Source organism: Phacochoerus africanus, chromosome 15, assembly GCF_016906955.1.
Source record: "Phacochoerus africanus isolate WHEZ1 chromosome 15, ROS_Pafr_v1, whole genome shotgun sequence".
NCBI lineage: Eukaryota > Metazoa > Chordata > Mammalia > Artiodactyla > Suidae > Phacochoerus > Phacochoerus africanus.
In genome coordinates, this window is record NC_062558.1 from 22,812,386 (window position 1) to 22,950,902 (window position 138,517).

A 138,517-nucleotide genomic window follows, 5' to 3' on the forward strand; every position below is an offset into this window, starting at 1 on the left:
AATGACTCTTCCCTGTGTGGCCTTACACATATGGAATTAAGTTTATTTATTGTCTTTTTATGGCCACACCTGTGGCATACGGAAGTTCCCAGGCTAGGGACTGAATCGGAGCTGTAGTTGTCATCCTGCGCCACAACCCCAGCGAGACTAGATCCAAGCCACATCCTTGACCTACGCAGCAGCTTGCAGCAATGCCAGATCCCTAACCTACTGAGCAAGGCCAGGGATCGAACCCATATCCTCATGGATACTAGTCAGGTTCTTAACCTGCCGAGCCACACAGGAACTCCTATCCCAATCTTATCTGAGTGTAGACTGTATTAGATGGCGGTGTGGAGGATCCTGCTAGAATGGGATTCTTATTAGCTGGATTCCACAGAAAATCCTGGAATTAAGACTCTGGTTAGGCTGATAAAGCTGCTGTAAGAGACCCTAAAGTTCAGTGGCTTAGAGAAGTTTCATGTAACAGCCCAAGCATAAAAACAGCTGATGGTGAGTTCCCTGTGGCTCAGTGTGTTAGGATCTGGTGTTGTCACTGCTGTGGTACAGGTTCAATCCCTGGCCCAGGAACTTCCACATGCCATGGACGTGGCCAAAAATAAACAAACAACACCCCCCCCCACACACACACACACAATGGCAGATTAAGGCAGCTTCTGGTGGCACGGACACAAGTGCCTTCTTTTTTTTTTTTCTTTTTAAATTTTTTTTTCAAGTGCCTTCTAACCTTCAGCTCTGTCTGTGCTCCAGATCCCACCTACCTGTCTGCATTTCCCAAGTGGAAGGCATGTGGCGTTTCCTCCGTCTAGGGTGCCACTTACAAGCTGTGTACACTGTTGCCTTCACTTAGTCACTGGGCCACACAATGTATTTAGTGGGGTAGCGGCGTGTCCAGCTGCAGCTGGGAATTTCTATTAGTAATGAATAGAGAATGGATGCTGCTGGCAACAGCCGCTACATAATTCAGTCTCTCCAATGAATCCCCTCTGCTCAGAATTATTGGGATGTGTGATAACCATTAACAAAATCCCTCATGATGGGGGATGACCCTGCTACCCCTTACAGGCGCGTGCACACGTGCATGCATGTGTAAAACATGTTTTTTCAACTAAGAAGTGGGGAGTGTGTGTGTGTAAAATACATTTTTTTCAACTACGAAAGAGGCGGGGAGTTTCCGACATATCTCAGTGGTAACAAACCTGACTAGTATTTGTGAGGATGCAGGTTCAATCCCTGGCCTCACTCAGTGGGTTAAGGATCTGGCATTGCTGTAGCTGGGGCATAGACTGGCAGCTGTAGCACCGGTTCCACCCCTAACCTGGGACTTGCATATGCCACAAGAAGTGGTAACAACAGATAAGGTTTCCTGAGCCCTCACTGCAAAGTGGCTCTGCAGCAAGGGCTTGGCATATATTACTCAACTCTGAGACAAGTGCAGTTATCATCCCTCTTTACCCCAGAGAAAATCAAAGCCGAGGGCAAATAAGTCACTCCCTAAAGTCCCCCAGGAGGCAAGGGCGGGGACAGAAAGGTCAAGCCTGAGAGCGGTGGGGGACAGAGATCAGTTCTCAGGTACTTAGCAATGAAAAACAACAGATTTCATTCTAACAAAGGGCTCTTTATTCCTTTTTATTTATTTATTTATTTATACTTTTATTTTTTTTGTATTTTTGCTATTTCTTGGGCCGCTCCTGCGGCATATGGAGGTTCCCAGGCTAGGGGTCTAATCGGAGCTGTGGCCGCCAGCCTACGCCAGAGCCACAGCAACGCAGGATCCGAGCCACGTCTGCAACCTACACCACAGCTCACAGCAACGCCGGATCGTTAACCCACTGAGCAAGGGCAGGGACCGAACCCGCAACCTCATGGTTCCTAGTCGGATTCGTTAACCACTGCGCCACGACGGGAACTCCTCTTTATTCCTTTTTAAATGTAGACAACATTGACACTAAAAAAGGCAAAGTTTTTTTTTCGGTTTGTTTGTTTTTGTCTTTTCTAGGGCCGCTCCCATGGCATATGGAGGTTCCCATGCTTGGGGTCAAATCGGACCTGTTGCCGCTGGCCTACACCACAGCTCAAGGCAATGCTGGATCCTTAACCCACTGAGCAAGGCCAGGGATCAAACCCACAACCTCATGGTTCCTAGTCGGGTTCATTAACCACTGTGCCATGACGGGAACTCCAGGCAAAGATTTTAAGTATACAGTTTGGTGAGTTTTGACAAACCTCAGCCAGTGTGTATCTGTATTACTATGATCCAAGAAAGATGAAGAGCATCATCTTTTTCACAGAGTCCCCTCAAGCCCCCCTCAGTTCACCACCCCATTGAGTGGCAACCTCTGTTCTGATTTCTATCACCATAAACTTTGCCTGTTTTTTTTTGTTTGTTTGTTTGTTTTTTGCTTTTTAGGACCTCACTTGCAGCATATGGAGGTTCCCAGGCTAGGGGTGGAATTGGAGCTACAGCTGCTGGCCTACGACACAGCAACGCTGGATCCAAACCGCGTCTTGGACCTACACCACAGGTCAGGGCAACACCAGATTCTTAACCCACTAAAGGAGGCCAAGGATTGAACCCAAAACCTCATGGTTCCTAGTCAGATTTGTTTCTGCTGCTCCACGACGGAAACTCCAAACTTTGCCTGTTTTTGAGACATTAAAAGGAAGGAATTGGAGTTATCAGTGGTAATGAACCTGACTAGTATCCATGAGGATGTGGGTTTAATCCCTGGCTTTGCACAGTGGGTTAAGAATGCAGCGTTGCCGTGAGCTGTGTTGTAGGTTGACAATGTGGCTCAAATCCTGTGCTGCTGTGGTATAGGCCAGGCAGCTGCAGCTCCAATTCGACCCCTAGCCTGGGAACTTGCATATGCCACAGGTGCTGCCCTAAAAAGCAAAAAAATAGAAAAGGGAAGGAATCATATAGTACTACTTTTGTGTGGGGTTCTCTTTATCTTTTTTCTTTTTACCATTACACCTGTGGCATACAGAAATTCCTAGGCTAGGGGTTGAATTAACCTGCTGAGCCACGATGGGAACTCCAGGTTCTTTCCCTTAGTATGGTTTTCAGATTCACCCACCTAATTGCTGAATAATATACCTCCACAGGATCATCATGTGACAATTCCAGATTTGTTTATCCATTCCTCTGAGGCTTATCCAAACATCCTGGGTGTTTCCTGCTTGGGCTCTTATGAATAAAGCTGCCATGAATATATATGAACTTCCATATTCACACCTGGGGCTGCACTGTTGAGACACAGGGAGGTTCATATTTAACTCTGCAAGAAAATGCCTCACAGTTCTCAAAGTGGTTAGCTCATTTTACAGTCCCACCACAGTTTATGAGAATTCCAAAATTGTCCCACATCCTCACCAAGATTTGATACTGTTGGTCTTTTAGTTTTAATCATTCTGGTGGGTGTAAAGTAGTATCATTGTTGGTTTAATTTGCAATTCACCCATCCTCAAATTCACTGACTTTTCTGTTCTGCTCAAGTGACTATTAGTACTGTCCAATTTTTTTAACCAAGGGTGTCAATTTTATTTCTTTAGGTTTTTTTTATTTTGTTTTTTGGTGTGTTTGCCATTTCTAGGACAGCTCCCGTGACATATGGAGGTTCCCAGGCTAGGGGTCTAATCGGAGCTCCACAGGCATTAATTTTTTAAATAGAAAAAAACCTAAAGTTCCTATCGTGGCTCAGTGGTTAACGAATCCGACTAGGAACCATGAAGTTGCAGGTTTGATCCCTGGCCTCGCTCAGTGGGTTAAGGATCCGGTGTTGCTGTGAGCTGTGGTGTAGGTCGCAGACGCAGCTTGGATCCCGCGTTGCTGTAGCTGTGGTGTAGGCCGGCGGCTACAGCTCCGATTGGACCCCTAGCCTGGGAACCTCCATATGCCTCAGGAGCGGCCCTAGAAATGGCAAAAATTAAAATAAAAAATTAATGCATGGATTATAGAGTAAAATTCATTGTTTTATCGTACATGTCTGAGAGTTCTGACAAGCTTAGGTAGTTGTGTCCACCCCCCATCAGGACAGAATGAATGTTTCCACCGGTCCCTAAAATTCCCTGTGTCTCTTTATAGTCTGCTGCGCCCCGGCCCGCGGCGACGACTCCCCAATCTGTCCCTGAGAGTTAAATGGGGTCGCACAGCCTGAAGCCTTACGAGACCCCCTCCGTTTCTTGGGAGACTTAGGTGCCAGCAGGGCTGGGGTACGAAGAGAGTTATCTAACCGGCCAGAGAAGCCGGACACAGACAAGAGTCCGCTGCAGAGTTAACACGTATCAGTTCAGTCGGCTTGCTTCACGTGGGAGAAACTTGTTCTCTAAAGTCGTAAGCTGTCAGTAATTTAGCTGTTGTAAAGTTAAGAATAAAATATCCAAAGCTTGCCTGTAGAATCATGGTCGCTTTGACCCGACGAAGCAGGCACGTCCACACTGCGCAACGCAGACCTGGTCTTTCCAGGGAAACCCTGTGGGTTCATCTGTGATTCCCGCCGCGACCAAAACCTGGGCCCGGCCTGAACCTCCGCGCGGACTCAGCCGTTAACTACGCCTCCGCCGGGCTGCCCACCCCGAGTTTGGACACGCTCTGGGACCCACCCCGAGCTGCCCGCCCCAGGTCTGGGCCCGCCTTGACCCGCCCAGGTGCCGCCCGCCTGCGTCAGGACCCCGCGTGCCGGGCTGCCAGCGCCACTGCCTGACCGCTCAGTTACCCGCCCCGCGCCTGTAGGGACTGGGGCCGCGACCGCACTCCCTCGTCTGGCTGCTGGGCGCGGGGACGAGCGCCTTGTTTCGCTCGTGCAGACTCTGCCCCGCGCCAGCCGCTGTCGGGCGCGGCGCCGTCAGGCAGTGGTGCGGACAGCCCGGCACGCGGGGTCCTCGGGCGGCCCTCGGCGGTGGCGGCGGCGGCGACAACCGGGCGAGCGGTGGCAATGCTGTGGCCCCGGCTGGCGGCAGCCGAGTGGGCGGCGCTGGCCTGGGAGCTGCTGGGTGCCTCAGTGCTGCTGATCGCCGTGCGCTGGCTGGTGCGGCGGCTGGACCGGCGGCCGCGGGTCCTGGGCCGGAGTGGACCTCCCGACCCGCTGCCCTGCGCGTCCGCGGCCCCATTCCCAGATCCAGGTAAGGCCGGTCCTCTGTCTCCCGGGATTCACATCCCTTCCCCTCCCTGGTCTCCTCTCTCGGGGCCTGGATCCTACCCCGGCAGGAGTCGGTGTTCTGGGAAGAGACTTGGAGTAAAACTACGGAGTCCTTGACTTACAGATGGGGAAAAGCCGTGAGAGTGGAAGCTCGGGTGCCGCGTCTGCAAGCACTTTAGTTAGTTTGAGGCCTTAATTTGAGTAGGCCGAGTGAACCTCAATTGAGGGCATCCGGGACCCCTTGCCCGCAGGTCTGGTTTCTTCCTGGAGGATAAGCTAGAGTTCCTCTAATACTTTGATGGGAAGATGAAAATTTTATTAGCACATAGCACAATTGATGATCTCATCTTGAAATCTCCGAACTAAAGTTGTCCTTACGCGTGACTTATTTCTTAACAGCTGAGAAAACAGGTCCCAGGATTATTTGCTGCGGCAGAGATAACACAGGTCCGAGGCAGAAGCCAGGTGGGGGTGTAGGCCTTTTGACATGGAGTCCAGCTTGCCCTCCATCCTGTTGAGTTTCTGGTTGTTTTACCTTATCTCATCCCCTTAGGAAAGTTTTAGGTGGCACCTTTAGTGATAGCATGCTGATTTGGCCAGCATGCTGGCTGTCAACACTGTGCCAAAAAATCCAGTGCAGGACACCTGAGACAAGAAATTATGCAGACACTAAAGCTAAAGGATGCGTGAGGCCAGTAGGGTTCTGGGGCTAAGAGATTATAGTTTGGAGTCTTTTTCGCGGTTTTTTTTTTTTTTTTTTTTTAATGTCTTTTGAGGGCCGAAGGTGCGGCATATGGAGGTTCCCAGGCTGGGGGTCAGATTGGAACTGCAGCTGCCAGCCTACAACACAGCCACAGGGACGAAGGATCCAAGCCGCATCTGTGACCTACACAACAGTTCACAGCAACTCCGGATCCTTAACCCACTGATTAAGGCCAGGGATTGAACCTGCCTCCTCACGGATACTAGTCAGATTCATTTCTGCTGAGCCATGATGGGAACGCCTATTTTTAAAATGTAGCTTTCATTTTAAAATCTTTTTTTGGTCATGCCCAGGCCATGTACAAGTTCACTCACAACAGCAATGACTCAAGGTGCTGCAGTGACAACCCCAGATCCTTAACCCACTGTACCACAAGGGAACTCCTAAGATCATTTTAGGATTTTTTTTTGTCTTTTTATGGCCACACCTGTGGCACATGGAGGTTACCACGCTAGGGGTCTAATCAGAGGTGTTGCTGCCAGCCTACGCCAGAGCCACAGCAATGCCGGATCCGAGCCTTGTCTGCGATCTACGCCACAGCTCACAGCAACGCAGGATTCTTAACCCACTGAGCGAGGCCAGGGATCAAACCCACAACCTCATGGTTCCTAGTCGGATTTGTTGCTGCTGCGCTATGGTGGGAACTCCCAGATCATTTTAGAATTTAAAAAAATTACAAAAATAGTATAGACAGATAAACGTGGAAAGATGTTCAACATCACCAGCCAATAGCAAAATACAAATTAAACCTACAGTGAGAAGGTCCTGTTGTGGCTCAAGAGGTTAAGAACCCGACTAGTATCATGAGGATTCAGGTTCAACCTCCAGCCCCACTCAGTGGATTAGGAATCTGGCATTGCCATGAGCTGCAGTGTGGGTCGCAGATGCAGCTCAGCGTTGCTGTGGCTGTGCTGTAGACCAGTGGCTGCAGCTCCAATTTGACCTCTAGCCTGGGAACTTCCATATGTTGTGGGTTCAGCCCTTAAAAAAAAAGTTCATAGGATTGTGGCACAGCAGATTAAGGATCTGGTGTTGTTATTGCAGTGGCTTGGGTTGCTATTGCGGCCCAGGAACTTCCACATGCTGTGGGTATAGCCAAAAAAAAAAAAGTTTGTAGCATATAGTTCCATTTATATAGCATTCTCAAGGTGAAAATATAACGACGGAGGACAAAGTAGTGGTTGCCAAGGGTAGGGGATAGTGGAGGAGGTTGGATGTGACAGTAAAGAGGCAGCAGGAGGAGATCTTTGTGGTGACGGAACAGTTCATTAACTAACCAGGTACCTGTGAATCTATACCTGTGAGAGACAACAGGGAACTACATCCAAAGACACACAAGAAAAGAGTGATTGCAGAAACTGCTGAGGCCCTTGAGCTTGCTCCTTGTCCTGTGTCCATGGCAGTTGCCAGGTTTGGATGATGCACTACAGCGTTTAAGGTGTTGCCATTGAGGGAAGCTGTGTGTTGGGTTCACGGGACCTCTTTCTACTACTTTTCAACTTCCTGTGTTTTTAGTTATGTCAAAATAGTTAAAAGAAATCCTGTGTACATCCACTTAGATTCCCCCGGTGTTCATATCTTACATAATCACAGGACAAGTCAGAATCACAGGAAACCAAAAAGCATTGTCCAATCTGCAGACCTACCTCAATTTCGTATACCTGTATATTTATGTCTCTGTCAATCGATGGAGGTCTTGCAGATACTTCTCTTTCTAACCCAAGGGTCAGCAGACTATGGCCCACTGGCCAAATCCAGCCCCAACCTCTTTTTATTCTTAAAAAATTTTTTGTCTGCGCCTGCGGCATGCAGAAGTTCCCAGGCCAGCGATCAAACCCATGCCACAGCAGTGACAATGCTGGATCCCTTAACTCTCTGAGCCACCAGGGAACTCGGCCCCTACCAGTTTTTGCAGTGCAGCCACACTCTTTCATCTATGGCTATTCTTAGTGCTTGAGGGGACTTTGAGTCACAAAGCCTCATAGTTTACTTCCTGGCCCCTTGCAGAAGTTTGCTGAGCCCTATCTAGCTTTCTCTTTATTTGTAGCTCCCTTCTCTGTCAGTGAGGAGCCTGGCTCTCATTACCCCCAGTATATCTAGTTACTTGCATTTAATGTAGCTTCAGAATTGCTAACCTGTACCACTGCGAGAACCTGACAACTCTAGTGTTTGTATGCTCTTTCTCTGTCTTCACTCTTGGAGCTCATGGTCATGGATTACTATTGTTCAGTTACTGCCTTCCTTCTCCCCCCCCTAATTATATTACTAACTTGTAATACAGTTGAGCTCTTTTCTTGTGGTTTCTATTCCACTTGGGGGTCTCATCCCATCTATTTGTTTGTGTTTTGTGTGTGTGTGAGTCACAAACCTGTTTCTAAGTCAGAACATATACAAAGTCCTGTTCAGAGGTGCTGCCCCCTAGAGTTCCCACTGTGGCTCAGTGGATTATGAATCTGACTAGTATCCATGAGGACGTGGGTTTGATTCCTGGCCTCGCTTGGTGGGTTGAGGATCCAGCATTGCTGCATCCTGCATTGTAGGTCCCAGATGCACTTGGATCTGGTGGTGTTATGGCTGTGGTGTAGGCTGGCATCTGCCACTCCTAGCCTGGGAACTTCCATATACTATAGGTGTGGCCATTAAAAAACAAAAGTGCTACCCTCCCCTGCAGGCACCTCCACCCTCCCCTGAAGCTAACCAGTCTCATTAGTTACTGCTTTATATTCTCTTTCTTTTCCACACATGGGCTGATTCTTGTGTGTTGTATTAAAAATATTATTAACAGAGTGTATATATTCAGAGTGTTTTTATTCAGATTGACTTTCAGCATGTCTACAAGATTCATAAGCCTATATTATGCAACTGCATAGCTGTAACTGGTATTTATGGATAATTTGTCAGTGTCAAACGCATATTATTTTATCTAATTCTCATTACAGCCTAAGGAGCAGAGCTATTATGATGTCCATTTTATAGACGAGAAAATCGAGGCCTAGAGTTTACATAACTTGCCCAAGGCCACAAAGTTAGTGATATAATGTCATGTAATTTTTCTATTCAGGGCTTGCTTGCTTATGAGGACAAAACCCCTTTCAAACTAGCCTACATTAAAAAGGTAGCTTTAGGAGTTCCTTGGTGGCCTAGCAGTTAAGGACTCAGTGTTATCACTGCTGTGGCTTGGGTTCGATCCCTGGCGTGGGAACCTGTGCATGATGTGGGCGAGGCAAAGATTAATTAAAAGGTACATTTAGGAGTTCCCCCTTTGGTGCAGTGGGTTAAAAGTCTGACTGTGATGGCTCAGGTTGCTGTGGAGGAGCGGGCTGGATCCCTGGCCTAGTGCAGTAGGTTAAAGGGTTAAAGGATCCAGCATTACCGCAGCTGTGGCCTAGGTCACAGCTGTGGTTCGGATTGGGCTGGAACTTGCATATGCCCTGGGTTTTTTAATTAAAAAAAAAAAAAAGTATCTTTAGAGTAAGGACACAGGGATAGCATGAAAGAGAATATTGCCAGGATCCTCTGTTTATTCATAGCATCTGTCCCAGTTGCCCCCGACTCTTCAAACTTTGCCTTGTATGTGTTCCTTTCATATCAGTTCCTTATCACCTCTGTTGCCCTTACACCCAGCATTCATTCAGAGACTCTCATGGGGCTCTCCCTGGGTAGAATCCTTTGTTCTGTGGCAGCTGTAGAGGGGCCTGTGCAGTCCATTCATTTCTGAAATCTAGGCGTCAGAGGTGAGAGGTAGCATCATAAAAAGTTCTTTAAGAAGAAATACACAAAAGTATCCATCATCTAGCTACAAGTATTAGCATTTTGTGAGTCCTGTTTTTCTGTCATTGCCCCCTCTGTTTTGCTCTCCTGGAGTAATTTATAGCCAATCCTGGATATCCTGTCATTTCATCTAAACACTTCTTAAAACCCTTTACCCCAGTTTTGATGATATATGTTTATATGTCGAGTTATTTCTTTCCCTAATTTTTTTAAATTTTATTTTATTTATTTATTTTATTATTATTATTATTATTTTGCATTTTAGGACTGCACCCTCAGCATATGGGAGTTCTGAGGCTAGGGGTCGAATAGGAGCCACAGCCGGCAGCCTACAGCACAGCCATAGCAATGCAGGATCCAAGCTTTGTCTGCGACCTACACCACAGCTCACAGCAACGCTGGATCCTTAACCCACTGAGGATCGAACCTGTGTCCTTATGGAAGCTAGTCGGATTTGTTTCCATTGAGCCACAATGGGAACTCCTGGAATTTGTTTTTTACTTTTTCTTTCTGATAGTGTATTATTAGTGTATAAAAGAGCAATCAGTTTCTGTACACTAATCTTATATCCTGCAACTTTGCTAAATTCATTTAAGAGAGGATGTACTTATAGCCATGAATTTGACTTTTCTTATCTTGGGCCTAGGCGAAATGACAATGGATACCATCTTGGCTCGATTGAAACTCCTGAATCCAGATGACCTTAGAGAAGAAATTCTCAAAGCTGGATTGAAATGCGGACCCATTACATCAACCACAAGGTTCATTTTCGAGAAGAAATTGGCTCAGGCTTTATTAGAGCACAGTACACTGCCTTCACACCCTTCTGACCATGACGCCACGGGTGCCACCGTCCTTGGCCAGGACACACAAAGGATTATGAAGTCTGCGGTAGGGAGCCCAGCTGAGCAGGTCAGCTTTTCTGAGGACAGAGATTTTGGTTATAGTGTGGGCTTGAATCCTCCGGAGGAAGATGCCATGACGTCTGAGACCTGCTCGGTGCCCTTCAGTGCCTCAGCGGGGGTCAGCAGCCACAAAGCCATGCTGAGGGCCTCTGCAGAGCCGCCTCTGTACTATGGGGTGTGCCCGGCATATGAGGACGCCCTGGCAAGAAACGGTAATGTGACAAGTGGGCGTTTTCTATATAGGTGGTGCACAGATACCAGGGGAAAGTGATTTTGAAAATCACTGAATAGGAGTTCCCACTGTGGCTCAATGATAATGAACCCAACTAGTATCTATGAGAATGCAGGTTCAATCCCTGGTCCTGCTCAGTGGGTTGAGGATCCGGTGTTGCCCTGAGCTGCAGTATAGGTCACAGACGCAGCTCGGATCTGGTGTTCCTTTGGCTTTGGCCGGCAGCTGCAACTCTGATTTGACCCTTAGCCTGGGAACTTCCCTATGCTGTAGGTGCAGCCCTTAAAAGCAAAAAGAAAAAAAAATTAAAAAAAGAAAACCACAGACTACAGAGGAGGAGAAAGGAGCATTTCATTACCATTACCTCATCACTCCAAATTAACCAGTTAATATTTTTATGCAGAATTCTGAGTGTTTTATAAATCTATATAGGAATTGTTAGAAATTAAGAGTGCCCATCGTGGCACAGGGGTTAACAAACCCAACTAGCATCCATGAGGATGCGGGTTTGATCCTGCACTCAGTGGGTTAAGGATCTGACATTGCTGTAAGATGTGGTATAGGTTGCAGACGTGACTCGGATCCTGCACTGCTGTGGCTGTGGTGTAGGCCGGCAGCTGTAGCTCCATATGGAACCTCCATATGCCGAGGGCGCTTATTTAAAAGCAAATAAATAATAAATAAGAAAATTGGACTCTAACAGAGACATACTTTGCAAGTATTTATTGACTGGCTCCATTTTTTTGATTAATCATCTCTCTCCCTTTTTTCTTTTTTACCATAACCTGATCAGCTTTTATATTAAATGAATACAAATGGCCAATGAAGGTATAATTTTCAACATCAAAGATTTTTTTTTTGTCTTTTTTGCCATTTCTTGGGCCGCTCTGGTGGCATATGGAGGTTCCCAAACTAGAGGTCGAATGGGAGCTGTACCCACTGGCGTAAGCCAGAGACACAGCAACGTGGGATCCGAGCCGTGTGCGACCTGTACCACAGCTCACGGCAACGCCGGATCGTTAACCCACTGAGCAAAGGCAGGGACTGAACCCGCAACCTCATGGTTCCTAGTCGGATTTGTTAACCCCTGAGCCACGATGGGAACTCCTCAACATCAAAGAATTACAATTTAAAAAAATTGATAGCTTTGGGTAGAATTAATGAAAATTTGATATTGATTACAGTAAAGTTGCTTTTTATAAAACAAAGTATATATAATGTATTGATCCTACTTGTTTATTTATATTCAAATTTAGACTTTTTTTATGTATTTATTTTTGAGTCTTTTTTTTTTTTTTTAGGGCCACACCCATAGTGTTTGGAAGTTCCCAGGCTAGGGGTTGAATAGGAGCTGCAACTTCAGGCCTGCACCACAGCCACAGCAACATGGAACTGAGCGGTATCTGCACCTACACCACCGCTCACAGCAATGCCACATCTTTAATCCACTGAGCAAGGCCAGGGATTGAACTTGAGTCCTCGTGGATCCTAGTTGGGTTCGTTCCCCCTGAGCCACAATGGGAACTCCTTTACTGTTATTATTTTTAATAATTTTAAGTTTATCATAAACAGGAATTCCCTGGTGACCTAGTGGGTTAAGGATCTGGTGTTGTTACTACTGTGGTGCGGGTTCAATCCCTGGCCTGGGAATTTCTGTATGTCATGGGCACAGCCAAAAATAAATACATTTAACATAAATATAAATATATATGTATGTATGTACACTGTCTTTATTTTTATGAAATTGGTATATAGAGGTGCTGGGTCCAAATATACTTTTTGGGGGGTGGTAATCTCCATGGCATATGGATGTTTGAACCCGTGCCACAGGAGTGATAATGCTGGATTGTGAACTTGGTACACCACAAGAGAACTCCACTTTTTTTTTTCCTTTGTTTTCGTTCTTGGCTGTCCCACATCATATGGAGCTCCCAGGGCAGGGATCAGATCTAAGCTGTAGTTGCACTCTAAGCCACAGCTGTGGCAATGCCAGATCTTTATCCTGCTGTATTGCAGCAGGAACTCCTTTCTGCATGTTATTAAACTTTCTTTTTTGTCTTTCAAATAAGGGAAACCTCTATCTTGTTTTAGGTTGATTACCTTTTTATTATTATTTTTATCCGGTGTATTTCACCCCTGTGACTCATTTATTTTGTAGCTGGAAGTTTTTGCCTCTTACTTTCCCTCACTTTTTTCACTAATCCTCCCACCCAAACCACCCAGTCTGGCAACCACCTGTTTGTTCTCTGTATCTGTGATTCTGTTTCTGTTTTGTTTGTTCATTTGTTTTTTAGATTCCACATAAGTGAAATCACACAATGTTTGTCTTTGACTCATTTCTCTTAGCAAAATGCCCTCCTTATCCATCCATATTGCCCACAAATGGCAAGATTCCATTCTTTTTTATGGCCGAGTTAAGTATTCCATTGTGCATGTATGTGTATGTGTCTGTATATATATATGTATGTATACACACACACAGATATATATATATATATCACATTTTCCTTAACCATCCAACGATGGACTTTGGGTTGCTTCCATTTCTTAGGTATTGTAAATTATGCTCCTATGAACATATGTCTTTTTAGATTAGTCTTCATATGTCTTTAGCTGAATACCCAGAAGTGGAATTGCTAGATTAAATGGTAGTTGTATTATCTTTCTGAGGACCCTCCATACTATTTTTTTTATAGTGGCTGGCACCATTTACATTTCCACCAACAGTGCATGAGGGCTCCCCATTCTCTACATCCTCACCAACACTTGTTATTTGTTGTCACCTTATTTATTTGGTGATAGTCTATTTGTATTTATTTGATGAATTGCTTGGTCATGTATATTAACCATTTTTATGAGCCAGTTAACATTATCATTCTTCTGTTGTATCAGTTAAAAATTTATTCTCCCAATCTGTCATTTGTATTTTATGAGCCTATGAGTTTGTACAGAACTTGATCATGGTAGTTCCCCTACAGAATGTTAATATTTTTACATAATTGGAGCCTCCTTTTTCTTTTTCTTTTTTTTTTTTTTGTGGCTGTACCCACAGCATGTGGAAGTTCCCAAGCCAGCGATGGAACCCAAGCCACAGCATTGACCTGAGTCATAGCAGTGATAACACTGGGTCCTTAAACTGCTGAGCCACTAGGGAACTCCTTTTTTTTAATGTATTCTGGGTTTCTTGGCATGAATAGAAAGGCATGCTCCACCCAAAATTATATTTAAAATTTCTCTTATATTCTTTGGTAATGTCATAGTTTTCAACTTTTTATTTTTATTTTTATTCATAGTTGTAAATTTTGTTTTTTAGTATGAAATAGTATCCCTGGATATAAAACTACCTATTTAAGTATAGAATATGTATCATATCTATGCACATATCTGTGGTCATGATTATTATGTTCTTTTGGCTAACTGAAGCCCATTGTCTTCAAGATTAAAAACCTGAACTGTTGGAGTTCCCGTCATGGCGCAGTGGTTAACGAATCCGACTAGGAACCATGAGGTTGCAGGTTCGATCCCTGGCCTTGCTCATTGGGTTAAGGATCCGGCGTTACCGTGAGCTGTGGTGGAGGTTGCAGATGCAGCTCGGATCCCTCGTTGCTGTGGCTCTGGTGTAGGCCGGCGGCTACAGCTCCGATTTGACCCCTAGCCTGGGAAACTCCATATGCTGCGGTAGTGGCCCAAGAAATGGCAAAAAGACAAAATAAATAAATAAATAAAAATTGAAATCTGAACTGTTAATGAGAGAAAAATCAGGAGTTCCCATTGTTCTGGTTAAGAACCTGACTAGTATCCATGAGGATGCAGGTTTAATCCCTGGCCTTGCTCAATGGGTTAAAGATCTGGTGTTGCCTTGAGCTGCAGTATAGGTTGCATAGGTGGCTCGGATCTGGCGTTACTGTGGCTGTGGCATAGGCCGACAGCTTCAGTTCTAATTTGACCCCTAGCCTGGGAACTTGCATATGCCGCAGGTGTGGCCCTAAAAAGAGAAAAAAAAAGGGAGAAATCAGACAGACAACAAGTAACAGTTGTTGATTACCACACCCAGGGCTTCAGGTGTGAATTAAGTGACAATTGTTCCAGTAATTTATCTCTAGTTTTCCTTTGTTGCTTTTCCTGCACAGAAAGGATTCATGTTTATGAAGATAAAAAGGAAGCCTTGCAAGCTGTCAAAATGATCAAAGGATCTCGATTTAAAGCTTTTACAAGCAGAGAAGATGCTGAGAAATTTGCTAGAGGAATTTGTGATTATTTCCCTTCTCCAAGCAAAACCTCTTTACCACTTTCTCCTGTGAAAATGACACCACTCTTTAGCAATGGTGGGTTAAAAGGTAAATTATAGGAGTTCCCACTGTGGCTCAGTGGGGTGAGGACCAGACATCTTTCTAAGGATGTGGGTTCAATCCCTGGCCTAGCTAAGGGTTAAGGATCCAACATTGCTGCAGCTATGATATAGGTTGCACCTGTGGCTCCTATTTGCGCCCCCCCAGGAACTTTCATATGCTTCATGTGTGGCTGTAATTAAAAAAAAAAAAGGTAATTTTATGCCAAGGTTCATGTCTTAGCATTACTATCAGATTTCCCCTGGGTCTTTTGTGCCCTCTTTCCTTGTGTCTAGTTTTTCTCCACCTTAGAAGTCCAGGGTGTTGGGAGTAGGGCACTGAGGCCCGGCCATGGAATAGCTGGAGGATGGGTCAGTTGGCTGGTGTGGGTGGGGCAGCCACTGTGACCCCAGAGCTGCTGAGGCCTTTTTTACGGAGACTTTGCACTCTCCTTCCCTGCTGCCTTGTGGATTCAGGGCCTTTTTAAAGGCTGAGATCTCACTGCTTCCCCCTGGGGCTGCACCTCCCACCTCTGTGGAGGACTGTAGCACCTGCTTGGCCACAGATCCTTCTGCAGTGATCAGGCTCGCCTGCAGGAGCCGTCTAGCCAGAAACCTAGCCACGCCCACTCCCAGCTCAGAACCAGCATCTGCTGAAGGGCCTTTGCAGTTGGCATTGGAGGAAACCCCAGTGGCCTGGCCTCGGTCTGGTGCCCACCATGAGCATCCCAGGCTGGCTGGGGTTCCCAAGGAATTCTCTCCTTTCCTTCCAGAAAGTTGTCCTTCGGTTGAGAGTCTCTTGTGCCTCCTCTGTCCCCTCTCCTCGGCATTTCTTCCATGATAGCTAGAATAATTTCAAACATTTCTGGGTTTCCCTCTCCACAGTTTGTGAAAATGCCTCAAGATTGCTGTCACACATCCACAGATGCTGTGATTAAACCAGCGAAATCCCTCAATGCTCACTGCCTTTCTGAGGATTTTCCCTGCACTTGGAAGTGTACTTCCTGTGCTCTGCGAATGTAGATGGTGCCCTGCTCCCCCACCGAGCGTAGATGCCTCTTCCCTTATGTGCTGCAGCTGTTGCCAGAGCCAGTACACGTCATGCTGTGTCTGCTGTGTAGCATCATTTTTTTCTTTTTCTTTTTCTTTTTTTTTGCCACACCCACAGCACATGGAAGTTCCCACGCCAGGGATTGACTGACCCCTTGCCGCAGTAGCAGCCCAAGCTGCAGCAGTGACAATCCCAGATCCTTAACCTGCTGCACCACTAGGGAACTCCTCATTGTTTCTTGCCATTTACTCCCAGCTAGATCGGCCTCTGTGCGAAGGATTGCATTCAGTGTAGCACATAGTGGATGATGAGGAAATGTTTGTGAAATTGAATGTTCTTAACTTCTGTCTCTTCATAACAGATGGGTTGTACTTGTCTGAGTCAGAAGCCGCAAACAGAGAGCGAGCGAACAGTTATAAGAATCCCCGGACGCAGGATCTCACCGCCAAGCTTCGGAGAGCTGTGGAGAAGGGAGAGGAAGACACCTTTTCTGATCTCATCTGGAGCAACCCCCGGTATCTGATCGGGTCCGGGGACAACCCCACCATCGTCCAGGTGAGTCTGCTTCTGGCCTCATTTGCGTGGAGGCTGCAGCTGATGAGAGTGATGCTCAGGGTCTGCACTTGTCTTCCAGGAGGGCTGTCGGTACAACGTCCTGCATGTGGCTGCCAAGGAGAACCAGGCTGCCCTATGTCAGCTGACCCTAGAGACGCTGGAGAACCCCGAGTTCATGCGGCTCATGTACCCGGACGACGAGCCGCACATGCTGGAGAAGCGCATCTGCTATGTGCTGGACCTGTACCTCAACACTCCCGACAGAGTGGTGCGCTGCCCCTGCCCTGGGTCGTGGGGTGGTCTCAGCTGAGATGGGTGGGGTGGGGGGGGCTGTGTGTGTTCCTAGCATCTGAGCGTGCCAGCTGGGAGGAGGGGCACATTCCTGTTCCCAGGTGTCATGGTGCTTAGAAGGAGGCGGGTGGGACGGTTCCTGCAGGAGAAAGAGGAACAGTGCACCTGGGCCCGGGCAGGGCTGCTCAGCTCACCTCTCTGCTGGCCTTTGTGCAGAGAGCCCTGAGCTGATGGGAGGCTGGGAGGATGCCAAAAAGCTGGAGGTGGAAGGAAGGAAAAAGGGTCTGGTGCCTTGTAGGCTAGTGTTCTGTGTGTGTTTCTTTCTTTTCTTTCTTTTCTTTTTTTTTGGGGGGGGGGGTGCTGTACCTGAGGTATATGAAAGTTCCCAGACTATGGGTCGAATCAGAGCTATGGTGTCCAGCCTATGCGACAGCCACAGCAATGCAGGATCTGAGCTGCGTCTTAACCCATTGAGCAAGGACAGGGATTGAACCCTCATCCTCATGGATACTAGTCGGATTCATTTCTGCCGCACCACAATGGAAACTCCATCTCTTTCCATTTAACGTTACATTAGGAGTATTTCCTGTGAGGTTAACGTTACATTAGGAGTATTTCCTGTGAGGGGGGGTTTTTAATGGTGCCTAAAGGGAAAACCTAGGCATGGCTGAGAACCAAGAATTGTACTAGGTGTTGGAAAAGTTGTGGTTGGCAGGAAAGGGAATTTAAAAAGCATATTGGAGGAGTTCCCGTTGTGGCGCAGTGGTTAACGAATCCAACTAGGAACCATGAGGTTGTGGGTTCGATCCCTGGCCTTGCTCAGTGGGTTAAGGATCCGGTGTTGCCGTGAGCTGTGGTGGAAGTTGCAGTCACGGCTCAAATCCCACGTTGCTGTGGCTCTGGTGAGGGCTGGCAGCTACAGCTCTGATTAGATCCCTAGCCTGGGAACCTCCATATGCCGCGGGAGCTGCCCCAGAAAGGCAAAAAGACAAAAAATAAAAATAAAATAAAATAAAAACTAAAAAGCATATTGGAGCAGTTCCCATTGTGGCTCAGCAGAAATGAATCTGACTAGTATCCATGAGGACTCTGGCCTTGTTCAGTGGGTTAAGGATTTGGGATTGCCATGAGCTGTGGTATAGGCTGGCAGCTGCAGCTCCAATTCGACCCCTGGCCTGGGAACTTCCATATGCCTAGGGTGCAGCCCTAGAAAGACCAAAAAAAAAAAAAATAAATGAAAAGCATACTGGAGGAGCTCCCTGGTGGCTCAGTAGGTTAAGGACCTGGTGTTGTCAGTGCTGTGGCTCAGGTCACTGCTGTTGTGGTGCATGGGTTTGATCACCGGCCCAGGAACTTCTATGTGCCACGGGCAGGGCCAAAAAAAAAAAAAAAAAAATTAGGGTTGTAATATATTATTTTGTAACACATAGTGCATATGGTACATTGAACTGCGGAATTGGAAAGCAAGAATAACTACTAAATTTAGCAAAATTAGAGTGGGCCTAAAGAGGAATCAGCAGTTATATAAAAGTAATAGTAAGCATGAAATAGGATAGAAGGGGCAAAATCAGCGTATCAGACAAAGTATGAACAAACTGAATGAATAAGGGTAAGTGCTTAGGCCAGCAGCTACAGCTCTGATTCAACCCCTAGCCTAGAACTTCCACATTCTTCAGATGTGGCCCTAAAAAGAAAAAAAAAAAGAGAGGGAACTTTATTGGAACACAACTCTGCTCATTCTCTGTGCACAGCTACAGAGAAGGGTGGAGTGGGATGACTGAGGCAGAGCTAGACGGCTTGCGAAACCCCAGATGTTTACCATGCTCCCTGAACTGAGTAAGCTCACCAACCCCGGACAGGGGACAGGTTGTGTGGGAGAGTGAGCAGAGCAAGCGGTAGTGTCGTCAGACACATAAGAAGTTGTCTGAGGGGATGAGATGGCCCTAGAGGGTATGTGGCATAGCGAAGGAGCTGAGCTCCCTGGGGCCGCCCAGTGGAGGGGACTGGACTGGAGCTGGGAGTGTTGAGTGCAGGCAGCCTGGGTGAGAAGCAGAGGGACGCAGCCAAGGTGGCTTGAGGGAGGGGTGGTGCTGAAGCTGGGACCTGCAGTAGCTGCATGTGGCTTGCAGGCCATGCTCTGGTAACCATGAGTGGGCTCTGTTTTGGACATTCTGCATCCAAGCCTGTGGCAGCAGCTGTGGGGAGCTGGCATGCGGAGGGTACCAGCAGGGGCGGGTCAACGTCGAAAAATATCAAGAAATCAGGAGGGGCAAGTTTCATTTACTGGAGGATGAGCCAGTAAAGAGAGTTTTAGGTACAGACCAATTCATGGCCTTTGCTTCATTTTGGATGTTTCCTTCATCTGTTTATTTTGCTTCTTGAGCATTGGTTTTAAGACATTGTCCTGGGCTCTGCATTGTTGAAGCCACTCTTTGCTGAGCAGGTGTCACCTCAGCTCTGTTGTAAGCTCCCCAGGGCACGAGATACACAGTAAGTGAGGTGCTGTGCTGGGGTGTGTGCTAGTGTGCCAGTTACATTTTAGTTATAAAAACATTGTCTTTTTATGGTCTTTTATTTTTGAGGAGTTTTGTTTGATTGGGCTTTTTTTAGTCTTAAAACAACCTTATGAGACGAAAAAGTATATGTAAGAAATAAATGTTCTTCCTTTGCATCTCTCTCAGGGCTACGACACACCATTGCATTTTGCTTGCAAGTTTGGGAATGCAGATGTGGTCAATGTGCTTTCCTCACACCCTTTGATTGTAAAAAACCCAAGGAATAAATATGATAAAACACCTGAAGATGTAAGTACCTATTAAAATGCTATTGCTGGAGTTCCCTTGTGGCTCATCGGGTTAAGAATCCAGTGTTGTCACTGCTATGGCTCTGGTTACAGCTGTAGTACTGGTTTCATCTTTCGCCTGGGAACTTCTTTTTCTTTTTGTCTTTTTGCCTTTTCTTGAGCCGCTCCCGCGGCATATGGAGGTTCCCAGGCTAGGGGTCTAATCGGAGCTGTAGCCACCGGCCACAGCAACACGGGATTTGAGCCGCGTCTGCAACCTACACCACACTCATGGCAACACCGGATCCTTAACCCACTGAGCAAGGGCAGGAATCGAACCCGCAACCTCATGGTTCCTAGTCGGATTCGTTTAACCACTGCACCACAATAGGAACTCCTGGCCTGGGAACTTCTGTATTCCATGGATGCAGCCAAAAATAAATAAGGAAATAAATAAGTAAAATGCTATTACTACATGGTGTTAGTAATGAAAATACGTAAAGTTACAGTTCTCAATCACGGCCCCTGTGAGGTCAGAAGTAACTCTGACTTTGTGACTGTGTTTGCCCCGTGGGCACATCTTAGAACCCCAATTGTTAAAGTAAGAGAGACTCTGAAGAAGATGCGTCTGCAGACCCCAGGGGGAATAACTTTCCCAGTTTGCAGCTGTTATTTTCCTGACACGTGTTGAGGTTGTTCTCAACAGCTCACTTTGTCTTTTATCAAGTTCCCTCTGTGCATGCTTCAGCATCAGAGAGAACAGAGGAGGTGGTGGTCAGGGTGATGGTGGTGGTGGTGAGGAGGATGGTGGTGTTCAAGGAAATGGTGACAGTGAGGAGGGTGGTGGTGGGGATCATTGAGTGAACTTGGCGATGATGAGGTGGATGTTGAAAGTAGCTGACAGTGTGTTCAGCTCACTGTGCAACAGGTGCTGCCTAAGCCCCTCCTATGTATTCTTATCTGCCCCATTCCAGCCTTATGAAGCAGGCCTTGTCATGATCTATATTGGCAGTTGAGTAAAATGTACCTTAGAGAGGGCAGAGGTGCCTCTGTGCAGTGAGGTGGCGAGGGAGGTGGACCTGAACAGAAACAGAAAATGGGTTAATTTGTCCCACGTGTTAGAGCTGTTACTGGCCTGGGCCTGCCAGCCCTTTAGAGATAGAATATGTGTGGTCCTGTTCTGGAGTGAGCGCCTCCTTTGTAGTTGCTATGATACAGAAGTAATGCCCACATCTGTAGAAAGTATAGAATACACATAAAAAGAATAAAATTTGCCAGACAATTCTATGGCTTAGAAATTGCTATTATTTTGCATAAACCAGACAGAACTTTTTGTGTGCATATGTATGGATATTTTTTCAATGTAAAGTGCAGTTTAGTAACTGACATTTCTAAAATATTGGCTCTCTCTCACAGCCAGTTACAGACTTTAAAAGAATTTAAAAGAAAATACTGGGAGTTCCCATCACGGATCAACAGTAATGAGCCCCACTAGTATCCATGAGGATGCGGGTTCGATCCTTGGCCTTGCTGAGTGGGTTAAGGATCCACTGTTGCTGTGAGCTGCAGTGGAGGTCATAGACGTAGCTCGGATCTTGAGTTGCTGTGGCTGTGGTGTAGGCCGGTAGCTGCAGCTTTGATTTGACCCCTAGCCTGGGAACTTCCATGTGCTGTGGGTGCAGCCCTAAAAAGACAAAAAAAAAAAAAAAAAAAGAAAATACCTGCACTGCTCAAAGAGTACACTGTACAGCTTTTTCCCACAGGCTGCCAGAAGATGGTAATTTTGCGGTTCCTTCCTTCGTATTTTAAGGTTATTATTTTTAATGCTTATAGCTAAAGTGTTCACAGTTGTCTAATGACTGAGAACATCTATTCCTATAGTTGCAAAAATAAAACATTTGTGTTCATGCTAGATAGGAGTTCTGTTTCACTCCAGCCCAACAGTAGTGCCCAGGTTCCCAGGCAGGGAATGCACAGAACTACAGGTATCAGCATGTCTGCGTCTCTGCTCTGACTTGATGGTGCACCCTAAAATTTCCTTTTCTTGCAGAAAATTAGATGTAGAAGTTCCCACTGTGGTGCGGTGGGTTAAGAATCTGTCTGCAGTGGCTCAGGTCTCTGCAGAGGCATGGGTTCAATCCCTGGCCCAGCACAGTGGGTTAAAGGATCTGGCATAAATTGTAGCTGTGGCTCAGATTCAACTCTGGGCTCAGGAAAACTTCTGTATGGTGAAGTTTCGGCCTTTAAAAAAAAAGAGAGAGAAAGAAAATTAGGAGATTGTAGAGCAGCATAAGGAAAAGGTAAAAATTCACTCATAATCTCAGAGTTTGTTCTTGTCCTCAGCACTTGGTCTTTACCGAACATTCTAGAAGGAAAATTACACTGTTCCACACACTTTTTTTTTTGACTCTGGGCTTTATGAAGTATTCAGCATTAGGACATTGGCCTTGTTTTGACTTTAAAACTTGCTTTTATAAAATCATTTTCATGGTAAGAAACTGTTATGAAAAGTTAGAGTGTTTCACCAAATTTTTTTTTTTGAATAGGTTATTTGTGAAAGAAGCAAAAATAAATCCATGGAACTAAAAGAGCGGATTAGAGACTATTTAAAGGGTAAGGTGGGGAGTGAGGCCCCCATGGGGAGGGTGCTGGGGAGCAGCCTGGCCGTGCAGTGGGAGTGAAGCGGCCCCCATGAACCCCTCACAGTTACCCTTTCTCCCACCTCCCTTTTCGGAGAGGCCAGGTCGTCACTTGACTGCTGCTCACAGCCTCAGCCTTCAGCCTCCACAGGCCTCTTGGGCACGGCCGACATCGCTCTGTCTGTCTGTCGCTCCCTCACCCTTTTGGCTGCCGCCCTCTGTCCAGGGCCCTGTCCTCCCCAGCTTCTCAGGCCCTGGGGGTGGGGAAGGGGGCGCCTCCTGCCCAGGCCCTCGAGACTCGCCTCGGCTTCCCAGGGCTTCATACCTCCCGTCAGGAGCCTCTGTGCTCGCAGACATCAGAGAGCGAAGGTGGTAGAGGTGAAGCAGGGATCCCCCTGCCCTCCTCTGATGTTTCCGGTGAGTCTGAGGAGTTGGCCACAGTCATGCTGTCCCTGGTGCTCCCGCTGCCCAGGCAGCATTGCCTCGGGGACTTGACACTCTTACCTCCTGCTCACCTCTTTTTTTGCTTCTCCCGTTCCCACTCCTATCCAAGTCCCTGTTGGTCTCCACTCAACCCAGGGTCAGTGGGGCCACTCTTAGGAACTTTTATTGTCACAGCCTCCACTGTCAATAGCATGCCTTCTCAGGGTGCCTTCCTGCCCCACCACCCTGTGTGGCGGCTACAGGCAGCCTTTGTTCTTTCCAGGCTTCATGTCAAGGTGTCGTGTGACTCAGGTCTGTCTAGAAACGTGTATCAATGATGTAAAATTATAACACAGGAAAAAGAACGGAATTGGGAAGGGAGGTTGTGTTGAAGTGTGACTTCTCTATGATGTTCCTCACACTCCCATTTAAACACTGTTCTTGTTCACAAGTCCTTGTGAGGACCTGGGTGAGGAGCTGTTTGCTGCTCTCCCTTACTCTCCTTTTTTTCTTTTATTTATTTTTTTCTTTTTTTTTTTTTTCCCCTAGGGCTGCACTTACAGCATGTGGAGGTTCCCAGGCTAGGGGTTGAATGGGAGCTGCAGCCACAGGCCTACAGCACAGCCCCAGCAATGCTGGATCAGAGCTGCATCTGCAGCCTACACCACAGCTCACAGCAACACCGAATCCTTAACCCACTGAGCAAGGCCAGGGATCAAACCTGCGTCCTCATGGATACTAGTCAGATTCGTTTATGCTGAGCCACGACAGAAACTCTTTTTCTTTTATTTTTTAGGGCCACACCTGTGGCATAGAGAAGTTCCCAGGCTGGGGTTCGAATAAGAGCTAAAGCTGCCTGGCCTGTGCCACAGCCACAGCAATGCCAGATCTCAGCCACATCAGAAGTTCCCAGGCCAGGGATTAAACTTGCACCATAACAATGACCTGAGCCCCTGAAGTGAGACACCAGATCTTTAACCCACTGAAGAGAACTCCCAGCCTTTTTATTGTTGTCACCTTTGCCTCGCTTGCAGAACCTGTGGGGGTGATGAATGTGCTGTTTCTCTGGCTGATTCCGGGAGGCCTGATGTCCACTGAGGCACAGGCTGTCTAGGCACCCTGTTCAGGTGGTGTGTTTCCTCTGCCTAGGTCACTACTATGTGCCCCTCCTGAGAGCAGAGGACACGTCTTCTCCAGTGATCGGGGAGCTGTGGTCTTCGGACCAGACGGGTGAAGCCTCTCACATAGGCTACAGCGGAGGTGGCCCCAGAGACCCTGTCCTGACCCTGCGAGCCTTTGCGGGGCCCCTGAGTCCGTCCAAGGTGAGCTTCTGTGGAAGCTTCTGGAACAAGCTCCTGGCTATCCCTGTCGGAAGTGCTGGCCTGTCCAACCCCTCGCTTTGTGCTTGGTCATAGAGACCAGTTCTTGCAGAGCCCCAGTGCATTGTCAAGGGGGCTTCAGAACCTTCACTGAGGGTGTGTCTTGATCCTGTCCCTCACCTATTAGCCAGGGCCCGTGTGTGATGAGCCCTTGCTTCCAAGAAGCCAGGTTAACGTGGCTGACCCTCCCCTGGCCAGCGTCACCTGGCTCCCCACCTGTGCCAGCATCTTGACCTGCTAGCTAGGCTGCCTGTTCAGGAGTCTTGGAAGTTCACTGTTACTCAGAATTTCACCTTCCAGAAGGAGGTCCTTCATACACTGACCTGTCTATAATCTTTTCTCTTGTTGAAAAACTTTCTCAATGATTAGTTACCCGAAACTACAAAAATGTTAGGATTAGATTCAGCAGCAGCAATATTTATTTTCCATAAAACATGAAAAGCACCAACGTTTATCTTCCTCTCCTGTGATGGGAAAGTGACTTGGGGCTCAGGGTGGCACCTCTACAGTGTCTCCCTTGGGGCCTCCTGGTGCAGCTCTGACCGTTACCCAAGGCCGGGTTGGTCTCTTGGCTCCAGGACAGGTGGGCACATTGCCTGCAGGTTGAGGCAGGTGCCTGTGGTGCTGGTGGCTCTTTACGGTACCAGGTGACCTGGGTGCAGAGCATAGCTCAACACACCCTCTCTTTCGTAGGCAGAAGATTTTCGCCGACTCTGGAAAACCCCGCCTCGAGAGAAAGCAGGCTTCTTCCACAGTGTCAGGAAATCGGATCCAGAAAGAGGCATTGAGAGAGTGGGAAGGTACTTAAAGGGCCCTAAGTGACCATCATTTTGGACGCTGTGCGCTTGTGTGAGTGAGATTGAAGCTAGAGAATTGCAGCTGCCTTCCCAATGGTAGTTCCCAGATCGAGTTTACTGGGAGAGTGTGAGGGCCGTAAGTCCTTGTAAAGGTGCAGGCTGCAGCTCATGCAGCAAACGTCTCAGTCAAACAGTCCCTCCGGGGCAGAGGGGTGTCTGAGAGGCACCAGTGAGTGTGTGGTAGGTGCTGAGCATCAGAGGAGGGCGTGGCCAGAAAGTACTAGTAAAGAAGTGCCTGGAAAGCATTCCTTCCCCAGTCAAGAAGGTAATTTACGGTGTAATCAAATTAAACTTAGTTGAGTCATTTTAGAACTTTTTCTCAAAATATATGTGCCCAGTGTTAGGTTTACAACTCAAAAGTGAAAAGGGCTTCTACGCGTTTATGTCTGGCCCAAACCAGAATCATCTCCAACTTTATGCCGTTGTTTCATGAAAACAAAAAGGTCTCCATTAGTGGAGTTTTACAGTTGACCCTCTCTAGCTCTCCTGAGTGTCAGTGTGAATGGTGCGTTTGGGTCGGAGTCTCCTTCCTCCCCAGTGGCCTTGTTGGCTCATTCCATAACATGGCAGAGTCTTAGAGGGAAACTGTGCTCGCTCTTACCCTGGGAGGGCGGCTGCTTCAGCCCCAAATTTAGGGTGAAGTGAAATCCAGACCAAGATCACAGGCGTTGCTTTGGCACTGTCAGCATCAGGCTCCTTTCTGTGTAGGCAGTTCTGTGAGTTTTTGTCCTGGTCTCACAACCGGTTAACTGTGCTTTATTCTTTCAGAGAGCTGGCTCATGAGCTGGGGTATCCCTGGGTCGAATACTGGGACTTTCTGGGCTGTTTTGTTGATCTGTCTTCCCAGGCAGGCCTGCAAAAACTAGAAGAATATCTCACTCAGCAGGAAGTAGGCAAAAAGCCCCAACAAGACATGGGAGAAAACTCAGCCTGTCGCCAGGAGGACACTTCAGCCCTCGGTAAGAACATGGGCTGTGTCCTGGGAACCAGCCGGCTTCCTCCTTGTTTCCCTGCCTTGGAGGGAGGAGAGCTGGGCCCGGAGGCTGTATTTCTGTGTGCAAGGTCCTGCCAGCCTTTTTCAAGGAGGTGGTTTTCTGTCTTGGAATCTGAGGAGGAGGTTTTGAATGAGAAGGACCTGGGCTGGGGTTTTGTGACTGTGCCTGGGGGCACCCTGCGCGTCCTCTCACCCACACCCTGAAGGGCTGCCTTTTTTCCCCCACAGGCCGTCACAGGAAGGGCAGCAACTCCATCTCTGTGGGGGCGTTTCTAGATGAGGATGAGGATGTGAGCTTGGAAGAGATCAAAAATCGGCAAAACATTGCTCGAAGCAGCACACAGCCTGCAGTCACTGCTTCCAGAGCCTCAGGGTGTAACATCCACCCCTCCGAGCAGAAGTCAGAACTCATAGAAGCCTCCGCCCCCACCATTCCCCACAGCAACAAAAATGGGTTTTGCAGCCCCCTGAGTGAGGGCAAGACCCTGGGGGGGAAGAGGCCAAAGGCCCCAGTTGGGGAGGAAGCTTTCCTGTCTCCTGTCTCTGGCTTGACTGTTGAGTTTGATAAACTGAATTTGCAGAATCTAGAAAGTAGCTTTTCTAAGACACCAAAGAAAAACTCGAAAACTCAAGAGAAGATCCTGGCATCAGGAGTGAGTGCAGAAGGTGACGGGTCTGGACTCCCAGCTGCTGACCCTCCCGGAGAGACGCAGATGAGGACAGAAAGCGAGATGTCAGCTGGGATTGCGAACTTGTACCTGGGTCCCACCAGCCCCAGGCTTGCGGCCCAGAAAAGCTGTGGTTCTGTGACTTCAGGGCCCTCGGGGGTCCATGCCTCACAGGACCCAGTCCAGAGGCGCTTCCTGTCTGGGTACGAATTAGGGGGCATACACACACCATCACGGGGCATGCACATGAACGTGGAGCAGTGGGTGGGAACATGAGGAGGCCTGCTTCAACCCGCAATCTGGCAGACCTGCATCTCTAGTCCTTGGGTCTTCCAAGTGGGTCAGGGCTGGCATCCTCGATGTGTCTGCTTTACTTCCTGAGTGACCCAGCTGTGCTAGGAGTTTAGTTCATTTTAGGAAGGAGGGCTGCCAGGATCTTAGTCCCCAGCTTCTGCTCGGCTGTCCTCGGGGTGGGACTATGCAGAAGGCAGTTTCACAGCAGGACCCGTCCCCTCAGCACATCGCCTCCACTGTCCCCACCTGGGCCTCTCCGCAGCCTAGATCGTATTCCTCTGCCTGAAGGTTGTGGTGGTGCTTGACATCTGTGCTTTTTTCTCTTATTTTCTTTCGGTTCGCCCCCTGCAGCATGCAGAAGTTCCTAGGCCAGGGGTCAAACCCACACCACAGCAGTTTGTCACTGCCAGATCTTTAACCCGCTGAGCCACAAGGGAACTCTCAGATGTCTGTGCTTGTTATCATGGTGGTTCCTCCTTTTTCTCGTGCCTTCTAGAGAGGAACCATCAAAACTGGATCGGGATGTTCTGGCAGCTCTGGAGAACGCGGACGTGGACCCTCAGCAGTACCCAGCTGTGCACAGGTGGAAGAGTGCCGTCCTGGGCTTCTCCCCCTCAGACAGACAGAGGTACCAGTGGGCGTTACACAGGGGGCGTCAGTAGCTACATTTGTACAAAGTTTCATCTGGACCACTGTCAGGCCCATCAGAGAGCTCCCCTGATGTGTGGCTGCAGGTGGCAAAGCGGGAGAGGTGATGCCCACGGTGGTGGGTGCAGGGAGGGGTGGTCAGGGTTTCTGCGCAGGGTCACCCGCAGCTCATGCAGGAAATCGCATGAGCTTTGACTCTCCAAGGCCCCTGGTTCTGAGGCTTAGTGCGCCTCTCCTGGAGCCTTGGTGGTCCCTGGGGCTTGGGTGTGGGGGCCCAAGTCCTGTCTGGTCAGCACCTTGCTGACTGGCTGCTCTCGTTCCCCAGCTGGCCCAGCCCTGCGACGAAAGGGAAATGGAAGTCTCAGCTGCTGGACCTTGGGGGCCCTCCACTCAGCAGCCCTGGGAGAAGCAGCCCCACGGTGGGCAGCCCTGTGAAGCCCGGCCCTGCGCCCCACTCTCCTGGCCTGGGCAGCCCTGGGCGCTACAGCCCTGCGAACGGGGGCCAGCTCCGCAGGATGGCGCGCTTGGCCCAGCTCGCGACCTTGTAGAGCACAATCGTCCTTTGGTTTTCAAAAGAAGAAAGGTAATGTGTAACTTGCTAAAATTTCACCGAAAAAAGAACACATCCTGATTATTTTATCAGTCCTCCTTTAGAGGATAAGAGAATTTTAGAAAACGCAAAAAATATTCTATATAAATGTAATCTTCTGATATTTTGGGAGAAGTTGATGAAAGCAGACGCAGACAGAAATGTTCTGAAAAGTGTCAACATGGCAGTGACAACCTTAGTTATTAGCCACCCCTCGACGCACAGGGAACACAGAGGCACCAGGCAGCCTGCTTGCCAGAAAGGCCAAGTGCGTGCCCACATCAGCAGTACCCCCATGGGAGCTGCGCTCATTTCACCTCTGTTCTTAAGGCAGAGGTGAATTTTGGGGAGTCTTGACTTTCCAGTTCATGATAGAAAATCCTCTTTGCTTGCCAGTTGACCCTGTTGGTTAGAAAAGTTGACAGATGGATGTTGGGGAGTAAAAGAACCTTGAATGTCTCAGACTTGCAGCAATGCTTGTAATCACTGAAATTAGTCACCAGAAGATAAAAGTAGCTTTTCTCGGAAGAAATCTAGCCCTTGGCAGTTGTGCAAATAGTCACACAGAACTCACTCACCAGCAGTCACTCAGAGGTGGTCTCTTTCTCACCCGCACTTGACCTCACACAGTGCCCCTTATTTAGCTGCCCATGCGTGGTAATAAAGTAATGTGTAAGTTGTTCTCTGGTTTTGAAATGCATCCCATATTTTAGCATTCACTTCAGCTGTATTTCCTTTACGAGAGAGCATCACGTTTTTAGTACAGAAACTAAAGGTTTACTTTGGAGGGCGTATCTGGTCCCAGTTGCGCTGCTCGTGAGTGTGGTCTGTCTTAGCCTTGCCCTTCCCCTTGTTTGTACTTCCTGGAGGGTCTGTGCACAGAATCTGGGGGTCTCCATGTGCCAAGGATGCCTAAGATGCTACAGCCGACTGAAGGGCTGTCTCTCCCGGGTGTTAGCAATGCCAGCTTGCAGGAAGCTGTAATCTGGGGACATTTCCAGTGTCTGGTCCAAAGTGAAAACTGCCAGTGCTTCTGCTGACTTTGGTGCCTTTTGTAAATCACTTTTGATTCTCTTGAACTTACTTTTTGAGGCTATCCAGCGATAGGAAGGAGACGTGAGATTCCTTTTTATTCCTAAAAATTCTGAATTGAAACTTGTTTTAAAGCAGCTTTTCTTTCACATGGTAACAAAGAGACAGGTCAGGAAGACTGGAACCAAGATTTAGAGTTTAAAACTCAAAAAGTTGTTAAACAGGATGTTTTCACTTGTTGTGTAGCAGACAACCAATATGTAAGACAGAAAAACATTCTGTTCTAAAAACCAAATGGCATTTTAAAAAGGCATCTGTGTTCTCAAAGCAATCAGAATACAGATACAGTCATAGCAGTGAACTGTTTTCTCTAAAATTTGACCATGCCGTCCTGTATATTGTTGTAAATATTCAGATGGAAATTAAAATAGTGATTTGCCCTAATTTTGCAGACTGCTGTTCCTGTTTTCTGAAGTTTAGGCCTTCTTTGACCATTGTTTATATGAGGTGGCCCCGGTTCCAGTGAATGAATGCATTGTCATGTATCTTATGGTGACTTTGTCTTTTTAAAATTTAATGAAATAAATTATTTTTGAAACCACATGTTAATCATTCTAAGCTTTCAGGAAGATCTCTCACCTGTGCCCAGGCAAATATCCTATCAAAATTTCAAGCAATTTATTTTTGGGCGGGAGGCTGCACCCATGCCATATGGAAGTTCCCAGATTAGGGGTCGAATTGGAGCGTCAGCTGCCTGCCTACATCACAGTCACACTGGATCCTTAACCCGCTGAGCAAGGCCAGGGATGGAACCTTTATCTTCATGGATACTCATCTGGTTTGTAAGCCACTGAGCCACAATGGGAACTCCCCTTAAGCAGTGTTTTGGCCGAACAGTACATTAATCCAAGAGTGGTTTATTTGCTCTTTGGCCCTTTCATTTCTAACACACTTGTGGAAAAATGTTGACATCAGTTAAACTAGCGAACGTTTCATAAATAAATGCTCTTGGGAAAGCGAAACCTCTTTTTGTGACATTGTGTTCTCTATTTCGGAGGTGACAAGAATCCCTCCGCTGCAATGGGTGGTGGGTGTGGCGCCACAGGCTACAGGGCAGGGCTCCCAGCTCTGGGGGCGAGCAAGCACCCCACGTGGCAAGGACCAGACATTCTCGGGGATAGGTTGCGGCTATCTCCAGAAGCCTTCCCAGCTCTCAGAGATGGCTATGCACTAGTTGCCTGGTTGGGTGTAGTTGCCAGGGCCATGGGGCGCATCCCTGCCCTGTCCCCTTAGCCATGTTTGCTTGCCAGGCTGTTCAGGGCACGTGCTTTTTTCGTCTCATGCTCTTCTGCATCTGGGCACAGAAACCTATATTCTCCAGCACGTGGGTTCCTCTCTCAACCACCTCAAAAGGATTTTGGAACAAAGAGCAACGCAGTCACTTGGACCAGGTTGAAGTTCCACTGTTGTCAATTCTTGAGGCACCACTTTTGTTTTGATAAAACAGGCTGTTACTGACATTCCATAAATTTTCAGTCACCTGTCCCACTCTAGGAGACAGTTTCCTGCACCACGTCCCTGGGCCCGTCACTAACCCTGTCCAGTCACCCACCTACTGCTCCAGGGCTCATGTTCCTAAAATGTGGCCCTGCTTCTCAAAGGTCTAGTGTAAAGGGTGGGAAAACAGGCCTGCAGACAGGACAGCAAGGGCGCTGGGAACACCTGCCAGGCCCCATGGGTCGGGGGTCTCCCTGTGACCTCTGGTCTTGAAGTTAGCAGAGCCCCTGGCTTCCTTGTCAAAACTGCTTCTACAAAATGGAGTGTACTTGCCAAGCTCACCGTCCTGGGTCAGGGCCTCTCACTGAGGCCCCTGGTGGGCAGAGACCCTACCAAACCCTTAGCCCAGGGTACACACAAAACTGGGGAAAAGAGCTTTCTGCTGGAAATTTCAGTGAGTCTGCTGCTGCACATGCCTCCGGTTTTCTTTAAAACATTCACAATTAGTGCTTTGAAAAAAAACAGTAAAATAAAATTTTATTTTGTAGTTACTTCCAAAGTTGACAGAGATGGATCAGACATCCCAATTAGTTTCACTGATTGCAGAAAATGTTCATAACCACTTCATAGAAATTATAGTTTTTCCTAAATTAACAAATCTGGACAGACACATTGTATCTAAACATTTTAATCCATAAGCCTAAGAGAGTAACAGCCAGAGGCCAACGAAGATTAAACCATCAGCTGGACCTCTCAGTGCGACTACCTGGCCCCTCCTATGAGACCTACGGTTGCTGTCACCTGCTGGGGTGCTCCTGTGTGTCGAAACAGGCCTGGTGACACAGGTGAGTTTCACATCCAAAAGCATCAGGGTGTGGAACTATGGAGTGAGAAGTTGGTTTTCAAAGAACCCAGACGAGGAAAATCTTTATTTGACAAATACTTCAGTGACAAAAGAATTTTAAGAAGTGAAAACATATGAAGCAAAATAAGTTAAGAACGGAAGCACTGGTGCCCTCCTCCTGCCTGGCGGAGGACCTGCAAAGGGGCCAGAGGGCCAGGACTCTTGGCATCTGCCAGCCTCGTCCAGTCCCTCAAACCGGCCTCCCTAAGCCCCACAGCCTCATGCTGGTAGGCGAGAGCCAGGCAGAAACACTCTGAGTGTTTCCCTTTTCCGCCCTGGCCAGGAGCTTGCCAGCTTGCCCCCTCAATGGCCACTCCCGCCTGCCGAGGCCTCACCCTAGAGGGAAGACCCGGAGAAGCCTGTGTTCCCGGGCCAGGCAGGGGCTGTGGAGAAGAGCAGGGCCTGGGGGCCGCCCTCAGGAGCGGGAGATCTTGTCAGGAGGCATGAACCCTGTGTCCCCGAGGGCCCTGAGCGCCACGCGGCCATCTGGCCGGACCACCAGGTGGGTGATGCTGCCGTTGTTGAGGGAAAGACGGAGCCAGCCTTCTGGGGGGAACTGCAGCGCCCTGGGGAAGAAGGAACATGCTAGAAATGGGGCCTCAGAGCCGACCTTCCTGGGACTGGGACCAGCACCTGCCGGTCCCTTGGGTCTAAGCAGGGGTTTCTCAGAAGGAGCTGTGGGGGGATGCCAGTCAGTCAAACATGGGGTGAGGTGAGGGCCCAGCCCCCCTGGAGGGATCAGCCCAGCAGCAGGCTTGCAGAGGACTCGGGAATACACTGGTTTCCTACAAGTGCATGCAATTTAATTCATTTTCCTGGTGTCACCAAAAGGGGGCTGCCACGAGCTGCAGCAGGTTCCCTCCTGACCTGTTCTCCCCCAGGAATGGGCAGAGCTGGAGCAACTCACCACCTCTGTACCATTTTCATGCTCTTAAAAAAAAGTTTCTTTCTTTCTTTCTTTCTTTCTTTTTTTTTTGTCTTTTTAGGGCCAAACCCACGGCATATGGAAGTTCCCAGGCTAGGGCTGAATCAGAGCTGCGGCTGCCAGCCTACACCACAGCCACAGCAACACCAGGTCCAAGGCATGTCTTAAAAACTTTTTATATAGCACTGGGAACTATATCTAATCACTTATGATGGAGCATGATAATGTGAGAAAAAAGAATGTATATATGTATATATGACTGGGTCACCTTGATATACAGTAGAAATTTGACAGAACACTGTAAACCAGCTATAATGGAAAAAAATAAAAATCATTAAAAAAAAACAAAAAACCTTTTTAGACATAGTATTGGCTGAAAAGCGCAGTTATGGCCTTGACCTCTGTGTGAGTCGCCAAACATCCTCTGTCCCCCAGCCCGTTGGGGTGGACAAGCAGCAGGGCTAACACTCTGGCAGGAGTTTAGCCCACTAAAAGGAGTCACTACCTTCACGCTGCTTCCTAGCCTCAAGGTCACCCTCCTAAGTTGCGAGCAGAGTGCCCTCACAGGCCCTACTGCTGGCGCTCTAGTTCCCAGCAGCCATGTTTTTTTTTGTTTGTTTTTGTCTTTTTTAGGTCTCACCTGTAGCATACGGAAGGTCCCAGGCTAGGGGTCGAATCAGAGCTGCAGCCACCAGCCTACGCCACAGCCACAGCCACACCAGATCCAAGCCACATCTGTGACCTACACCACAGCTCATGGCAACACTGGATCCTTAACCCACTGAGTAAGGCCAGGGATCAAACCCATGTCCTCATGGATACTAGTTGGGCTCATTACTGCTAAGCCACAATGGGAACTCCCCAGCAGCCCTGTTTTCAGCACAGGCACCATTCTTCCAAGTCCCAGCCATTTCTGGCCTGTCTTCAGCACTGGTGGCGCCACCTAGTGATGTAGGTGTCACCCAGGCCTGCCTCAAGCTGACCCTTCCTCCCAGCCGCCAGGCTTCTCCCCAGGGCCATGAGTGTGACACCTGAGGGCAAATGGCCCCAAGTGAGAAGGGTGACCCCCACAGCTACCACCAAACACTTTGCAGCGGGTCCAGGGGGAGGCAGGGTTCCAGTTACTCCAAATCTTGCACTAAGTAGGATTTGGGCAAACACAAAAGCACTCAGCTGGCCCTCCATGTGCAGGGCTCTCTGTGACTTGGGGCTGTGGCTCAGGGCGGGGGTCACTTATGAGGGCCCTGGAACTCTCTGTGGTGCCAGGAAGTAAGAAAGTGATCAGGGCCAAGGACACAGGAGCCTCTGGAGAGCTTACACCATCCAACACTGGAGCAGCCAAATGACTAATGTGGTCACAGATTACAAACAACCCAGCCTGAAACAAACCCATGAGCTGACGATTGCAAATAATTCCAATTAATAAAGGGAGGGAGTTCCCTGGCGGTGCAGTGGGTTGTCAATTCTGTGGCTCAGGTTTGATCCCTGGCCTGGGAACTTCAACATGCTGCAGATGTGACCAAAAACAAATATATAGAGAAAAACACAAAACCACTAGGTAAAAACTACCCAACAACTGTAGTGACAGCACCTAGTGACAGGTGCTAAAGCCCGTGGGAGTTAAATCTGGGGTGTCAGCGCTGCCTCCTAAAAAGCGCAACCTCGGAGTTCTCGTCGTGGCACAGTGGTTAACGAATCCAACTAGGAACCCGGACGTTGCAGGTTTGATTCCTGGCCTTGCTCAGTGGGTTAAGGATCCTGCATTGCTGTGGCTCTGGCATAGGCTCCGACTGGACCCCTAGCCTGGGGAATCTCCATATGCCACGGAAGCAGCCCTAGAAAAGGCAAAAAGAAAAAAGTAAAAATAAAAATAAAATAAAATAAAAGTGCAACCTCATGGTGCAAGGACCCAGAACACGGCGCCTGAGCCAAGCAGCCCCATCAGCACTGCTGGGAAAGTGGCCCACCAGGGCACATCAGTCTGGTCTGTTCCCACCAAAAACACTTGGTCCTGAGAAAAGCAAATTGAAGGCCGTTCTACCAGACAACCAACTCAGCCTGTGGAGAGCACTGGGGTACAAGGAGGGAAAACGGGCTGGGTGACCCCAGGACCCTCACCGGCACACGATGTAACGGATGACATTGGCGTGGCAGATGAAGATCTCATAACTGTCCTCCTGCTGCTTGGCATCAGCCCGGTGGATGTAGTTCCGGAAGGCAGCCTCGATCCTCGCGCCATCTTCGTAATACTGCTGGGGGCAGAGAGAGGACTTGTGCGGATGGACGCCTCGCGGGCATCAGGAAAGGAGGGCCCCGAGTCTGGGCACAGCAGAGGGGCTGCCTGCCCCGGGGAGTTCTTACCACAGCCTCTGGCTTCCAGTGAGACACTGGGGGATCAGGCTCGATGGGGGCGCCCTCCCTGAGCAGGTCTGTGCTGACCCTGCAGACGCCTGTGGAGAGGCACAGGGCTCAGTGGCACCAGGAGAAGCTGCCTGCCCTCCCCACTGCCAGGCACCTGAGAGTGCCTGGCACTCACCTGGCAGGTGTTTGCTGATGATGTCAGTGGTTTCTATGGCACGGGTCATGGAGGAATGGACGATTTTATTAAATTTCAACCCCAAGCTTGCAAGTCGGAGACCAGTTAGCTCAGCCTGCTCACGACCTGGAGGGTGAAATACACCAAGGATCACATGTTACTGGGGCCACTCTTTGTCTGCCTCACAAATACTTCAGTCCCACTGGGGGTGGGGGCAAGACAGGCAGCCCCTCCCATGGCTCAGGCCTAACTAGGGGACCAAGCTTTCAACAGGTAAAACCAAGGAAACAGAGCAGCCACCTTCGGCTCCACACAGGAAAAACGTTAAAAACAGTGACCACAACAATAAATAAAAAATAAGCAGGGAGTTCCCCTCATGGCTCCGCAATAATGAATCCAAATAGTATCCATGAAGACACACGTTTGATCCCTGGCCTTGCTCACTGGATTAAGGGGTCCGGCGCTGCCATGAGCTGTGGCATAGGTCGCAGATGCAGCCCGGATCCTGTGCTGCTCTATGGCGTAGAGACTGGCAGCTGCAGCTCCGACTTGACTCCTAGCCTGGGAACTTCCATATGCAACTAGTGGGGGCTGAAAAAGCAAAAAATTAAATAAAATTGATGATGTTTTCAGAGCCTGCCTTGTGTCAGTTCTGCCTGCTAATTACTGGTGATGACAACGCCCACACCTGGGCAAGAGCCCCTGACATAGGTCCAAAGAGGCCCAGCCACTTACCCAGGGGAGTCAGCGTGCGGTCCTTCTCCAGGGAGGCGTCCACATGGTACTGGGAGTGCCTGATGAGGAAGATGTGCCTAGTAGCCTTGGCTTTGTAGTGGTCCAGCCTGGACGCCAGCTCTTCTTCTCCGGGTTCAAGGTTCCTCTTCCGCAGATTGACCAGGGACAGAGGTTCTCGCCTAATGTTGAAATAGGAGAGATAGTCTTTCTGACAGAGGGGCTTCCCATCTTGAGAAAGCACAGAAGCAAAGGCCTCCGTACTCCACCCCTGCCCCGAGCACATGCCACACATCCCAGAACTCAGCACCAGGCCTTCTCTGGGCCACTGGAGCAAACAGAACAGACAATCAAAGCCCCTGTGCCACTCACGTCCTCGGGAGGAGACTGACAGTCACAGCAAGGCAACCAGTGACATGGAGAGGACAGAAGCAAGTAACAAGAAGTGGCTGTGGGAGGGCAGGCAGGAAATGCCCACAGGTCGGCCCAGCAAATGGGGACACTGTGCCCAATAGCAGCCACTGATCACGTGGCTACTGAAAGTCAAAATAATGGGCAAAAAAATGGATAAAATAAATCTCCATTTCCCCAATCACACTAAGCACATTTTCAATACTTCGTAGCACGTGCGGTGGTGGTTATCACATTGGACAGTGAGGAAAAAACTGTTCCACTTATCACAGAAAATGCCGAGGAGCTGATCACGGGCTGGGAGGGACAGCAGCAGCAAAGATGCTCAAAATGCCAAAGTCTGGCGCAGACAGGCACTCTGGTTGCTCCCGGCTGGGCTGGCAAAAGAATGCCTTCAGCTGAGGCAGAGTGGTGGAAGGATAAGTTTTGAGGGGAGTAATGAATTCAAGGCTTCTGCATGGGCCACTGTGCCAGCATGGTACGGCATAACTGCCAGGCACATGGGCAGGCATGTGGGAGCCTGTGGTAGAGCCAGAGAAGGCATCTGGAATCTACAGGCACAGACCCAGGAAGCCTCATTCCTCAGAAGAGGTTGGAGACTTCACTGGATAAGGCTCTGGAACTTTCCAGAATGTACACCCCCCCCACACTCCCAATCTAGACTTAGTAACCAAATACAGTACATCAACCTCAAACAAAGCTGGAGTCTGGCTCTACCTCAGATAAGTCCTTTAAGCTCAGAGTGAACGTTTCCTTAAAAAGGCCCAAGAAATTCAGAAGACTATACTGATGTTTAAAAAAGAGAATATAGGAGTTCCCTGGTGGTTCAGGGGGTTAAGGATCTGGCATTGTCGTGGCTGTGGCTTTAGTTACCACTGTGGTTCAGGTTTGATCTCTGGCCAGGAACTTCCATATGCTGCAGGTGCAGCAAAGAAAAACATATAAGTAAAATAAAATAAATAAGAGAATACTACCCCAGTATATAATCATGAGAAAAAGAGACAAATCCCATGTTGCAGGTGTGGCCATAAAAAGGGGAAAAAAAAAAAATCCCAATTGAGGGACATTCTACAAAATTCCTAACCAGAGCTCCTCAAAATTGTCCAGGTCACCAAAATAAGGGAAGTCTGAGAAACTGTCAAAACCAAAAGGAGCCAGGGCTGCCTGTCAGGTGGGATCCTAGAAAAGATAATGGACGATATGTAAGAACTGAGGAGTCTCAAAAAAGTATGGACATCAGTTAATGATAACATGTAACTGGATCTCTGGTTGTGACAAATATTCTATATTGGGTGTGGAGTATACAGGAACTCTATTACCTTTCCAAGTTTTCTCCAAATGTAAAACTACAATAGGTTTTTATTAAAAATTAAAAAAAAAATACCTACTAAGTTCCTGATACAACTAGACTAACAATAAATATTAGTTCTGCACCCCACACTCAGAGTCAACTGTCTAGTAGTAAAGAGCTAGAACTATGTAAACCAACCCACAACAGCCACTCCCAGACTCCAGAGCAGCGCTGTCCAATAGAAAAAGAACACTGGCAACGTATGTAATTTTAAATTCCCAAGTATCCCCATTTACAAAGTAGGAAGAAACGGGAAATTTCAGTAACTCACTTTATTTACTCCAATGTATCAAAATACTATCGTTTCAACCTAGTACTTTAAAATCTGCACTGCTTTGTTTTTTAAATCTAATTAACACTGAGTAAACCTAAATATTGTTTCCTGGTCACAGGTGCCACATTTCAAGTGCTCAATAAGAACAGGTGACAGCGAGCGGCCAGGCAGGGGCCCGAGACCCCGGGAAGCTCAGGTTCCTATTCAAGATGGCTGCTAGTCCTTATCCTTCTATATCTTCCCTGCAGATTCCCTGCCTTTTAAGGACCCACATCCACCTCCTTCTCAGCTGGACTGAAAACAGGGAATCATTATCTAATCTGAGGATTCCCAAGTTGAGAAAGAGGAAATAAGGATGAGAGCCCTAAGGAAGCCCAAGCCCTCGGTCTAGGACGGCAAATAGCCACTTCGGGCTTCCCCGTGTACTGGGCACTGTCCCCGGCATCACTGTGCTAGTTCCTCAAAACGACCCTCCGGTAGACGAGCGTGCTGAGGCTCAGAAGTGGGGCCGGGCGGGACGGACGAGGAAACTGAGGCTCAGAAGAAGTCGGGGGCGGCCCACATCCACAGGCAGCCTTGCAGCCAGAACCGAAAGAGAAACCCGCACGCAAGCCGGCCTCGCCCGCCCTGCCTGCCCCTCTACCGACCCCACCGGCCGAATGTAGCCGCCAGGGCCCAGGAGGGCTCCCGCCGCCGGCCGTCTGGGTCTGCCAGGACTCCACCCGCGGACCCCGCACCTGTCCCAGTTGGGGTCCCAGACGCCGGGCCCGGGGCGCGCGGCCCCCGCCCACGCCGGCGGCTCGACCACGCGCGGCTCCGCGTCCCCGCCCGCGCGGGGCTTCCCCACCGCCACTGCGGAGAAAAGGACCGCAGCCGAGCCCCCAGCCAGGCCGCAGGCCGCCAGCTGCAGCGCCTGCCGGAACGCCATGCCGGCCAGACCCGCGCCAACCCCGCGCAGGCGCTCACGGGCGCGGACGGCACCCCGTGAGGGACACGCTTCGTCAGGCGTGCGCTTCCGGCCGGCGGGTTGCGCGGGGGTCGCCGGGAACGCCCAACCGGGCAGCGGACGACTTCCGGCATCCAAGATGCAGCCCCCACGGTGGGCGGTGATTCTCTAATTCTCCTCTCGGTCTAGTGCTGCAGGCCCCGGGTGCCCGCCGTTCCCGACTTCGGGTGGCAAGGGTGGTGGGTGTTCACGCGGCGTTCCAGTGGAGCCGCCTTCGGGGGTCGCACCGCCTGGAGGTGGCGCGCCGTGGGGTCTGGGCGAGGGGTCAGCTCTGCAAAGAGCCCGGAGGGAACCCGTGCCCTACAGATAATTGGGGTTCTAGTGTAAGTGAACTGGGGATCTCCTACAGGTTGCTTTGGGTTTGGGGGGGGTTGTTTTTCTAGGGCATACGGAGTTTCCCAGACTTGGGGTAAAATCGGAGCTGTAGCCACCCCGCGTTACACCACAGCCACAGCAACGCAAGATCCAAGCCGCGTCTGCAATCTACACCACAGCTTGTGGCAAGGCGGGATCCTTAACCCCCTGAGCGAGGCCAGGGATCAAACCCTCGTCCTCATGGATGCTAGTCCTGTTCGTTAACTGCTCAGCCACGACAGGAACTCCCGGTTGCTTTGTTTTTAAGTAGTAAAATAACACGTAACGTAAAACTTAGCATCTTAACCTTTTTTTTTAACTTTTTAGGGCCGCACCTGTGGCATATGGAAGTTCCTAGGCTAGGGGTCCAACCGGAGCTGTAGCTGCTGGTCTACGCCACAGCCACAGCGACACGGGATCTGATCCCTGTCCTACCACCACAGCTCACCGCATTGCCAGATCCTTGAACCCCATGGAGGCCAGAGATCTAACCCACATCCTCATGGATCTTAGTGGGATTCCTTAACCACTAAGCCAGGATGGGAACTCCATCTTAACCATTTTTAGGGACACAGGTCAGTGGCATTAAGCACTTTGTCTTTGTCGTGCCATCGCCAGAACTTTTTCATCTTCCCAAACACTTAACCCCCCACTCTCCTCTGCCAGCCCTTAGCACCCACTACCCTACATTTTATGACTTTGCTCCAGGAATCTCAGAGAAGTAGAGTCAGGAGTACTGTTGTGGTTCAGTGGGTTACAAACCCAACTAGTATCTATGAGGATGCTGTTTCTATCCCAGGCCTTGCTCAGTGGATTAAGGATCCGGCATTGATGGAGTTCCTGTTACGGCGTAGTGGTTAACGAATCCAACTAGCAACCATGAGGTTGGGGGTTCGATCCCTAGCCTTGTTCAGTGGGTTAAGGATCTGGAGTTTCCGTGAGTTGTGGTGTAGGTCACAGTCTTGGCTTGGATCTGGTGTGGCTGTGACTGTGGTGTACGCTGGCGGCTACAGCTCTGATTCAACCCCTAGCCTGGGAACTTCCATATGCCACGAGTGCGGCCCTAAAAAGAAACAAACAAAAAATCACTCTGGGTTAGAGTTCCCATTGTGGCACAGCAGTAACAAGCCTGACTAGTATCCATGAGGACTCAGGTTGATTCCTGGCCTCGCTCAGTGGGTTAAGGATCTGGCATTGCCACAAGCTGTGATGTTGGTCACAGATGAGGCTTGGATCCCATGTGGCTGTGGTGTAGGCTGGCAGTGACAGCTTTGATTGGACCCTTAGCCTGGGAACTTCCATATGCCACAGGTGTGGCCCTAAAAAGACAATGACAACAACAAAATCATTCTGGGTTTTGGAGAACAAATGTATTCCACATAAATACCCAGATGTCTGCTTAAACATGGTATCTTCAACCCATGCATTTGTCTCCTTCCAAAAGGTCACTTACAAAACTGACAGTAAAAAGTTTTAGAAAGAAAAAATTCATAAGAATGTATTTGTGTCCACAGAAGCAATAAAGCAGAGAGATCAGCTAATAAAATTTTGGAAGCTGGATATCAGATCATTATTGACTTGAAAAGATGGAATATCAGTTTCCTTCACTGTGGGAAGCCAAGAAGCAAGCCCCATTAGTTCAGTGAGTCTGGAAGAGTCTGGTGAGTTACAGGTACCAGCCCACCTCTGAGAACAGGACAGTGGGTGGGGCTACCGACTGAAAATGTGTAAGAAGTTGCCCCTTTCCATCCCCTCCATCACCGGGGTATTCAGGTGAGCCCCTCACTTCCCTCATGGCCGAAGACTAGGAGACTTTCATCCCAGAGGACGGAGCCAAAAGGACTCTGGAGTTGAGAACAACACACAGCTGAGACTGGGATGCAGTAATATGAGACTGATGCCCTACCTACTGCACTAACTAGGCACCTGGGATGTAGTAATAAAGATGAAATTCTAGGAGTTCCTGTTGTGGCTCAGTGGCTAACGAATCCGACTAGGAACCATGATGTTGCGGGTTTGATCCCTGACCTCACTCAGTGGGTTAAGGATCTGGTATTGCCGTGAGCTGTGGTGTAGGTCGCAGACTTGGCTTGGATCCCACGTTGCTGTGGCTGTGGCTGTGGCTGGCAGCTACAGCTCCAGTTAGACCCCTAGCCTGGGAACCTCCATATGCTGCAGGAGTGGCCCTAGCAAAGACAAAAAGAAAAGAAAAAAAAATGAAATTCTATGAAGTTCATGTGCTAATAATAGGACCCTAACCTCTTTTCTCCAGTTAGCCACAAGAGTGCTGGCCACTGTGTTCATACAGTGCTCCCCTACAGCCACCATCCTTCCCCCCACCCTCCAAAAGAAATGAAAAGCTTCTCTGGGCAAACTGACCAACCCTGAAGAAAAGACCTGAGTCATTGAGAACAGGTGATTCCTAGCAAAGCTGGGTCCCTGCCTGGTCAAGGTCCACAGAGAGGGTTCTATTTGACAAGTGCAACCAGTGCACCCTAAGCTCCCAAAGTGCCTGAGTGGCTTTGAATCTTTCGTCCTTCCTTCCTTCCTTCTCTCTCTCTTTCTCTCTTCCTTTCTTTTTTGCTGCACCCATGGCATGTGGACATTCCAGGGATTGAACCCCCGCCACAGCAGCAACAACGCTGGATCCTTAACCTGCTGAGACACCAGGGAACTCCAACTTTGACTCATTAACAACGATGCACAATCAAGGGTCAACAGGCATTTAAGGAAATCCTGATGGGGAAGACCAGGATCAAAACAAACAAAACAGGAGTTCCCATTGTGGCTCAGTGATAATGAATCTGACTAGTATCCATGAGGATGCAGGTTCAATCCCAAGCCTCGATCAGTGAGTTAAGGATCCAGTGTTGCCATGAGCTGTGGTGTAAGTCACAGACACTGTTTGGATCTGGCATTGCTGTGGCTGTGGTGTAGGCTGGCAACTGCAGCTCCAATTCGACCCCTAGCCTGGGAACTTCCATATGCAGCCCTAAAAAGGAAAAAACAAACAAACAAACAAAGATCAACAGGCATTTCAGGAAATCCTGATGGGGAAGACAAGGATCAAAACAGACAAAACAAAACAAGACAAAAACCCTGAAAAAATAGAAACAGCACATGAGACAGGAGAAAAATTTCAAAAAATATAATTAAGATCCAAAGGGCTATTGGATCCATGAAATGAGGGAACACTATCAGGAAGGAATGTTCTGAGAGTGAAAAATCCAGGAGGGAGGGTTAATGTAAATGAGCAATAGGAGGTCAGAGGAAGGTCTAGAGGGGTCTAGAAAGTCGTGGTGCCAGGGGGCTAAGCAGGAATACAGTGAAATATTTTACAATACTTCAAACATTTAAAAAAATCTGAGGGCAGCCCTCTGATCACTCATTTCTTCCAAAGCAACAGCAATTATTCTGAGAAATGAAAATCACTACTGAAAAAGCTACGTTAGAGTTTATTGTGATCCTAATTTAATCCAAAGTGACAGGTGAAATGGTCTCTATTTTAAGTTTTGAGGTCAAAACCACCTGAGGACAGCTACTGCCTTTTTAAAACCCAAGATTCTGATATCAAGATACTCAGCTATTTCTCCATCCATCATTTGAGGGCATCTTAAATACATGATCTAGCCTGCTCTCTCACTCCAAGCAGGTGAGCGTCCCCCGCCCACTTCTTCTGTGTGTCTGACACTCTCTCCAGGACATCTTCACTTCCCCAGAGAGGCCAGGTAGGCATACCAGAACAGAGCCACCACGTTGGCAAAAAGCACCCGGAACTGCCAGAGAGAACACAGACAGACCGAAGTAAAAACGTGGCCCTATGGATCTCCCTCGTGGTGCGGCAGGTTAAGGATCAGGCACTGTCACTGCAGATGCTCAAGTGGCTGCTATGGCACGGGTTTGATCCTGGCCTGGGAACTTCTGCATGCCTCAGGCACAGCCAAAAAAAGAGAAAAAAAAGAAAGAAAAGAAAAAAAACAGTCCTTCATTTTTTTCTTTTTCTTTCTTTCTTTTTTTTTTTTTTTTTTTGCTTTTTAGAGTCACACCCACAGCATATGGAGGTCCCCAGCCTAGGGGTCGAATTGGAGCTGTATCTGCTGGTCTAAGCCAATGGCACAGCCATAGCAATGCAGGATCCAAGCCTCATCTGCGATCTACACAACAGCTCATAGCAACGCTGGATCCTTAACCCACTGATCGAGGGCAGGGGATTGAACCCTCATCCTCATGGATACTAGTCAGATTTGCTTCCACTGTACTACAATGAGAACTCCAAAAGCAGTCCTTTGGAGTTCCTGATGTGGCTCAGTGGTAACAAACCCACTAGTATCCATGAGGACTCGGGTTCGATCCCTGGCCTCACTCAGCAGTGTAGGCCACAGATGTGGCTCAGAACTGTCATTGCCATGGCTTTGGCGTAGGCTGGCAACTAAGGCTCCAATTCTCGACCCCTAGCCTGGAAACCTGCATATGCCTCAGCTGCAGCCCTAAATTAAAAAAAAAAAATATATATATATATATATATGTATATATATAGCCCTGGGCACACTCACCAGGCCCCAGCCCCCCAAGGATAGAGCTCATCTATTGGTCAGTCCATCCACCCACTGCTGGATTTGCTGCGCCTTCAATTTGTACAAAGTTCTGTGCTAGACCCCAGCAGCGGGGGGTGATGTTTCTGGGATGGTAAGGAAAACACTCCTTCACTGAGCCCTTTAGCTTCTGGTTCAGCCTCTCTTACCCCAGGACCGGTCACCATGCTGGTGGCTTTACCCAGCTCCTTCCTGACAACTCCATGACCTGCTCTTCACTCTAACTCATCCTGTTCCCCTGCCCTGCTTGGACCATCAGAGAGATGTACTCCCACTTGAAATCACCTTTAGCCAGTGACAGAGTCTCCCTCGCACATAAGCTCCATCAAGGTGGCAGTCGGGTCTATCCCACTAATCACGGTAGCCCCAGAGTCTAGAGCAGCAGGTGCTCAGTAAATATTTGCTGAATAAACTCCCTGCCCCTAAGTACCTGCCTGCAACCGCCATTCATTTATTTATTCATTTGTTTGGTTGGTTATTTATTTATTTGCTTTTTAGAGCCGAACTCATGGCATGTGGAGGTTCCCAGGCCAGGGGTTGAATTGAATCAGAGCTACAGCTGCCAGCCTACACCATAGCAACGGAGGATCCGAGCCACGTCTGTGACCCACACCACGGCTCATGGCAACGCTGGATCCTTATCCCACAGAGAGAGGCCAGGGATCGAACCCGCAACCTCATGGTTACTAGTCAGATTCGTTTCCACTGTGCCACGACAGGAATTCCTGCAACCACCTTTTAGAAAACTCTCTGAAAAAATAATAAAATTTTTAAAAAAGAAAAGTTCTCTCATGGTGCAGCAGGTTAAGGATCCGGCGTCACTGCAGTGGCTTGGGTCACCGCCGTAGTTAAGGTTCTGTTGGATCCCCGGCACAGAAACTTTTTTTTCTTCTTTTTTCTTTTTTAGGTCTGCACTCGAGGTATATGTAAGTTCCCAGGCCAGGGGCTGGCCTACACCACAGGAATCTGAGTCACATCTGCAACCTACCCCACAGCTCACAGCAACACTGGATCCTTAATCCACTGAACAAGGCCAGGGATCAAACCTGCATCCTCATGGATACTAGTCAGGTTTGTTTCCTATGCACAAGGGAAACTCTGGGAAGGTCATTTTTAAAGCCAATGGAGGAGTTTCTGTCGTGGCTCAGTGGTTTAACGAATCCAACTAGGAACCATGAGGTTGCGGGTTCGATCCCTGGCCTTGCTCAGTGGGTTAAGGATCACAGCGTTCGCAGACCCAGCTCAGATCTGGCATGCTGTGGCTGTGGCCAGCGCCAACAGCTCCAATTGGACCTCTAGCCTGGGAACCTCCATATGCCGCGGGTGCGGCCTTACAAAAAAAAAAAAAAAAAAGAAAAGAAAAAAAAAGGACAAAAAAACCCCCGCAGTGTGGCCTGGAGGACTGGTTCCCACCCGGACGCTCCGCCCCCACGGCTCAGAGCCCGCCCACCGCCCTCTGGGCGAGTCCCAGTTTCGAAGCCGGCCCCGCCCGGCCCAGCACAGGTGTGGCTCTGGCTCCGCAGCTGAGGAGCCTCCCACCTCCCGCTGAACTAACATCCTTCTGGCGGGCCCACGGAATTCCATCCCCAGAAAGCCGAGCGCTGCCGGGATCCCGCTTGGGAGGCAGCTCTCTGTCGCTTTGCCTCCCCGAATCCAGAACGTTAACAACTCCGGGCAGCGAGAAACGCCCCAGAAGGATCGTAGAACTTAGGCTGGCCCCATGCCTCCAGAAAAAGAAGCCCCCCTCTGGCTCCGCGCGGTACCAGGCTGTCCTCACCTGCAAAGGGACGTAGTTGACATTGATAAACTGCACTGGGGTCCAGACTCGCCAGTTCATCTGCAGCGCCGGCCAGAATCCTCTCTTCATCTTGGCAACGAAGGCGGCAAAGTCTTTCCCCTGGAAAGGGGGGAAACGCAGAACGTGAGCAAAAACGGGGAACCCGCTGGGGCCCCCCAGAGCCTAACACAATGATTTCTTTAAAACTGCAGGGATTTTTTTCTATTTGTATTTACACAGCACACACGGGTACTTAACTGGCGGTGCAGCTATATGGAGCTAAACAACCAGCAGGAAAATCAGAGCAGCTCGGAGGCCATCACTGTGCTGCAATGTTGGCCCACGAGCTGATAGTATAATTGGCACAACTCACCTGGCACCAGAGCCGCTGCTGCTTATGACTGAGCTGTCAGTTCTTTCCAAAATAATCTCCATTAGGCAAAAACCACCCAGCAACTGATTTTTATTTTTTCCATTATAGTTGGTTTATAGTGTTCTGTCAATTTTCTATTGTACACCAAAGTGACCCAGTCACACACACACACACATATATACATTCTTTTTCTCCCATTATCCTCCATCATATTCCATCACAAATGACGAGATATAGTTCCTTGTGCTTATAACATGAATTTTTAAACTTTATTTTTTCCTTTTTAGGGCCACACCTGTGGCATAAGGAAGTTCCCAGGCTAGGGGTCGAATTGAGCAGCAGCTGCTGGCCTATGCCACAGTCACAGCAATGTTGGGTCTGAGCTGCATCTGTGACCTACACCACAGCTTGTGGCAATGCTGGATCCTTAACCTACTGAGTGAGGCAAGGTATGGAACCCACATCCTCATAGATACTAATATCAGATTCTCAACCCACTCGGCCACAACAGGAACTCCAAAATTTTAAACTTTATGCAAACTTTTTAACTATATGAAGTTAGAAGACAAACACCTAGCCATCTGAAGCAAGACAGAGAGACCTAGAAATTATCATACTAAGTGAAGTCGGACAGAGAAAGACAAATATCATTTGATATCACTTATATGTGGAAGCTTAAAAAATGATATAAATGAATTTATTTATTTACATTTTTTATGGCCACACCTGCAGCATATGGAAGTTCCCAGGCTAGGGGTCAAATAGAGTTACAGCTGCCAGCCACAACCACAGCCACATCAATGCCAAACCCAAGCCGAGTTTGCAACTTACACCACAGTTCATGGCAACACCGGATCCCCCATCCACTGAGCGAGGCCAGGGATCAAACCTGCATCCTCATGGATACTAGTCAGATTCGTTTCTGCTGCACCACAATGGGTACTCCCAAATGAACTTACAAAACAGAAACAGACTCACAGATTTTGAAAAGAAACTTATGGTTACCAAAGGGGAAAGGTGGAGGGAGGGATAAATTAGGATTTTGGAATTAAGACATACATACTACTGTATATCAAATAGATAATTAACAAGGACCTACTATATAGCACAGGGAACTCTATTCAAGATTCTGTAATAACCTATATGGGAAAAGAATATGAAGAAGAATGGATATATGTATATGTGTAACTGAATCACTGTGCTTTACACCTGAAGCTAACACAACATTGTAAATCAAATATACTTCAATAAAAAATAAAATTTAAATTAAAAATGGGAAAAATATCTGCAGCTTGTATTCAGCAAAGGATATCCTTAATATATGCAAACATACAAATCCATTAAGAAAAAAAGCAAACACTCTAATGGAAAAGAGGCAAAGTTCGAGTTCAAGTTGTGGCTTAGTGGGTTAGGAACCCGACTTAGTATCCATGAGGAGGTGGGTTTGATCCCTGACCTCACTCAGTGGGTTAAGGATCCAGCATTGCCATGGCTGGTGTGTGTAGGCCAGCAGCTCTGATTTGACTCCTAGTCTGGGAACTTCCATATGCTATGGGTGGGGCCCTAAAAAGATTAAAAAAAAAAAAAAGTGAGAAAAAAAGCAAAGTTCATGGAAGAAATACAGCTAAACATATAAAAAGGTGTGCAACCTCATAAACAAAGATCCACACATTAAAGTGTTTTACATCTGTCTGATTGCAAACTATTTAAAAGAAAAAAAATCACAATTGTCAAGAATGTGGGGAAACCAACTTCACACAGAGGAATAAATCATAAGGATTAAGAGCTCTCTGGAGCCACAAAACCTGTCTCTATCCTGACTCAGGGACTCACATGTTACAGGAACTCAGGCCAGTTGTTTATCCTGTAAATGACTGAAGGCTTCAGCTTCCTCACCTGTCAAGTGCTCAATAAATATCAGCTGCACCTCTATAGGGAGGAGAGACAAGGACAGTGTCCTTGGACATTAATTCTAGGCATTAGCCAAAAGGGACAGGCAGAGATGGTGGAACGATCTGCAGTTTGTAACATGACATCTGCGATTGCAAAACAGCAGACGCAGAGGCATCTGTAGTGTGCAGTTGTACAGTGTAGTCCCACTTGTGTCACTGATGTGGTGGGTACTTTACGCACTTTGGTAACATTTGACGTATACATAGAGGGTTTATGATTTTCAATGAGAATATATTCCCTCTCTATTTGGAAGGGAAAAAGGGAAGAAACTGCTGTGGTACCCTCACTTTTGATATAAGGACCCTTTACTTTCTCCCACCTCTGATTTCCTAAGGACTTCCCAATTCTTTCTTTCTTTCTTTCTTTTTTAGGGCAGCATTTGTGGCATATGGAGGTTCCCAGGCTAGGGGTGGAATTAGAGATATAACCGCCGGCCTACACCACAACCACAACAATGCAGGATCTGAGCTATGTCCAAGACCTACACCACAGCTCACGGCAACACCGGATCCTTAACCCACTGAGCAATGCCAGGGATTGAACCTGAGTCCTCATGGATACTAATCAGGTTCATTAACCACTGAGCCACAATGGGAACTCCCAAATATTTCTTTTCTTTTTTATTTTTTTGGTCTTTTTAGGGCTACATGAGCACCATATGGAAATTCCCAGGTTAGTTATCAAATCGGAGGAGCAGCTACCAGCTTACACCACAGCCATGCCAGATTTGAGCTGCATCTACACTGTAACTCATGGCAATGTCAGATCCTTAATCCACTAAGCAAGGCCAGGGATCAAACCCACATCCTCATCACCTAGTTGGGTTCTCAGCCCACTGAGCCACAACGGGACTTATGTGCAACCACAGTAAAGCTGAAGCATCTTTGCTGTCACTCCCCCCGCCAACCAGGGTCACTTTAGACCTCAAGGGGTCTTCTTCTTAGTAACAAGAACTTGGGAGTTCCCGTCGTGGCTGAATGGTTACCAAACCTGACTAGCATCCATGAGGACACGGGTTCGTCCCTGGCCTCACTTAGTGGGTTGAGGATCCGGCATTGCCGTGAGCTGTGGTGTAGGTCGCAGACTCAGCTCGGATCCTGCGCTGCTGTGGCTGTGGCATAGGCTGGCGGCTATAGCTTCTATTCAACCCCTAGCCTGGGAAGCTCCGTATGCCGCAAGTGCAGCCCTAAAAGACAAAAAGGTAAAAAAAAAAGAAAAAACAAAACAAAAAAACCTTGAGATGTGCTTTCAAAATAAACCCCAGGTGAGACACATTAACCTGCTGTGACTGGTTGAAACAAATTACTTTCAGGACAAAACATGACACATCTAGGGTACACAAAGGACGGAGATGAGATGATGTGGGTGCCAGTTAGTGGGAGTGAGGTTGGGCATATTAGAACAGACATTCCTGGTAATTCCAAGTGAACACACCTCAAGTGTTCTGTTGTGACGTTAAGTCTATGCTGGTTGGGTTCCTGTTGTGGCTCAGCAGTAAACGAATCCCACTAGTATCCATGAAGATTTGGGTTCCATCTCTGGCCTCCAATGGGTCAAGGATATGGCATTTCTGTGAGCTGTGGTGTAGGTTGCAGTCTCAGCTGAAATTCGGTGTTGCTGTGGCTGTGGAGTAAGCTGGCAGCTACAGCTCTGATTCGACCCCTAGCCTGGAAACTTCCATATGCTACAAGTGTGGCCCTAAAAAAAAGTCTGTGCTGGTAAGTTAACCTCTTCAGAGCACTTATGATGTCCAGACCGTGAGTTAGCACAGGCTTTTCTGCAACATCCTTAGGGAGCTTAAACTTCTGGTACCCTGGATCTCTCTGGCAGTCTGGTGAAGCCCACGGACCCACTTCTCAGAATCATGTTTTGTGAAGTATAAAACATGTAGGACTGGAGTTCCCATTGTGGCTCAGTGGGTTAAGAATCTGACTAGTATCCATGAGGATGTGGGTTCAACCCCTGGCCTCACTCAGTGGGTTAAAGATCTAATGTTGCTGCAAGCTGCAGCACAGATCATGGATGCAGCTCAGATCTGGCATTGCTGTGGCTGTGGTGTAGACCAGCAGCTACAGCTCCAATTGACCCCCAGCCTGGGAACTTCCATATGCCTTGGGTGTGGCCCTAAAAAAATAAAATATGTAGGGCTACAAAGAATCCAATTATACTGAAGTACAGCTATCAAAATATTCAGAAAACAATTTTATGATAGACTGGTACATGTGGTTTTTTTTTTTAGGGCTGCACCCGTGGCATATGGAAGTTCCCGGGCTAGAGGTTGAATTGGAGCTATAACTGCCGGCCTACACTGCAGCCACAGCAACACCATGGGATCCAAGCTGCATCTGTGACCTATACCACAGCTCAGGGCAATATCGGATCCTCAACACACTGAGCCACAACGGGAACTCCCTGTGCTTTTTTTTTTTTGGCTGCTCCATGCCATGTGGAAATTCCAAGGCCAGGGACTGAACCTGCACCACACAGCAGTGACAATGCTGAATCCTTAACTTGCTGAGCTACCAGGGAACTCGTGCATGTGTTTCTTTATTAACACACTCAGTGATGGGACCTGGCTGCAGGTATAAGGAATGATGGAGAACACCCACTACCCGGGATTGCTACCACAAGCCAACAGGCGCTGCTGACCCAACTGAGGCTCGCTTCCAAAGTTCACAAAGGAAAATGTGAATTTTCAACCTGAGTGTAGTGAGGAGTTCACAGACTCTCTGAAGTCCAAGCACAGGTGCCAGGCTAAGAATCCCCATGCCCCGAGGAAGAGCTGTCAATGCCTGGGTGCTGCTGCAGACACCAACCTCCAGGAAGTTCATGATGAGGAAGAACAACAACAGGAAGGTGGGTGCGAAGAGGAGCCGGTCCAGGAGGAGCCTCTGGACGCTGGCCCAGGGGGCCTCAGGAGGGATCCAGTGCTCCAGGAAGAGATAGAAGAAGTGACTCAGCGGCCCTGTGAAGAAGAACCTGAGGCCGGCAGAGGGGGTGAGCGGGACACACCCTTCCTGGGTCCAGCTTTACCTCCCAACCCCGGATCCTGCACCCTGCCTCCCTGAAGTCCCTCAGCCCTGACTGCACAGGTTTGTGAGGTCCTTCTTGAAAATATGCTATGAATTTGCTTCCAGCATTTTTTTTTTTTTTTTTTTGCCTCTGACAGGCCAGGCTTATTCCTGCCTCGGATCCCCTGCTTGTCACATGGCTGCTTCCTTCCCAACACCACTGGCTTCGAGCGTTCCTCCCAGATGTTCCTGAATAACGAATCTACTACTGTCCCAGCCACTCTATATTCCAGGCCCTGTTTCATTTTCTTCAGCGCATTTAGCACTGAATGTCATGAACTCATTTGTTTAGAGTGCCTTCTCTTCACCCCTAGAGGGTAAATGCCATGAAACAGGGTCTGTCTGCTCACTGCTGTGTTTGCAGTACCTAGAACAGGGCCTGGCTCAGAGAAGGTGCTAGGTAGTAAGCAAATAAATGGATGCTTTGCCTGGTGTTTGAGCTTTTCAGCAAATCCTCTGGGATCGCTAACAGGGCTGACACCTGATGCGCTGGCTTGTCTGTGTTGCTACTATTCATTCTAAAGTGCACAGAGTACTCAGGAGAGGCCTGAACCCAGCCACCAGGTCTAACAGGATGACAGACCTGAGGCTTCAGAAGATCCAGGATCAAAAGATGGGCAGGGGCTCTGAGTGCTTCCAGGTAGACACCAAAAGTCCTTAAACAAGCAGTTCTCACTTGACTGTCCCCTTTCCCTGCCCTTTCACCTTTCATAGAATGTTAAGTGGTCCAGAGCAGGGCTTTTCACGTAGAAGAAAATGTAAATCTTGGGGATGGAAGCTGAATGGACAAGTTCTTCCAGGTGATTCTGATACCCTCTCCCCTCTTGGGGTTGGGGGCGGGGTTAGGACTTTATTTACTTATTTTCTTTTTTAGCTGCCCAGTGGCATATGGAGTTCCTGGGCCAGGGATCAGATCCACGCTGTAGATGCAACCTACGCCACAGCTGAAGTGATGCTGGATCCTCAACCCACTGTGCCAGGGCTGGTATCTAACTCAGCGATCCCAAGATGCCACTAATACTGTTGTGCCACAGCGGGAACTCCAGATTTTTTTTTTTTCTTTTTTTGGTCTTTTTGTCTTTTTAGGGCCGCACTTGCAGCATATGGAGGTTCCCAGGCTAGGGTCTAATTGGAGCTGTAGCCGCTGGCCTATGCCGAAGCCACAGCAACGCCAGACCTACAGCACAGCTCACGGCAATGCTGGATTCTTGACCTGCTGAGCCAGGCCAGGGATCAAACCCGCAACCTCATGGTTCCCAGTCGGATTTGTTTCCGCTGCGCCACTATGGGAACTCCTAGAACTTTAAATACATTGTGGAAAAGCTGAGATGACTCAAGTTAGCATGCTTACAGATATAAAAATATTACTTGTGAATTCCGAATTAAAAAAACAACACTTTTATTGCCAAAGACTTCAGAATATCCATCACTGCAAACACTACTGTTGCCAGAGAACTCAGAGTGGATTTAACTGGTAAAACTGCTGAATTTCTGTGCTTTTGTAATTCAAAAAGTGGTTCAGAAATGACAATTTTCAGGATCCCTAAGTATTTCTTTTCTGTATGTTTATGCTACAAAAATAGCAACACAAACTAACTGGCTGTATTTGGGTCTGGATTCCTCTTTCAGGATCTGTGGGTCTTGAAGTATGATTTTAGGTTCAGGCCATCCGCTCTCAGGTGTCTCAGCCAAATTAAAATGGCCACCCCCACCCACCTGTGTAATTCAAACTAAAAACCAGGGGGAGGGAGTGGGATGGACTGGGAGTTTGGGGATAGTAGATGCAAACTACTGCATTTGGAATGGATAAGTAATGAGATCCTGCTGTATAGCACAGGGAACTATATCTTGAGATGTAACATGATAGAGGATAATATGACTGGGCCACTTTGCTGGACAGCAGAAATTGACAGACCATTATAAATTAACTATAATAGAAGAAATAAAAATCTTAAAAATAAAAACCAAATGAAACCATAAGTGAAGTTAACCTTATCCACCACTCTGATATTTTCCCCATGATGACATCAATGCTTCTGCAAAATTATTTTTCCAAATTAGACTATGCCAGGTCTTGACCTGAGCTTTGTGGCACTGAGCCTGCTCTTGAGTAAACCAGCCCCTTTGGGGAACTCACCCATAAATGGCATATCTGAGAGGCCCATTGACATCTAGCTTTTGAGAACAGCTTTCTTTTTTCTGCTTCTTCTCAATCATCTGGGCCAGGAAGTTCCCAAGTGCTGACAAAATGCCACTGTGGACAGAGAGGTATTCAGAAAACAGAAATGACCTACAGGAGGCATCTGATGTTCCTGCATGAAATTAGCATGGCAGGTCTAAGAACGTGCTTGGGACGGGTAGACATGAACCTTTATTAGAGCAGCCAAAATATAAGTACTCCATCTCAAAAGCTGGAGATGGTAGAACTTAATACACATGCACACACACACACACACACACACACACACACACACACAAGCACAGTAAGATTTCCAATTGGTAGGTTGTATTGATGTCATATCCTGCTTATGATATTATTCTATAATTTTGCAAGAGGCTACTGTGTGGTTATAAAAGGGCAACAGGAAGGATCCTTATTTATTCATTCATTTTTTTCTGCTTGTAAGGGCCAAACCCATATCCTATGTAAATTCCCAGGCTAGGGATCAAATTGGAGTTGCAGCTACCAGCCTACACCATAGCCATAGCAAGAATCTGAGCTGCGTCTTTGACATACACTACAGCTCATGGCAACACTGGATCCTTAACCCAAGGAGCGAGGCCAGGGATCGAAACCGAATCCTCATGGATACTAGTCATATTTGTTTCTGCTGTGCCACGATGGGAACTCCCAGGAGGGATCCTTATGATGAAACTATTTTTGCATTTTGACTATGGTGGTGGATACACACACCTGTACGTGTGTTAAAACTGCATGTAACTAAACATACACACAACCACACACTCATGGATGAGTACAAGAAAAGCTGAGGAAGTCTGAATAGGATCTAGGGATTGTATCCACATCAGTGTCCTGGTTGTGATACTGTACTATAGTTTGACAAAACGTTGCCAATGGGGGAAACTGGGAAAAACAAAAGGGATCTCCCTGAGTTATTTCTTATAACTGCATGTGAATCTACACTTATCACAATAAAATTTTCAAAAAAAAGGTGGAGACAGGCCTAGGTACTCAAAGGCTTGGTCTACGGCTGCCTTCTAAGAAGATCTCCAATCTATAAAATGTGAAATTCTTAGTAGGGGCAATAAGGACCCTCTTGACCTGATCCTTGGCTACGTGTTCCTCAACCTCTCCTTTGCTCACTGTTCTTTTTCTCCAATGGCACAGACCTTCTTTCCAGGTCTCCATTATTAGCTTGCTCCTCCCTCAGGACCTTTGCATCTACTGTACCCTCTACCCTCTGCTTTCCTTCTTTGCATGGCCTGCTCCCTCCCTTCCTCAGGCATGTATGTATGTATGCATGTATATATGTGTGTGTGTGTGTGTGTGTGTATGGACCCACTCATAGCATGCAGAAGTTAGTTTCCGGCCCAGGGATTAAATCCCTTCCACAGCCATGACTGGAGCCATAGTAGTGACTATGCTAGGTCCTTAACCCACTGAGCCACCAGGGAACTCTGTCAGGCCTCTATTTCAAGCTTTGTGTTTTTTGTTTTTTGGGTTTTTTTGTCTTTTTAGGGCTGCACCCATGGCATAATGAGGTTCCCAGGCTAGAGTTCAAATCAGAGCTGTAACTGCTAGCCTATACCACAGCCACAGCAACACTGGATCCAAAACACATATGCAACCTACACCACAGCTCAAGGCAATGCCAAATCCTTAACCCACTGAGCGAGGCTAGGGATCAAACCTACATCATGGATGCTAGTCAGATTCGTTCCAGCTGAGCCACGACAGGAACTCCCCAAGCCTCTATTTAGATGTCTCCTCTTCAGATAAAACTCCCCTGACCACTTTATCTGTTACATATTTTTCTGCTTTTTGTCTAGTTCTTTCTTCCAACACAAGCTCTGTCAGGGTAGGGCCCTCACCTACTTATCTTAATCGCTGCTCACATTTACTGAAGCCTGAATTAGTAAAAGGGGACACGCTTGTAAAATTGATAAATAAAAAGCAATTAAGGGGAAATGGCTCATAAAAAAATTAATACTCCAAAGAATAGGGCCGAGCTAGCCAGCAGCACTGGGGGCGCTTTGTCAGCTTTCTCTCAAAGCGAGAGAAAAAGCAGCTGGAGAAAACAAGACTTAACACCTACCACCCGTGTAGCCTTCCCACGCCTTTCCCAAAGGCATGTACCTCAACGCCATTCTAATCCTCAGAACAAAGGGTACTAACCCGCCGCAAGGCAGCAGCAGATGGCAGGTGACAGACCTCTCTCCCAGCCCCATTCACCTCGGACGGGCGTTACCCCCAGAGCAGAGGGGCTGAGCCCGTTAGCTCGTGCGCTCCTTTACTCTGGTCCCTGGGTCCATATTTTTAGGAACCGAACGCACTAGACCGCACTTGCTGAACTTTCCGGTGAATTTAAGATCTCTGGAGGGTCGTTTCGACGCATGAGGATTTTGCCTTTCACACTCAGGCCCCCACGTAGAATACATCTATGGGGCTGGGTCACGGAGTCGTTCGAGCTCCAGGTCGCCCCCCGCCCGCGACCGTTCCCTCCGCGCCGACCTGGTGGCCGCCTTGGTGAGCACCGGGTAGAGCCGCAGAAGGCGCAGGTACTGGGCGAGCGCCCGCCGCGGGAGCGCCCCGAGCCCGGCTTCGGTCCGCAGTTTCGACGCTGCGGGGGCCATCGTCTCTCCTGAGCCGCGCCCGCCAGGGGCACCGACCCCACTGTGGGCTGCCTGAGTGCGGGGTAAAGGGCGCCGGGCGCCGGGCGGGGAGGGCCGGACATTTCCCGCCCCGCCGCGGGCCGCAGGGCCGCCGGGGACTGACCCTAGGGTGAGCGACACGCGCCTCCGCGGACTTTTTCCCGAGTCCCTAACCAGCCACCACCCCCTAGGGCGCCAGCTGCGATTGGCGCTCGGTTGGGCGGGGCGCAGCACGCCTCCTGATTGGGCCGCGTTGGCGGTGGGAGGGGCCGCCTTCCGGTATCTCGCGAGATTTGGTGGGAGCGCGCCAAATTTCTCCAGGGAAGTGGTGGCGGCGGCAGTGCAGGCGCAGCCCGGCGCGATGGTTCTGAGGAACACCGGGCGGCGGCGCGCGGAGCCCGGCCCGGAGGGCGAACCCAGCCGGTGAGGGGCGGCCTGGCCTCCCGGGCGGGCAGAGGGCGGGCTCGGCCGCCCTTTTCCGCCAGAAGCGGCGAGAGCGCTCTGGGCGCGCTCCGCGGCGGCAAGACTGGGGTCCGGGTTTGAGAGTCGGGGGTCTCTCTGCTGCTGCCCCTCGCCCCCGAGGTGCCGCCTCTGCACCCCCGTCACCTTGTTCGAGGCCCTCGCGAGTGGCCCAGCGGAGGCGCGGGTGGGGAAGGGACGCCGGATGAGAGGAGTGTCTCTGGGACTGAACCGAGAGGAGGGACTGCACGGGAACCTGGGCCTTTGCCGACTCTTCACCCTGCGGGGTAGTTCCTAGGAGGGGCTGACATGCGTCCCTGTCAACGCCACCGGCGCTACCGGTGACCACAGAGAGCTGGCTGAGGCTTTGTGCTCTAACCTCCAGCCCCCCCCCGCCCCCCCCCCCCACGCAACGCGGCATTTGTGCTGGAATCGAGGCGGCAGAGATGCGAGGCATGGACCCGGGTTCTCTCCCTATCCGGCCCCTTGCTTCCCTCGGACTCGCTGCATTCCTTAGGGCGGCGGATGCCAGCGAAGCTGCCAAAGAAGAGTTGCTTTTGACTTTTCGCAGAGTGCTCGGACAATGTCTCATTTAGTAAACAGTCAGCATGGTAGTTATCTTTGTTACTGTTGTCTCCATTTTTCAGATTTTCTACTGCCACGGGATAAACAGTGAGTTATACAGCTCCCCAGAAAAGCCTCGAGAGGCTATATGGTCCAAGTGAGCAGTTTTCGAATCCACTTAATCCCACTCACTTGGTAACAGGATGGCACCCATGCCGTGGTATTTGGAGGAATGCAGTACAGAGGGCTGCCCGCCCATGGGGCGATCCTCCATAAGTAGTATTTCATTCAGTCTTGATCTGATAAAAGTTATCTTATTGGGAGTTGCAGTCCTGGCACAGTGGAAACGAATCCGACTAGGAACCATGAGGTTGCGGGTTCGATCTCTGACCTCGCTTAATGGGTTAAGGATCCGGCCTTGCCGTGAGCTGTGATATGGGTTGAAGATGCAGTTCGGTTCTGGCGTTACTGTGGCTCTAGCATAGACCAGCAGCAACAGCTCTGAAGAAAGGTTATCTTTACTCTAGCAAGGCCTGAAATACAGTTTTTCTGCGTTTTTGATCTAAGGTGAATCCAGAGATTTTTATTTTATTTTTGGTGGGCACCTCTGCAGTCTGTGGAAGTTCCTAGGCCAGGGATTGAACCCATGACACAAGCAATGACATGCTGGATCTTTAACTCGCTGAGCCAGAAGGGAACGCCAAATCCAGAGATTTTAGAGATTAAGGTGTGTTGGTGTTGTGTTGGTTTCTCGTTGCTGCTGTAACAAATTACCACTTGGTGGCTCACACAATACAAGTTTATTCTCTTACTGGTCTAATAAAGTCAGAAGTCCTAAAATGGGGAGATTATATTGGTTCATTTGCAATTTTCCCTAGCTAGGTAAGGGGCTTAGAATAGAGGAGTAGAATTAGAATCCTCAGTAGGAAAGGAAAAAGCTTTTGGCTGGAGTGTTGCACAGATATGTGCCCTATTGGCTGTGTTTGGAGAAGATTCTATAGGAACTCCTGTACCAAAACCTGCTACCCATCTCAGGCTGCAGACAACATTTTTCTCTTGTGGTCAGCAGCCACAAACCAAGATCTCTGTTCTCAAGAGTTCCCGTCGTGGCTCAGTGGAAAAGAATCTGACTAGGAACCATGAGGTTGCGGGTTCGATCCCTGGCCTTGCTCAGTGGGTTAAGGATCCAGCATTGCTGTTAGCTGTGGTGTAGGTCACAGACGTGACTCTGATCCCAAGTTGCTGTGGCTCTGGTATAGGCTGGCAGCTGCAGCTCCAACTCAACCCCTAGCCTGGGAACCTCCATATGCCTTGGGTGCGGCCTTAAAAAGACAAAAAAAAAAAAAAAAAAAGATCTCTGTTCTCTTGTGCTGTGCACTTAAAACCAATATCTCGGGAGTCCCACAGTGGCCTAGCAGTTAAGGATCTGGCCTTGTCACTACTATGGCTTGGGTTACTGCTGCAGCACGGGTTTGATCCCTGGCCTGGAAACTTCCACATACCAGGGTTGTGGCCAAAAAAATAACTAAAAAAAAAACAACTTTTTGTTTGAGATAATGGTAGATTCTTGTGCAGTTGTAAGAAATTATACAGAGAACACTTAACAACAGAGCCACAGCAACGCAAGATCTGAGCCATGTCTGTGACCTATACCACAGCTCACAGCAACGCCAGATCCTTAACCCACTGATCGAGGTCAGGGGTCGAACCTACAACTTCATGGTTCCTAGTCAGATTCATTAACCACTGAGCCACAATGGGAACTCCTGGCTTTTTCACTCAGCATAATTCCCTTAAGATCCATCTAAGTTATCACATGTATCAATAAGTTTGTTTCTTTTTATCGATGAATTATATCCATGGGATGGATATAGCACAGGTTAACTATGTTGAAGAATATCTGGGTTGAATCCACTTTTTTGCGGTAGTGAACAAAGCTGCTATGAATATTCACATGCACATTTCTGTATGAACATGAGTTTTCTTTTCTCAGGATTGCAATACTGGCCTTTGTGCAATTTTTAACATCTCATGAGTCAGCAGAGTCTTGCCAAGATTGTTGTTTTATTAGTGTTCTGGTTACAGAGTTGAACAAGTCCTGCCCCAGTCATATTTTACATTTTCTCTATGAGTCCTGTTATCTTAATGAGCTATTTTGCCGAACGTCAGGCTTTTCAGGGATGTTCCTACTATGTCACGTCTGAGATGCTTACTCTGGAGGGATGAGGTTGGGGGGGTGGATGGTGTCATCAGTGGAAACTAGACCATCCTGCTTTCCCTCAGGGATGATGGCCCCTCTTCCTCAGTCTCTGCGCTCAAGCGCCTGGAGCGCAGTCAGTGGACGGATAAGATGGATCTGCGGTTTGGGTTTGAGAGACTCAAGGAGCCTGGTGAGAAGACAGGCTGGCTCATCAATATGCACCCCGTAAGCACGTGCTTTCCTCCGACTTCCCAATCCTGTGCAGGATTGGGCTGCATCCTTGTGGCATAGCCCTGGTCTGAAGAGTAGGTGACACCTAGCAGGAACCTGTTTGGGTGATATGGGTGGAGAGGAGATGGCTCTCCTACTTTGTTCTTCTTTAAATTTCTTTGGGTCATTGTCATGGTACAGTGGAAACGAATCTGACTAGTGTCTATGAGGATGTGGGTTCTATCCCTGGCCTCACTCAGTGGGTCGGGGATCTGGTGTTGCCCTGAGCTGTGGTTTAGGTCACAGAAGTGGCTCAGATCCCGAGTTGCTGTGGCTGTGGTGTAGGCCAGCAGCTGTAGCTCTGATTCGACCCCTAGCCTAGGAACCTCTATATGCCAAGGTTGCGGCACTAAGGAAAAAAAAGTTTGTTTGGGTCATGAAAAGGCCACTGGGTTGACTGAGGTGAGGGGCATCTCTGTTACCCCTAAGAAATGAGAGGGAAAAGAGAAATTCCCATCTGGAGGCTTTTATGATGTGGTTCTTGTGAATGGGGCTGGTGTTTTTAAGTGCTAGTTTCCCGGAGAAAGAGGAAAAGGCTCTCATACTGTGTAGAGGATAACCTTGTGCCCGTGTTGACTGATTTTCTTGTAGACTGAGATTTTAGATGAAGATAAACGCTTAATTAGTGCAGTGGATTACTACTTTATTCAAGATGATGGCAGCAGATTTAAGGTAAGCCTTTGAACCCCGAGAAGCAAAAAACCCCTCAGTAATGAGACATAGCTGTACCCCAAATGACGTGTTCTTTTAGCTCTGTACCTGTGAGGTAAGAGGGGTTGGGAGGCCTGTAGTGCACAGCCACCCAAAGCTCATCAGGAACTTGGGTCCCTTGGAGCCGCATTAGTCACTTAAGATGCCCTAAGAGGAGTTCCTGTTGTGGCTCAGCAGGTTAAGACTAGTAACCATGAGGACGTGGGTTTGATCCCTGGCCTCGCTCAGTGGATTAAGGATCCGGTGTTGCTGTGAGCTGTGGTGTAGGTTGCAGATGGAGCTTGGATCTGGCATTGCTGTGGCTGTAGTGTAAGCTGGCAGCTGCAACTCCACTTCGACCATTGACCTGGGAACTTCCATATGCAATGGGTGTGGCCCTAAAAAAAAAAAAAAATAGTGCCCTAAGAGAAGCTAGCTTGGAAGGAGTGCAAGATGGTCAGTGTTGTGTCCCTTATATTCCTCAAACAACCTGTCTTCATTTTTTTCCCTTTTTTCTTTTTCATCCCCCCGAATGGGTGGTGACTCTTGCAGGTGGCCTTGCCCTACAAACCATATTTTTACATTGCCACCAGAAAGGTAAGTCTGTAATTCATGGCATCAGGTCAGATGACTTGTGTCTCATTCTTTGGTTGGGGTGGGGGTAGGGGCTTCAGAACTGGACATAAAGAGGCTTCTGGAGAAATAGGCAAGGAAGGAAATCATTTATACTAATGGGAAGTCCTTTCATTCTAATCCTGATTTAGGGCTGTGAGCGAGAAGTTTCATCTTTCCTCTCTAAGAAGTTTCAGGGTAAAATTGCTAAAGTAGAGACTGTCCCTAAAGAGGATCTGGACTTGGTGAGTATCACCCAGCCCTTTAAGGGTAAATGAGGCCAGGCCCACCCTGCTTGTGGGGTGAGATGGGAAGAGGACAAGTTAGCACTTGTGGGGCAGGGCAGGTGATGGGCTTTGGTGACTGTCCCCACATCCTTTTAGAGGACTCTAGTGGCTTGCTTGGTGCCACATGCAGAGTTGGACAAGGTGCTTTGGAGTTGCCAACTCTTCAACTCATTCATTTACTTTTGAATTGTTCTCCCCTTATTTTCTCTCCCCCGTAAAGCGTTTTTTCTCCTGAACTCACGAGCACCATTTGTTTACTCTGTAGCCAAATCACTTGGTGGGTTTGAAGCGAAATTACATTAAGCTGTCCTTCAACACTGTGGAGGACCTTGTCAAAGTGAGAAAGGAGATCTCCCCAGCTGTGAAGAAAAACCGGGAGCAGGGCCACGCCAGCGATGCCTACACGGCCATGCTCTCCAGGTGAGCTTCATTCCTTTAAGCATGGCAGCGGGGCAGTCCACAAGGACTGTTTCCCATTTTTTCCTGAGTTGACAAGATGGTTAGGAGGGGAAAAACTCAATAATAAAGTTACCTTAATGATTGGCTTCAATCACTGTGGAAACACTTTGAGCAATAAGGTAGACTTTCTCTTTTTGGGGGCTGCGTCCATGGCAGAAGTTCCCAGGCCAGGGATTGAACCCACATCCTCATCATCCTCATGGGTACTAGTGAGATTTGTTTCCACTGAGCCACAATGGAACTCCCATCCTAGACTTTCTTATATGTTCTATTTTTGTTAAATGAATGGTGGCTTTTCAGCCTATATTTTTAGCTGCCCCTCTTTTTTTACATAGTGGTAGATTTGTGGCTCCAAGTTGAGTTGCTATAACAGTAGACATTTTAGACTCCTAATCCCACCACCTTAACACCATCTGTTTTCACTGTCTATTTATAGCAAGTGCTAAGGTGTCTGCAAATGGTATTGAGTACCTAGATTTACATAGTACAATCTTCTCCCAAGAACCCTGGGGTTATACAGAGAAATTTAAAAACAGGACGCCAAACACCGTTCATTGAACATTTAGACATTAACCGTAATAGGTAATAGGATAAGAGATTAAGAAGAAATCTTGGCTAACTAAAAGTTATGATGACTTCAGAAGAACTAATTGTAACCTTTGACAAAAGTAGATCAATTGGGATCCTGAACATTTCTGCAACCCCATCTTCCCCGTCAGTGACCTAATTACTCTTCAGAATATTTCAAGTTAACCAGAGACCGAGTCCCCAGAGGCCTGAGCCTTCTCTAAAACTCATTGTTCTTTTTTTTCCCCTTAATAGTCCATTCAGTATTTGGAAGCTAATATTGGAGTGAATATTGTAGTGACAGTGATTTCCCACTTGGATATAATCAGAATAACTATGATGCAGAAATGGTTACTGTTTACCAGTCATGTCACCTTGCCCAGAGCTTGTGATCGTTTCCTTAGGACACTTTCACAGGGCGGGCCTGTTACTGTCATCCTCATTTTTTTTTTTGACGAAGAAACAAGCTCAGCGAGGGTGGGTCACTTCTGTAGACATGCCTCCTAAGTAACAGCTTCCCTTCTTTGTGCTCTTTTAATTGGGGTGTAACTTACATCCTATAAAATGCACGTCCTAAGTGTACTGAATTTCCTTGTGTTGGACTGCTGCTTGGTGGGGTGGGGGTCATTCCTTAAGGAGGGCCTCCTGTCCTGATCATCTCACCACCACCACCCCCTTTTTTAGGGCCGTACCCATAGCATTATGGACGTTGCCAGACTAGGGGTCAAATTGCAACTGCAGCTGCTGGCCTACTTCGCAGCTTACAGCATTGCTGGATCCCTTAACCCACTGAGTGGGGCCAGGGATCAAACCCACATTCTCATGGATACTAGTCAGGTTTGTTACTGCTGAGCCACAGTGGGGACTCCTAGCCACTTTAATTTACCTGTTGTGTTTACACTGTGGACTCTGGTCTTCCCCCTCCAGCCCCGGCGGAGTGTAGTTGAACAGGCTGCTCTCTTTATTTTACAGTGTTCTCCAAGGAGGCAGTGTGGTCATGGATGAAGAGGAAACCTCTAAGAAGATTGCTGACCAGCTGGACAACATTGTGGATATGCGGGAGTATGATGTGCCCTACCACATCCGCCTCTCCATCGACCTAAAAATCCACGTGGTGAGTAGGCTGTTGGACGTGGGCAGTTCCTGAAAGCCAGGACATGACATTGATGGATAGATGCATAGAGAAATAGACTTCTGTGGACTTGGAACTCTTTAGTCAATGCACCACACATCCTGCAGGCTCATTGGTACAATGTCCGATACCGAGGAAATGCCTTTCCAGTAGAAATTGCCCGCCGAGATGACCTGGTTGAACGACCTGTGAGTATGGCTTGCATTTCCACCCTCCTAAATTTTCCAGTTTCTGGAGAGATCTAACTCAGCTCTGAAAGGTGAAGAAACTTGTTTGCTCCTTTTTCCTCAAATGCTTTCTTTCTTTCTTTTTTTTTTTTTTTTTTTTTTGCTTTTTAGGGCCGCACGCATGGCAAATGGAAGTTCCCAGGGTAGGGGTTGAATCAGAGTTGCAGCTGCTGGCCTGCATCACAGCCATAGCAACACAGGATTCCAGCTGTGTCTGTGACTTACACCATAGCTCATAGCAATACTGAATTCTTTTTTTTTTTTTTCCCCGTCTTTTTAGGGCCCACCCGCAGCGTATGGAGGTTCCCAGGCTAGGGGTCTAATCGGAGCTGTAGCCACTGGCCCATGCCACAGTCACGGCAATGCTAGATCTGAGCTGTGTCTGCGACCTACACCACAGCTCACGGCAACGCCGGATCCTTAACCCACTGAGTGAGGCCAGGGATCAAACCCGCAGCCTCATGGTTCCTAGTCAGATTGTTTCCGCTGCTCCATGACAGGAACTCTAAACTCTGAATTCTTAACCCACTGAGCAAGGCCAGGGGTCGAACCTGCATCCTCATGGATGCTATCGGGTTTCTTACTGCTAAGCCAGAATGGGAACTCCTCATCATGGTATTCTTGACGTAGGTTGGTCAACCCCACAATGCCTGTCCCTCTTCTTCCCAAACCTTTCCCTGCAGCGGCTCGACTCTTGCTTTTAGTAACTGGCAGTAGAGTTGGAGGTGGTGGGTATCGAGAGAACCACTAGGGTCTCTAGAGCTCAGCTTGGTTTGTGGCTACATTTTGTCCCTCCAGGACCCTGTGGTTTTAGCGTTTGACATTGAGACAACCAAACTTCCCCTCAAGTTTCCTGATGCTGAGACTGACCAGATTATGATGATTTCCTATATGATTGATGGTCAGGTGAGTGGTGCCTTCGGGGATGTAAGTTCCGTGTGAACAGGGACCATATCTTTGCCCCAAACCAGAACAGTGTCCACTCTATGTTAGGGTTTTTGGTGAATAATGAGTGAATGGAGCCCACAAAATGAACAAGCAAGCTGTTTTGACATCAGCTACAGTCTGCCTTCCAGTGGGAATCTGAGGGCAAGTGGTGTGTCTCCTCTTGGGAAAGCTGGGGGCGCTTCCATTTTCTGCAGAAACTTTTATAGAGTCTCTGGGCTGCATGTAAAGAGGTGTGTCTACAGCCTCGTGGCTCTGACTTGGGCTGACTGCTGATGCACTTCCCAGGGCTACCTCATCACCAACAGGGAGATCGTCTCAGAAGATATAGAAGATTTTGAGTTCACCCCCAAGCCAGAATATGAAGGGCCCTTCTGTGTCTTCAATGAACCTGATGAGGTAGAGGTGTTGCTTGGGAACCTGCCTGATGTTTGGGATTGGATGGGAAGAGGAGGCCTGGTAACTCTCTTAGGCCTTGGCTCTTGTTAGATCGTAACAGCAGCTGGACTTGTTCCCAGGGGCTGGTCCTTGTCCACAGAGAGGCATGGAGGGGTGGAATTAAAGGCCTTATGGGAGGTTGCTGCTTCTCAGCATTGGAGAGGTGCTTGAAAATAGTTTGCAAAAGAGGAAAAGCAACCCTCTGACTGCTGGGGTTTGTTGAATTCAGGTTCATCTAATCCAAAGATGGTTTGAGCATGTCCAAGAGACCAAGCCCACCATCATGGTCACCTATAATGGGGACTTTTTTGACTGGTGAGTCTGAAAGGAGCAGAAGGTGCAGCGCTTGGTGGCCTGGTCGGGGGGGCTCCTCACTCTTGGAGAGGAACTCGTGTGTGGCATCCCCTGAGGACAGTTTGCCCTGTCTCTGCGGGAATTAGAAACTCACTGCCCTGTGCTTGTCCATCCTTCATCCTTAGGCCATTTGTGGAGGCCAGAGCTGCGGTCCATGGTCTGAGCATGTACCAGGAGATAGGGTTCCAGAAGGACAGCCAGGGGGAGTACAAGGCATCCCAGTGCATCCACATGGACTGTCTGAGGTAGGCCCCGCAGCTCACCCGGAGGTGCTTTGCAGTGTCTCGTGAGGACTTTCTGTGAGTGAGGTCCCTTCTAAAATACATTGGTCCTATCCACGCCCTTTTGAGGGAGGAAGGTAGATTCCAAGGAGAAGCTCCTGTCACCTAAGAGGACAGGTGCTGGGCCACTGGCTCTGACCAGGTCCAGGGATGTGTCTTTTTTTTTTTTTTTTTCTGTCTTTTTGCCATTTCTTGGGCCACTCCCGCGGCATATGGAGGTTCCCAGGCTAGGGGTCGAATCAGACCTACAGCTGCCAGTCTACACCACAGCCACAGCAACACGGGATCCGAGCTACGTCTGCAACCTACACCCCAGCTCACGGCAACGCCGGATCGTTAACCCACTGAGCAAGGGCAGGGATCGAACCTGCAACCTCATGATTCCTAGTCGGATTCGTTAACCACTGCGCCACGACGGGAACTCCCAGGGATGTGTCTTTGATTGTTTGTTCGTCATCCAGTCAGTCAGCAGACACATGCTGGACACTGGTCTTCAGGGTATGGAAGCCAGACTGGAAAGAGGCCTGGTAGATGAGGTTTGGTACTGTGGGAGCTGGCGGAGGGGCCTTGTTCCTTCCCCACATGAGGCTGGGTGGCGGCTGCCAGTCTCTCTTGAAGGGCAAGCATGGTGTCTGGACAGGCTGGAGTGTCCCAGCTGAGGACAAGCAAATGAGTGACCCAGAAGGAAGGCTGGAGAGGAAGGGGGTTGTGCCCTGTGGGGAGGTGGTGGTCATGGGGAGCCACTGATGCATTTGAAGCTTGATCCATTTTCTTGTTAGCCCTGGTGTAGTGCATGGGGCTTGAAGGGAGTGGGCTGGGTCATAATGCGAACAGGAGTGAAGAGAGGGCTGGACGGGAAATATCTGAGAGGCAAGGACTTGGGGATCTACAGATCTGTGGACAGAGGTGGAAGAATCATGGGGAACACTGGGCTCCTGGGGCAACAGGCAGAGCTCAGGTTCAAGGTAGAAGCAGGCCTGGGAGCCCCATCCATGCGGGGAGCATGGTGTAAAAATAAACAACCAAAAAAAGGAGTTCCCATCGTAGCTTGGTGGAAATGAGTCTAACTAGGAACCATGAGGTTGCGGGTTCGATTCCTGGCCATGCTCAGTGGGTTAAGGATCCAGCATTGCTGTGAGCTGTGGTGTAGGTCGCAGATGTACCTCGGATCTGGCATTGCTGTGGCTCTGGTGTAGGCCAGTGGCTACAGCTCTGATTTGACCTCTAGCCTGGGAATCTCCGTATGCCGCGGGTGCAGCCCTCAAAAGATAACCCCCCCCCCCAAAAGGTAATAGTTGATGGATTGTCAGGCAGAGAAGTAGAGGAGAGGTGGGGCCCTCGATGGAGGCGGTGATGTTGGGGAGGCCACAGGGGACATTTCTGGGGAGAGGACGGCCTTCAGGGCAGGGGGAGCCAAAAAAGCTGAGATCAGATGTGGCCAGTAGGGAGTGTGGGTCTGCGAGAGGCAGCGGTGTCAGTTGTGGGCTGAGTCCTGGGGAGGAGGTGGAGACGGGCATGGAGTTGAAGGGGCACAGGGTGGTGAGGTGTTTTCATGCCAAGGGGTAGGGAGAGCAGGGCAGGCCCTGGCAGCACCCATAGGGGACAGGCTGTGGAGGGATCTGGAAGGCTAGAGAGAAGGCCAGGTTCTTTCCCCTCACATCTGTATTTCTCTGAGGGCAGAGGGCAGTCCTTTGAGTTTGGAGGACTGGCTCTGGCAACTGCCTGTGTTTGTGGGCTTTCTGTGAAGCTAACCAGATCCGGTTGAGGGCTTTTCACAAGGGGCCTGGGCCGTGGGAAGTCCCGGAGCCCTTTGGAGTACCCGTCAGGACCCTGCGTTTTCCTCCGCTGTGTCGGCTTGGCCACCTCTCCCAGGTTCCTGGGCCGCTTCTCAATCATCTCTGAGTTTTGCTCTTTCCCAGGTGGGTGAAAAGGGACAGTTACCTTCCTGTGGGCAGCCACAACCTCAAGGCGGCTGCCAAAGCCAAGCTGGGCTATGACCCTGTGGAGCTGGACCCCGAGGACATGTGCCGGATGGCCACCGAACAGCCCCAGGCACGTGCGCTGCCTGGCTGAGTTCACCTTAGGCTGGGGAGGGAGGCCTGCTGGGTGCCTCGCTGACCTTGCTCCAATGATCTCTCCTTAGACTCTGGCCACCTACTCAGTGTCAGACGCGGTAGCCACCTACTACCTGTACATGAAGTACGTCCACCCATTTATATTCGCCCTGTGCACCATTATCCCCATGGAGCCTGACGAGGTTAGTGCCTCTCCTGCCTGCTGCCTGAAGGGGTGGCCCCAGGGACCCAATGCAGACACGGCCCCTGGACTTTTGTGCTTGGCTCATGTCCTGGCATTTCCCCCCGCAGGTGCTGCGGAAGGGCTCCGGGACGCTGTGTGAGGCCCTGCTGATGGTGCAGGCCTTCCATGCCAACATCATCTTCCCCAACAAGCAGGAGCAGGAGTTCAACAAGCTAACAGATGATGGCCACGTGCTGGACGCCGAGACCTACGTAGGGGGACACGTGGAAGCTCTTGAGTCGGGCGTGTTCCGCAGCGACATCCCCTGCCGGTTCAGGATGGTGCGCCCCTCCTGGGTCTCCTGAGGCTTGGGCCCCTTCCCGTGAGGGACCCAGCCCATAAGGGCTGGAGTAAAGCCCTTGGCCCCTGCTTGGCCTGTAGCCCTGTCCTTTGTCTGCCTTCCCTCTTCTCAGGTGCTGCAGGGCGAGCACTTGTCTCCTTCTGGAGCATTCTTTTTGTAGCTTCCCACCTGAGGCACTTCAGTTAGTGGGAGGGCGTTTTCCTGCCTTATGGGTATCCTCTCCTGCTTGTTTGTGTTAGAATCCTGCTGCCTTTGACTTCCTGCTGCAGCGGGTGGAGAAGACCATGCATCATGCCATCGAGGAAGAGGAGAAGGTACCCATGGATCAGGTCACCAACTTTCAAGAGGTAATACTTGGGGGATCTGGAGAACAGTCTGTTTACACAGGCTGCCTTGCAGACTGGCTTCTGTCAGTGGCCTGCTTATTGTGCACCTCCTGGGCGGGGTGCTTGGTCACTGAGACAGAGGACACAGGGCCTCGTGTGGTCTAGTAGGAGGGGACTGTGTGGTGGTCACGGTGAATGAGGCAACTTAGTGAGACAGGAGAATTTCGCAGAGAATTTTGATAGCTTTTGGAACATAGCTGGGGGCCGATGGAGAGAGGAAGGCCAGTTTCAGGCCAGTTCATTTGAACTGTGTTTTGTAGGCAGCTGGGGAGGCATTGGAGTGTTTTTAATTTTTTATTGTCAAGGAAACTTTTTTTTTGTTTTTTAGAGCTGCACCTGTGGCATATGGAGGTTCCCAGGCTAGGAGTCGAATCAGAGCCACAGCTGCAGGCCTACACCACAGCCACAGCAATGCCAAATCTGAGCCGCATCTGCGACCTACACCACAGCTCATGGCAACGCTGGATCCTTAACCCACTGAGAGGGGCCAGGGATCAAACCTGAGTCCTCATGGATGCTAGTTGGATTCGTTTCCACTGAGCCATGACAGAAACTCCAAGGAGACTTTTAAAATGATGATCGAAGTTCCTACAAATTACAGGGTAGAATATAGTGACTGTAAAGTCCATCACATGGTCATTAGGAAGCACCATTTACAAAATGTGTCACATGATGGGAGGTCCCAGGCATCTCCCTCCTTAATGGTCCTGTTCTGTCAAGCCCTGCTTAACACTTCAGCATTTTCAGTTGCTCTAGTGGTTTGCAGTTTTCACCAGTTTTAGAATTGCCTTCAAGAAATGTCTTACAGGAGTTCTTGTTGTGGCTCATCAGGTTAAGAGCCCGACTAGTATCCATAAGACACGGGTTCGGTCCCTGGCCTTACCTAGTGGGCTAAGGATCTGGCATTGCCTTGAGCTGTGGTGTAGGTCACAGATGTGGCTTGGATCTGATGTGGCTCTGGGGTAGGCCGGCAGCTGAACCTCCGATTCTACCCCTAGCCTGGGAACTTCCATATGCTGCAGGTGTGGCCATAAAAAGAAAAAAAAAAAAAAAGAAAAAGAAAAAGAAATGTAACAGATTCACCAGGTAGAATTCCAACAAGAATTTGTGCATGTGCTCTGCTAACTATAAAGTCCTGTGCAGCTGTTGTCAGCTACATCTGTCATACACTTTAGGAACTCCCCAGGAATCAGCTTGGGAAGAAGGGTCTGGGCTGAGTAACAAACAGGAGGTAAAGAACACCTTGAGGGAACCAAGTCTGAGAGGCAGTGAAATGAGTGAGGAGTGAGGCGGAAAGAGGGACTGCCCAGCCTTAGTGAGTCTGGATATGAACTCTTTCAAGATGACAGGTGCTATGTCTCAGTAGCTGCCTCCAAAGCCCCTGACAGTATTTTCTGCAGGGCGGCCCAGGGTCTTTAGGAAAAGGGAGCAGGTTCACCTTTTATTCCTGAGTGATCCTCCTGGCAGTGGTGCGAAGACAGCCTTGGGAGGTGTCAGCTGAGGGATCATAGCGCTGTCTTGCCTGTCCAGGTGTGGTCCCCTGTCACCTCAGCCTTCCTTCTTATTTGGATCTTCTCATCTTCCCTCCTTGAGCAGCTTTTTAAACATGCCTTAGCATGCTCTCCAAATGGTTCATTTACATAAAATTCAGTTAGAAACAGTAAGTATTACATTTCTGGTGTTTCCTCTTCTACTTGATAGATATACCGCTTAGTCATTTTTTTTCCTTACAGTTTTAATTGGACTACTTTGAAGGGTTTTAAGAAACTTATTTTTTTTGTCTTTTTTTTTTTGCTATTTCTTGGGCCGTTCCCAGGCTAGGGGTTCAATCAGAGCTATAGCCGCCGGCCTACGCCAGAGCCACAGCAATGCAGGATCTGAGCCGCATCTGTGACCTACACCACAGCTCACGGCAACACCGGATCGTTAACCCACTGAGTAAGGGTAGGGACCGAACCGGCAGCCTCATGGTTCCTAGTCAGATTCATTAACCACTGTGCCACGACGGGAACTCCCTTAAGAAACTTTTAAATACTAAGGGCAATTTTGCATTCAAGTGATTTTCTAATATGACTTTACCAAATTTAATGTTACTTTATAAAAAGAGATGGCTACCCTTCTTATTAATGTTTTTCTTGTGGTTAATTTTTGCATAATTTAAATGTGGTTTATACTTCAGTGCGTAAATCAGAGGTTGGCAGGGAGTTCCCATTGTGTCTCAGCAGAAATGAATCTGACTAGCATCCATGAGGATGAAGGTTCAATCCCCAGCCTCATCCGTGGATTAAGGATCTGGCATTGCTGTGAGCTGTGATGTATGTCGGCAGCTGCGGCTGCTCTTGGACCCCTAGCCTGGGAACCTCCGTATGCCGCAGGTGCTGCCCTAAAAAGCCAAAAAAAAAAAAAAAAGAAGAAAAAAGTAAAGCAGAGGTTGGCAAACTACGTAGCCCATGAGGTCTGTTACAGCCAGCAAGCTAAGAATAGTTCCCTTCCTTCCTCCCTCCCTTCCCTCCCTCCTTCCCCTGTGGCATATGGAAATTCCCCAGCTAGGGATTGAATCTGAACCACATCTGGGACCTGCATTGCAGCTGTGCTGGATCCTTTAATCCCCTGTACCTAGCCAGGGATCAAACCTGTGCCTCTTAACTCAGTTGTGTTCTTAACTCACTGCACCACAATGGGAACTCCTCATTTTTTTTTTTGTCTTTTTGCTATTTCTTGGGCTGCTCCGGCAGCATATGGAGATTCCCAGGCTAGGGGTCCAAGAGCAGCCGCAGCTGGGACCGAACCCGCAACCTCATGGTTCCTAGTCGGATTCGTTAACCACTGCGCCATGACGGGAACTCCATATTTTTTAAATGTTATTTAAAAAAAAAAAAAATACTGTGTGACAGACTGTGGCCATGAACCTGAAGTATTTATCATCTGGTCCTTCACAGAGGTTTGCTGACCCCAAATCTAAAGGTTTTTTTTTTTGAGCCGGCTTGTCTAAGAATGCCAGTGTAGTAAGTTAAATTATCCAATAAATGCTAGGTTAATTCCTAAATATAGTAGTTCTCAAAATTTTAGTGTGACATTTCTTGTTGTGAACATATTGGACAAGATGAACCACGTATGTAATGTTCTGTTTTAACTAGGTATTAGATTTGGGGGAGTGAATATAAATATATGACTATCAGAAGCCTGTTTAGCCTTTTATAGTTTCAGTGACTTTTTGTTTTTTAGAACAATATTTTTATTTCTAGAAGCTCTCTATTGGTTCTTTTTCAAATGGGCTTGCTTGCTTTAAAGTGGACTTTTAGGAGTTCCCGTCATGACTCAGTGGTTAATGAATCCGACTGGGAACCATAAAGTTGTGAGTTCGATCCCTGGCCTCGCTCAGTAGGTTAAGAATCCGGCATTGCCATGAGCTGTGGTGTAGGTCGCAGATGCAGCTCTGAGCCCACGTTGCTGTGGCTCTGGCGTAGGCTGGCGGCTACAGCTCCAATTAGACCCCTAGCCTGTGAACCTCCATATGCCGTGGGTGTGGCCCTAGAAAAGACAGAAAAACAAAAAATAAATAAAGTGGATTTTTAGAATTCCCATTGTGGCTCAGCTGGTTAGGAACCTGACGTAGTGTCTTTGAGGATGAGGGTTGGATCCCTGGCCTTGCTCAGTGGGTTAAGGATCTGGCATTGCCACAAGCTGCAGAATAGGTTGGATCCTTTGTGGCTGTGGCATGGCCCGGCAGCTGTAGCTCCAATTTGACCCCTAGCCCAGGAATTTCCATATTCCCCAGGTATGGCCCTAAAAAGGAAAAAAAAAAGTAGACTTTCTCTCTTCTTGTGTGTTTTGTTTTTTTTTTTAACTAAAAAAATTTTGTCTTTTTAGGGCACACCCACAGCGTATGGGGGTTCCCAGGCTAGGGGCTGAATTGGAGCTTTAGCCACGGGCCTATGTCACGGCCACAACAATGCCAGATCCAAGCCACATCTACCAAATCACAGACCTGAATTAGGGCCCGTGGTGACAGAGGCTCCAGGAAGACATGTCCCTTGCCCAGAGCCTAGAAGAGACATGGCTTCAGTGAGCACGCTTATTCTAGTTTATCTTTCTGTGGAGGTGCCTTTGAGAGGCCTGCCTTTTATTTGGGGCCTGCATTTTATCTCCCTGCTGTGTGCGGGCTGCCCTTCCCTGAGGAGGCCTCAGAAGGAAAGAGCTCACAGCACAGGCCTGAGGCTGCTGACCTCAGGAAGGCCTGCTCCGTGGCTGCCCTACCCTGGTGGCTGGGAACTTTTCAGGAGGTTTTTCACCTTCTGAGAGGAATGCCTTACGTCTCCTTAGGTTCCCTGTGCAAACAACATGATTTATGCTGTTTCCTCCTACATGTCTGGAGTTTTGGTCTGTGCAGGCTGAGGGCCAATGTGATTGGCCCCCAATAAACACCCTGGGCGCTGGGGCTCCATGAGCTTCCCCCGAATGGTCCCGTCTTGATGCTGGAAGAATTAAGCTCATCCCATCTTGAGCCTGGGCTTCTCCTGACTTTGTCCCAAACGCCTTTCCCTCTGCTGATTGAGCTCTGTGTCTTTTCACGTGAGTCACCAAACCTGGGAGTGGTTGCAGTGACCCTGCCACAGGACTCAGCCTCTGCTAGGTCCCCAACTGAATCAGCTGACTGTTCATGCTCTGGTTGTGATTCTGCTTGTTCTCTGGGGATGACCTAGTGGCACTTTCTTTTTGTCTTTTTAGGCCCGCACCCGTGGCATATGGCATTTCCCAGGCTAGGAGTTGAATTGGAGCTGTAGCCACCAGCCTATGCCACAGCCACAGCAACAGCAGATCTGAGCTGCATCTGCAAACTATACCACAGCTCATGGCAATACCGTATCCTTTAACCCACTGAACAAGGCCAGGGATCAAACATGCATCCTCATGGATACAAGTCGGATTCATTACCACTTAGCTACAACGGGAACTCCTAAGAGGGCTTGTTCTTGAGCCCATGCCAACCTCTTGATCCTTCTTCTCTGTCAGATGAGGGGTTGCCGGGACAGGGACAGCATGTCACACACCTGCATCAGGGGGCACTTGTGGCCCCCAGGAAGTGTGGCTGTTGATTATCTAACTGGGTCCCACACTCTCGTTCAGATGGGCCATGCCGTGTGAGGCCACAGACTGTCATGCACTTTTTTACCAACCCCCAGAGTTCTCTCGGGGTGGAGGCTGCTGCTTCCTCTGATGCTGTCCTCTGCCCTTACTTGCAAGTCCCTGCACCTACAGGCCTGGTGTTGGTGGTTGTGGTCTGTCTGAGACCCTAGGTGCTTTCTCTGTCACACTGTTCAATCTCTAGCTTTCATGTTGGTCACCAGGCTCCACTTCTTTCCTCTTTCTTGGTAGGTGTGTGATCAGATTAAGACCAAGCTCACCTCCTTGAAAGATGTTCCTAACCGAATTGAGTGTCCTCTGATCTACCACCTGGATGTGGGGGCCATGTACCCCAACATCATCTTGACAAACCGCCTGCAGGTGAGCCAGATTCTCACATTAGAACTAAGCTCTTTCTGCCCAGACCCTAACTGCTCCCTCTGTGTCCCCTCACAGCCCTCTGCCATGGTGGACGAGGCCACCTGCGCTGCCTGCGACTTCAACAAGCCTGGAGCAAACTGCCAGCGGAAGATGGCCTGGCAGTGGAGGGGCGAGTTCAGTGAGTGTGTGCCCTGGGAGGGCCGCCCAGCAGGAAGCGGGTGTGGTTCTCCATCATGGACTGTTCCCATCACCCCTCCTAGTGCCGGCCAGTCGCAGCGAGTATCATAGGATCCAGCACCAGTTGGAGTCAGAGAAGTTCCCTCCCTTGACCCCAGAGGGCCCAGCCCGGGCCTTTCATGAGCTGTCCCGTGAGGAGCAGGCTAAATATGAGAAGAGGAGGCTGGCAGGTGAGACCACGTGCCCTCTGACTCTTGAGTCCCCCTTGGGTTGTTTGGGAGTGTCACACTGGGAGATCAGGTGGACCAGCTGTTGAGCTAGATGAGACCACTGTTGGCTGGTTCTTCCTATAGGCTTCCTTTCGTCACCATCTTCCCGCGAGTGTTCAGGTACCCAGCCCTTCTTCCTGTGTTCTTTGTGCATTTGGTCTCTTGGATTTGATTCATTAGCAGCATGTCTTTGAGGTTGCTGCTCTTCTGTGTGAACCTAAAAAGTCTCATTTGTTGGTATCCATTGCCAAGCTCTTTTGTTTTGGTTTGGTTTGGTTTTTTGCCTTTTTAGGGCCACGCCTGTGGCACATGGAGGTTCCCAGGCTAGGGGTCGAATTGGAGATGTAGCTGCTGGCCTACTCCAGAGCCACAGCTTTGAGGCAATGCCAGATCCTACACCCACTGAGCGAGGCCAGGGAGCGAACCCACATCCTCATGGATGCTGTTCGGGTTTGCTAACCACTGAGCCATGACGGGAACTCCTTTTTTTCGTTTGCTTTTGTTTTTGTTTTGTTTTTGTTTGTTTGTTTGTTTGTTTTTATTGCCAAGTTCTTTTGGCTGTGCCCCGGAGGCCTGCCTCCTATGTGGAGCTAAACTGTCCCCCACTCTCACCTGGGCCTCAGATTATTGCCGGAAGGCATACAAGAAGATCCATGTGACCAAGGTGGAAGAGCGTCTTACTACCATCTGCCAGCGGGAGAACTCTTTCTACGTGGACACGGTGCGTGCCTTCCGGGACAGGCGCTACGAGTTCAAAGGTCTCCACAAGGTGAGTCTGACATTTGTAAAGTTGGAATAAATTCTAGTTTCTGAGGTGAAAAATCTTTGCTTGGTGTTGTCTGGATGTTTTGCCCCCAACCCCTGAACTGAGCTGGCACATGTTCAGACAATAAGTGTGCAGTTGCTTTTTTTGTGTTTTGTTTTGTTTTTTCTTTTTGGCTGTGTCCGCAACTTGTAGAAATTCCCACAGGTATCAAACCTGTGCCACAGCAGCGACCTGAGCCACTGCAGTAACAACACCAGACACTTAACCTGCTGCACCACCAGGGAACTCCTTTGCAGTTGTTTGTTTTTGTTTTCCTTTTTTGGCTGCCCCATGGCATATGGAGTCCCCCAGCTGGGGATCAGATCCGAGCCACAGTTGCAGCCTACATCATAGCTGTGGCAATGCTGGATCCTTTAACCCACTGTGCCAGGCTGGGGATCGAATCTGTATCCTGGTGCTGTAGAGATGCCACTGATCCTGTTGTGCCACAGTGGGAATTCCTATTCAGGTTTTTGTTTTTGTTTTGTTTTGTTTTGTTTTGGTCTTTTTTAGGGCCACACCCACGGCATGTGGAAGTTCCCAGGCTAGGGGTCAAATTGGAGCTATAGCTGCCAGCCTACTCCACAGCTACAGTGATGCCAGATCTGAGCCGTATCTGTGACCTACACAGCAGCTTGCGGCGGCACCAGATCTTTAACCCACTGAGTGAGGTCGGGGATCAAAACCCTCTCCTCACGGAGACTAGTTGGGTTCTTAACCCACTGAGCCACTATAGGAATTCCTGGGCTGGCCATTTTTATAAATAAAGTTTTATTGGAACTGAGCTTAGTTTGCCCACAGTAGCAAGGGAGCAACTGAGTCAGAAACTGAGGCTGCACATCTACAGGACACATTGTGTGGCCCTTTACTTTGCCAACCTCTGACTGGGAGGACTGAGGGGAATGTTTTTACCCATAGATTTCATCCAGTAGGATTCGGGGAAATACATAGCAATTCCTCTATGTATATTAGCAGGCAGTTGCTTTTTATTTAGGCAAATGGAGTTTTTTCTAAGAGACCTTCCTTCACTGCCAGATTCTGTGAGTCTTCATTCACATCCCACCCTGCTCTGATAGCCTGTAATCATCATGCTTAATCATTATTATTATTAACTTTTTTGTCATTTTTCATTTTGGTTAAATGTATATAATGTAAAATTTAACAGAAGTGTAGAAGTCAAAGGCATTAAGCACATGCATATTGTTGTGCCACTGTTACCACCATCCATCTCCAGAACACTTTATCTTGCAAAATTGAAACTGTTCTCATTTTGCAGTAATCCCTATTTTACTTTCTGTGGACTGTGAGTCTGACTACTCCAGAAAACTCAAATAAGTGGAATCATACAATATTTGCCCTTTTGTGACCAGGTATTTCTCTCAGCCTAATGTCCTCAAAGGTCATTCATGTTGTAGCCTCTGTCAGCATTTCCTTTTTTTTTTTTTTTGTCTTTTTAGGGCCACACCCGCAGCATATGAAGGACCCCAGGATAGGGGTCAAATCAGAGCTATAGCCGCCGGCCTACGCCACAGCCACAGCAACGCCGGATCTGAGCCATGTCTGTGACCTACACCACAGCTCATGGCAATGCCGGATTCTTAACCTACTGAGCGAGGCCAGGGATCAAACCCGCAATCTCATTGTTCCTAGTTGGATTCGTTAGCCTGGGAACTTTTTTTTTTTTTAATGATTTTTATTTTTTTCATCATAGCTGGCTTACAATGTTTTGTCAGTTTGCTACTGTACAGCAAGGTGACCCAATCACACATGCATATATAAATTCTTTTTCTCACATTATCATGCTCCATTGTAAATGATTAGATATTTTTCCCAGTGCTATACAACAGGATCTCATTGTTTATCCAGTCCAAAGGCAAAAGTTTGCATCTATTAACCCAAGATTCCCAATCCATCCCACTCCCTCCTCCTCCCCCCCCTTGGTAACCACAAGTCTGTTCTCCAGGTCCATGAGTTTCTTTTCTGTGGAAAGGCTCATTTGTGCCGTATATTAGATTCCAGATATAAGTGATATCATATGGTATTTGTCTTTCTCTTTCTGACTTACTTCACTTAGTATGAGAGTCTCTAGTTCCATCCATGTTGCTGCAAATGACATTATTTTGTTCTTTTTGATGGCTGAGTAGTATTCCGTTGTATATACATACCACATCTTCTTAATCCATTCATCTGTTGATGGACATTTAGGTTGTTTTCATGTCTTGGCTATTGTGAATAGTGCTGCCATGAACATACAGGTGCATGTGTCTTTTTCAAGGAAAGTTTTGTCCGGATATATGCCTAGGAGTGGGATTGCTGGGTCAAATGGTAGCTCTATATTTAGTTTTCTGAGGTACCTCCATACTGTCTCCCATAGTGGTTATACCAATTTACATTCCCACCAATAGTGTAGGAGGGTTCTCATGGTGCCATTTAAATCATATGTGTATTAGCAAAGGGGAGGTGATATATACTAAAATAACAGTAATTCATTTCAGGTGTACTGGTATAATATCCCCTTTCCCCTACACCCATATTCCTGTCTTGGCTACGTGCAGAAATGCTGCTCTTTCAGGGCTATTAACTCCCTGACTTCCTGTAACAAGATTCAGGCCCCATGTCTTTTGTTTTGTGTTCTAACCATCAGGGTTTGTGGCTAGAGTGTGCCTGGTGCTCGAATGTGCCTGGTCTTCCTTCAAGGTAGTGGAAGTGTCACCCGGTTACTGGATTCTTTTCTTGAGTAGTCATTAGCTTACGACAGTCTCCCAAACTCCCTTAAAATTCCCTCTCTGGGGAGTGCCCATTGTGGCTCAGTGGTAACAAACCCAACTAGTATTCATGAGGATGCAGGTTTGATCCCTGAACTTGCTCAGCAGATTAAAGATCTGGTGTCGCTGTGAGCTGGGGTGAAGGTCACAGACGAGGATCAGATCCCATGTTGCTGTGGCTGTGGTGTAGGCGGGCAGCTGTAGCTCAGATTTGACCCCTAGCCTGGGAATTTCCATAAGCCACAGGTGTGGCCCTAAAAAAATAAGTAAAAATTCCCTCTCTGTTTTCTTTGATCCCCTAGTGGGATTTCTAAATTAATTATCCTATTCTGTCCCTATCATTTGTTCCTGGAAATTGTATGCCAAAGTATTTAAGGGGGGCTGGGTTGTGATTTCTACAACTTTCAAATGTTTGTGCTGATGGAGAAAGGGGATGGACTAAAGGAAATATAAAAATATCAATGGTGGCCCCTCTTATATATGGCCTTCACTGTACTTCCTTTTCAAGTTTTCTTTAAGTTTGAAATTTTCAAAATGTTAAACCCTTGGGGCCATTAACTGTACATAGAACCTGAGCCTGAAGACACTAGGGGCTGATCGGTCTTTATGTGGCTCTCAGGTGTGGAAGAAGAAGCTCTCTGCAGCCGTGGAGGCGGGGGACGCGGCGGAGGTGAAGCGCTGCAGGAACATGGAGGTCCTGTACGACTCCCTGCAGCTGGCGCACAAGTGCATCCTCAACTCCTTCTATGGCTACGTCATGCGCAAGGGGTAGGCTCCTGCTGGGTGGGGCCCATGGGGCTAGTGAATGCATGAACTTAGGTTGGGCAGGGCCCAAGGGTGCAGGTGAGAAGGAGAGTCAGGGTCTCAGTTCAGGGAGAGAGCAGGTTGGGTGGGGGTTGAGGTCACGCTGACCTGGAAGGTCCCGGGGGTCTAAGGGGGGGCATGCTGGGCATGTTTTGAACATCCTGGGCTGGAGACAGCAGTCTGGTACTTTCTGGCATGTGCTAATGAGGTGTGTAAAGCCTTCCAAAAAGTTGAGAAAGCTGGGAGTGGTGGGTCCTAAAGCTAAGCTGGAGACTGTTCCTGAGGTTGGGTGCCAAAGGGAGACGAGGCGAGGTGGGGCCTGAGTGTGTCTGTTGGACCAACGGCTAGGTGGGTGGGGGCTGAGGGAGAACAGGTCACTGAAGGTGAGGTCTGGCCAGGGCGGGGGACTGGGAGGGTCAACATGGGCACCTCTGGAGAAGGAGAAAGGTGGGGTTGAGGGAGGGTGGCTTTACTTATTGCTTTTTGATGGCAGAGAGGGAGGGGCTGAGAACTGGAACCTGAGCAGGATTCCCTGGGGTGGGGAGGGGCTGGCCTCAGGTCTGAGACCTGGTGTGAACAGCGAGCCTGGGCATCTGCAGGCTTGTGTTTTCCCTGAGAAGCCAGAGCATGCCTGTGGGGGTTGGGAGAACAGAGAAGGCCTGTGGGGAGGAGGCTTGTGGAGGACATGCCACCATCTGGGCTGGCATTAGCCATCCTGCTGATGAGGCCGAGGTCGTGAGCTATTGCAGTGGCAGCATGCTGCATCTTTCCAAAACTTTCCTGAGCTCAGCCTTGCACCTTGACATAGAAACAGAGGAGTGGCCTCGGCAGAGCTGAATTCTACTAGTTCTCCTTCAACACTTCACGTGTCCATTCTTGTCCCCTTCTTGTCATCGTTCTCTCCCTCCCCCAAAACTCCACCTCCTCTACTGACCTGCACCCCCCTCCCCCGCTCCGGCTGTCATTGTCCTTCCCAGGGCCCGCTGGTACTCCATGGAGATGGCCGGCATCGTCTGCTTCACGGGGGCCAACATTATCACCCAGGCGAGGGAACTGATTGAGCAGATCGGGTGAGTAGTGCACCCAGCTCAGCTGCTAGTTGGGGGACGGGCACGCCTGATAGGGAAGGCCGGATGTCGGGGGGTAGGGAAGAGCAAGTAGGTGAAGATGGAGGTGGAAATTGGCAGGTGTTTCATTTCATGGGTTCACAGGAGGAGCCCCATCCACTGTCAGGACTCCACATGGGGTTCTTGCTAAGGAGGCCACAGTCCAGCATCCATCCATCCAGCCTCACTTCTCTGTTTCTCTGAAGGAGGCCCTTAGAGCTGGACACAGATGGAATATGGTGCGTCCTGCCAAATAGCTTCCCTGAAAATTTTGTCATCAAGACGACCAGTGTGAAAAAGCCCAAAGTGACCATCTCCTACCCCGGGGCTATGTTAAACATCATGGTCAAGGTGAGCCTGGGTCTCCAGAGAGGGGCTACTGTTTGGGCTTGGGTTCCTAGTGCCACCACTCTGAGGCATTTGGGAAAGGGGACAGCACTGGCTCTCATACTGATGTACTCACCTTCCTGGTTTCAGACCACCCTGCCTCCACCATTCAGATTGGTTTTCTTTCTTTCTTTGTTTTTTAATGAATTAATTTTGTTTAGGGTAACACCTGCGGCATATGAAAGTTCCCAGGGTAGGGGCTGAATCGGAGTTGCAGCTGCTGGCTTTTGCTATAGCCACAGCAACGTGGCATCTGAGCCACCTCTGTAGATTGGTTTTCTGTAGGCTGAGCATCTGTCCATCCAGAAAATGCTGTGCTCCAGAGTTATCTGACTCTGGAATTCCTGCTGTGACTCAGCAGGTTAAGAACCCGACATAGTGTCTGTGAGGATGTGGGTTCGATTCCTGGCCTCGGCTTAGTGGGTTAAGGATCCAGCGTTGCATGGCTGTGTTGTAGCCGGCAGCTGCAGCTCCGATTCGACTTCTATGTGCTGCAGGTGCGGCCCTAAAAAGAAAAAAAAGTTACTTGAGTCTATATTCTCCCTCAGCGTTAAACCCAGACTTAGAGAATAATCTCACAAGTAGAAAAGAGAATGCCCATGTATCCTCAGCCTGCTTCCCTTAACGTTATGATCTTCTGTAAACCAGTATAATTGTCAGAACTAAGAAGTCACAATGGCTCAACACTCACTGTAACTAAACCACAGCTTTATTTGGATTTCCCAGTTTCTCCAGGACCTCAGGCTACTTTTGGTCTTCCTGTCTCTTTAGTCCCCTCCCGCCTGGCAGCCCCTTGGTCATTCGGCTCTGTTAAAACCAGGACACTGGTGATGAGTACCTGTTGAGTGTTTTGTTTACTACTCCTAGATTTGGGTTTGTCTGTTGCTCTTTGTTATTAGACTGAGATTATTTGGGGTTTGGGGAGAAAAGCCCCAGAGGTGATATGTCCTGAGTTGGTATTCTGTCAGGGCACGGTGTCAGAACCTGCACTTCTACTCCTGCTGGCTTCCCCGCTGCCATGTCGTGGGTGTGAATCAGTGAGTGTGAGAGTATTATCTGAGCCACCAGAGGAATCAGTAAATGCTGTGGAGGAAATACTTTTTTTTTTTCTTTTTTGACCACCCCAAGGCATAGAAAGCTCCCAGGCTAGGGATCAGATCCAAGCAGCAGTTACAACCTTCCCTGCAGCTACGGCAATGCCACATCCTTAATCCACTGTGCTGGGCCGGGGATCGAACCTGCTTCCTAGCACTCCAGAGATTGTGCTGATCCCTGTGTCACAGTAAGAATTCCTGGAGGAGATACTTTGTGGGTTTTTTTTTTCTTTTCTTTTTTTCTTTTTTTTTAGGCTCACACCAGCAGCATGTGGAAGTCAGCTCAAATCAGAGCTACAGCTGCCAGCCTATACCACAGCCACAGCAACTCTCTCGGGACCTGAGCTGCATCTGTGGCCTACACCACAACTCATGACAACACCGGATCCTTAACCCACTGAGTGAGGCCAGGGATTGAACCCATGTCCTGTTACTGCTGAGCCTCAACGGGAACTCCTGGAATGTGTTTTTATTTATTTATTTTTATTTTTAAATTATTTATTTTGTCTTTTTGCCATTTCTTGGACTGCTCCTGTGTCATATGGAGGTTCCCAGGCTAGGGGTCGAATTGGAGCAGTAACCGCCAGCCTACACCAGAGCTATAGCAACGCAGGATTCGAGCTGAGTCTGCCACCTACACCACAGCTCACGGCAACGCCGGGGATCGAACCCACAACCTCATGGTTCCTAGTTGGATTCGTTAACCACTGAGCCACGACGGGAACTCCTGGAATGCGTTTTAATTTACTTACTTTACAGGGTGTAGTTCTGTGGGTTCTGACCCTCACATATAGGCGTGAGTTTCCCTGGTGCTGCCCTTGGTTGTCCGCCTCTCTTCTCATGCCTGAACCCATCTCCCCAGCATGTTCATATGATGATTTTTACCTTTTCCAGAATGTCCAATGAATAGGAACATGTTGTGTAACCTTTTGGACCTAGCAGGAGGCACTTTGGCTGGTCTATGTTGGGGTGTGTCAGAACACTGATCCAGTTTTCTTGCCCAGCTTGCTGACCCTTCACCCTTGAGGGGGGTAGCTGGTCTTGTCCAGGTTGGGATGGTTACCAGTGAGGCTGCCCTCTCTGCACTCTTGCAGGAAGGCTTCACCAACCATCAGTACCAGGAGCTGGCTGAGCCTTCCTCTCTCACCTACGTCACCCGCTCAGAGAACAGCATCTTTTTTGAGGTTGACGGACCCTACCTTGCCATGATCCTGCCAGCCTCCAAGGAAGAAGGCAAGAAACTGAAGAAGAGGTAGGAATCCCACAGCCCTTATGCTCGAAAAAGGAAAGGGTGGGTTAGGTTTAATAGCTCCTCTAGAAAATGGACCAGGGCATAGGATGGGAACAGGACAGGTCTGCGGTTGGGCTTTTTTTTTTTTTTTTTTGTCTTTTTAGGGCTGTACCCACAGCATATAGAAGGTCTCAGGCTAGGGGTTGAATCCGAGATGCAGCTGCCAGCCTCTACCACAGCCATAGCAACGCCAGATCTGAGCTGCATCTGCAACCTCTGCCACAGCTCGTGGCAACACTGGATCCCTAACCCACTGAGCAAGGCTAGGGATTGAACCTGGATCCTCATGGATACTAGTTAGGTACTTAACTTGCTGAGTCACAATAGGAACTCTGGTTTGGGCTTTTTTGATTCGATTTCCAATGCTTTTATCAACACTGATACCACTAGCTCTGTCTCCACAGAGAACAATCTGGTTCTGCAGATTGCAGGCCCTGCAGTCACTTCTATTTTGGAGTAGCATAAACCTCCAGGGTGGAGAGATGTTTGCTGCTTGATGGATGCTAGCAGGGAGGGTGGGAAAGAGAAGGAGGAAGGCAGAGGACTGATGAGAAGCAGCTGGCATGCAGGCTTCTGTTCTCTGCCATGCCTGCCTGTGTCTCTAGGTATGCCGTATTCAACGAGGATGGGTCCCTGGCCGAGCTCAAGGGCTTCGAGGTCAAACGCCGAGGGGAGCTGCAGCTGATTAAAATCTTCCAGTCCTCGGTGTTCGAGGCCTTTCTCAAAGGCAACACACTGGAAGAGGTATACGGCTCTGTGGCCAAGGTGGCTGATTACTGGCTGGACGTGCTGTATAGCAAGGTAAGGGACCCAGGGTCCAAGGCGACAGATGAACTCAAAGCTAATTCTGATGAAATCCCACGACTTTATTAGTGCCAGGGCCTCTCAGAATTTCCTTCAGCTTCTGTATCCACTGATGGAGTTCTGTGAGGGAGACTGATAGGAGGATAATGGACAGATTGAAGCTGTTTATCCTCCTCAGACAGCCCCCTTGGACTCCTCATCACTGAAGAATGCTGCTGGCCCCTCAGCTGGTTCAGCTGTTGGCTAGCTGGCCACTTGTCTTTTCTTTTTTCCCTCTTGGTTCCTCCTCTCTCATCTTTTTCTTCCTTTTAGTAGAAAAATCACCAATTAATCTGCCTTTCCTCTTTTATTGCAGTCTTAGTGCTAATAGCTCAATAAATATTTCTTATTTTCTGCACAGTTGTTTGGGGTTTTTTTTTTTGTTTTTGTCTTTTTTTTTTTTTTTTTTAAGGCCATACCTGCAGCATATGGGGGTTTCTAGGGTAGAGGTCTAATAGGACCTGCAGCTGCCAGCCTACACCATAGCAACGTAGGATCTGAGCCGCATCTGCGACGTACATCATAGCTCTGTAACCAACTGAGCGAGGCCAGGGATCGAACTTATGTCCTCATGGATACTTCAAATTTGTTTCTGCTGAAACTCGATGGGAACTCCTGCACGGTTTAATAACATAAAAATTGGAAAAAAAAAAGGTGGGGGGGAGTTCCCGTCATGGCTCTGTGGTTAACAAATCTGACTAGTATCCATGAGGACACAAATTCGATCCCTGGCCTTGCTCAGTGGGTTAAGGATCTGGCGTTGCCATAAGCTGTGGTGTAGGTCGAAGACGTGGCTCAGATCCTACGTTGCTGTGGCTATGGCATAGACCGGCAGCTACAGCTCCAATTTGACCCCTAGCCTGGAAACCTCCTTATGCCGCGGGTGTGGCCTTAAAAAGCAAAAAAAAAAAAAAAAATTGGATTTCCCTTGTGCAGCAGGTTAAGGATCCAGCATTGCCACTGCAGTGACTTCAGCCACTGTTGTGGTGTGAGTTCAGTCTCTGGACTTTGAACTTCCACATGTTGTGGGTGTAAACCCCCCCCCCACTCAAAAAACATAAAAGTTAAGGCTTTGTTGTGGTTTTTGTGTTGCTGCACCCTGGCACAAGACAGCCCTGTTACACTACTGCCCTCAGCTCCTCAGGTTGGAGGAACGCAGGACTTTAATGGAGGAAAGCCTTGGGAGAGCTGAGTGTGGTATTCCTTTCCTTCTGCGTGACGTTTTGCCCACTGCCTCTTTCTCCAGGCAGCTAACATGCCCGATTCTGAGCTGTTCGAGCTGATCTCTGAGAACCGTTCCATGTCTCGGAAGCTGGAAGATTACGGGGAGCAAAAGTCTACGTCCATCAGCACGGCCAAACGCCTGGCGGAGTTCCTGGGGGATCAGATGGTGAAGGATGCAGGGCTGAGCTGCCGCTACATTATCTCCCGGAAGCCCGAGGGGTCTCCAGTCACAGAGAGGTGAGGCTTTCCGGGATTAAAGGAGGAATTCCATAAGGGGCTGGGAAACTCATGCTGCTATGGAACCTCTGTACCTCCTTAGAGGTACAGCTCCTGAAACAGTGCAGGGATGGTCAGGACCTGAAAGAGGCAGGAACTGGGCTGTGGACCCCTGCAGATCAGATGACACGAAGGCTTGCTGGAGCCCCACTGGGCCCCCTGGGAGTGGGGATGTCTTGGAGGGTCTGCTATGAGGGGCCCATCACGAGTCCAGTTCAGGTGTAGACCAGGGCTCCAGATCACTCACACCCTCGAGGAGAGAGACACCAGCTTGGCTGGAGAGGTTGCACTGGGGAGTCTCACAGAATGCTCCAGCATCTGAGGCTTCTTTGCACCACCAGTGACATGCCTCCCAACCCCCTTTACGACAGAAGGAAATGTGCTCCAGCTTCTGGAACTTTTCAAGAGCAACGGCAAAGCTGCCATCAAATAGCAGCTTCCAGGCCTGATTCTGGAAACTCCAGGGTCCCTAGGACAGTTGTGTCACCAGTGCTCCTTCGGCCATTTGAGTGTTGCATGGGCTTCATGAATGAAAGAGGAAAGTACAGTGTATCAAAGCCACAGTCTTTCCCATTGATGGTGCTTAGAATGAAAGAACTCACACCTGCCTGTGAGTGTGTGACTGTGGCAGAGCTTCCTGCCAAGAACTCAAGGACTAGAGTGGCCTGTGGGCAAACGCAGGAAAGTAGTACTAAATTCCATCAAGAGAAACTCAAAGACAGCCTCGGCAGTGGTGCACTATTCTTGTAAATAGGGTCTTGCTGCTCCTCCGGTGAGGTGGCCCTGCGACTTGCTGTGACCAGTAGAATATGGCAGAAGTAACATGCAATTGCTGAGCTCTGGTCCCAAAAGGCCTTGCAGTTCTGCTCTTGCCCTCTTCTCTTGCTGCCTGGCATGGCCAAGAGATGGTGGGCAGAAGGAGTTCCAGGCCAGGAAGCCTGAGAGCTCAAGTGTGGGAGGCCCAGCTGACAGCACCAACTGCCATGCCCATAAGGGAGGCCACTGCAGCTATACCAGTGACTTGCAGAGATCACCCAAATTATAGACTCCTAAACAAGAAACGGTTATTGGTTATTGTTTTAACCCAATGTTCATAATACAGCAGTAAATAACTGTAGAGCCTGAAACTTCAGTAATCAGTGTCCTTACCTATGCTAGAAAGGCTTGAAGAAAGAAGTCAATGAAACACATCAAAAGTTTTTCTTAAAAAGAGTCATAACAGGAGTTCCCGTCGTGGCGCAGTGGTTAACGAATCCGACTAGGAACCATGAGGTTGCGGGTTCTGTCCCCTGCCCTTGCTCAGTGGGTTAACGATCCAGCATTGCCGTGAGCTGTGGTGTAGGTTGCAGACGCGGCTCGGATCCCGCGTTGCCGTGGCTCTGGCATAGGCCGGTGGCTACAGCTCCGATTCGACCCCTAGCCTGGGAACCTTCATATGCCGCGGAAGCGGCCCAAAGAAATAGCAAAAAGACCAAAAAAAAAAAAAAAAGCCTTAAAAAAAAGAGTCATAACAAGGAGTTCCCGTTGTGGCGCAGTGGTTAACGAATCCAACTAGGAACCACGGGGTTGTGTGTTCGATCCCTGGCCTCGCTCAGTGGGTTAAGGATCCGGTGTTGCCGTGAGCTGTGGTGTAGGTCGCAGACACGGCTCGGATCCCACGTTGCTGTGGCTCTGGCATAGGCTGGGGGCTACAGCTCCGATTCGACCCCTAGCCTGGGAACCTCCATATGCCGTAGGAGCGGCTCTAGAAAAAGGCAAAAAGAAAAAAAAAGAAAAGTCATAACAAAAAGAAGGAATTTGATGTGAGGCTAAAATAGATGATAGAGTAAAATAAAGAATTCCTATATGTCAGAGTTCCCATTGTGGTGCAGCGGTAATGAACCCCAACTAGTATCCATGAGGATTCGGGTTCAATCCCTGGCCTCACTCAGTGGGTTAAAGGATCTGGCATTGCCAGGAGCTATGGTGTAGGTTGCAGATTCAACTTGGATCCCGAGTTCTGTGGCTGTGGTGTAGGCCAGCAGCTGTGGCTCCAATTTGACCCCTAGCCTGGGACCTTCCTAATGCTGCAGGTGTGGCCCTAAAAAAGACAAAAAAGAAAAAAAAAAAGAATTCCTATATGTCAGTAAGAAAAAGGCAAACAACCAAAAGAACAAGTGGGCAACAGATATGAATGGGCAGTTCAAAAATGAAGAAATCGATGGCTGGCACATGCAGAGATGTTCAGACTCATAGTAATCAAGAAATGCAGATTTTAAAAATGCCTCTTGGTTGGAAATGAAGAGTCTGATGATACCAGCTGTTGGTGACCATGGAGACTAGCGCTCACACAGTGTGTGTGGGAGTGTGGATGACAATCACTTTGGAGAGAAACCAACAGTGCATGATGGAGTAACAGACCCCCAGTTTACCCCCGTAGCTGAACACGTCAGTGAACCTGCCCCCACTTAGCTTCCCGTGTGTGTTTACATGGTGTTTAAAAGCAAAGTCTAGGAACGCAAAAGTGTCCATCAGCCAGAAAATGGAGAAGTGTATTTCTTATGCAATAAAATGGTCTTCAGGTGTTGGGATGATTGAATCAAGGCTGTCACTACACTGATAGAGCTTGAAACATTTGAACAGGAAAGGCAGACTGCAGGACAACACACAGAGTGCACTTCCATCTGTTGAAGTTTACACACATGGGACATGCACACATAACTGCTGTAAAAGCATGCCTGGATTGATAAACACCAAGATAAAGACTGTTTACTTCTGTATGAGGAAGGTCAGGGGAGCTGCACAGAGGACTTCATCCTTATTTTTACTTTTTCATCCATGATATAAAAATGACAGTGCCAGTTTGAGAGCCCTGGATGGTGGGTGCCCAGGTGTCTTTCTAAGTTTCTTCATAACTTCGTGATAACAAATACTGCCTCTAGTGAAGGAAAGGAGTAGTGACAGTTGCCTTATTGTTTTGCTAGTGATGTGAAAACTGGCTTCATCTTTCAGGAGAGCAGGTGGACTCTCTGTATTTTACTTAATGAATAACATGTTTTTAATGTTTTATTATATGCATGCTCATGAATATATAATTTATGTAAGGATGTTTGTAACAGCTCTGTAAACAGTGGCCAAATACAACAGACCAGATGGCCAATGGTGAGGGGGGGGGTGTTAAACCATGATATTTTAATATGGTGATGTATTATGTAATTTTTTTTTTTTTTTTTGTCTTTGTGCTATTTCTTTGGGCTGCTCCCGCGGCATATGAAGATTCCCAGGCTAGGGGTCTAATCGGAGCTGTAGCCACTGGCCTACACCAGAGCCACAGCAACGCAGGATCCGAGCCATGTCTGCAACCTACACCACAGCTCATGGCAACGCCGGATCGTTAACCCACTGAGCAAGGGCAGGGACCGAACCCGCAACCTCATGGTTCCTAGTCGGATTCGTTAACCACTGCGCCATGACAGGAACTCCAATTATTATGTAATTATTAAGTATGATAAATGTCAGATGTAGGTACAGTTTATTATACAAAATAACTACATTCAATAAAAACATAGGTTACAGGAGTTTCCATTGTGGCTGTGCAGTAATGAACCTGACTAGTATCCGTGAGGACTCGGGTTTGATCCCTGGCCTTGCTCAGCATGTTAGGGATCCGGTGTTGCTGTGGCTGTGGCTGGCAGCTGCAGCTCTGATTTGACCACTAGCCTGGGAACTTCCATATGCCACCTAAAAAGACAAAAAAAAAAAAAATAGGTCATAAAGTAGGTTGTAAGTACTTATTTCACATAAAATACTTAGTATCAACACTATGATTGGATTTAGGGAGATTTTCACATTTGTGAGTTTGTGTCTCTTCTTACCCAGGGCCATTCCACTCGCCATTTTCCAGGCAGAGCCCACCGTGAGGAAGCACTTTCTCCGGAAATGGCTTAAGAGTTCTTCCCTTCAAGACTTTGATATTCGGACAGTGAGTGCTGGTTTTTTTGTTTTTCCTGCTCCCAGAAGTTTCGAAGGAAAACTCAACAGGGCAGAGTATCCCTGACTTAGGTCACCTTTTTTGTATCCATACTTCACTCTTAATTTCCTCCTTTCTGTTACGTAAAAAATGAAGGAAATAGTTGTACACCTTAGGGCAAAACTGGAGACACTAGGTGCCAGCGAGGCCCTTGCCCTGTGCTCTTGGATGGACTAAAGCTTGGGGTCTGGCCCAGGGTTCTAAGTGCTGGCCTGCCCACCTCTGATCCTGGAAGGATCATTTACCCTCTCCACCTCAGCTTCCTCCTCTGAAACAGGCGCCTGTTGGCATAGAATTTCTAAGAGGGTTAAGTAAGACACATGAAGGCTTATTCAGCACAGTGCGTTGCAGAGTGAAGCACGCTGCTGCTGCTTGTCTCTCACGCGCACCCTGTTGGTGCTGGCCTCCTGCACACTCAGATCCTGGACTGGGACTACTACATCGAGCGGCTGGGGAGCGCCATCCAGAAGATCATCACAATCCCTGCGGCTCTGCAGCAGGTGAGCTGGAGAGCCAGTGGGTACAGGGCCCAGTGTGATGTAAAAGCCGCAGAAACCTGGGCCAGGCCCAGACTAGCTATCAGACAAGTGATAAGTGTCCCCTTCATGCAGGTGAAGAACCCAGTACCACGTGTCAAACACCCTGACTGGCTGCACAAAAAACTGCTGGAGAAGAATGATGTCTACAAGCAAAAGAAGATCAGTGAGCTCTTCATCCTGGAGGGCAAGAGACAGGTGAGGGGGCCTGGCCCAGGATAGCAGAGGTGACAGCTGAGGCTGGGTAGGACCGCTGGGGCACACAGAGCCTCCATGATTTTGGAGGCTTCCATTCAAGCATATGGAATGTTTTTCTTTTTTGTTTTCTTTCTCTCTCTCTCTTTTTTTTTTTTGTCTTTTTTAGGGCCTCACTTGTAGCATATGGGAGTTCCCAGGCTAGCTGGCGAATCGGAGCTCTAGTTGGCCTACACCACAGCCACAGCAACGCCAGATCTGAGCCACATCTGCGACCTACACCACAGCTCTTGGCATCGCCGGATCCTTAACCCACGAGGAGCAAGGCCAGGGATTGAACTCGTATCCTCGTGGATACGAGAGCCACAACTGGAACTCCATGGAATTTTAATACATCTTTCTCAATTTTTGGAGCAACCAGTCCAAAAACTAGTAAAAATATGCAAGGTTGGAATGACACAGTTGCTAACTAGATTTAGTTAATAGAACCTTGTACTCAGATAATACACCTTCTTTTCAAGAACACCTAAACATAAGACCAGGCAAAAAATAAATAAGTGGGAGTTCCCGTCGTGGAGCAGCGGAAATGAATCCAACTGGGAACCATGAGGTTGTGGGTTCGATCCCTGGCTTCGCTCAGTTGGTTAAGGATCCGGAGTTGCCGTGAGCTGTGGTGTGGGTCACAGATGTGGCTCAGATCTGACATTCCTGTGGCTGTGGCATAGGCCAGCAGCTGTAGCTCTGATTCGACCCCTAGCCTGGAAACTTTCATATGCTGCAGGTGTAGCCCTAAAAAGACAAAAAAAAAAAGTGATGACGATGGAAATTAGAAATGAATTACTGAATGAAAATACTATCAGAGGAGTTCCCATTGTGGAGCAATGGAAATGAATCTGACTAGCATCCATGAGGATGCAGGTTCGATCCCTGGCCTCGCTCAGTGGGTTAAGGATCCGGCATTGCCGTGAGCTGTGGTGTAGGTCGCAGATGCGGCTCAGATCTGACGTGGCTGTGGCTGTGGCTGTGGTGTAGGCTGGAAGCTGTAGCTCTGATTCGACCCCTAGCCTGGGAATCTCCATATGCCGTGGGTGCAGCCCTAAAAAGCAAAAAAAAAAAAAAAAAAAGAAAATACCATCAAAATTTGTAGGAGGCAGCTAAAGAGTTTTTATATGTAACTTAACTATTTAATTGCATATAGTAGAAAAGAAAAACCAACAGAAAGTTAAGTGAGCTAAGCTTCCAGTTGAGGAACTGGAGAACAGCAGTAAACCAAGAAAGTAGAAAAGGCTACAGCACCATGTGGAGGAGGCAGGAACTCAAGCTCAAGCAGGAGCTGGGTGGGCACCTTGGCCAGAATCACCACCATCAAGGCAGTGAAGCTCGAGAACCAGGTTCTATAGCAGCAGGTCGATGATGCAGAGGAGAGGTCTAAGTGCCTCCAGCAGGAAGTGGAGGGAGAAGGGCGGGCCTGGGAACGGGCTGAGGCTGAGGTGGCCTCCTTGAACTGTAGGATCCAGCTGGTTGGAGAGGAGCTGGATCGTGCTCAAGAGCACCTGGCCACTGCCCTACAAAAGCTGGAGGAAGCCAAGATAGCTGCTGATGAGAACGAGAGAGGTATGAAAGTTATTGAAAACTGAGCCTTAAAAGAGGAGGAAAAAATGAAACTCCAGGAAATCCAACTCAAGCTAAGCACATTGCAGAAGAGGCGTTATAGGAAGTATAAAGAGGTGGCTTGGGAGTTGGTGATTATTGAGGGAGACTTGGAACGCACAGAGGAGTGAGCTGAGCTGGCAGAGTCCCGTTGCCAAGAGGTAATCAGTCTGAGCAGATCAGACTGATGGACCAGAATCTGAAGTGTCTGAGTACTGCTGAAGAAAAGCGCTCTCAAAAAAAAGACAAATCTGAGGAAGAGATAAAAATTCTTACTGAAAGACTCAAGGAGGCAGAGACCTGTGCTGAGTTTGCTGAGAAATCAGTAGCCAAGCTGGAAAAAACAGTTGATGATTTGGAATATAAACTGAAATGCACCAAGGAGGAGCACTTCTGTACACAACGGATGCTGGACCAGACTGTTTGCCCTGAATGAGATGTAGAGCATCCCAGGCCTGCCCTGCCGCTGCTCCTTCCTCTGACCCTGACCCTGCCTGAGGCCAGCCTGCCCGAAGCTGACCTTTAAACTGAGGGCTGATCTTTAATTGGAAGGCTGCTTTCTCCTTTCACCACCTCTCCCACCCCCACCCCCACCCCTTTGCCCTTTTCACCAAACTGTCTCTGCCTCTCCTGAGAGATTCCGGTTGGGCTAGAGGCTGAGCTCCTTTGGGAACAACATTTAATGGAACGTGAGCACAATGCAAAGTGTCTTTGAAGCATGCTATGATGTCACATTTTGTAATTACCTTTTTTGTTGTTGATGTAGCAACCATTTGTAAAAAACATTCCAGATAATTCCACAAGTTTGAAGCAGCAGTCTAATCCCTTTCTCACTTTTGGAAGGTAACTTTTCAGCTTAATGCGTATTGCCCTCTCTATAGAGGAAGGATAATGGTATGGGCCTCCCTTACTGAGAGCCAAACAGCCCAGAGAAAGACTTCATTATGGGAAACCTCATTGCTCTGTAAAAAGTACCCACCAAGGAGTTCCTGTCGCGGCTCAGTGGTTGACGAATCTGACTCGGAACCATGAGGTTGCAGGTTTGATCCCTGGCCTCGCTCAGTGGGTTAAGGATCCGGCATTGCTGTGAGCTGTGGTGTAGGTCGAAGACGAGGCTCAGATCTGGTGCTGCTGTGGCTCTGGCATAGGTTGGCAGCTGCAGCTCCAACTAGACCCGTAGCCTGGGAATCTCCATATGCCATAGGTGCAGCCCTAAAAAGACAAAAAAAAAAAGTACCCACCAAACTGGAAAGGTGATTCCAGGGGTTAGCCAAAAAAAAAAAAAAGTGCTGTTCAGGTTTTCAGCTTCACAGTATCTTTGGGCCACTTTACTTTTGTTTTTCATCAGAAGTGACCAAACAAATTAAGATGATGAGACCAAATCCTCTATCCTGTTTCCAGATGCTCAGAGAATGGATCATGTGCCCCTATGTCGAGGTGACCACTTATTTGCCCTCCTCTCTCCTTGAAAGAAAGAAAATTATGTTTTGCCACTGATTTCGCCCTATGAAACTCATCTTATCACCCTTTTCTGGGTCTAAGCTGCTGTCTCTTATAAAAGTGCCATCTCATTGTGCTTTGTGTCAGTTAGTGCTAGAAAAATCCTGAAAGGCTTATGTACAAAACTTTTTGAATTTTATATTATTTTGAAACTTCGCTTCTTTGGGGTTGGGGCACACTAGTCACCCCATCTGGCTGTGAGCTCTCTACAGTCTGAGCTGGCAGTGTGTTGAGCATTTAAAATTTCTTTCCCTACACAATTCTGCCCACCGCCCCCACCTTTGGTGAGGGATGTTAGGTGTGCATCCTGTAGCTTAATTGGCTTAAAATGTACTCTTCTTTGTGGTCTCTTTGGGGGCCAATTGGGAGAATGAAAAACCAATAATGTAACTGTTTTCATAGTCCCTCCAAAAAAAAGAAAAAAGAAAGTAGAAAGAAAGGAGTTAAAATGGCAAGAGCAGCAATGAATGAAGCAAACAGTAAAACCAAAACCTTGGTCTTTGAGAAAACTTATGAAATAGACAGATGTTTGTCAAGATAGAAATTTTGGCTCTTGTTTTTTTTTTTTTTTTTTTGTTGTTGTTGTTTGTCTTTTTGCCATTTTTCTTGGGCCGCTCCTGTGGCATAAGGAGATTCCCAGGCTAGGGGTCGAATCGGAGCTGTAGCCGCTGGCCTACGTCAGAGCCACAGCCATGCGGGATCCGAGCTGCGTCTGCAACCTACACCACAGCTCATGGCAACACCGGATCCTTAACCCACTGAGCAAGGCCAGGGATCGAACCCGCAACCTCATGGTTCCTAGTCAGATTCGTCAACCACTGAGCCACGACGGGAACTCCTGGCTTTTGTTTTAATGAAAACAGATTATCATTGCAGATATAGGAAAGCCTAAAAAATTATATAAAGAATTACCTTACCTAAACAATTGAAAAACTTAGGTGGAATGAACAGTATCCTTAAAAAGAATTATTCAAACTGACCTAAGAAGAAATAGAAAAATTGAATTGAATTATAACCATTAAAAAAATTGAACTTTGGAGTTCCCATTGTGGCTCAGTCATAGCAAACCCAACCAGTATCCATGAGGATCTGAGTTCGATCTCTGGCCTCGCTCAGTGAGTTAGGGATCTGGCATTGCTGTGAGCTGTGGTACAGGTCGAAGACGTGGCTCAGATCCTGCGTTGTTGTGGCTGTGGTGTGGGCTGGCAGCTACAGCTCCAATTGGACCCCTGGCCTGGGAACTTCCATGTGCCGCAGGTTCAGCCCTAAAAAAAAAAAGCAAGCTGCAGTAGAATGTGCAGCATGTGCCTCTACTTTTTTTTTTTTTTTTTTTTTTTTTGCCATTTCTTGGGCCACTCCCGTGGCACATGGAGGTTCCCAGGCTAGGGGTCTAATCAGAGCTGTAGCCACCAGCCACAGCCACAGCCACAGCCACAACAACTTGGGATCCGAGCCAAGTCTGCAAGCTACACCATAGCTCACAGCCTAAAGCAATGGTATTTGTTTATGGATATGGAGTAAAAGTACGAAATGTATGGGGAGTGGTAGGCCCTGTGCCTGGGGAACTGGCAGGGAGAATGGAGGGGCCCTTTACCTATGCTTTACAATATTTTATTTACTTATTAATTTATTTTGTCTTTTTAGGGCTGCACCCTTGGCATATGGAGGTTCCTAGGCTAGAGGTCGAATCAGAGCTACAACCACTGGCATACACCATAGGCACAGCAACTCCGGATCTTTAACCAACTGAGGGAGGCCAGGGATCAAACCTGCATCCTCATGAATACTAGTCAGATTCATTTCCACTGGGCTATGACAGGAACGCCAATATTTTATTTCTTAAGAAAAGGAGAAAGTTCTGGAGCAAACACAGAAAAATGTAAACATTTGCTTCATAATGGTTGTACCTGAGTGACATTTTCTTTCTGACCTTTTCACTATTAAAAGTTTAAAAGTAGATTAGTCTGGGAGTTCCCTGGTGGCCTAGTAAAGGGTCTGACCTTGTCACTGTTATGGTGCAGGTTGAACCCCTGGCCTGGGAACTTCTGCTTGCCACAGGTACAGCCCCCAAAAAACAAACTTAAAAATAGTCTGGAAATGAATGTTTGCATACAAGTACTTTATCTTATTCAGAGGATGCACTTATGATGGATTTCCAGAAGTGGAATTTATTGAGAGGGATCTTGCTGTTTTAAGGCTCCTTTGGGTCTTTGCAGGTAGGCGTGGCCCAGGCTTCAGAAGGGGCCCCGAGCTGCAGCACTCCCGACATGGAGGACCTGGGCCTCTCAAGGCCGCTCCACTCAGGGGTTCCTGTTGCCACCAAGAGGAGGCGCATCCTCTGGGAGAGCCAGGAGGAGTCGCAGGACCTGGAGCTGATGGTGCCCTGGCAGGAGATCTTGGGGCAGCCTCCAGCACTCGGGACCACCCAGGTGAGAAGGCTTGGGGAGTCTGGTGTGGGGTGGAGGAGGGAGTGGGGACCCTGGTCAGGCCTGGGTCACAACAAGCTGTCTCCCTGTGGGGCCCACCGAGTAGAGATGGGTGGCGAGATGAGCCCAGGTCTTACCAGAGCAGCTGGGAGGTGTGCTTGCTGCAGAAGGATGTTTCTGTTTTCCCGAGTGCTCGGTTGAATTTCCCGTCTTCTTCTCCTCCTGACCTGTTCTGCTCCTGTCCCAGGAAGAGTGGTTGGTATGGCTCCGGTTTCACAAGAAGAAATGGCAGCTGCAGGCTCGTCAGCGCCTTGCTCACAGGAAGAGGCGGCGTCTGGAGGTGGCAGAGGGTGTGCCACGGCCTGGAGCCATCCGAGAGGGACCCTCTACAGGGCTAGGGGGCTTTTTCCGAAGAACTGCTCGCAGCATTCTGGACCTCCCATGGCAGATCGTTCAGGTGTGGACGGGGGTCAGTGGTGGGTGGGACACCCTGAAGGTCAGGAGCACAGCTGACAGAAGGGGTATCTGGTCAGCTCACCATCCTGGGGGCCAGGGCCAGAAGGAGTAGGAAGGGCAGGCCTTTACCTTTGTGTCTCTGTGAGGGGCTGGCGCTGGAGGCCACTTGGGAAGCAACCTGCCCTTGGGAGTTGAGTGCTTTCTGTGACAAGGCGAGACCTGCATGACTGTACAGTCTGTGTTTCCCCTTCAGATCAGTGAGACCAGCCAGGCTGGCTTGTTCAGACTGTGGGCTGTCATCAGCAGTGACCTGTATTGCATCAAGCTGAACATTCCCCGGGTCTTCTACGTGAACCAGCGGGTGGCCAAGGCGGAGGAGAGCCCTTCTTATCGGAAGGTATGGTCTGGGGGGGGGGGGGGCGGGGGTACGACAGCTGGTGTTGCTGGTCATTGAGGTCAGCTGCCTGTGCAGCCTCTGAAGTTGTCTCCGATGGCGGAGGCCACATAAAGACTTGGGCTTTGTAGATATAAAGACCTGGTGAGCTTGGTGACCTTGAGCGAGGTGTTCTGGAGCCTCCATCTCCTGAGAACCTTCTTAGGATGCCATAAAAGTTAATTAGGGGAGTTCCTGTTGTGGCTCAGCTGTAACAAACATGACTAGTATCCACAAGAAAGTGAGTTCTGTCCTCAGCCTTGCTCAGTGGGTTGAGGATCTGGTGTTGCCATGAGCTGTGGTGTAGGTTGCAGACTCAGTTCGGATCTGGTGTTGCTGGGGCTGTGGTGTAGGCCAGTGGCTGCAGCTCTGATTTGACCCCTAGCCTGGGAACTTCCACATGTTGTAGGTGTGGCCTTAAAAAGACAAAAAAAAAGTGTAAGATTCAGTGGCTTTTAGCATATTGAGTTATGTAGCCATTCCACAGTCACTCTTAGGTCATTTTTATCACCCCCAAAAGAAATCCGGGCCCCTTAGCAGTCTTTCCCGTCTCCTGGCCCTCAGGAAGCACTGGTCCACGTTCTATCTCCAGGTGGTGGGTTGGGACATGTCACATACATGGAACCCTTCAGTACGTGGTCCTCCTCACAGCTGTGGTATCCTCGGGGCCTCCCTATGGTCTCTGTCCCAGCTCCCAGTGAGCCCTACCCCGAGCTTGTTTACCGAGCAAATGAGCACATTTCTTGGTTGGTGCCAGGAATCACTTAAGTTGACATCTAGTTGAGATCAGACTTGGATGTTTGGGTGACAACTCGGCTGAGGAGGCTTCCTGCAGGTGACACTTGCTTCAACCAGAAGATTCAGCAGAACGTGGATCTAGAAAGAGAACAGGGAGGATGAAGGACAGGAGATCAAGACCTGGAATTCCTGTGGCTTCCTGGACATGCTGTGACGGAACTTTGTAGGAGAACGTCCTGCCCTGGAGGATATTTTCCCCTTGGGCACCCCTCTCCTGCTCCCCCTCCTCCCCAAAACTCCTCGGTCTGGCTCCCGGGGGGCTCTCCCAGTCTTCTGTCCACAAAGACATGGCTTCTCTCCGAGTTTTTGCTTCCCTACCCTTAGGTTAAACCCAGGAGAGAATGGAGGAAAATAAGCCGGGAACACCTTCCCCTGAGAGTCTGAGAGCTTGTCTGTATTTTAGAAGCCTCAGGTGGCTTCTCAAAGCTATGTCCAGACTTTCTGATTGTACTCACTGGGAGAGATGGACTGTAGGGGTGTTGACTCCATGGTTGTGGGCTGCAGAAGTCCTAGGCCTGTTTGATGGTGCATGTACATGTGTTTAAGTGCGTGCGTGCGCGTGTGCCTGTGTGTTGTAACAAACATGACCACTTAATTTAGTCATGGGGTGAACCATCTTATCACCAGGTGAACCGGGTCCTGCCTCGCTCCAACATGGTCTATAACCTCTACGAGTACTCGGTGCCAGAGGACATGTACCAAGAACACATCAATGAGATCAACACCGAGCTGGCGGCACCAGACATTGAAGGCGTGTACGAGACCCAGGTAACCATTTTCCCAGCTGAGCTGTGCAAGGATCCAGCTGGACAGAGTGGTGGGAAAAAACCCCAGAGGGCACGGACAGGCTGGCCACAGTGCTAAGGGCTCTGTCCACAGACACGGTGGATTTCAGCCTTGCATTTGCGCAAGATGTCATTGGGCCGTGCCCTGCCCCCTCAGCCCTCCCACCACCCTGTCCGCCCTCTTCCAGGTCCCATTATTGTTCCGGGCCCTGGTGCAGCTGGGCTGTGTGTGTGTGGTCAATAAGCATCTGGTGAGACACCTTTCAGGCTGGGAAGCAGAAACCTTCGCCCTGGAGCACCTGGAGATGCGCTCTCTGGCCCAGTTCAGCTACCTGGAACCAGGTATGGCAAGTGACTGCCGCCCTTGCTTGGTCCCGCCTCCCGTACATGTTGGGGAACGGGCCATATCCCCCATCACATCTTGGGTGACGGGCCGTGTCCCCTTGCAGGGAGCATCCGCCACATCTACCTGTATCATCACGTGCAGGGCCACAAGGCTCTCTTTGGCATCTTTGTGCCCTCACAGCGCAAAGCCTCTGTGTTTGTGTTGGATACCGTGAGTTCCTGGGTCGGGGCGGCGGGGAGAGCCTCCCTGGGCAGGAAAATCTCATGTCCCCACCCCTAGTTTCCAGAAGCCTCCGCCCCTGAGGTAGAAGTGGGGCTGCAGCTCGGGGCTGCCGCCTCCGTCCCCACAGGGAGGGGCTGACCCAGCCCTTGTTGTCCAGGTGCGAAGCAACCAGATGCCCAGCCTCAGTGCCTTGTACTCCGCCGAGCACAGCCTCCTGCTGGAGAAAGTGGGCCCCGAGCTCCTGCCCCCCTCCAAACACACGTTTGAAGTTCGGGCTGAAACCGACCTGAAGATCATCTGCAGAGCCATCCAGCGCTTCCTGCTGGCGTACAAGGTGAGCACCATCAGGGTCCTGCCGCCCTGGGAGCCCAGCCCCCTCCCCAGGTGGCGCCAACTAGCAGCTGACTTCCCTTGCCCAGGAGGAGCGCCGGGGGCCCACACTCATTGCCATTCAGTCCAACTGGGAGATGAAGAGGCTAGTTAGTGAAGTTCCCGTCTTGGAGGAGTTCCCGCTAGTGCCTATCCATGTAGCTGATAAGATCAGCTACGGGGTCCTGGACTGGCAGCGCCATGGAGCCCGGCGCATGATCCGGCATTACCTCAACCTGGACACTTGTCTGTCACAGGCCTTCGAGATGAGCAGGTGCGCTGAGCAGAGGGGTGTTTCTGGCTATCTTAGTTATTGCTGGCCTCATGGTCTCTGGTAGCAGCTTGGCCTTTCCTGGTTGTTGTCCCTCTCCTGGGGCTAACCCCCTGTCCCCCTGGGGCTGGCCCCTTCCCCTGCAGGTACTTCCACATCCCCGTTGGGAATCTGCCTGAGGACATATCTACCTTCGGCTCCGATCTCTTCTTTGCTCGCCACCTCCAGCGCCACAACCATCTGCTCTGGCTGTCGCCCACCTCTCGCCCTGACCTGGGTGGGAAGGAGGCCGACGACAACCGACTCGTCATGGAGTTCGATGACCAGGCCCCTGTGGAGATCAACAGTTCAGGCTGTTACTCCACAGGTGTGTGGGCAGGGCACATGGGGACATCAGATATTGGTATTTCTGCTGTTTGTTGCCATTCCATGTAGGTGGGAATGGCCTGCAGGCAGCCTCCGTGGGTGTGGGGTCTGCCATCAGCCTGAGTTCAATGCTTGCTGTTTATTGGCTGCCCCAGGTGGCAGTGATAGTTCTGAGATGGTGCTTCCTGGGGTCGGGCTCTAGCCAGGAGGGGTCAGTGCACAAGCAGTGGTGTCTGTGTGCAGTGTGCGTGGAGCTGGACATTCAGAACCTGGCCGTCAACACCATCCTGCAGTCTCACCACATCAATGACATGGAGGGGGCTGACAGCATGGGCGTCAGCTTCGACGTGATCCAGCAGGCCTCCCTGGAGGACATGATCACGGGCAATCAGGCTGCCAGTGCCCCCGCCAGCTACGACGAGACGGCCCTCTGCTCTAGCACCTTCAGGTACTCAGGAGCCTACATCCCTGAGCTCATCCCTCATCTTTTGTTCTTGTGCCCTTTCTTCTCCAAAGGCAGAGCAACAGTTTGGCACCTAGAAGGAGCAATAGGAAATCTTTTTACCTTTCTCCTTGTCTTGGAAACTAAGAGTTAAGACAGTGTCACTAGTCAGAAACCAACACAGGGTCAGGCCCCTTCCTCAACCCACTTGTCTTTTGCCACCCTCCAGGTATGGGTGGCAGTTCTAGGTGCTGCGTTCTGGCCCCCTTTCTATGGCCAGAGGTGTGCCTGCAGGGAATTGCTGTGGGATGCACAGCAGGTACCCCAGTATCTGCTGTGGTGTGAAACCACACAGGAGGTAGCGCAAGTTATAGGGCTTGGGTCTCAGGAGAGAAGGCAGTGGTGACATGGCACGGAGCGCGAGTGCTCTTCCCAGTCCCCCTGGGTGGTATGGCTGTTGCCCATTGTAGAGATGAGGAAACCGAGGCCCCATGCTGTGGTCATACTGCAGCTGAAGGGAAGGGTTGGCATTCAAAAGCAAGTCTAGCAATTCCAGAACTTTCCTGTTGCCTTCTGACAGGAGGAGGATAGGACTTGCAGGCCAGGAGACTGGTAGAAAGAAAGGTTCAAGGGCTAAGACATGCATGGTATGGTCAGGGCCAACTGGCCAGAGAAATGGACATTTCATAGATGCACACTATTACTTGTAGAATGGATAAGTGATGAGGTCCTGCTGTACAGCACAGGGAGCTATATCCAGTCTCTTGGGATAGAACATGATGGAAGATAACATAAGAAATAGAATGTATATATATGTATGAATGGGTCACTTTCCTGTGCAGAAATTGGCACAACATTGCCAGTTCACTCCCTACAAGTGGTGGAGTCAGACAGTAGGTGGTAGGATGGTCACACCAAGTGGTGGCTTTGTGATGCTGTTGCAGAATCGTCTGGGACGATTCCACAAGGTGCAGCCGTGGTGAAGCAGCCAGTTAGGCAGGAGGGCAGGGGCCCTGCGGGTCTCTGCTGGGAGTCTGTTCCTGGTTCTCCCAGCAGAGCAAGGTTCCTTCTTGAAGGACGCCCTGTCTGCTCAGCGCCATCCCAACACTAGCTGTGGGGAAGGCACAAAAGCTGGGGTTGATTGAGTGCAGTGGTGGCAGGGGCTGCGGGAGAGTGACAGAATTGGACGGTGTGGCAGGGGGTGCAGAGGCTACAGCACAGCGGGGAAGAGCTGCTGCCAGCAACAGTGGGGCGCCCTCTGAACCCCCTTCTCCAGGATCCTGAAGAGCATGGTGGTGGGCTGGGTGAAGGAGATCACACAGTACCGCAATGTCTACGCCGACAACCAGGTGATGCACTTCTACCGCTGGCTGCGGTCTCCGTCCTCACTGCTGCACGACCCTGCCCTGCACCGCACACTCCATGGCATGATGAAGAAGCTCTTCCTTCAGTGAGTGCTGCCAGCCCATGCTGACCCCAAACCAGAAAGTGGGCACCTCTGGGATCTGTAGGATAGTCTCCAGGGAGCAACACTGCAGGTCTGATAGATATTGTCAGATTACCTGGATAGGAAATGCTGATTCGACTGATACCATCAAAGGGCTCCTGAGAAGGTTGCGCCACTGGTTGTACTATCAGCGATGATTGGTGTTGATTGGTGTCAGCAGTTGATTGTACTATTGGCGTGTCCCTACCAGCACGGTGGGTCTTAATGCCAGCCCAGTGGTTTGGAATGTGATCTCTTATACGCTTAATTTGCAGTCCTTGTTGTCAATGAAATTGGACTTTCGTTTTTTTTTTAGGGCCGCACCCATGGCACATGGAAGTTCCCAGGCTAGGGGTCTAATCGGAGCTGCAGCTGCCAGGCTATTCTACAGCTACAGCAACACCAGATCCAAGCCACATCTGCAGCTGACACCACAGCTCAAGGCAACACCAGATCCTTAACCTACTGAGTGAGGCCAGGGATTGAACCTTCATCCTCATGGAAACTAGTTGGGTTCCTTACCGCTGAGCTACAAAGGGAACTCCCAAAATCGGACTTTGTTTTCATATCCTTGGCCCATTTTTCTGTAGTTTGTTTTTTTCCCTCATTGATATGCCTGACTTTTCTAGGTAAAAATTAGCCATTTTCCTGTGATACACATTGCATGTTTTTTCCTCACTCTTTGTCTTTGGTTTTGTTTACGATGGGGTTTTGCTATGCAGAATTTCATTCTTTGTGGCTTCTGGGTTCTAAGTGTGTTTTCTACTTCAGGACAGTCAGCTTTTTTCTCGCAGTATTTTCTGGTGTTTTCTTTGTGGGGTCCTGACTGTTGACTTTGAACTTGGTTCACAGGCTCATAGCTGAGTTCAAGCGCCTGGGGTCATCGGTTGTCTATGCCAACTTCAACCGCATCATCCTCTGCACCAAGAAACGGCGGGTGGAAGACGCCCTTGCCTACGTGGAGTACATCACCAACAGGTGTTAGCACCCCTAGTCCTCTTCATTCCTTCACTTGTGTTCTTACCTAATGCTATTTACTGTCTGCTGACATATCTCGTAGTATGGGTTGGTCAGTAACAATTTTTTCTGGCTTTGGATATCTGAAAAAGCCTTTATTTCACCTTCACTTTTGAAAGATCTTTTTGTGAGTGTAGCACTGCAGATAGATTTTTTTTTTTTTTGCTTTTTTTAGGTCCACATCTGCAGCATATTTAAGTTTCCAGGCCAGGGGTTAAATCAGAGCTGTAGCTGTCGGGCTGTGCCACAGCCACAGCAGTGCAGGATCCAAGCTGCGTCTGTGACCTACACTATAGCTCACAGCAATGCTGGATCCTTAACCCACTGGGCAAGCCCAGGGATCGAACCCAAGTCCTAATGGATACTAGCTGGGTTCGTTACCATTGAGCCACAATGGAACTCCCAGATGTCTCCTTAGTATTATGTTTATCATTTTCCCTAGAAAGTTTGAGGGATGATAAAGTGTGAATCTACTTTAAAGTCATTTTTTAGAATAAGTGGAGGGTACACAAACAATAAAGGAAGGAAAGTGGAGAAAAAGGGAAAAACTCTTAGTTTCATTTAACCAGTTTCTGTTTTGCTTCTCTTCAGCATCCATTCTAAGGAGATCTTCCATTCTTTGACAATTTCTTTCTCTCGATGCTGGGAACTCCTTCTCTGGATGGATCCATCTAACTATGGTGGCATCAAAGGAAATGTCCCCTCTCGTATTCACTGTGGACAGGTAAGAGAACCAGTGTTGGAGAGCTGAGGTTGGAATCTGAAGTGATGTCAGGAGTCCACATTTGTCCCTTCAGCACACACTCGGTAGTGACAGGCCTAGTGCCAGGCATGGTTCTAGACCCCAGTCATGTGGCAGGACAGGAGGGAGTACCTTGCTGTCTCAGAGTCTATGAGGGCAGAGATTGTGAACAAGCCAACGGTAGGTGTAGATAGCGGTGTAAACAATGGTGAGGGCTCGGATAAACAAAGCGGAGGGTGCAGAGAATGCAGCATTAGGCAGGGCTGACTCATGGGAGGTCGAGGGGTCCGCTGAAGATGTGGTGGGATTGCAGTATGAGGCTGCCACGAGTGACAGCCAGGCAGGGACACTGGTCCTGATGTGGGCTGAGAGCTGGCCACTTGGGCCCTCAGGCTGTGAGGAGACCTGGCTCAGTGACAAGGAGATTCTGGTGGGGAAGAGTCAGGGCCTGACTTCTACTTGGGCCCTGTCTGGACGATATCACAGGAGGTCGAGGTCTGAGTAGGAGCCCAGTTAGTATCGCCCAGGGGAGGGGGCAGAGCAGGGTGGAGTTAGGGAGGAGGACTCAGGTGGGTATTGAAAGTGGATAGGCCAGCAGAATGAATGTGGGGTGGTGCCCAGGGGCATGGAGTGATGCCTGGGCAGGTAGGTCTTGTGGGGGTCACGCCTGGGGGTGTGAACCTGCATAGACCTGACAAGAGAATGAGTGTGAGGAGAGGGGAGTTGTGCTTGGCTGGGCCCGGGGTATCTGCCATGCCTGACTTAATATGCACAGATGGAGATGCAAAGGTCAGGGGGTGGGAACTTGGGGTCACCCGGCAGCGTGGTGGCTGGGGCTGGTGAGATCACGTGATGGTAGTGTGGGCTGAGAGGACCCCCAGGTTGGTCCCCATGGTGGAAGCCAGCAGAGGGTGGGGAAGCTGGAGGAGGGGGCCTCAGGTATCAAAGGGGGCACCCCCAGAAGGAAGGAGCTGTGCTGCTGAGAGTAGTCAGGCTGCCCTCAGTGCTGGGGTGGGGAGGTCCACAGAGATGGGAGGGAAGGGAGTGCAGGCCGTGTAGACCAATGAGGGGAAGGCGGTGGTGGTTGCTATCAGAGTTCAGATGTTGAATGAAAGGTACTGTCAAGAGGGGCATCCTCCATAGAGTCAGGTGTTAGCAGAACTGTCACCATCCCAGGAGGACCTCTTTCTCCACAAGAGCTGGTCACCCAAGAAGTGCCCCCCCCCTCTTTTTTAAACGGCTAAACCTGCAGCATATGGAAGTTCCCAGGGTAGGAGTCAGTTGGAACTGCAGCTGCCGACCTATGCCACAGTAACACCAGATCCTTAACCCACTGAGCAAGGCTTGGGATCCTCATGGATACTATGTAGGACTCTTAACCTGCTGAGCCACGATAGAATTCCCTTTGGTTTTTGGTTTTCATTTTGTTTTGTTTTTTCTTTCTCTTTTTCCTTCTTCTTTGGCCTGCCCTGGGCCAAGGATCAGACCTGAGCCACAGTTGCAAACTAAACCGTACCTGCAGCCACGCCGGATCCTTTAACCCACCGTGCCAGGCCAGGATTCAAACCTGTGTCCTGGTGCTACAGAGATGCCACCGATCCTATTGCACCACAGTGGGAACTTGAGGAAGCATGCTTGATTCTTCCCTTCCTGTAGAGTGGGGCCTGAATAACTTGAAAGTGAATACTCTGAAAGAGCAAGAAGAGAGTAACGGTCAGCTGTGTACTGAATGGGAGTTCCTGTTGTGGCATGGCAGAAACAAATCTGACTAGTATCCATGAGGATGCAGGGATGATCCCTGGCCTTGCTCAGTGGGTTAAGGATCCAGCATTGCTGTGAGCTCTGGTGTAGGTCTCAGACGCAGCTTGGATCTGGCGTTGCTGTGGCTGTGGCGTAGGCTGGTGGCTATAGCTCCAATTACACCTGTGGCCTAGGAACTTCCATATGCTGCAAGTATAGCCTTAAAAAGCAAAAAACAAACAAACAAAAAAACTGTGTACTAAATGCCTCTATGCGCCAGGCATGTTCCAGAGGTGACCTTCTTGCAGCTGCCCTGCAGGAGCCACTAGACAAGCGTCACCCTAGATGGCCTGGGCTCAGCCAGGGCGGCTCCCACTGAAGGCTGTTTGGGAAAGCTGACCATGGTTGTCTCTGTGTCACATCAGGACTCCCCTAAAGAGGGCAGAGTGGAGGAGGAGGAAGCTGAGGAGGAGGAAGAGGAGGAGGAGGAGGTGGAGGGAGGCTCTAAGGAGCTAGATGTGGAGGATTTGCTGGAAAACAACTGGAACATCTTGCAGTTTCTGCCGCAGGCAGCCTCCTGCCAAAGCTACTTCCTCATGATTGTCTCGGGTGAGTCATCCACACTTGATATCACGTTCCAGCCATGCAGTCAGTGGGAATAAGGTGGTTCTGGCAGGAGCAGGACCTGCGCCTGGGCTCCTGAGAGGCAGAGAGGAGACCCTTGGCCCCGCCCAGAGCCAGTGAGGAAGGCTGCCCTGGGGCGTCACTGAAGGGCTCATAGTCCTCCCCCACCCCGCAGGTTTGTGCATGTGCACAAATAGTGACTAAATTAAACCCCAAGTAGAAAAGTTTAGACACTTCCTGAACAAATTACCCCCCCCACCCCAGCTGCCTGGCCTTTGAGGCTCAATTTCTGCTTATTTGGGTCTAAAGGTTTAGTGTTTACAAACCAAGTTATCTAGGTTGATGTGCAAATACAGTGCATAAATTCCACCGCTGTTGTACTTCCGAGCTGATCCTTGGATCAGAACAGTCAGTGAAGATCATCATAAGTCGTCAGCAGATACACAGACACAGATATAGGTTTCCCCACATACAGAGCGACAGGCAGTTTCTTTATGATCATTTTATATTTCTGTCTACTTGCCTTTGAGTCTCATTTTCTTAAGTTCGCTTTTTGAATGACTGACCCGGGTGGAGCTTGGAGAGATGTGCTGACCCTGGGTCACATCCATTGTGAAGGTGAATACGTGTTGCCTTCTTTACGCAGGACTCTCTCTGACTATGAACTTGTGCATCAGCGAGGGCCCCTGCTCATTCCCATTTCTCTCTTTGACTTTGGCTCATCTATGTGCAGCAAATGGAATCATCACTAACAATGACATTTCAGCCCAGCCTGGCCGGTGCTGTGAGCAGCATGCGGCTGGGTGCCTCTCATTCCAGTTGTTCCTGGTGTTGCCGACGCCTCTCTCTCCTCCTCTGCAGCCTACATCGTGGCCGTGTACCACAGCATGAAGGAGGAGCTGAGGCGCAGCACCCCAGGGAGCACCCCTGTGCGGAGGAGGGGGGCCAGCCAGCTCTCCCAGGAGGCCCAGGGGGAAGCTGGAGCCCTTCCCGGTGAGCACCCTGCTATGTGAGGCCTACCCTATGTGCTCCTGGAGGGGAGGGGGGTCGCCACTCCTTCCCTGGTGTCCTCATTGCTGTGTGAAGTGGGGAAGCAGCTGCCATGTGGCTTCTCTTCCCAGGTATGATCACCTTCTCACAGGATTACGTGGCGAATGAACTCACGCAGAACTTCTTCACCATCACACAGAAGATTAAGAAGAAAGTCACGGGCTCTCGGAACTCCACTGAGCCCTCAGAAATGTTTCCTGTCCTCCCTGGTTCTCACCTGCTGCTCAATAACCCTGCTCTGGAGTTCATCAAATACGTGTGCAAGGTGAGGGCGCTCACACTGATAGTTTGCACAACACTCACTCACTGCACCACGCTCCACGCAGCCGCTGTGTGAGGCATTTGGGGCTCACAGTAGACAAGACAGGAAAGCCCTGTGTCCTCACGGAGCCCGCCCTCCACTGGGGGACAACTAGTCAGTGAGGGACAGGTGAGCCCAGAGAGCACAGGTGCTGAGGGGTGGGCTCAGAGACAGGGCGGGTGAGTAGGGCCCTCTGATGGGGCCTGGGGCTCAGTGTAGGGCCTGAGAGGGGGATGAGGTCTGAGCAGAGGCAGGCAGAGGCCCTGGGGTGGAGGGTGATCTGGCGATGCTGGCAGGGGCTGAGCAGGTGAGCTGTGGGGTGGCAGGTGTACACCGCTCCCATGGGGCTCATGGACCAGACTAGGAAGTGGAGGAGGCTTTCCAAATGTCCGGGCTGCTGTGGAACCCAAGGGGAGAGCTTGCTGGGATGCTAAATGCCTTTCTGGGAAAGGCAGGCTGAATCAGACGACGGGATAGTATTACCAGATAAGACCCAGCAGGCGTCATCTTGTACAGAGCACTTTACTTACTGTCCATTAAGTAAGTGATCAAGTGACTTCTGATTGTAGTAAAGGAATTTAGTATACCATTTTATTTTATTTTATTTTATTTATTTTTGTCTTTTTGTCTTTTAGGGCCACACTCGTGGCGTATGGAGGTTCCCAGGCTAGGGGTCTCATCAGAGCAACAGCTGCTGGCTTACAGCACAGCCACAGCAACGCCAGATCCAAGCCGTGTCTGCAACCTACACTGCAGCTCACAGCAACATCGGATCTCTAACCCACTAGAACCTGCAACATCATGGTTCCTAGCCAGACTCGTTTGTCTCCACTGCACCACAACGGGCACTCCAAGTTAATTTTTGTACAATTATGTATGGTCATATTTCTATATAAGCATATCCAATTATTCCAGCACTAATTGTTGAAAAAATTATCCTTTCTCTATCTATGTTTGTGTCTTTTTCAAAACTGGCTGTGCATATGTGTGAGTCTGATTCTCTGTCTCCATTGATCTAAATGTCCATCTGTTCTCCAGCACCACACTGTCTTAATTCCTATAACTTTATCAACAAGTCTTAAAATAAAGTGTGTGACTGGTTTAACTTTCTTCTTTTTCAAAATTATTTTGGCTATTCTCAATCCTTTGCCTTACCTTATAAAGTCTGAGTCAGCATATCAGTTTTTACCAAGGAAAAAAACATCTTCCTGGGGAGTTCCTATTGTGGTGCAGCAGAAACGAATCCGACTAGTATCTGTGAGGATGCGGGTTCCACCCCTGGCCTTGCTCAGTGGGTCAAGGATCTGACATTGCCACAAGCGTTGCCGTGAACTATGGTGTAGGTTGCAGATTCAGCTTGGATCCCACATTGCTGTGGCTATGGCTGTGGCTAGCAGCTACAGCTCTGATTTGACCCCGAGCCTGGGAACTTCTACATGCTGCAGATGTGCCCCTAAGGGAAAAAAAAAATCCTCCTAGATCGTTGATTGGAGTTGTTTTGAGTCTATAGATTAATTTAGGGAGACTTGATAACTAATGTTGAGGCCTCCAATCCATGAGCTGCTAAATCTTTCCATTTCATTATGCTGGGGCTTTCCGCACATAAATATTGCACATGTTTGCACTTCAGGTGTTTATGGAGTTTGGTGCTACTGTAATGGCACTGATTTTTTGAATTGTTTAATTTTGATTTTTTATTAAGGTATAGTTGATTTACAGTGTTGTGTTAGTTTCAGGTATACAGCAAAGTGATTCAGTTGCACACATACACATATCCATTCAGGGAGCCGTTCTGACTCCACAGGTCCTGTCTTTGGACACGAACATCACAAACCAGGTGAACAAGCTAAACAGAGACCTGCTCCGCCTGGTAGATGTTGGCGAGTTCTCAGAGGAGGCCCAGTTCCGAGACCCCTGCCGCTCCTACGTGCTCCCTGAGGTCATCTGCCGCAGCTGTAACTTCTGCCGGGATCTGGACCTGTGCAAGGAGCCCTCCTTCTCTCAGGTGGGTACCCCTGGAGTCCAACGATCAGGGAGGTCCTGTGGTACCCCCTCGAGGGACCCCCATCTCTGCCTTTTGGGATTCCACCTGCTGGACCCCCACTGGCCTTGATGTGAATTAGAACAAGCAGGCACTCTTTCCCAAGCCACTTGACCCCCACACACCAGAGCCTTGTCCTGGCAAAAACGTAAGTGATGACGGGGGTGACACGAGTGTGCCCTGGAGCTGCGAGCAGGAGGTATCACACGTGCCCCCATGGAGTCTTCTCAGGGCGGTGTGGAAAAGCCACTGAGGAGGGTGATCTGGTCCCTTTCCTTCTCTGCCTAGGATGGGGCTGTGCTGCCTCAGTGGCTCTGCTCCAACTGTCAGGTTGCCTACGACTCGTCAGTCATCGAGATGGCTCTGATGGAAGCCCTGCAGAAGAAGCTGATGGCCTTCACCCTGCAGGACCTGGTGAGCAGCAGGCCTGGCACTGGGGCATCTCTGCACCCAGTCTGCCCGCCCCCGGTTGGCAGAGGGCTTCTCAACAGCAGTTAGCACCTGTGGGAACCTCGCAGGTCGTAACCTGGGCCTCCAGGGGGACCAGCTCTTGGGTCAGGCCTTGTCCATGAGCCCATCTCGCTCCTTCTTACAGCATCTATTAGGCACATACAGGGGCCAAGTGCTGGCTTCATGAACCTCTTATTCTAGTGGCAGGAGATGGTAAACAAGACAAAGTGTGTAAGTGGTGGTGAGAGTAAGGCGAACAGATGGGGAGTGTGTGCGAAGACAGGTCTTTCAGTGTTAGACGGAGGCATGGTCTCACCCAGAGGGAACATCTCAGCAAAGACCTGAGGGAGGTGGCTGGTGTGATGGGGTGTCCACAGGGAGGGTGTTGGGGAGCAGCTGGTGTGTTTGGATAAAGCCCATCATCAAGCGTCAGATTGTGTTCATAGTTGAGGTGAAGGCCATGGCCCATGGCGGGGGTTGGGGACGGGGGCCTGGCAGGGGCAGCGGGGAGGCTCCTCACGAAGCTGCTTCTCCTTACAGGTCTGTGTGAAGTGCCGGGGAGTGAAGGAGACCAACATGGCTGTGTATTGTAGCTGTGCTGGGGGCTTCGCGCTTACCATCCACACTAAGGTGGGGACCCCCTCGGCCATTTGCCCTTTCTGTCCCTTGCCCACACCTGCCTTTCTCCTTAATTGCCTGGCCTCGCGCTTGCATCCCTGTGCCTCCTCTGGGACTAGGTCTCACTGCGACTGGCCTTCCTCTAGGTATTCATGGAGCAGATTGGAATCTTCCAGAACATTGCCCAGCACTATGGCATGTCGTACCTCACGGAGACCCTAGAGTGGCTGCTGCAGCAGAACCCCCAGCTGGGTCATTAGCATGCTGGGCAGTGCCTGTTCTCTGTACCCAAGAAAACCATCCTCAGGAGGCTTTCGGGGAGTAAGGCACATGTCCCAGAAGAGGCGGGAACCAGCCAGAGCAGGAAGTGGCTCCACCTACAGGTTCCAGGGCCCCAGCCTCGGTCCAGGGCAGCCCTCTCCAGGCCCAACAAGCATGTCCATAAGGGCTCCCAGGGCATGTTTCTTGCTGGTGGAACACTATTGCGGCTGCTGCTGCAGGGCCCCTGGCAGCCCCAGTCCTTCTGCCCTCCCCTCTGCTGCCCTGCGGTCCCCATGGAGGTCTTCTATTTGAGCTGAGATCCTAAAGTGGCAGAACCCAGGCAGACCCAGACGTTTCCTGTACACTAAGATCTGGGGCTTGGGCTTCTCTGTCTGTGGAGACCAACGGTCAGAATGGGGTTTACAGAGGTGTTCCTGTTTTGGCACAATCACCTTGTTTGCAGTGATGGGACTGGGCCGGTGGCAGAACAGCTGAGGGAGGGAGGGTCTTGGCCTGGGACTGGGCCACAGTGGGGCCTGGGAGGGGGCAACCACAGCAGGAGGCCTGGGGGCACAGGGGAGGGGTGAGGCGCACCGTTATCCCGGATTTTGACATCATCTGCTAGCACCTGGACTCGAGAGTGTATTTCTTCTCATGCAAGACTATGTTTTTCCCTATAGTAACAGGCGGTTCTGTTCTTGCTTCTCAGCCTCAGGGATCAGTCCAAGACCTCTGACCCCCCAGGGCCTGCCAGGTATCCGACTGCCCAGAGGCAGAGGGTCCTTGGGCTGTGCCACCTTTAAAATGGAACACTTAGCACTGGTTTGCTCGGGGCTGGGGCTGCCCTGCTTTCCCTTCCCGGTCAGGCTGGGCAAGAGCAGTGGGCTGGGCTAGGAGGCTGCCTTCCCACCACCTGGGGAAACTTTTGCTGGATGTGAGTTTTTCCTTCTGCTTTGCCAACAGCCCCAGAACATAAGACCAGCTCTGCACCTCGTTTTTAACTAAATGTAATTGGAGATAGAAAAAGAAAAATCAGGAGTTCCCATCGTGGCTCAGCAGTAATGAACCTGAATAGGATCCATGAGGACACAGGTTCAATCCCTGGTTTCAGTCCATGGGTTAAGGATCCGGCGTTGCCGTGAGCTATGGTGTAGGCAGACAGGTGCAGCTCCGATTGGACCCCTAGCCTGGGCTTCCATATGCCACAGGTGTGGCCGTAAAAAAAGAGAAAAACAGGCAGATTGGCGAGGCAACAAACAAATTAAATGTGAATCATCAACTCAGAAACCCCAAATGGGTGGGTATTGGGGGCCCCACTGTTGGCTCCAGAACCTAGTTTAAATTCGTTCTTGTTGTCTAATTGATGCTTTGAATTTTTCTTTTAATTTACACTTTTAACTTTCACATTTCTTAAAAGTTTTACTGTGTGTATGTATGTGCTGCCCCTTGGTGTCTGGAAAGAAGGAAGGAAACTGACTGAGGTCTGTCCATCTGGGTTTGCTGGCCCCTGGGTACCGCCTCCCAGGCACGACCAGGCCCAGTAACTACAGGAAACCCGACTCTGCTTGGAGGCGATGGAGCCCATCAGCTCCCAAATGGAGATTAAATCAAATTAGGACTGGGTGAGAGGGGAGGGCTAACCAGCCTTCCTGGAAACAGAGCTGGAAAAGTCCCAGGAGAGCGAGGATGGGGCTGTGTGCCCATCCCCACTGCACAGTTCCCTCTGAGGTCAGCCTGCCCTGGGGGAATTTGGGGCAGTGGAGGGTCCCAGGGTCACTCTCAAGCTTGGGGAGGGAAACCTGAGCCCCTGGCCCTGGTTCTTGAGCTGCAGCCCAGCCCCAACTGGAAAAGCCAGTTTCTCTAAAACTGTAGCTAGATGTCTGTGAGCCAGACACTCTGGATGTCATAGGCATTTGGATTACCCCTGGAGTCGAACTTTCAAGCACAGGAGAATCTGCAGGGGTGGCTGGGGCGCTTCTCCAGGGTTTGCTGGCTCCAGTGAGTGGTGCTGGCCCAACTGACAGGAATGGGGGCCAGCTCTGACCTTGGGAGTGAGTGATGGGGTCACAGGGGAGACCGTCTGTGGGAGGCACTGGGCCTTAGGACTGTGCACTCGTCATCACCATTGCAGGAAGAACCACCCCAGGTCCAGTTCTGGTGTCCTCAGAGCAGGGCCTGAATGGGCAGAGCTGCTGAATGGAGTGACCCTGTAGCATCCAAGGATGTAACCAGATTACCAGGGGGCCTGAGCCTGCTAGTGCCAGCTCCCCACATTCCTCCAGCCCTGCACCAAAGCCCTTCGTCTGCCCCCACTTTAAGTAGAGCCTCAGGGCCTGGAGGGACTTTTTTAAGACCGACCTAAGCTTTGGATCTTCTTAGTTACAACTCCACCTCCTTTCTGGCTCTTTTCCCCAAGAGGCACCATCCTTTTCCCATATTTTGAAGTTTGGGATCTGGGGTGACCCCTGCAAGAAGCTGGTAAAAGCATTAGGGGTCCTCATACGTTCTCAGCCTGTGTGGCCCCCAGTTCAGACATGACTAACCTGGCTGGACATGGGGGTAGCAGTCATAGTCCACACACTGCACTCAGGACCAAGTACTCCACAGCCCCATACCCAGGACCTGCCACTGCATGTTTGTCTTAAGAGCCTCAAGATGCTTTTCTCCAAAGACAAGGCCAGAAGGTTCTGGTCACAGGTTTATTGGACTCAGTATGTGATTTCTTGGCTATGAGGTGAGCAAAGGATTGGAGGGTGGGGAGAAGGTGGAGGTGGAACTTGCCCCCTCTAGGCCCCTGGGCGGTTGGGAGAAAAGATAGAGGGCAGGTGGGAGTAGGGGCCCCCCACTTCAGGTCACCCCACTGCCTGGTTGCACAGGGGTCCTTTGGTTGCTGGTTTTGCCAAGGTGTGTGGGCAGGGCCCAGGTCAAAGGTCCCAACCGTGCTCCTGGGGACTGTCTTGGGACCAAAAACTTCAGGGGCCCCAATAGGCCCAGGTCTCCGGTGCCACGTGATAGAAGGCAGGAGGGGGCTCAGAGCTGGGCCAGACCTCGGCCGTCTGTGAGTGTGCAGTCCTGTTGGGAAGGCTCAGAAGCGCAGAGCCCTGGTCCTGCACCCCCGCCAGGAGCATCCACCATCTGCTCAGATGGGGCAGAGGTGGGGCAAGGCCGTGGAGGTGGGGCAGCCAGGACCTGGCTCTGCCCCTCACCCCACAGCTGGCCTGCCAGCCCTGGGTGTGTGAAGCAGGGACCAGGTGGGGGAGGAGCCTGGCCCAAAACAAGGGCCAGGATCACAGGCCAGCTACCTGAGTGCCTTGGTGTACACACCTTGTCAAATTTCTTATGGCTGTAGACCTTGTTTTTGTTCATGAATGTTAGCAGGATCCAGTCACACAGGAAGGAGCCCTGAGACAGACAAGACCGCTGTGTAAGGGCCTGGCAGCCCCCCACCCCCAACTCTAGCGTGCATGCCTTACCACCCCAATGGAGGTCAGCGCTGTGGCCAGGTTAATGATGGTGGGGATCAGGCTGAACTTCCCTGCCTGGGGGCAAAAAGGCCACCTTAGATGGTCCAGGAGCAGGACTCCAGGGAGGGGTGGAGTGTGGGGAGATTGAGGGTGGGCCAGCCCAAATCCCAGGTGGCAGAGTGGGTTGGTTTACCTGTCCATGCACGATGACATCAATTCGGATCCCGTAGGCTTTGATGAGTGTGCGAGTGCTGCTGCCGTTTATTCTATAATACTTGGCGAACCTAGGACGGAATGACCCAGAAGCACATCAGACCCAGGGTGGAATGGCCTGGATGTGGGAGCCCTGGCTCCCTGACCCTGAGGGGCATAACAGTGGGTGCACCTGTTGCCCAGTCGAGCAGCTCCAAGGCTGCTGACCACAGGCACCTCTGAGCCTTTGGGCATCTGCCCTTTTTAGCTCCTGGACCTCCACAGGCAGGGCAGATGAGGACCCAGCTATCCCTAGGCTACTGAAAGTTACCTGAAGTTGTAGCCAGATGAGGCTGGGATGTGCTTGGGGTCGAGCCTTCGGAAGGAGTACTTGGGGTTGCACATGGATGCTGACAGGTCCAGGTCACAATCCCAGTTGATAATGACACCAATGACACCACCCTGTCCAGAGGTGGGCACAGAGATAGTGCCAGGATCCACTCAGAGGGGACCTTCAAGCCCTGAGGTCCTGCTAAAGTCTGTGCATGGGACACATACTATGGGGCGTTCAGGGCAGAGAGCTGGGGAGGGGGGCTTGTTGAGTGCCCTGCTTCCCAGGCAGGGGTGCCAGCAGCCAATGGTGTGACTAGGAGTCAATAATTTAGCAGGAGCCATGCAGCGACCAGATGGGTCAGCTGATCATGTTTCTCTTTCCTCTGCCCAGGCAGAGCCAAGACTGCAGAGGGACTGGGCTGTAACGAGACCCCTTGAGGGCCAGTGGGAGCCAGCACCTGCACGGGCAACTGTCCAGCCCACTCTCCCTGGCTCCACCCTCACCGTGTGCGCCAATTCTGTGAAGTTTTCCCCTGCCTGCTCCACGATGTAGCCCAGCTTGAAAATGGGGCAGTAGAGGTCAGAGACCTCGTGGAATGTGCAGTGTCTCAAGTAGCCATCCTTCCGGTTCTCGATGTTGCCCCTAAGGACAGAGCCCAGCAACATCAGATGGGGAGGGGGCAGAAGCCAGCCACGCACCCACAAACAACACATTCCAGGAGGCAGTTCCCACCAGTCCTGCCCTTGTCACCACACCCTGAAGACTTACTTGGAGAACTGGAATTTGGGGTAGTGGATGCTGTTCTTGATGAGGATGGTGAAATTTGGGGCCATCTTGCCGAGAAATTGGCTGAGGAGGCACAGACTAAGTGTGTTTAGTCGCCCCTCCTACTCCCCCAGCCTCCTTGGCTGCGAGGTCCTCCCCTCCCCTCACATCCTGGTTCTGGTGGATGAGGAAAAAGGAGCAACTGCAGAGTCGCGCTTGGTCCCAGGTGGGTGGGGGTCATCGGGCACGCACACCTGACTGAGGCGCCATCTTCCACCGGGCACCAGCCAGACACCTCGCAGGTCTTGGACGGCCCGTGGTAATAAGGTACGCAGCGCCCGGTCCGCAGGCCTGCGGGCAGACTCAGGCTCAGGAGACGAGGGGCGCCGCCCCAGCCCTGCCCCCAGCTGGCGCACACTGACCGTTTCCTAGCATATCCAGCTGCCCAGCCACGCAGTCCTCGTCCGAGTCGCAGGTGGCATTTCTGACCCTCATACTCTAGGGGGGGAGACTGCTTGGTCAGGGGCACGACACCCTTTGGCCCCAGGCCACCTTGGTTGGTCAGCTGACCAGGCAGGTCCCCTCCCTCCCACCCCAGCTCTGCTCTCGACCCGGCCTCACCTCCGCGCAGGTTCCGAGGGTCTGGAAGGAGGTGACCTCGATCCTGGTGATGATGCTGAACACGCTGCCCCCCTAGCCTCAAAAAGAAGAGACAGTCGGCCTGAGGGGGCAGCTCCGCCGCCACTCGGTCCCACCCTCAAGGTGCGCGGGGTACCGCGTGGGGCCCGCTTGGCGCACCTCGGGGGGTTTCACGTACTCCTCCACGTCCCACACTTTGTGCTCTGACAAGGTGAGACCCTTGACCTTGGTGATGACGGAGCTTTCCGGGCCAGTCTCGCTGTCCTGGTAGCTCTTCTGCACGATGAACACGTACCTGTGTGGACTGGCAGGGTCGGGTCTCGAGGAGACCCCGGGCAGGCCCAGGACACCTCCCAGCTCCGCTCAGGCCGGATTGAGGCCGCGTCACCGCCTCTTCTTGGAGGCCAGATAGGGTCTGCGGGGCCAAAGGGGCCAGCCGGGGCCCCCAGGTGTTCTCCACACGCCTGCGCCCCCGTTCTCCTTGCCCAGCGATCTTCTCGCCTCCAGCCCAAAGCGGACTCTCCAACCTGGGACGTCCTAGCGGCCCCTTCCCCGGCCCTCGCCCCCTACCCCGGGCTCCCCCTCCCCGCTCCCGGCCCCGTGCGCACCCACCACACGAAGTAGAGCAGAATGAGTAACTGCACGGTGCGGTACACGATGCCCAGGCGCCGGTTCTTCACCACGATCACCTTGGGTGTCTCGTAGTCCCAGAAGGCGGACCAGCAGCCCCGAGCCAGGCGCCGGGCCGCGGCCGCCCCGGCTGCCGCGGGGGACTTGGGCTCGGCGGCCGCCATCGCCCCGCAGCTCGAGAGGCTTGGGACGTGGCACGGGCCCTGAGGGCTGGGGGCGCGGGCTTGGGGGGCTCCGGTGGGCCCGCCTCCGGGGCGTGGCCTCGCGCGCCCCGCCTCGTCCCGCCCCAAACCAGGTCGGTCTCGGACAGGAGGGCGCCTGGCAGAGACGCTCCGCGCACCTGGCAGGTGTCACCAGGTGGATCCCCAGGCGGACAGAGGCTGCGTCGCAGCAACGCTCGTTCTAAGCCGGCTCAAGGAGGCGTGGAGACTGACCAGGTCCGCGCCGCCCTGGGGAGGACTCTTAATTTGCGGGAGGAAGTCGCGACTGGGCACCGCCTGCATCTTCAGCGTCTCCACCGTGTCTCATGTGCAGCGTACAGTAAAAGTAAACCCCAAGAGCAATTCCTTAACAAAATGTATAATTTCCCCAATTTTGTTGGGATACAATCGACATGTGAAGTTATGTAAGTTTAAGGTGTACAACGACGTGATTTCCCAAGGGCAATCCTTGATTGGTGCCCACAGTTCTCCGCAGCTGGGTAAAGGCACCCTGCCTCCAAGGTTCAAAAACCTGGATCCTTTGGAGTTCCCGTTGTGGCTCAGCGGAAACGAATCTGACCACTATCCATGAGGATAGGGGTTCAATCCCTGGCCTTGCTCAGTGGGTCAGGGATCCTGTGTTGCCCTGAGCTGTGGTGTAGGTCGCAGATATGGCTCAGATTTGGCATTGCTGTGGTGTAGGCTGGCAGCTGCAACTCTGATTAGACCCCTGCCTAGGAACTTCCATATGCCATGGGTGCGGCCCTAAAAAGAAACAAAACAAAACAACAACAGAAACAAACAAACCTGGGGAGTTCCCCTTGTGGCTCAGCAGAAACGAATCTGACTAGGAACCACTAAGTTGCTGGTTTGATCCCTGGCCTCTTTCAGTGGGTTAAGGATCCAGCATTGCCCTGAACTGTGGTGCAGGTGGAAGACATGGCTCTGATCTAGTGTGGCTGTGGCATAGACTGGCAGCTGTAGCTCTGATTCGACCCCTAGCCTGGGAATCTCCATATGCTGCAGGTACAGCCCTAAAAAGCAAACAAAAAACAGAAACAAACAAAAACCTGGATGCCCTTCTTTGCTCAGACACTCCTCTGGCTTTTATTTAGATACATGTTCAGTTCCAGCTCCTTCCTGCACCCAAGACAACAGCTTGCAACTCTAGGCTTCTATCCATCATTTCCAACTTTCTTTTGTTTCAGTTTGGTTTTTCCCCATATTTTTGGTTTTGTTTTTACTTTTCGGGTTTTCACGTCTGCTTCATTATTTTGGAGCAAATCCCAGACATCAAAATATTTCACAAAATGATAAAAGTTTAACAATTTTTTTTGTCTTTGTCTTTTGTCCTTAAAGGGCCGCACCGTGACATATGGAGGTTCCTAAGCTAGGGGTCTAATTGGAGCCGTTGCTGCCAGCCTACATCACAGCTCACGGCAATGCTGGATCCTTAACCCACTGAGTGAGGCCAGGAATCAAACCCGCAACCTCATGGTTCCCGGTGGGATTCATTTCCATTGTGCCACAACTAGAACTCCAAAAGTTTAACACTTTTTTTTGAAATTAAATTCACACAGCATTTAATTAACTGTTTTAAGTAAACAATTGTATGGTGAACAATTCTGTGAAATTTAGTACATTCACAGTGTCGTGTAACCACCATTATATACTTCCAAAATATTTTCCTCATCATCAAATAACATCCCTTACCCATCAAGAAGTCACTCCCGGGAGTTCCTGTCATGGCACAGTGGAAACAAATCCGACTAGGAACCATGAGGTTGTAGGTTCGATCCTTGGCCTTGATAAGTGGTTAAGGATCCGGCGTTGCTGTGAGCTGTGGTATAGGTCACAGAAGTGGCTCGGATCTGGCATTGCTGTGGCTCTGGTGTAGGCTGGCGGCTACAGCTCCAATTAGACCCCTAGCCTGGGGACCTCCATATGCCGCGGGTGCGGCCCTAAAAAGACAAAAAAAAAAAAAAGAAGAAGAAGAAAAAAAGAAATCACTCCCTGTTCCCCCTCCTCCACACACGTACTGGCAATACCAATCTACTCCTCTCTCTGAGGATTTATTATCTGTTTTGGATATTTCATATAATGGGATGATGGAATATTTGCTTTTTTGTATCTGACTTCTTTTGCTTAGCATAGTATTTTCAAGGTCCTTTTTTTTTTTTTTTTTTTTGTCTACATCATAGGCATGAGGAAGTTCCCTGGCCAGGGATCAAACCCCAGCCATAGCAGCAACCTAAGCTGCAGCAGTGACAATGCTGGATCCTTAAACCCGCTGAGCCACAGAGAAACGCCCTCCCTTCATTTTTATGGCAGAATAATATTCCAGTGTATGGATATTCCACAATTTATCTATTCATCTGCTGATAGACATTTTAGTTTTTACATCCTGGCTATAGTGACTAGTGCTGCTATGAACATTCATGTACAAGTATTTGAACACTTATTTTCAAATCTTTGGGGTATATCTTAGAAGCAGAATTTCTAGGTCATTCTGTGTTTGACTTGAGGAACCACCAAAATGTTTGCCAAGCAGCCAAACATTTTACATTCCAGTCAACAATACACAAGGATTCCAGTTTCTACATATGCTTGTCAACACTCATTTTCTGATCACTTGGTTATTGCCATCCTCGTGGGTGGAATTATATAATTTATGTAGATTAATGTCTATTTAAGTCCATTGCTCATTTTTAAAATTGTCTTGTCTTTGTTGTTCAGTCGTTCAATTCTCTGTATATTCTGGATACTTAACTCATCAGAAATATGATTATCAAATATTTTCTCCCAATGTAGGTTGTCTTTTTACTTTATTTATTTATTGCTTGCTTGTTTGCTTTTTTAGGGCCACACCCATGGCATGTGGAAGTTCCCAGTCTAGGGGTCAAATCAGAACTGCAGCTGGCCTATGCCACAACCAGAGCAACGTGGGATCCAAGCCACATCTGTGACCTACGCCATAGCTGTGGCAATGCCAGATCCTTAACCCACTGAGTGAGGCCAGGGATCACACCCTTGTCCACATAGAAGTCAGATTCATTACTGCTGAGCCATGACAGTAACTCCATCTTTTTACTTTATTGATAATAACCTTTTTTTTTTCTTTTCTTTTTTGGCTGCCCCACAGCATATGGATTTCCCAGGCCAGGGATCAGATCCAAACCTCAATTGTAACCTATGCCACAGCTGCAGCAACACTGTTTCCTTAATCCTCTGAGTGAGGCCAGGGACTGGACCCACATCCTCAAGGATACCTGTTGGGTTTGCAACCCTCTGAACCACAACTGAAACTCTCCTACAACTGATTTTTTGTCATTGTCGTTTTTGTTTGTTTTAAATTTTTTGTTACAGTTGGTTTACAGTGTTCTGTCAACTTCTGCTGTACAGCAAAGTGACTGTCATACATATATGTATAAAATATATATATATATACACACATTTTTTTCTCATCTTCCATCATGTTCTATCACAAGTGATTGGATATAGTTCACTGTGCTGTACAGCAAATTTTCCTCACAGCTGATTTTTGTGTGTTGATGTTCTACCTTGCAGATTTGTTCAACTTCATTTATTAGTGCTAGTGGTTTTCTTGTGGATTAATTTCTTATGGGTTCCCTGGGGGTTTTCTCTATATAAGTTCATATCATCTGCAAACACTTTTCTTCCTTTCTGATCTGGATGCCTTTCATTTTATCTAATTGTTCAGTCTAGAACTTCCAGTACAATGTTGGATAGCAGTGGTGAGAGCAGGCATCCTTGTCTTCTTCCTGTCTTAAGGGGGAAGTAAGGGGGAAGATTTCTCTCTTTCACCATTGAGCACAAAGTTAGGCAGGGCTTCTTCATAAATGCCCTTTGCCATGTTGAAGAAGTTCCTGTCTTTTACTACTTTACTTTTCTGAGTGTTATAGTGAAAGAATGTTGGATTTTTTTTAGAAACTTTAGGAGTTCCCTGGTGGCTCAGCAGGTTAAAAACCTGCGCCCGTGTTTTTTTTTTTTTTTTTTTTGTCTTTCTGCCATTTCTTGGGCCGCTTCCGCAGCATATGGAGGTTCCCAGGCTAGGGGTCGAATCGGAGCCACAGCTGCTGGCCTACACCAGAGCCACAGCAACTTGGGATCTGAGCTGCGTCTGCATGGCAATGCTGGATCCTTAACCCACTAAGCAAGGCCAGGGATTGAACCCGCAACCTCATGGTTCTTAGTCAGATTCGTTAACCACTGAGCCACGACAGGAACTCCTGGGCCCGTGTTTGATCCCTGGCCTAGGACCCTTTGCATGCCACTGGCACAGCCAAAATAAAAGACAAAATACAATTTTTTTCTGCATTAGTTGAGATAATCATTTTCACTTTCTTGGTGGTGTCCTTTGAAACAATTTTTTTTTTTTTAATTTGGGAGAAATTCAATTTATCTATTTTTTTTCTCTTTTTGGTTACACTTACGTTTTCATTTATAAGAATCCATGCCCAAACCTAAGTCTACAAATATTTACACCTATGTTTTCTTCCTTTTTTGTTTGTTTGTTTCTTAGGGCTGCACCCGTGGCATATGGAAGTTCCCAGGCTAGGGGTTGAATCAGCCCGATCTACACCACAGCCACAGCAACACCAGATCCGAGCCTTGTCTGTGACCTACACCATAGCTCATGGCAACGCTGGATCCTTAACCCACTGAGTGAGACCAGGGATCAAACCTGCAACCTTATGGTTCCTAGCTGGATTCATTTCCGCTGCGCTGCGATGGGAACTCCACACCTATGTTTTCTTCTAAAAGTGTTATGGGAGAGTTTGCTGGTGGTTCAATGGATTAAGGATCCAGTGTCATTACTACTGTGGCACAGGTTCTATCCCTGGCCCTGGGAACTTCTGCATGCTGTGGGCAAGCGCCCCCCACCCCCAGCCCCAAATTTATGGTTTTAGCTCTTATACTTAGGTCTTTAATTCACCTTGAGTTAATTTTTTTTTTTTTTGGTCTTTTTAGAGTAAAACCTGTGGCATATGGAAGTTCCCAGCCTAGGGGTCAATTCAGAGCTGTAGCTGCAGACCTACGCCATAGCCACAGCAACACCAGATCTGAGCCACATCTGTGAACTACACTGCAGCTCATGGCAATGCCAGATTCTTTACCCACTGAGCAAGGCCAGGAATTGAACCCACATCCTCATGGATATTAGGTGGGTTTGTTACTGCTAAGCCACAATGGGAACTCCAGCTTGAGTTAAATTTGTTTTGTTTTGTTTTGTTTTTGCTTTTTAGGGCTGCACCTGCAGCATGTGGAGGTTCCAGGCCTAGAGTTTGAATCAGAACTACAGCCGATGGCCTACACCACAGCCACAGCAGTGCAGGATCCAAGCTGCATCTGTGACCTGCACCACAGCTCACGGCAATGTCAGATCCTTAACCCACTGAGCGAGGCCAGGGATCAAACCTGCAATCTCATGGTTCCTAGTCTGATTCATTTCTGCTCTGCCACCACAGGAACTCCTTGAGTCAAATGTATACAATGTGAGGTAGGGATAGCCTAATTCTTTTCCAGCACTGTTTGTTGGAAGGCTACTCTTTGCCCATTTAATTATTTTCGTATCATCGTTGAAATCAATTTATTTTATTCTATTTTACATATTTATATTTTATTTCTTGGTTCTCAATTCCATAGATCTAAATTTCCCTTTTTCTTGCTTTCTTTTTTTTTTTTTTGGTCTTTTTTGCCATTTCTTAGGCTAGGGGTCTAACCGGAGCTGTAGCTGCCAGCCTACACCAGAGCCACAGCAACGCAGGATCCGAGCCGCATCTGCGACCTACACCACAGCTCACGGCAACGCCGGATCGTTAACCCACTGAGCAAGGCCAGGGATTGAACCCGCAACCTCATGTTTCCCAGTCGGATTCAGTTAACCACTGCGCCACAACGGGAACTCCTAAATTTCCCTTTTTCAAAAAAATTTTTATTATAGTTGCTTTACAATGTTGTGCCAATTTCTGCTGCACAGAGAAGTGACTCAGTTGTACATACGTATACACTTTTTCTCATATTATCTTCCATCATGTTCTATTGCAAGTGATTGGATACAGTTCCTTGTGCCGTACAGTAGGACCTCATTGCTTATCCATTCTAAATGTAATAGCATGTTGGCATATGGAAGTTTCTGAGCCAGGGATTGAGCCACAGCCACCGTAGAAGCCACGCTGAGTAGTTACGCTGTGAGCCACAGGGAAGTCCCATAGAGCTACATTTCTATCCTTCTGTCAATTAAGTACGAGTAAATTACTGGGTCCTGTGGTAATTATCTTGATTACTGTTGCCTTGTTGTAAGGTATGAATTTAGGAAGTGTGAATCTTGCAAATATACTCTGCTTTTGCTTTTTTGCTTTTTAGGGCATATGGAAGTTCCCAGGCTAGAGGTCTAATTGGAGCTGCAGCTGCCAGCCTAAACCACAGCCACAGCAATGCAGGATCTGAGACATGTCTGTGACCTACACCACAGCTCATGGCCATGATGGAAGCTTAACCCACTGAGCGAGACCAGGGATCGAACCTTCATCTTCATGGATACTAGTTGGATTTGTACCCTTCTGAGCCACAATAGGAACTCCAAGATTGTTAAGGATCTGGCTTTGCCGCAGCTGTGGCACAAGTCACCACTGGGCATGGGTTCAATCCCTGGCCAGGAACTTCCACATGCCACGGGTGTGACCAAAGAAAAAGAGAGATTGTTTTGGCTCCTCCAGGTCCTTTGAATTTTCGTATGGACTTTAGGATCAGCTTAGTTCTGCAAAGAAGCTACCTGGGATTTTGATAGAAATTTTGCTAAGTCCTGCATAAATTCAGAAAATACTGTTTAACTTTTTTTTTTTTTATCTTTTTGCCTTTTCTAGGGCCTCACCTTTGGCATATGGAGGTTCCCAGGCTAGGGGTCGAATCGGAGCTACAGCTGCTGGCCTACACCAGAGCCACAGCAACCTGGGATCTGAGCCGTGTCTGTGACCTACACCACAGCTCACCACAACGCCGGATCCTTAACCCACTGAGCAAGGACAGGGATCAAACCCGCAACCTCATGGTTCCTAGTCAGATTCGTTAACCACTGAGCCACGACGAGAACTCCTGTTTGTTTAACATTGTTAAGCCTTACAATCCATGAACATGGAATGTCTTCCCATTTACGTAGATCTTCTTTAATTAAAAAAAACTTTTAGGGAGTTCCCGTCTTGGCTCAGTGGCTAACGAATCCGACTAGAAACCATGAGTTTGTGTTTTTTTGGTTTTTTGGTCTTTTTGCCTTTTCTAGGGCTGCACCCGCGGCATATGGAGGTTCCCAGACTAGGGGTCCAATCGGAGCTGTAGCCACCGGCCTACGCCAGAGCCACAGCAACACGGGATCCGAGCCGCGTCTGCAACCTACACCACCGCTCACCGCAATGCCAGGTGCTTAACCCACTGAGCAAGGCCAGGGATTGAACCCGCAACCTCATGGTTCCTAGTTGGATTTGCTAACCACTGAGCCACAACGGGAATTCCGAGGTTGTGGGTTTGATCCCTGGCCTCGTTCAGCGGGTTAAGGGTTAAGAATATGGCATTGCTGTGAGCGGTGGTGTAGGTCTCAGACGAGGCTTGGATCCTGCATTGCTGTGGCGGCCAGCCGCTAGAGCTCCAATTTGACCCCTAGCCTGGGAACCTCCATATGCTACAGGTGTGGTCCTAAGAAGACAAAAGACAAAAGACAAAAAAAAAAAAAAAGGAACGGAAGTTATAAACTCCTGGGCGGGGGGGGGGGGGGGGGGGGGGGGGAAATGGGCTTGTAACACAACAAAGCTAACTAATATTAATACAAATTTTGAGATATAAAGCTGACTGATATAAATTTTGAAAAAGAAAAAATAGGTTAAAGAATTTTATCAAAATCCTTTTCTGCATCTATTGAGATGATCATATGGTTTTCATTCTTCAATTTGTTAATGTGGTATATCACACTGGTTGATTTGCAGATACTGAAAAATCCTTGCATCCCTGGAATTAATCCCAATTGATCACAGTGCTTGATCCTTTTGATGTGTTGTTGGAATTGGTTTGCTTGTATTTTGTTGAGGATTTTTGTGTCTATGTTCATCAGTGATATCTATAATTTTATTTTTTTCTTGTATCTCTGTCTGGTTTTGACATCAGGGTGTTCATGGCCTCATGGAATGAATTCCAAAGAGTTTTTTCCTCTGCAATTTTTGGAATAGTTTCAGAAGGATATGTGTTAATTCTTCCGTAAATGTTTTGTGGAATTCACCTGTGAAGTCATCTGGTCCTGGACAGTTGTTTGTTAGGAGTTTTATTTATTTATTTATTTATATTAAAAGAAAAATTTTGTTTAGGGCTGCACCTGCAGCATATGGAGGTTCCGAGGCTAGGGGTCGAATTGGAGCTACAGCTGCTGGCCTATGCCAGAGCCCCAGCAACACCAGATCCAAGCCACATCTGCGATGTACACCACAGCTCCCGGCAACACCGGATCCTTAACCCACTGAGTGAGCCCAGGGATTGAACCTGTGACCTTATGGTTCCTAGTCGGATTCATTTCCACTGCACCACTATGGGAACGTGTTAGGAGTTTTTAAGTTGCTGGTTCAATTTCAGTACTTGTAATTGTTCTGTTCACATCTTCTATCGATTCCTGGTTCAGTCTTAGAAGATTGTACTTTTCTAAGAATTTGCCCATTTCTTCTAAGTTATTTATTTCATTGTCATATAGTTGCTTGTAGTTGTCTCTAATGATTCTTTGTATTCCCTATGTTGTAGGTTGTAACTTATCCTTTTTTTGTTTCTAATTTTACTGATTTGGAGCCTCTCCCTTTTTTCTTTATGAGTCTGGCTAAAGTTTTATTAATTTTGTTTATCTTTCCAAAGAATCATATTTTAGTTTTTTAATTTTTTTTCGGGCCAAGGGATATGGAAGTTCTCAGGCTAGGGGTCTAATCAGAGCTACAGCTGCAGTCTATGCCACAGCCACAGCAACGTGGTGTCCAAACACATCTGTGACCTACATGCAGCTCACAGCAACACCTGATCCTTAACCCACTGAGCAAGGCCAGGGATCAAACCTGGATCCTCATGGATACTAGTTGGATATTTTTCCACTGTGCCACAGCGGGAACTCCACAATCAGTTTTTATCTTTAAAAAAATTTTTTTTCTTGGGAGTTCCCGAGGTTGCAGCTATGATTTGGATCTGATCCCTGGCCCAGGAACTCCATATGCTGCTGGATGGCCAAGAAAGAAGAAGAAGAAAAAAAAAACTAAAAATAGAGTTTCCATATGCCCAGTAATCGCACTCCTGGCCATATATCCAGAGAAAACACTAATCTGAGAAGATACATGCACCTCTATGTTCATTGCGGTACTATCCGCAATAGCCAAGACATGGAAACAACCTAAATGTCCATCAACGAATGAATTAAGAAGATGTGGTACATATGCACAATGGAATATTACTTAGCCATAAAAAAGAACAAAATAATGCCATTTGCAGCAACATGGATGGACCTAGAGATTATCATTCTAAGTAAAGTAAGTCAGACAAAGACAAATATCATATATTACTAGCATGTGGTGTTAAAAAATGATACAAATAAGAGTTCCCGTCGTGGCTCAGTGGAAACGAATCTGATTAGCATCCATCAGGACAAGAGTTTAATCACCAGCCTTGCTCAGTAGGTTAAGGATCCAGCATTGCTGTGAGCTGTGGTGTAGTTTGCACACATGGCTCGGATCTGGCATTTCTGTGGCTGTGGCGTAGGCTGGCAGCTACAGCTGCTGTCGACTGCTAGCCTGGGGACCTCCATATGCTGTGGGTGTGGCCCTAAAAAGACAAAATACATAAATAAATAAATAAAATAAAAAATGGTGCAAATAAACTTATTTACAAAACAGTAACAGACTCACAGACAGAGAAAACAGATTCGTGGTTACCAAAGGAGATAGCAGGGTGAAGAGGAAGATAAATTAGGAGTTTAGGATTGACAGATACACTTTACTATGTAAAAGTAAACAACAAGGACCCACTGTCTAGCGCAGGAACTATATTCTATAATCTCGTAATAATCTATAATGCAAAACGATCTGAGAAAGGACAGTTTATATATAAATATATAAAAATTTTTTATAAATATATATATAACTGAATTACTTTGCTGTACATCTGAAAATAATGTAACATTGTAAATCAACTCTGCTTCAATTTAAATAGGTGAAAAAATTAGTTTTAGCCTCATAAAGCTTTATTTTTGTTGTTTTTTGTTTTTACTTAAAAAGGCATTTTAAAGGTGAAAAACTAGGAAGTTCCTTGTGGCTCAGTGGGTTAAGGATCAAGTGTTGCTGCTGTGGTTCTGGTTACTGCTGTGGGATGGGTTTAATGGCTGGCCTGAGAATTTTCACATGCCATGGGTGGGGCCAAAAAAAGTGAAAAAAATCAAGTTATTCAATTGAATTCTAAAACCGTTGGTTAAAGGGAAATGTTACTCTCTGATAAGAATAGAATTGTTTCTCTAGCCACATCCAGGGCATGCTGTAGTTCCTGGGCCAGGGATTGAACCCCCACCACAACAGTGACCTGAGCCACGGCAGTGACAATGCTGGATCCTTAACCTGGGCCACAGGAGAACACTGAGGGTAGAATCTTTAAAACTTATATTAAATGAAACTGTAAAAACAACCAAGTGGAGTTCCCGTCGTGGCGCAGTGGTTAACGAATCCGACTAGGAACCATGAGGTTGCGGGTTCGGTCCCTGCCCTTGCTCAGTGGGTTAATGATCCGGCGTTGCCGTGAGCTGTGGTGTAGGTTGCAGACGTGGCTCGGATCCCGCGTTGCTGCGGCTGTGGCGTAGGCCGGAGGCTACAGCTCCAATTCGACCCCTAGCCTGGGAACCTCCATATGCCGTGGGTGCGGCCCAAAGAAATAGCAAAAAGACAAAAACAACAACAGCAACAAAACAACCAAGTTATAAGCAAAAGTTCAAATAGATTTCCTTTTCTAGGAGTTTCTGTCGTGGCGCAGTGGAAGTGAATCTGACTAGGAACCATGAGGTTGCAGATTTGATCCGGCGTTGCTGTGAGCTGTGGTGTAGGTCGCAGATGCGGCTCGGATCTGGCATTGCTGTGGCTGTGGTGTAGGCCGGCAGCAACAGCTCCGATTAGACCCCTAGCCTGGGGACCTCCATATGTCGTGGGTGAGGCCCTAAAAAGACAAAAGACAAAAAAAAAAAATATATATATATATATATATATATTTCCTTTTCTAAATAGCTTGAGATAAAATTCACATACTATATACTTTACCCATTTAGAGTGTATAATTTGTTTTTAGTGTATTTACAGAGTTGTGCAAATATCCTCATGATTGGTTCATCTCCCCATAAGAACCCACACCCCCATCTCCAGCGATGCCACCCCCCCCTGCCCCCCCCACCCCCAGTGACCTACCTGGGGGTCGTGTCTGCTCCATAGTCTCACTCTCAGCTCAGTCAGCCTGGCTGGGATCATGCCTCCTCCCGATCTGACCTGGGTAGGGTCTGGGACAAGGTGCTGACCCCTGGCCTAGACCCTCCAGGGACTCCGGAGCAGCCTGCTTGAGGCTCCAGCCAGCCCAGCCACCATATGTATGTGTGGGTGGAGAAGCCGAGTCTGCAGGTCACTCCATCAGCCCAGCCGCCATCTGACTCCAAGTGAGAACCGGCAGCTGAGCCCAGTCAACCCTCAGAAGAAAATCACATCTTGCCCTTTGGGCCACTGTGTTTGGGGGCCTGTCAGGCAGTGGTCAGCCACTAGACTCTGTGCTGAACAAGCCCATCACCCCCTGATAGCAGAACCCAGGGTGGCCCTGGACTTCCCATGCCTTCACCTCCCTCACCTTGGTCAGTGCCCAGACCTGGCTCCTAGTTCCCACCCCCACCCCCGTGGGCCTTGGTTCAGCAGCACCAGCCTCTCGCCTGCCCCACGTGGCCCCAGAGCTTTCTGAGATGCTCCCTGGTCCTGTGTCCTTGAGCCAGAGTCTGCTCAAGGGGCTCGCCGGCACTCCAGGCCTGACCCTCCCACCCGCCCCAACACCCAGGCCCATCCTCCTCTTCTGCCTGGACCCCCACCCTGCCTCCGCCCACCTGGGGAACCCCCCTCTGAAACCACCGCTCCCCTAAAGGCAACCTCCACTCTCCATCACCTGTTGACAGGCCATTTGACAGACAGGCTGACAGACCATCCTCGACCATTTCTAGACCAAGAACTCCTTCCTAGGGAGTTCCTGTTGTGGCCCAGCAGGTTAAGAACCTGACTAGTATCCATGAGGATGCAGTTTTGCTAAAAAGCAAAAGTGAAGGAAAAAAAAAAAAAAACCCTTCCTAGGTGACAGGGTGCGATGAGAACACAAGGTCTTTTCCTCTGCAGACCCTGGCAAGCCGTCAGTAATAAGTCAGTGAATATTAACTGAATGAACAGTGTGTGCAAACCCCCCCATCTGAGAACAAACTGAGCTGGGAACCCATAGACCCCCAGGCAGGTGGGAGGGCGGCGGGAACTGAGAGTGAAAGGCTCTAGGGGCCCTTGACCAGAAGTAGGGTGTCCCTCATGATTCTCATGTGGGCCAGAGGCCCATCGTCAGGTTTGGCCTGGCCACTGGCCCCTGGCCACAGTACATTCTGTCTCTTATTTGGAAGGATGACTTGCCAGTGAGGGTGAAGGTGGAGGGCAGGCACGGGCGGAGGAGGGGCTGGGAGCTGCGCCAGCAATTCTGGGCAGCTCTGCCCTGGGCTCCTGGGGACTGACGCCTAGGTGGGCACCTTTCCGGAAGCCACAGCCTGACCAGTCTCACTTCCACACAGAGGAGTAGGTGGGACCCAAGAACAAAAGGTAGGGCCACCTTGTACCGAAGCCATTGTCAGCTTGGAGAGGGTTTTCCTGCGGAGGACGGAAGTTTCTGGGTGAGGGCCCAGTGCCTGCTTGGGCCCACGGCAGGGTGCTCCTTTGTCACCTCTCCTCCTCAGCACCAGAGGTGAAGCCGGCCTCCCCACTTAGGAAGCGAGAGAGGTAGGGTAGGTGGGGCCCCCAAACATGAGGGGTTTATACTGTGGTTTTATAATATCATTTATTGGGATAAGTAAAGTTTTGGGCATAATTTGGCATCAGGCTTTTAAATTTTTTTTATTTTTTGATTTTTAGGGCCGCATCTGTGGCATATGGAGGTTCCCAGGCTAGGGTTCTAATCGGAGATGTAGCTGCTTGCCTACACCACAGCCACAGCAAGGCCGGATCCTTAACCAACTGAGCGAGGCCAGGGATCAAACCTGCAACCTCATGGTTCCTAGTCAGATTCATTTCCGCTGTGCCATGATGGGAACTCCCTGGCATCAGGCTTTTATTTGACAGATTGAGATACTAAGGAACCCTCCCTGGCATTGATGTTTGGAAGACAAAACTGTGGGAAGACACCTGACCTGAGAGATTTATAAATTGATATCCAAAAAGAGAGACTCTACACATAGAAGAATACTTAGAAATAAGTGGGGGCTGTGAAGTCCAGAGAAAACTGCTCTGGGACCCTGAGAGTAGACCTGTGATCTTTTTTTTAAAAATTGTGGTAGGAGTTCCCGTTGTGGCTCAGTGATAATGAACCTGACTCGTATACATGAGAATGCAGGTTCAATCCTTGGCCTGGATCACTGGGTTAAAGGATCCTGTGTTGCTGTGAGCTGTGGTGTAGGTCAAGACGAGGCTTGGATCCCATGTTGCTCTTGCTGTGGCTGTGGTGTAGGCTGGCAGCTGCATCTCTGATTGGACCCCTAGCCTGGCAACTTCCATGTGCCGTGGGTATGGCCCTAAAAAGAAAAAAAAGAAGAAGAAGAAAAAGAAAATAATGTTTATTTATTTATTTATTATTATTATTATTTAAATCCATGTTGGGAATTCTCCTCTGGCACAACAGGTTAGGGATCCAGCATTGTCACTGCTGTGGCTCTGGTCACCATTGCTGTAGTGCGGGTTTGATCCCTGCCCCCAGAACTTCTGCATGCCATGGGTGCAGCCAAAAAAGAAGGAAAAAATAATCCCTTTTGATGGAGAAAGATTGGGAAGTGGGGGTGCCATGAGCCTGGGGCAGGGACTCCAGAGCCCTCTGGGCACCCTCAGGCCGAGTGATGGTGAGCCCTGGGCTCCTGCTGCTGCTGCTGCTGCTGCCCTGCATGCTGCCCTTGGCCTCGTTGCACACCTGGAAGACTGGGTGGCATCAGTTCCACAAGGTACCATGCCCGCGTCACCCAGGCCCACTCAGGGCACCCCTTCCCTGCCCCTGGGCTCTGTGCTCCTTCTCCTGCCTCCCTTCTGAGCACCTCCACCCCCAGGGCCCTCAGGTCCCCAGGATGGCTGACTGCTGACTTATGGCCTGAGCCGGGAGGCCAGGTCCCAGGTCCAGTGGGTCCCTGCTGCCAAGGACAGAAGCTGCTCCAGGGGCCCAGCAAGGGGTAGAGTGGCAGGGGGTGCAGAGGAGGAGGTGAGGGAGGAGGCAGGGCCAGCAGGTGCTCAGCTTGGGTGCACTGTGGCATGACAGCAAAGACACCATGCTTCTCTGCCTGTCCTGGGGCTGTGTCATGTCCCTGATCCCCTTGGCCTCCTCCATGGTGTCCCCTGCCCAGCAGGGCATAGCCAGGATGCAGGAGGCCGTTGGAAATCAGGCAGGAGGGAGGGGGTCGTGTGAACACCTAGCTTTGTGGTTCCTGTCCCCCAAGGCCTCTGGTTTCCTCTGGGCCCCAGCAGCCCCGCCCCCACACTAGAAATTGGCTCCTTCCTGTGTCTTCTTGTTTTGCACCTTCTGGGCTGCCCAGGGTGGCTCCTGGCCTCCAGTCACTGAGCTCAGATGGTTTGAGCTCTCAGCCAGTAAGAGCTTCAGTTGCTTACCTACAATAATGTAACCCACAGCAATGGCTCTTTGCAGCCTTTGGTAATTTTGAGTTTGTAATGGAGGGTTTTTTTTTTTTTTTTTTGCTTCTTAGGGCCGCACCTGCTGCATATGGAGGTTCCCAGGCTAGGGGTCAAATTGGAGCTACAGCTGCCAGCCTACACCACAGCCACAGCAACGCCAGATCTGAGCTGCATCTTCAACCTACACCACAGCTCACGGCAACGCTGGATCCTTAACCCACTGTGTGAGGCCAGGGATCGAACCTGCAACCTTGTGGATCTCATTGGGTTTGCTACCACTGAGCCACAACAGGAACTCCTGTAAAGGAATTTTGAGACCAAAATTTTGAGAAGGTGGGTGAGCAGTGGGCTGGAGCTATGGCTTCTGCTCCAGCTCCTTGTGGGCTCTGTGATCGTGGGCAAGTTGATTACCCTCTCTGAGTCGCAACCTCTCAGCTGGGAAATGTGAGATTGCGTAGGGGGGCCCTGGAAGCTTCCTTCGTGGCATGGCCTGCCCTGCTGCTCGGCGCCCCACTAGGTCCCTTTGCGCTCTGAGCCTCAGTTTACCCTTCTGCTTCCCCACCCACCTCAGTCAGTGAATGTTCCAGAAGGAGTCTGGCAGGCCAGCCAAGTTGGAAGCGTGGGGGAGGAGCCCTTGCTTGGGAGTGGGTGAATGGAGCCCTGGTTTGGCAGGGCATCGGGGAGTCCTGTGAGGAGCGCTGGGAATGCCAGAGCAGCTGTCACCAACAGCTCGAGCCCTGAGAAGTTCTGCACCCCCCAGACTGTGCTCCAGAAGTGCTTGCCCTGGCAGAAGGTGCACCCTGCCCCAGTGGGCAGGGGTGGGGAGGGGTGGGGGTGGGGATGTGGCCCCTGGGGAGGGGGTCTGGGTCTGGCAGAAAGACGAGGTCTCCTCTCCCTGCAGCCGAACGGATACATGTGCTCAAGGCACTCAGAGTGCCAGAGCAACTGCTGCATCACCAACAACTACGGGAAGCTGCTGTTCTGCACGGCCAGGACCATCTTCTTACAGTGTGTGCCCTGGCGCAAGGTGAGGGCGAGCCCCGGCCTGAGGGGAGCCCCAGGGGCTCTGATCTGTGTCTGACCTCTGACCTCTGTGTCCCCCAGCCCAACTGGGACTATTGTACCTACCACAGCGAGTGCCAGAGCAAGTGCTGCCTCAGGCTGAATGAGGTCAGCAAGCACCGCTGTGTTCCTCGGACGGGGATCCTGGTCCAGTGCCTGCCTGTGGTGAGATGGGGAGGTGGAGGCGGGGGGGATGGGGACAAGGGGAGATGGGGACAGGGGCAGGGGGATGAGGACAGAGGGGATGGGGGGACGGGATGGGGGAAGGGACCAGGGGATGCAGGCAAGGGGGTGTGGGAGTGGGGATGGGGTAGGGACAGGGGATACGAGGCAGTGGCCAGAGACGTGGTTCATTGGGAGAGGACACTGGTGCGAAATGTGGGGGTGCAGGCCTGTGCTCTGACACTGGACTCCAATTTATTATAAAGGGTCTCTGACCAGAGGTTAAGAGCCAGACTTGGCCCAGCTCGTCCTCAGATGCTCGCTCTGGTCCCTTAGCACCCAGAGCTGCACTGGTTATGGCAGGTCCACAAAGCGAGTCCCCAGGTGTTGGTGAGGCAGGAAGCTCACTGGTAGCCTTGCCTGGAGGCGCTGTCAGTGCCCAGGGGAGGTGTTGCCCCTACCCCCACTGCTGCCACCAAAAGTCTTCTGCTCCCACTCGTGGACTGGAGTCCCTCTGGGCGTTTGCTAATTTTTGCTGTGTCCTCTAGTGATGATGTGACCCGGGTCTGTGCCCTGGAGACCTCCCGGACCCTGAGCGTTTCACTCCAGGTGGTGCTCAGGACCTGAGTGGACGTGGGAGACCCTTACACGGTTCCCAGGGCTCTTCCTGGGACAATGACCACCTGCAGGATTAGACATCCAGCCGAGAGCTCCTGGGACCCACCAGTGTCTGAAAACCAGGTGCAGCTGCTGGAGCTTCGGTGTGACTGAGCATCAATAAACCCCCCACCGAAAGGAAACTGCGTGTTTGTGCAGTTGTGTCCCAAAAGGCCCGGTTAACCAGAGAGGCAGGGCTCCTCTGACCTTGCTAACCGTGAGGACCACCCGGTAAAGACCCCTGGGTGCTGGGTCATGCGTCCTCCTCCCTGGGCCCGTAGGATACCTACCTTCCCCTGGAGCAGAGGTCCTGGCTTATCAGGAAACTTCCTCTGGTGGCTTCTTGGAGCAAACACCACAGCCGGCTCCTCTCTTCCCAGAGCACAGGAAGCCTGGAGAACTGCCTTCCTCTGAGCCCATCCGGCCCACCGCTGGCTGTTTTTCTGGGCTCTGTTTAAAAAATTCCCCTTCCCCTCCCCCCTCCTCCCCCTTTCCCTCCCCTCCTCTCCTCCTCCTCCCCCTCCTCCCCTCCCCCTTCCCTCTCTTCTCTTCCTGCACACACTTACCTTAAGACTGAGAAACTCTGCTCCCACTTACCCAAATTGCATTGAAAACATATGGCATTCCCATAGTGGCTCAGGGGTAACTTAACTAGTATCCATGAGATTTTGGGTTTGATCCCTGGCCTCACTCAGTGGGTTAAGGATCTGGTGTTGCCATGAGCTGTGGTGTAGGTTGCAGACTTAGCTTGGGTCCCACGTTGCTGTTCCTATAGAAACCTGCTCACAGTCTATTCATCTGTCACTCATCACTGGAAATAACCAGGTGTCCCTCGGTGAGTGACTGGATAAACAACATCCCTCAGGAGGACACTGACGGCACAGCCACCAGAGTGGAGCGGAGGAGCCAGCCCCAAAGGTCACATGCTTGAGGTCCCGTCCACATGATTCTCCAGAAAAGACACAACTGGACCAAGACAGCTGAGCAGCTGCAGGGCTGGGGCCCGGAGGGCGGGGACCGCAACAGTCCCAGGCGGAGGAAGTGGGGCGCCTTCTGGCTGTGGGGGGGGCACATCCGTCTGTGGCTGTCTTCACATCTGACCTGTGTTTGGAAGTCTCTGCATTTTCATATCACTCATGAAACAGACCTTAAAAACACCCAAGGCTGTGTGGGAGGGAGGCAGGGCAGATGTGAGGACCGCCGCCCCCAGGCTATGGGAGTGTCACTTAAGGCTCCCTGCTCTGTCCTGAGTGTCCTCTGGAGGAGGCTGGGGTTTGTCTGGGTCCTTAGTTCATCAGCCCTGGAAGGGTCCAGGCAGGACCCAGCCTCCGCCCCAGCCTCCACATGCCCCTCCTTCAGCCCCAGGCCCCTAGAACCCACTTGCTGTCTCTGGGGATCTGCCTCCATCTACACTCCAGGCAGATGGCCTCACAGCACGTGGCCTACTGTCTGGGTTCTCTCACAAGTTGGCTCAAAGCCCTCTTAAGGCTCCTTCACAGTGTATGGGTGGCAGAACTTGGTCCATTTTTGTGGCTGAATAATTTTTTTTTTTGTCTTTTCAGGGCCGCACCGAGACATGTGGAGGTTCCCAGTCTAGGTGTAGAATCAGAGCTGCAGCTGCCGGCCTGCACTACAGCCACAGCAATGCAGGATCCTTAACCCACTAAGTGAGGCCAGGGATCAAACCTACCTTCTCATAGACTCTAGTTAGATACATTTCTGCTGAGCCATGATGGGAACTCCCACTAGTCGGATTCTTAACCCACTGATTGTGGCCAAATAGTTTTCCATGGTTTGGATGTAACCCAAAGACAGACTTTTGAGGGGTTCCCACTGCTGGCTGCTGTGAATCATGCTGCTGTGTGCATTCACTCACAGGCTTTCTGTGGACAGCTGTTTAGTCTCTGGGTCTGTGCCTGCGAGTGGAACCCTGGGTCTTACAGGTAACTCCACGTCGCACCTTTTAGGAAAGTACAAGATGACTTTCCAAAGTGCCTCGCCATTTCACTCCTCCATCAGTGGTGTGTGAGGATCCCAGTGTGTCCACATCCTGGATGACAACACGTGTTCTGGTCTGTCTCCTTGGTCCTGGCTACCCCAGTGGGTGTGACATGGCTCCCAAGTGACTGCAGTTCATTCTTTAAAAAAATATGGCAAAACCAGTTCCCATAGTGGCTCAGCGGAAACAAATCTGACTAGCATCCATGAAGATGCAGATTCGATCCCTGGCCTCGCGCAGTGGGCTAAGGATCCGGCATTGCCATGAGCTATGGTATAGTTTGCAGACGCAGCTTGGATCTGGTGTTGCTGAGGCTGTGGTGCAGGCCAGCAGCTGCAGCTCACATTTGACCCCTGGCCCTGGAACCTCCATGTGCCATGAGTGTGGCTCTGAAAAGACAAAAAAAAAAAAGGCAAAACCAGAAGGATTACTCTCCTTAGCTTAAAATATTCTGGAGACACTGGGAGTAGAGGCCAGACCTTCACCATGGTCTCAGGGTCCTCCTCTCTGCCAGCTGTGTCCCCCACCTCATGTCCTCTCCTAGTTCCCACCATCCTGCCCACCTCCTCGGTCCTCCTGGGGCTGATCTCCTGCAGCAGGGCCTCGGCCCAGATGCCAACCCCACCTCCCAGCCAGAGCCCCCCAATGCCCCCACCCCAAGTCTGTCCTCAGATGTCACATTCTCAGCGGGGACCTCCCTGACACCCTGGAAACCCCCTTCCTTGTCTCCTCAGCCATCAGGGCCTTGCGATGTACCAGACACTTTGCCTGCTTCATTGTAAACCATCCCTTCTGGGGCTGTGGACCCACAGTGGCAGCATTTTGCCTGCTTGGTTCTTTGATGCCCCCACAGAGCCCCAAATGCACCTGGCACTGGTAGGCAGGAGGAAAACTTCAAGGATGAGGGTGCATGGAGTTCCCATTGTGGCTCAGTGGAAACAAACCCGTCTAGTATCCACAAGGACGCAGGTTTGATCCCTGGCCCGGATCAATGGGTTAAGGATCCCTCGTTGTTGTGGCTATGGCATAGGCTGGCAGCTGCAGCTCCAATTCGACCCCTAGCCTAGGAACCTCCATATGCCGCCAAGTGTGGCCCTAAAAAAGCGCAGCAAAAAAAAAGGATGAGGATGCGGCTCCTCCAACACAGCCCCTGGTGGCCACCAGGTGGCGCAGTCCGACGACAGCATGTCACAGCCTTCTGGTGCTGCTTCTCTGATGATATGGGGACCAGTGGGGGGTAGGGGTGGCTCCTCCACAGACCCTAGCATTTTCCCTTTTCAGCAGGAAATCAGCAATTTTCCCATCAGCTGCAGGTCTCCTGCGGGTTAACCAGGGATGAGAACTTGAATTTGAGGAATTTCAGGGGACATATCGCATTGGACCTGGCAGGGGGTCATTCTCTTGCTTGGGCAGGATTCAGAACCCTGGAGAGGTCACCATGAGGCTTTGGTCCCAGGCACTCTCAAGGGAAAGGGGGCTGGGACACCTGCCCCCCTCCCTCCAGGAGAGCCTGTCTGGGGCCCCCAACTCCTTGGAGCACGTGGGCTGGCAGGGCCTCAGGGGCACACAAGCAACCTCTCAGTTCTCTGGGGTGGGTGGGCTGGGTGAGTAATTTCTCGTCCCCAGTGCCAGCCACAGCCCCGAGCCCCCTGAGGTCTCCCGCTTCCTGTGGCTATTCCTCCACCCATCCACCCATGGCTCTTCTCCACTCGTTTCTTCTGCTCTGGGGTCAGAAACCGTCCTACAGTCACTTTTATGTGTTGTTTATTTGTTTTGCTTTTTAGAGCTGCACCTGTGGCATATGGAGGTTCCCAGGCTACGGGTCTAATCAAAGCTGCAGCTGCCAGCCTAGGTCAGATCTGAGCCGCATCTGCAACCTACACCACAGCTCATGGCAACAACGGATCCTCAACCCACTGAGCGAGGCCAGGAATCGAACCCTCAACCTCATGTTTCCTAGTTGGATTCATTTCTGCTGTGCCATGACAGGAACTCCTCTATGTTTATTATTATTATTATTATTTTCCTTTTTGGCCACCCCACAGCATATGGAGTTTCCAGGTCAGGGATCAGATCCAAGCTGCAGTTGTGACCTACACCAAAGCTGCAGCAACAGTGGATCCTTTAACCCCCTGCGCTGGGCCAGGGAGTGAACCTGCGTCTAGGTGCTGCAGAGACACCACCAATCCTTTTGTACCGCAGTGGGAATGCCTTCTATATTTTTAATTTGTTATTATTTGTTGTTTTATTTTTTGTCTTTTCAGGGCTGCACCTGCAGCATGTGGACGTTCACAGGACAAATCGGAGCTGCAGCTGCTGGCCTATGCCACAGCCACAGCAACACCAGATCTGAGCCACGTCTACAACCTACACCACAGTTCACAGCAACGCCGGATCATTAATCCACAGAATGAAGCCAGGGATCGAACCCGAGTCCTCATCGATACTAGTTGGGTTATTACTGCTGAGCCACAGAACTCCTCCTTCTATATTTTTAGAAACAGCTTTATTGAGAGAAGATTCTGATGCCACACGATTCACCCATTCAGTGGTTTTTAGTGTATTCACAGGGTTATACAACAATCTGCACCGTCAATTTTAGAACATTTTCATCACCCCCAAAAGAAACCCCAGGCCCCTTAGCCATCACCCCCATCTCTCCCCACATCCCCCAGCCCCTGGCAACCACGCATCTCCTTCTGTCTCTGGTATTGCATGTTCTGCGTGTTTCATACAAGTGGAATCATGTAATGATGCGGTCTTTGTGTCTGCTTCTGTGGCTTCCCATCGTGTTTTCAAGACTCATCTGTGGGAGTTCCCACTGCGGCACAGTGGATTAAAGGTCCAGTTTTGCTGCAGCTGTGATGTAGGTCCCAGCTGTGGCTCAGATTCAGTCCCTGGCCTGGGAGCTCCATATGCTGTGGGGACAGCTGGAAAAAAAATGAAAGGCTCATCTGTGTTTTCACCTGTGTCGGTGCTGCTTCCTTTTCATGAGCACTGTGGCTGGACCACACCAGGTTTATCTGATCACCTGTCGATGGAATTTATTTATGTATGTGTTTGTCTTTTTGCCTTTTTCTAGGGCCGCACCCGTGGCATATGGAGGTTCCCAGGCTAGAGGTCTAATTGGAGCTGTAGCTGCCAGCCTACGCCACAGCCACAGAAACGCGGGATCCAAGGGATTGAACCCGCAACCTCATAGTTCCTACTTGGATTCGCTAACCACTGAGCCATGACGGGAACTCCTGTTGAAGGAATTTAGGCTGTTCTCACCTTGTTGAACATTCGTGTATATGTTTCTGTGTGGACGTGTTTCCAGTTCTGGGCAGATACCTGGGAGTAGAATTGCTGGTTCATTTAAAATTTTCTATTAGTT

General features: G+C 49.6%; 6 protein-coding genes, 1 long non-coding RNA gene and 1 pseudogene across 16 annotated transcripts; 5 read left to right on the top strand and 3 right to left on the bottom strand.

Moving 5' to 3' along the window:
• Positions 1–4,909: 4,909 nt before the first annotated feature.
• On the top strand, positions 4,910–29,944 carry ANKLE2 (ankyrin repeat and LEM domain containing 2). Of its 4 annotated transcripts, none has more exons than XM_047762530.1 (13): positions 4,910–5,124; positions 10,316–10,792; positions 14,943–15,149; positions 16,552–16,745; positions 16,825–17,013; positions 19,718–19,840; positions 22,365–22,431; positions 24,030–24,202; positions 24,953–25,059; positions 25,885–26,075; positions 26,339–26,981; positions 27,569–27,700; positions 28,046–29,944. In XM_047762530.1, the coding sequence occupies exons 1-13, from the start codon at positions 4,938–4,940 to the stop codon at positions 28,266–28,268; spliced, it is 2,913 nt and encodes a 970-aa protein (XP_047618486.1). In that variant the 5' UTR covers positions 4,910–4,937; the 3' UTR covers positions 28,269–29,944. The 4 variants fall into 4 exon arrangements, with proteins under 4 accessions (XP_047618486.1, XP_047618488.1, XP_047618487.1 ...); XM_047762532.1 differs by having other exon boundaries at positions 14,943–15,137; XM_047762531.1 differs by having other exon boundaries at positions 10,322–10,792.
• Positions 29,945–31,358: 1,414 nt separating this feature from the next.
• On the bottom strand, positions 31,359–39,149 carry PGAM5 (PGAM family member 5, mitochondrial serine/threonine protein phosphatase). Of its 2 annotated transcripts, none has more exons than XM_047762534.1 (6): positions 38,709–39,149; positions 35,939–36,117; positions 35,204–35,329; positions 35,029–35,117; positions 34,786–34,919; positions 31,359–32,308 (listed from the first exon to the last, which is right to left on the bottom strand). In XM_047762534.1, exons 1-6 carry the CDS (start codon positions 38,897–38,899, stop codon positions 32,158–32,160), a joined length of 870 nt encoding a protein of 289 aa, XP_047618490.1. In that variant the 5' UTR covers positions 38,900–39,149; the 3' UTR covers positions 31,359–32,157. The 2 variants fall into 2 exon arrangements, with proteins under 2 accessions (XP_047618490.1, XP_047618492.1); XM_047762536.1 differs by having other exon boundaries at positions 34,786–34,916; positions 38,709–38,937.
• On the top strand, positions 38,956–41,290 carry LOC125116886 (uncharacterized). The gene is made up of 2 exons (XR_007132443.1): positions 38,956–39,070; positions 40,846–41,290. It is a non-coding gene; the product is annotated as an uncharacterized LOC125116886 (long non-coding RNA).
• A 1,174-nt stretch (positions 41,291–42,464) lies between these two features.
• PXMP2 (peroxisomal membrane protein 2) lies at positions 42,465–56,104 on the bottom strand. 3 transcript variants are annotated; one of them, XM_047762537.1, is made up of 5 exons: positions 55,791–56,043; positions 53,235–53,351; positions 50,843–51,005; positions 45,701–45,820; positions 42,465–43,107 (listed from the first exon to the last, which is right to left on the bottom strand). In XM_047762537.1, the coding sequence occupies exons 1-5, from the start codon at positions 55,910–55,912 to the stop codon at positions 43,039–43,041; spliced, it is 591 nt and encodes a 196-aa protein (XP_047618493.1). In that variant the 5' UTR covers positions 55,913–56,043; the 3' UTR covers positions 42,465–43,038. The 3 variants fall into 3 exon arrangements, with proteins under 3 accessions (XP_047618493.1, XP_047618494.1, XP_047618495.1); XM_047762538.1 differs by lacking the exon at positions 55,791–56,043 and adding an exon at positions 55,455–55,766; XM_047762539.1 differs by lacking the exons at positions 50,843–51,005; positions 53,235–53,351 and having other exon boundaries at positions 55,791–56,104.
• A 175-nt stretch (positions 56,105–56,279) lies between these two features.
• POLE (DNA polymerase epsilon, catalytic subunit) lies at positions 56,280–110,633 on the top strand. The gene is made up of 49 exons (XM_047761658.1): positions 56,280–56,353; positions 59,237–59,378; positions 60,015–60,095; positions 60,666–60,710; positions 60,878–60,970; positions 61,278–61,432; positions 63,011–63,152; positions 63,278–63,358; positions 64,196–64,303; positions 64,631–64,741; positions 65,010–65,095; positions 65,260–65,379; positions 67,335–67,467; positions 67,559–67,672; positions 67,782–67,994; positions 68,254–68,361; positions 73,777–73,905; positions 73,981–74,083; positions 74,166–74,312; positions 74,975–75,120; positions 78,541–78,689; positions 79,703–79,795; positions 80,038–80,182; positions 82,407–82,564; positions 83,209–83,404; positions 84,693–84,907; positions 88,805–88,907; positions 89,375–89,455; positions 89,567–89,689; positions 95,053–95,265; positions 95,510–95,719; positions 95,972–96,115; positions 97,577–97,717; positions 97,923–98,076; positions 98,184–98,290; positions 98,460–98,636; positions 98,722–98,945; positions 99,089–99,309; positions 99,552–99,756; positions 101,027–101,200; positions 102,089–102,214; positions 102,845–102,977; positions 105,161–105,344; positions 106,221–106,352; positions 106,481–106,674; positions 108,515–108,715; positions 109,040–109,165; positions 109,742–109,831; positions 109,966–110,633. Exons 1-49 carry the CDS (start codon positions 56,292–56,294, stop codon positions 110,077–110,079), a joined length of 6,852 nt encoding a protein of 2,283 aa, XP_047617614.1. The 5' UTR covers positions 56,280–56,291; the 3' UTR covers positions 110,080–110,633.
• On the top strand, positions 90,140–91,772 carry LOC125116176 (tropomyosin alpha-3 chain-like; annotated as a pseudogene).
• A 2,145-nt stretch (positions 110,634–112,778) lies between the features above and the next one.
• On the bottom strand, positions 112,779–116,268 carry P2RX2 (purinergic receptor P2X 2). Of its 4 annotated transcripts, XM_047762250.1 has the most exons (12): positions 116,087–116,268; positions 115,634–115,769; positions 115,457–115,528; positions 115,258–115,333; positions 115,090–115,186; positions 114,839–114,919; positions 114,574–114,712; positions 114,068–114,198; positions 113,738–113,828; positions 113,554–113,619; positions 113,405–113,482; positions 112,779–113,215 (listed from the first exon to the last, which is right to left on the bottom strand). In XM_047762250.1, exons 1-12 carry the CDS (start codon positions 116,266–116,268, stop codon positions 113,111–113,113), a joined length of 1,254 nt encoding a protein of 417 aa, XP_047618206.1. In that variant the 3' UTR covers positions 112,779–113,110. The 4 variants fall into 4 exon arrangements, with proteins under 4 accessions (XP_047618206.1, XP_047618204.1, XP_047618205.1 ...); XM_047762248.1 differs by having other exon boundaries at positions 112,779–113,482; XM_047762249.1 differs by lacking the exon at positions 113,554–113,619 and having other exon boundaries at positions 112,779–113,482.
• Positions 116,269–130,480: 14,212 nt separating this feature from the next.
• LRCOL1 (leucine rich colipase like 1) lies at positions 130,481–133,112 on the top strand. Its single transcript, XM_047762627.1, is given in 7 exon segments — positions 130,481–130,582; positions 131,934–131,980; positions 131,982–132,054; positions 132,163–132,288; positions 132,366–132,488; positions 132,822–132,895; positions 133,034–133,112. Coding segments are annotated over 7 exon segments (624 nt in total).
• The last annotated feature ends 5,405 nt before the right edge of the window (positions 133,113–138,517 follow it).

What these genes read in the sequence shown, in the direction of transcription:
- ANKLE2 (XM_047762530.1), top strand. Translation starts at nt 4,938, where the DNA reads ATGCTGTGGCCCCGGCTGGCGGCAGCCGAGTGGGCGGCGCTGGCCTGG. An exon ending in GGACGCCCTGGCAAGAAACG is followed by an intron (nt 10,793 to 14,942) that starts GTAATGTGACAA and finishes TTTCCTGCACAG; the next exon opens with AAAGGATTCATGTTTATGAA. An exon ending in TCCCCCTCAGACAGACAGAG is followed by an intron (nt 27,701 to 28,045) that starts GTACCAGTGGGC and finishes CTCGTTCCCCAG; the next exon opens with CTGGCCCAGCCCTGCGACGA.
- PGAM5 (XM_047762534.1), bottom strand. Translation starts at nt 38,899, where the DNA reads ATGGCGTTCCGGCAGGCGCTGCAGCTGGCGGCCTGCGGCCTGGCTGGG. An exon ending in CATCAGCAAACACCTGCCAG is followed by an intron (nt 35,118 to 35,203) that starts GTGAGTGCCAGG and finishes GCCTCTCCACAG; the next exon opens with GCGTCTGCAGGGTCAGCACA. An exon ending in ACTGGAAGCCAGAGGCTGTG is followed by an intron (nt 34,920 to 35,028) that starts GTAAGAACTCCC and finishes CTCTGCCCCCAG; the next exon opens with CAGTATTACGAAGATGGCGC.
- PXMP2 (XM_047762537.1), bottom strand. Translation starts at nt 55,912, where the DNA reads ATGGCCCCCGCAGCGTCGAAACTGCGGACCGAAGCCGGGCTCGGGGCG. An exon ending in CTCACCAAGGCGGCCACCAG is followed by an intron (nt 53,352 to 55,790) that starts GTCGGCGCGGAG and finishes CTCTGTCCACAG; the next exon opens with TGGCATTTTGTCAGCACTTG. An exon ending in TCATCATGAACTTCCTGGAG is followed by an intron (nt 45,821 to 50,842) that starts GTTGGTGTCTGC and finishes CCCCCTTTCCAG; the next exon opens with GGGAAAGACTTTGCCGCCTT.
- POLE (XM_047761658.1), top strand. Translation starts at nt 56,292, where the DNA reads ATGGTTCTGAGGAACACCGGGCGGCGGCGCGCGGAGCCCGGCCCGGAG. An exon ending in TCCCCATGGAGCCTGACGAG is followed by an intron (nt 67,673 to 67,781) that starts GTTAGTGCCTCT and finishes TTCCCCCCGCAG; the next exon opens with GTGCTGCGGAAGGGCTCCGG. An exon ending in TGTTAAACATCATGGTCAAG is followed by an intron (nt 80,183 to 82,406) that starts GTGAGCCTGGGT and finishes GCACTCTTGCAG; the next exon opens with GAAGGCTTCACCAACCATCA.
- P2RX2 (XM_047762248.1), bottom strand. Translation starts at nt 116,268, where the DNA reads ATGGCGGCCGCCGAGCCCAAGTCCCCCGCGGCAGCCGGGGCGGCCGCG. An exon ending in AGTACGTGAAACCCCCCGAG is followed by an intron (nt 115,529 to 115,633) that starts GTGCGCCAAGCG and finishes TTTTGAGGCTAG; the next exon opens with GGGGGCAGCGTGTTCAGCAT. An exon ending in TCACAGAATTGGCGCACACG is followed by an intron (nt 114,199 to 114,573) that starts GTGAGGGTGGAG and finishes ACCTCTGGACAG; the next exon opens with GGTGGTGTCATTGGTGTCAT.